The 144,179-nt window shown below is 42.5% G+C and overlaps 2 protein-coding genes across 5 annotated transcripts in view; both read left to right on the top strand.

Moving 5' to 3' along the window:
* Positions 1-44,222: 44,222 nt before the first annotated feature.
* LOC149472185 (ectonucleotide pyrophosphatase/phosphodiesterase family member 7-like) lies at positions 44,223-107,098 on the top strand. The gene is made up of 6 exons (XM_089692028.1): positions 44,223-44,536; positions 51,055-51,200; positions 70,482-71,111; positions 87,901-88,156; positions 103,821-103,926; positions 106,735-107,098. The coding sequence occupies exons 1-6, from the start codon at positions 44,284-44,286 to the stop codon at positions 106,745-106,747; spliced, it is 1,404 nt and encodes a 467-aa protein (XP_089548154.1). The 5' UTR covers positions 44,223-44,283; the 3' UTR covers positions 106,748-107,098.
* An 11,259-nt stretch (positions 107,099-118,357) lies between these two features.
* The window catches only part of EEF2KMT (eukaryotic elongation factor 2 lysine methyltransferase), a 33,332-nt gene continuing 7,510 nt past the window's right edge, over positions 118,358-144,179 (top strand). Inside the window, exons 1-5 of one of the 4 annotated variants that reach the window (XM_089692016.1) lie at positions 118,408-118,470; positions 121,740-121,833; positions 123,627-123,683; positions 125,725-125,805; positions 131,738-131,839. In XM_089692016.1, the coding sequence (XP_089548142.1) occupies positions 121,750-121,833; positions 123,627-123,683; positions 125,725-125,805; positions 131,738-131,839 (324 nt within the window). In that variant the 5' untranslated portion in view covers positions 118,408-118,470; positions 121,740-121,749. Of the gene's footprint in view, positions 118,488-121,739; positions 121,834-123,626; positions 123,684-125,724; positions 125,806-131,737; positions 131,840-144,179 lie in introns of all 4 variants that reach the window. The other 3 variants (XM_089692005.1, XM_089692009.1, XM_089692012.1) reach the window with 3 other exon arrangements.

Below are 144,179 nucleotides of genomic sequence, written 5' to 3'. Positions count from 1 at the left end.
GGAATCCCAGTCTTAGTCCGTAGGGTTCAATATTGAGTTGGTCCACCCTTTGCAGCTATAACAGCTTCAACTCTTCTGGGAAGGCTTTCCACAAGGTTTAGGAGTGTGTCTATGGCAGCAATGGGCAAACTACGGCCCGGCAGACCTTTTAATCCGGCCCGGGGAGCTAGGCTCCCGCTAGGCTCCTCTCACAGTCCGCCCTGAAGACCGGTGTAGCATGAAAATCTGTCTCCTATGAGGATCTGTCCCCCTCAACGTATCTGCGCATGTGCCGGAGATCGCCGATCGGCTGCTAATGCCTGAAACTGGCACATGCGCAGATACGTCGAGGGGGACAGATCCTCATAGGAGACAGATTTTCATGATACACCGGAACGGCGCGGGAACACGGCGAGAGGAACGCGCGGAGCAAAGGTAAGTGAATTGACACAGGGGGGACTTGGGGACTTAATATGGGGGATGAATTAATATGGGGAATGAATTACTATACGGGGGATGAATTACTATGGGGGATGAATTACTATGGGGGATGAATTACTATATGGGGGATGAATTACTATATGGGGGATGAATTAGTATATGGGGGATGAATTACTATATAGGGGATGAATTACTATGGGGGATGAATTACTATGGGGGATGAATTACTATATGGGGGATGAATTACTATGGGGGATGAATTACTATATGGGGGATGAATTACTATGGGGGATGAATTACTATAGGGGGGGTGAATTACTATATGGGGGATGAATTACTATATGGGGGATGAATTACTAAATGGGGGATGAATTACTATATGGGGGATGAATTACTATGGGGGATGAATTACTATATGGGGGATGAATTACTAAATGGGGGATGAATTACTATATGGGGGATGAATTACTATATGGGGGATGAATTACTATGGGGGATGAATTACTATATGGGGGATGAATTACTATATGGGGGATGAATTATATTGGGGGATGAATTACTATAGGGGGGATGAATTACTATATGGGGGATGAATTACTATGGGGGATGAATTACTATGGGGGATGAATTACTATATGGGAGATGAATTACTATGGGGGATGAATTACTATATGGGAGATGAATTACTATATGGGGGATGAATTACTATATGGGGGAGGAATTACTATGGGGGATGAATTACTATATGGGGAATGAATTACTAAATGGGGATGAATTACTATGGGGGATGAATTACTATATGGGGGATGAATTACTATATGGGGGATGAATTACTATGGGGGATGAATTACTATATGGGGGATTAATTACTATGGGGGATGAATTACTATATGGGGGATGAATTACTATGGGGGATGAATTAATATATGGGGGATGAATTACTAAATGGGGGATGAATTACTATATGGGGATGAATTACTATATGGGGGATGAATTACTATGGGGGATGAATTACTATATGGGGGATGAATTACTATATGGGGGATGAATTACTATGGGGGATGAATTACTATATGGGGGATGAATTACTATATGGGGGATTAATTACTACATGGGGGATGAATTACTATATGGGGGATGAATTACTATATGGGGGATGAATTACTATGGGGGATGAATTACTATATGGGGGATGAATTACTATATGGGGGATGAATTACTATGGGGGATGAATTACTATATGGGGGATTAATTACTATGCTTACTATGGGGGAATATTACTATACTTACTATGGATGACACATACACATCATTCATCTACTCTTGGTCCGGCCCCCGGGTCCAATATATGAACCCATTGCGGCCCTCAAGTCAAAAAGTTTGCCCACCCCTGGTCTATGGTAATGTTTGACTATTCTTCCATAAGCGCATTTGTGAGGTCATGCACTAATGTCGGACGGGAAGGCCTGGCTCGAATTCATCCAAAAGGGTGGGGTCAGGGCTCTGCAGACCAGTCAAGTTCCTCCACCCCAAACTTGCTCACCCATATCTTTATGGACCTTGCTTTGTGCACTGGTGCACAGTCATGTTGGAACAGGAAGGGGCCATCCCTAAACTGTTCCCACAAAGTTGGGAGCATGAAATTTTCCAAAATGTCTTGGTATGCTGACGCCTTAAAAGTTCCCTTTACTGGAACTAAGGGGCCAAGCCTAACCCCTGAAAAACAACCCCACACCATAATCCCCCCTCCACCAAATTTTACACTTGGCAGAATGCAGTCAGGCAAGTACCATTCTCCTGGTAACCACCAAACCCAGACACATCCATCAGATTGCCAGACAGAGAAGCATAATTCGGCACTCCAGAGAACACGTCTCCATTGCTCTAGAGTCCAGTGGCGGTGTGCTTTACACCACTTCATCCAACACTTTGCATTGCACTTGGTGATGTAAGACTTGGATGCAGCATCTCTGCCATGAAAACCCATTCCATGAAGCTCTCTACACACTGTTGTTGTGCTAATCTGAAGGCCACATGAAGTTTGGAGGTCTTTAGCTATTGACTCTGCAGACAGTTGGCGACTTCTGCTCACTGTGCGCTACAGCATGTTCTGAGTTGCTGTTGTTCCCAGTTGCTTCCACTTTGTTATAATACCACTAACAATTGAACATGAAATATTTAGTAGCAAGGAAATTTCATGGATGGACTTATTGCACAGGTGGCAACCTATCACAGTACCATGCTTGAAATCACTGAGTTCATGAGAGTGACCTATTCTTTCACAAATGTTTGTAGAAGCAGTCGGCATACCTAGGTGCTTGATTTTATACACCTTTGGCCATGGAGGTGATTGGAACACCTGAATCCAATGATTTGGAGGGGTGTCCCAATACTTTTGGCAATATAGTGTATATGTTTGCTTGGTTTGTATACCTGTTCTAGCTGATCATCAGCAGGTTTCACTAACAGTTGACCTGACAAGAAAGTAGAATGTCACCAGAACAAGTTAGGAAAACACATATGTAACTAAGACTGCATACAATAATTTATACAATAAGTTGGTCTTTGGTTGGATAAGTACATTAAGTTAATTTTATATTTTTACAGTTTTTACAATTGTACAATTAGATATCTGTACCTGCTGATGCAAGAGGTATATTTCTGAAAGAAACACAATATGCTATGGTGCAACACCTAGAAACTACCTAAAAGGAGGTGTGCCCCTGAAAAATAGTCAGTACAAGATAAACAGTCACCATTAGGATGGCTTGCAGCTTTACAGCTCCTCCTAGCACAAAGTTGAGATGAGTCCTCTGGGATCAAGTGAAAGAAAGAAGGATAGAGAGGGCACAACCATTTAATTGTAGATGTTTATTAAAATTAAGGGTAAAATGAATCATGCACTCACATGCAGCTCTATATAGGGAGGCACATCATCATGATGGTAAACATCAGTATAATCCTGCCAGATGGACTCAGAAACATAGGCACCAGCAAAGCAGCCAGAGTATTGTAGAGTAGTGTAGCTGCAGATGGTGCAGAGTAACCCTAGGACGCGACTTTTGCTGTCTGGTAACCGATAAATCCAGTGTGGAGTGCACAGCAAAGCAGTTCTGGGAAGCAAATGATGGTAAACATTGTGGGGTGTGGCTATGAATTTCAGTTCCGTACCCCTCACCTTTCTCAAGCTGCTCAAGAAAGGGGTGACTATGGCCCTGAAACATGTAGCCAGTGTAACTCTCTCGGTTACCACACATCCATAGCCATGCATTATTGTGCACCATCTACAGCCACTTCCTGGCTCTACTTTGAAATAGTTTGCTGTCGAGCTCTGCCTATGTTCCTGGGTCCATCTGGCAGGAATATACTGATGTTTACCATTGTGATGATGTGCCTACCTGTATAGAGTTGCATGTTGCATGATTGATTTTAACCCTCTGTATCCTTCTTTCTTTCATAATTCTGAAAGTCATTCCCATTTGAATACAGCAAACATATTGTATGCTTCATTATAACTAGAAATATTCTTATCTGGTATGCTGTTAAGGCGCTAAAACTCCTTTTGAAGATATATGAAGTTCTTTCACATGAATTAAAAAAAAAAAGCAGATGTGATTATAAAATTATTTTAGCAATGTACTTACTCTTGTGACATGTACAGAGATATATTTATGCCAAGATAAACTGATAAATAGATCATATTTAGATACTGATTAGGTACTGTAGTCAACATACCTGTTTTGAACTGTAGCTCACTTGTTTCTGTATCTTATCTTAGCCATATATAAAAGAGCCTGTGTGTGTGTTTGTCAGAACAAACTTTGTGCTGTGAACTTTGCCAGAACCTCTGTCATTGAGTTTTGCAAATACCTCTATTAAATAAATTTAATGATGTCCTTATCTCTCTTGATTCTTGATTGGTCATTCTAGAATGGAAGCCATTAAACGGAACATAGTACAAGGATATGAATATTTCTTTAGAGTTTGAATTTATTTTCAATTACCACAGAGCCTGCATAAACATAATAAAGAGAATCACTAAGCACTTTAGGAAAAAATATTCTCTGTGTTCCCATACCTACAATATAACACAATTTCTTGAAGCCTATTGTATCCTATTTTACAGTTTTTTTTTATTTTAAAGAAAATATTTAAACATTACAGATACCTAACTTTGGACAAATGACACTCTGGGTCCCATATCTACTTTCTTCTGCACCCTAATGTGGTAGGATCTCATCTTCAATGGCCTGCAATTTCTCTGCCTGGTGGCGTGGATGCTGCCCATTGGCTTTTATGGCTTTTAAATCAAACTAAATGTTGCTTCAATAGAAGACAAGACATGTCTGCTACCTCTCCTCCATTACAGGACTGCAACCTCTGTAAATCTCGGTACACACTGATCAAAATGTGGCCAGTTCAGTAGGAACCAGACAAAATTCGATCTGTGTGTAGACTTCTCTGTTCAACAGAAGTTTATCGCTAAATTTGCTTCTGTCGAAAGGTCCTGCTGGAAAACCTGCATTCGATTAGCTGCTACAGACAATGGCTCAAGTGCTGATCAGTGTATTTTGACAGGGGAAGAGTCCCTGTCATAATACAAAGGCACAGTGGGGGAGGTTCCTGCATCCACCTCACTTGTGTGGACACCGGAATCTGTGAGGTTTTATTTTTGCGCAGCCCGCTGATTGAGCAGAAAAAACTGTGTGTACCCAGCTTAAGACTTTTCAGCTTTGACACTTCCAGGAGTGTCAGATGTCTGAGTCTCCATGCACGCTCTGTGGCTCCATCCTCCAATGCCAGCAAAGCTCTGTCCTGTAGCCACATATATTTCAGAGAATGCAATCAGAGAATGTGATGACTATGTCAGTTATGACATAATGGTCACCATGCAGACCGGAGGCAGTCTGCCTGCAGATGGATGCTGCAACCTTCAGGCTTGAATGACCTCTCTGGTGCCACCAGTGTTATGCTATAATTGTCCAATACAAAAAAACTAAAAAAAATAGAATTTGTTTTTTACTTTTCTTTGCATTTGGCAAAATAAATTTCTTCCCAATCCCCCAGAAGAAAACCAGACATTCCCTGGATAAACAATCTCGATTGATATTACCTTTAAATGTCAATATCCAGTTATGTTTTTGTGCAATTAGGAATTATCACATACCTGTATGAGGAGTTTGAGATGTGGAGGATGGCCTCCTGTACAATTCCCCTCCAAGCACCCCTGGAGTCTAAGACAGGGACTTCTAGGGCGATGGGAGGGTGCAGGTGCCAGGAAGCTGGAACTACAGACTTGAACTTACACTGGTGTCAGGAAAACAGAAGCACAGCAATGAGGGCACTCTGAGTTCACCCAAACCAGTAGAGAGCAGAGCTGGGTCACAAGCCAAGTTTGGAAACAGCTTAGTGTCATATGCAAGCGCAAAAAATTGTACTTTTAATCCCAAACTCTATATAATTTATAAAGAGGTTAAAAAGTAAGGGTCCCAACACTGAACCTTCTGTCAAAACTTTCAGAATAACTGCCATTACATCCTATTGTCATTTGCAAAATCTTTGACAGTACTTCCAATGCTAGCCACAGATTCCCTGCCAGTAATTCCAATGGATGCTCACATAATACCTGCAAGGATTTCCAGCACTATTGCCAGCAATTCCAATGGCCTGCCCAGAATTTCTGCCAGTATTTCCAATGGTGCTCACAGAATTCTCGCCAGGACTTCCAGTGCTCCCTGAAGTGATGCTGGGTGTATCCTCTGATTCAGAGGGATTATTTAAGCATCAGCTCTGGAAGCAGCTAGCACTGTGTCTTCTTACCAGCTACCCCCTGCTTGTGTAAAAGAGCTATATCAATGCTGATTGTCTATTTGCTGACCTGGATTGACCTGTAAACTCTTGTTTGCCACCTTCCTTGACCCTGCCTGAACCTGTTTATTCTCTTGCAGGATCCTCTAGTGTATGGTTTCCATACTGTAGCCTTTCTTGTCCCCACTCACTCCTTGGTGGGGTGATCCTGGGGACCATGACCTGGCACTAGCATGTAGTGAAACCCATCCCCACCATCAGAAGCTTTGGTGAAAACTGTCTGGTGCTTAGACTCTGGGTCTTGGATGAGCCAGCATCACATCACAGGGGAATGTAGTCATAACAAGTACACATAATCCTTCTCATTTGGACTGCTCTCAAACCATTGCTCTTGAAATAAGAGCTGCTTTATTAAAATAGATTACACAGTGATTTTGTGATTTAAGTTACCTTACAGCCACGGTCACATTTGAATCAGCACAGCTGCATTGTTCATCCACAGAAAACTGTAAATGCATAAACTACCAGTCCCATCTTCCACCGAAGTAGATGGACTTATAGTTCTCAATGGACTACAAGTGTGGTAATCAGCACAAACGTAGCACACTGAATGCTCCTCTAGCTTTATAACTGAAAGCCCATGCAGAAGTATGGGCAGAAAATGTGAGAAATAATGTGTGCAGAAGCCTGACATTAACTGATCATGGGTGCAATGCTTTGCAGGCTCCTGTGGAAAAAATATGAATTTTATACATTTTCCTAAAGTTTGAACTTAGCTTTCAAGCTTTATATTACGCCTCAAAAAAAATGATCCCCTTGTGCATGGGCAAACCAGGTTTGCTTTATAGTTTGGTGTGTCAGACTCCAGACACAAGTCTGGAGTGTCAATTTGTCTTCTCCTGCTCATCTGTTCTGTGGTCATGACTATTTAAGAATTCCACCTATACCAACCATTGTTTCTGCATTCATTTGAGTTAAGGCTTGTGTGCATGGGCTTTGGGCTTGTGTTGATGGCATTAGCTCGACATCAGTTTGAGGCAGTTATGAGATCATTCAGAACTCATTGACAAGGTACATGTGTTGAATTTTGCATCACACATCAATGTGTCTGAGTGGCATTATTTCTAAAGCACTTTGAACTGAATGTTTGTATGGAGGAGAGGAGGGCCGGAATAAACTGATATTCCTAAAAGAAATGGTGTCAGAAGCGTGGGATAGGAGTGGCCATCGAAGGTAAATGAGCATTTTTGACTTACTTTGCCCTTATTGCCCCCTATCTCGAACAAGCCTCTGTGCTGCAGTAGCACAAGTAATTGTCCGCTGGAGCTTTGTGAGCATAGACAAAGATTCAGCAGGCTCTTTTGATTTTCCTAAAGCAAGTACAAAGGTTAATTTCCAAGGATTACAGAATTGTGATCCTCGAAATGCCAGACTGAGAGGTCAGATGGGACAGTTTAGGAGCAACACAAGGGGGAGGAGTAGAGTGGAAAGAGTTAGAGTTTTTAATCCCAGGAATGCAGCACTAAATTCAGAAAGTGACAAATGCATATAAGGTGAAGCGCAAAATATATTAGCGCTAAAGTGGCCACAACACATATAGTGTATCGTCAAAAGTTGACTAATAAAATAGTGACTGGAATTTCCAATAGTGACAGTGGTGAGTAATTCCAAACAAATAATTGCAGTGATAAACTTATAGATATTGATGAATAAATATGAATGAATATAAAGATGAATAAAATAAGTCCAAGGTGTTCCATAAAATCTCCGTGCACGTGACTTCCGTGATAAGGGTTTGTAGTATGATTGCACTCACCAGAAGCGCAATGGTAATGCGCATATAATTATTTCCAATTTATCCACGGCGAACATCTGGGCTCAGGAAAGGAAAGGAACTCCACTGGCACACTGACAGCATACAGGGAATAACTCCAGACCTCACACACTGGACCCCCACAGCACACAGGGACAGCTCCGCTAGTACCTCTCCACCAAGGATAAAAGTTGCCAAAAGAGGATATTCTCCACCTTGAAATGAAATGGCTCGCAAAAACAAGCCACAAACTGAAGTACTGATAGTGCAGTATTTTTTATTAAAGAGAAGAAACATCCATGTGGGCATATCAGTATTGGCAGCACACTTACAAAGATGGCCACCAGGCCTTCCACGTGGCCGCGGCGGTGTGACGTCAGTGTGGCAAGACTCCCCTCTGACGCATTTCGTGCGCATTCACGTTTTCAAAGGGAGTCAAATTAACGGTTATTCAGTGGAAATTTCACATCCCTTCACATCCCACAGAGTTCAGGAATGGTAGAGAAGCTACTGGATTATCTTTTGCATTAGCACAATGTATACAGTCCTCCACTCACTCAGATGGGAATACATTAGACCTTGTTTTCTCCCATCTTTGCACTCCCTACAACCTCACAAACACCCCCTTTCCTCTCTCTGATCACAATCTCATCACCTTCACAGTGTCCTCGTCTTCAAACACCTATCCCTCAAGCAGCAAACAATTACCCACAGAAACCTTCACAACTTGAACCCTGCTCCTTTCCACTCTGCAACTGACCAACTCTATGACAGAATCTCTCCCCTGTCCTGCCCCGACCTGGCCACTGGTGTCTACAACAGTTCGCTTTCATCCGCATTAGACTCACTGGTGCCTTCCCCTCCCCTCTAAAGCATGCGCACATCACTCCCATACTTAAAAAGCCCTCCCTGGACCCCACCAACCTGAACAACTTAAGACCCATCTCCCCGCTGCCATTTACCTCTAAACTCCTAGAACGCTTAGTCTACAATCGCCTGAGCTCCCACCTCACCGACAACAACCTTCTTGACCCTTTACAGTCTGGCTTTCGCTCACTACACTCCACTCAAACCTACTAAAACTCACTAATGGTCTACTAACAGCTAAAACCAATGGCTACTACTCCGTACTCTTACTACTTGACCTCTGTGCGGCTTTTGATATGGTTGACCATCCCCTCCTCCTCAAAAAACTCCACTCTCTTGGTCTCAGAGACTCTGCTCTCTCCTGGTTCTCCTCCTACCTATCGCAGCGCTCCTTCAGCGTTACCTATAACGCTGCCTCCTCCTCTTCACTCCCTCTTTCTGTAGGGGTCCCTCAAGGTTCTGTACTTGGACCCCTTCTCTTCTACATCTACACCTCCTCCCTTGGTCACTTGATAAACTCTCATGGCTTTAAGTACCATCTCTATGCTGATGACACACAAATCTATCTTTCTACCCCTCACCTCACCCCTTCAGTCTCCTCTCACATTACTAACCTACTAAGTGACATATCGGCATGGATGTCACTCCACTTCCTCAAACTCAGTCTTTCCAAAACTGAGCTCTTAGTATTCCCCCCAGCCCGTGCCCCCTCCCCTGACTTCTCCATCAAGATCAATAATACAATCATCATTCCCTCCCCTCATGCCAGGGTACTAGGTGTAATCCTAGACTCCCATCTGTCCTTTCACCCCCAAATCCAATCACTGTCCAAGTCTTGTAGACTTCACCTTAGCAACATCTCCAAGATACGCCCGTTCCTAATCTTGGAAACCAGTAAGAAACTTATTCACTCCCTTGTTATATCTCGCCTTGACTATTGTAACTCCCTCCTCATTGGCCTACCTAATCACAGGCTATCCCCTCTTCAGTCTATCATGAATGCTGCTGCCAGACTTATCCACCTTACTAACCATTCTGTATCTGCCACCCTTTCTGCCAATCCCTCCACTGGCTTCCCATTGGCCAATGGATAAAATTCAAAACATTAACAATAACGTATAAAGCCATTTATAACTCTGCCCCAAATTACATCAACAATCTTATCTCTAAATATCACCCAAACCGTACTCTCCGCTCCTCACAAACCTCCTGCTCTCTAGCTCCCTTGTCTCCTCCTCCCATTCTCTCCAGGATTTTTCCAAAGCTTCCCCCATCCTCTGGAACTCTCTACCCCAATTTATCAGACTATCGCCTACTCTGCTCACATTTAGGCGATCTCTGAAAACCTATCTCTTCAGGGAAGCCTATCCTGCCCGCAGCTAATAATGGAATCTTCTACTCTTCCAACCAGTCCATCCCCCACAGTTACTACCTTTTGTACCACTAGCCCCTCCCCCCTAGATTGTAAGCTCCAAGGAGCAGGGCCCTCCTTTCCCTCTTGTATTGAACTGTATTGTTGCTGTATTGTCTCCCGTTATATTGTAAAGCACTGAGCAAACTGTTGGCGCTATATAAATCCTGTATAATAATAATACTGGAGGTACATTTGTTAAGTGGGAGACTTATCTGCCCGCAGTGTTGGCTGAAATCAAGATGACTCCAAACAAAACAACTAAATTTTCACCTTCTGAAATTTTAATGGACAGACCATTTCCTACCCCATGGACCAAATGTCCACTAGTGATTATGCCTGGAGATTTAGAGCTGATCCAAGAAGCATATGTGATAAATCTTATAAGGCTGCGGAATGGCATCTACGGTGATGTATCTCTTTCTTTTCCCTCGCAGGAACCAACACATTTTTTTAGGCCTAGAGACCATGTGGGTGTTAAAACTCTACATAAGCACAAGGTCCTGGACCCACCTTATGGGGAGCCCACAGTGGTAACAGCCATGACATGTACAGCAGTCCTGACTGTGAATTCTCAGGCCTGGATCCATGCATCAAGGGTAAAGAAAGTTCCAGATTCTCTTCCACCTGAGGTGTTGACTACAAAAGAGGGTGAAGCAGGTGTTGAACACCCTGAAGCAGACGTGCTAGAAGAAGCAGGTGATATAGATCCACTGGACAGACGGACCGAGACTAATCAAGATGTCCATACTTTTGCATCCATAAACCTCTTGGAAAATCTTCATTTTAATAGGCTGTCTTACAGTGATAGTGTTTCTCCCGATTTGAGTGATTAGTACATGTTATTATCACCCGCAGGACTTTATGTACATTTGCCCGCAGCCCAAAGACTGACCCTTTGCCCCAACTCAGACATCCACGTAAACTGTTAATACAAAATGTCTGGGTTTATATGGCAAGGAGAATGATGAATGTTTCTAATTTCTGTCTGATATGCTTAATCCTATCGATCTTTTAACTACATATTTGATAGCCATTCCCACTCCAACTTCAGTTTGTTTTGTTGGACATTTTCAGAGTAATGATTAATGATACTGATGCAGGAATGGATGATGTACCATTTATTTCATTGTATGAAACTGTCCAGGTTCATTTAAATACTGGGAAAATATGACTAGTATAAAAGCGTTGAATGGAACATTCCCCGGTGTTGATATCTAAGATTTACATCTGGCCCACATCAAAAAACCCTATCTCCTCAGTATAGGATTTTATGTAAATCTAATAGAACATGTACTTCAGTACATAACCCAGTGACCTGTAATCATGTTTTATCACAGCCCAGCCACATTAAGCATGTCAAACTACCTTTAGGATGGTTGTTTTCTTGTGGAAACACCACATATTCATACAGGTGAAACTCGAAAAATTAGAATATCCTGCAAAAGTTCATTTATTTCAGCAATGCAACTTAAAAGGTGAAACTAATATATGAGATATACTCATTACATGCAAAGCAAGATAGTTCAAGCCGTGATTTGCCATAATTGTGATGATTATGGCTTACAGCTCATGAAAACCCCAAATCCAGAAACTCAGAAAATTAGAATATTACATGCAATCAATAAAACAAGGATTGTACATAGAACAATATCGGACCTCTGAAAAGTATAAGCATGCATATGTACTCAGTACTTGGTTTGGGCCCCTTTTGCAGCAATTACTGCCTCAATGAGGCGTAGCATGGAAGCTATCAGCCTGTGGCACTGCTGAGGTGTTATGGAAGACCAAGATGCTTCAAAGCGGCCTTCCGCTACCTGTATATTCCAGGCAATATTACAGGAGGGCCCTGTACTTTAAGCTGTTTGAGTATGATATTGACTGAGCATCCTAAAACTATGGAGAAAGATCTCAGATCAAGAAAGAACACCGAGATTGTATCAGAAGATTGTATATCAGATATTACACTGTTTTCCAAAGCTGAATACACTACCTTAGCTGTATCTATTGTACGAGTACCAGCATTGGCATTATATAATGCAAGTACTGTTAATGCTTTAGCATGTAGTATTGAAAAAGTCTTAATCATACTTCTATGGCTTTGCAAGAACTGTTGCTCGACCTCCAAGGAATCTGTAAAGCTGTGCTTCAGAGTTGAGTGACTATAGATTATTTACTGCTTAAAAATAATTATGGTTGTGAACATTTTGAAGGAATGTGCTGTTTTAATTTAAGTGATCATGCCACCTCTATACAATCATACATAAAGACTTTACTTGAGTTGGCCTCAGGAATTAAACAGGATGTTACTGGTAATTGGTGGGTCTGGTTATTTGGATGGATACCTGGCCTAGGAAGTTTGAGGCAAATAATGAGTGGTTTGATAATAGCATGTTGTGGCTTTATTGGAGTGTGCTGTTGTATACAGTGTATTTCCAATTTGGTGCCAATGGCACGTTCAATACTGAAAGGTATAAAGGGTGAATACAGCAACAAAAGGGAGGCTGTGAAAGGGTTAATAGTTCACTAACATTTGCTTTGTGCCTACTAACTGGTTTATTTTATGTACAAGATGTTCCCTTGGGATTGAAATGCTGTTATCTATGCACACATTTCTTGTTCTGAGAAATTTCAGAAGTTACTACCCGTTTGAATTTTTGTTTTGACTAGAGTAGTTTACTGAAATATTTTTTTCTGTATTCTGATTGGAAACTGCCTGAAGCCTGTGCAGTGTTATCATTTATTACTTAAAGCTTGATCAATAATAAAGAAGTTGAATTTTTCACCACACATCTAGGTGTCTGAGTTGCATTATTCCCAAAGTACTTTTAACTGAATGTTTGTATGGAGGAAAGGAGGGCTGGCCTAAATTGATATTCCTAACAGTTTTCATGTTCCTCCACCACTTTTAAACCTTTTTCACCCAGTGCATGAATGGAGAAATGTTCATTAATCGGTTCAGAATGACCCCATTAGTTGAGGGCTTTTCTCTTCCACTTGCTCCTAGAAAATTGGTTTCCCAGTACTCAATACTCCTTTGCTGTACCAAACTTATCATCTTCCTCACCATGCCATCAAAATGTCCACAAAAAGCCCACAAAAAAGATCTCTTATAGTATAGTATTTATTGATAAACCCACATAAAACACTATTAACTATATTGCACCTACAATTTAACATTCCCCAAATTAGCGCCAAAACAATCAGCAGATACTATTTTATGGAAGCACAGCTGCTCCCCTCTCACCGGAAGACATCATGTGCTCCAAATGCCAGAAACCTTGTCATCGGATGTGACATAACAGGAAGTGAAGTAACGACCAGAAGTCTCGTCTCTACGCATTTCATCTATGATGTTCTCAGGAAGCTCCAGTTATGTCACATCTGGTGACCTGGTTTGTAACATTTGGAGCACTTGCCAGCTCCAAGTGAGTGTGGAATGGCTGCGCTTTCATAACATAGTATCTGCTGATTGCTTGTTTTGGTGCTGATTTGGGGCACATCAAATTACAAGTGCAAGATTGTTAATGTTGTTTTTTGTGGGTTTATCAAACAAATACTAGACTTTGAGAGATCTTTTTGTGGGCTCAATGTGGATATTGTGATGGCATGGTGAGGAAGAGGAGAAGTTTGTACTGAGGAGTATTGAGTACTGGGAAACCAATTTTCTTGGAGCAAGTGTTCATTTCAACTGTTTACTGCAAACATTCAACATGAAGAAGGAGTAGATGTGCATTTTATTGTTGACGATGTAATTGACGGTTAAATCAAATCCATAAATCTGGACACAGTATTAATCTAAGAATCAACTGGAGAGTCATAGGGGTTGATTTACTAAAGGCAAATCAAATAGACTTTGCACTTTGCAAGTGCAGTTGTACTTTTTTCCCCAGAACTTAATGAATTTAGTGAGGCTTCACTTTGGAAAGAATACCCAATCAAGGAAAATATAAAAACAGTATTTTTGCTTGCACATAATTGAATGATGGAAATTAGCGTAGGTTCCCCGCATTTGGGGAAAATTAGTGCAAAGATCCCAGTCTATCTACCTTTAGTATATCAACCCTAGTATTGTAAATTCAAGGTAGTTAACATGAGCATGAAGCCAGTCATACATGGATCAAAATTCACCTGGTCCAGAGACCAGACGAATTTTGATTCATGCATGGGCAAGCTGGTTGTATACAAGTTGATCTATCGATCGACTTGTTTACAACCAGCTTGTCAAGTTTTTACTGAACAGTCAGTACCGCCGGCTATAGCAACACTGATCATTGTATTCTGTCAACGGGGAAGTTCCCCCACCGTTAGAATACAATAGCTCAGCAGGAAGGATTACCCCATCCACAGTGAACATGTGGATGGGGGAATCGTATCTTTTTTTTTTTGTTTATTGAAACATCTGTGGCTGACATAAGCTTATGGCTTGATAAAAATGCAGACACTGTAAAAGGTGTTGACTTAGCATGCTGTATGGAGTTCTGTTTCACCATAATTTTTATGAAAGTGGCAATAAAAAGAGTTAAACCATCAGATACACAATTTAGAGATAATGTTTTTTTCTATCAGTTATTGGCAAGTATTCCAATTCTTCCAAGTATCATCACTTTGATAAAAACTACATATGACTGATAAAAGGGGCAATGTACAATCATCATGCAAAGGTAAAAGTCAGGTATGTGATTTATTTCCACACTGGAGCAACACACAAGTAGAGGACAGCTTTTCAAGAAGACTGCCATATCATGAACATATTTCAAGCTATTTTTTACAGCATCTTATCACACGTTATGAGAGAAAACTGAAAAAACATTTATTGTCATGATGGGGGCAGGGTTCCTGGGCTTACCTGTCCTTCCTGGGAACATCACAGAAGGTGTCAGTAGGGAATATGGTGGGCCATTATCAAACAAACATATGTTCGCTGACCATCCCTCTAAAGAATAAACCTAAAAGGCAGCATCCTCTGATCATTTCAAGGTTTAGTGTTGCCATTCTCTGGGCCTCACAGGAGACCCAAGGTGACATTATTATCTGATAGCACTTTAACAAGAGAGAAAATAGCCTAGAACTATAGGCTAAGAACATTCAACCAGCAGGGAAAATAATGGAGGAGTATTCTGCACTGCATGCAGTCTATAGAGATTACTGTGCGAATAACCAAATGAATGGATGTTCAGCCAAACAAATCTCCAGGTGCAGTGTGAAGCAAAACATTTATCAGTGGTATTATTACCACTGCTAAATGTGACAGCTCCCTCCTGGATGTCAGTGACTTTCCCCACCCAACACATTCTGCTGTCAGCCAGGGATTTCTGACTGACAGCTGAATGCAAACAGTACCAGGGATAGTGGGAAAACAAATTCAAACTTTATTTAAAAATCAAGAAAAAAATGGACTCTTATCTTTAAAGGGGGCTTCCATATTCCAATAAGCCCCCCTGCCACAGACCTCCACAATCCCCCCACATGAATGAGTAAGGTGTACATAGTGCGCTACCTATTCACAAAAAAAGTAAATGATAAATAAACACTCACTTTTTGACAAGTCCTTTAAATCTACCATTAATCATGTCCTCCGCCTATGCAGATTTGGTTACAGCCGTTTCCCCAACCCCTAACCCATAACCGCCCTGGCTGGGACTGCTCAGAAGCGGACTTGGTGATGAAAGACTGTGCCACCCCCTCTTGCGGCTGCCGCCTCTGTAGGGAAATAAAGTGGCTCTCAGTGTTCCTACCTGCTCACCTCTCCGCCCATCAGCAGCAGGGAGGTGAGAGACAAATGAGGATGGCTGTGGGCTCTGCATAATCCCTGCTCACTGGAGAGGAGAGGAGAGGAGAGGAGAGGAGAAGAGAGAGGGAGAGCTTTCGTGCCCAGCACCACCAGAAAGAGAGAGAGGCTATACCACTGAAAGCCACTACATTGTGGGGAGGCCAGGGAAGCTGAGCTGTGACCTGTGTGCGGAGAGAGGCTGAGCCACTGTCAGGATAAAGGTTCCCTGTACTACAGGCTGGAGTAGCCTAAGCAAGCAACTCAGAGTGAGCAGACATCAAGCCAGAGGAATCGTTCTGGTGAGAGGGCCTTGCAACCACTATTTGCTACCATACTTAGAGATTGACTTTTTATTACAAACTTTAAAAAAAGTTTAAATGACAAAAAAGGAGGTAGAGACTGAGCCATTAGGAGTTAACTAGTCAGCTACTCCGTAGCTCTAATACTGCCTGCAGACCTTATTGACTGCCTCAAAGCAGTTAAAGAGCTCCAGTGATTTACCTAGCTGAAGAGTCAGGGCTAAAGATTGCCCCTAACCATTGTAGCCCATAGCCTTTGCCCTTTTGCTAGTTAAACCTCTTAAGAGACTATGCACTACCACTCCGGGCAATCCTGTTAGATAATGAGTTTATGTGAAATCTCCATTAATGGATGTAAATAATGTTATAATTACAAGTATATTTTAGTTAGATGGAAATATACAGTATTTAAACCATTGAGTGTTTTGCAGCATCAAACTATTTCTAGCTTCTATACTGCTGTAAATGTATATCATTTTCCACTATATAAGTTCTGATCTTTTGTGGTCCCCTTAGCACATCTCACATGAGCAGTAAACAGCAGCCTTCTTTGAACTTCCAATCAGGCTGTGCCCATTATACATTGGCTAGGTACAGTGTCCAATTAGTGAGCATTATATTAGCCACAGTACAGAAAGGAGGGGGGGGATATAAGGCCTGGTCACCCAGCTGGGGGTCTCTTTGAGTTGGGACACACACAGCAGGCAGGATGACCAAACCTGAAGTTGAGAGGAAAACTAACTTCATGCTTGTATTGTACATTGTATTTTAAACATGGTTTTGTGGGTAAATTGTAAATATCGTATAAGTCAAGAGACTTAAACTGTACATTGTGTTGTAAACACTGCTTAGCGCGTAATTTGTAAATATTATGTACCTCTATCAATAAATGTATATTGCAGATGGAACTACCTCTTTTGTGTAGGAACTCTCAGATCTAGCTGGATATATGTAAATACTCCTACAAGGATTGGGGTGTATTCACAGATACACGGAACCTAGTCAACAATCCCTTAAGAGTGCACTCATACTCTGTATAGAGTTCATATCATTCTTATTGCATTTAAATTTTTTATTTTTCACGTATGTGCTTTTTGTTTACAGCTAACAATAAATCATGTTATGGGCACTGCTATCCAGATGTTTTTTTATATGGACATTAGTAATAAGCTCTGCATGGTTTGAGATTACCAGGTCCAGCAGAGCATCATTCCTAGTTGGAGCCTCTATGAGCTGTAACATAAAATTGTCCTGTAGTAGGTTCATACATTTTTGCCCTTTAACTGTTCCTGCAGTACCATTACTCCAGTCAACAGTTAAAATCCCCCAATTATTATCATTGTCCCAGCCCTTGCAGCCCTTTTGATCTGTGCAAGGAGCTGAGTCTGCACCTCCTCATTAACACTGGATGGCCTATAACAAACTCCAATGATTACCTCTGTAGTGCACACCCCCATGTGCAGTTCTACCCATAATGTTTCACCTCATCACACTCTCCATCATACATCAATGGATGATTTTAATTAAAGGGTGTGTCTGTGTGATGTATTGGATGTTTATGAACTGTCTATATGTGTAAAACAAATACCTTTTTTTCAGGGGTGTGAACACACCATTGTTTGATGGCCATCAATTAGAAATGTGATCGCTTTTACGCGCATGCATTTATTTATTTATTTTTTCGTTTCTATTTCTGTCCCCTTTCTAATGAGCTTAGTAAAGACCATTGCTCTCTTGAGGTGGTCAAATAATTCTGTTATATATATGGGATCGGATAAGCATTTTTAATAGTAATGCGATTGGAACCCCTATAATCGATACAGGGTCCCAGCGGCATGGGCTCTACCTTACTGGAGGACTCAGGCCCATTCTGTACTCTGCTGCCAGAGTACAGAATTCAATAGCGTAGTCGACAACAGTTCTCGTACTCTGTATTGGACATGAGGCTCTTTGCAGCAGAGGTGGAGTGAGCTGAAATATAAAAAAATCTTTTAAAGGAGACCACAAACTCAGGGTAATTCTGGACAATGTGTTATTGTGTCTGCCATAGAGGGTCTGCCCAAGCCAAGGCTTTGTCAGAAAACAAAGAAATAATGAAGCCTACATTGTTTCTATCCATAGGGAATGTCTGGGGCAGCATCTCAAAATATATTCCAACCTGGTTGAGAAACCCTCTGCAGTGAGCTGGATCGCCCCTACACCTCTGAGGAAGCAAAGCAGAACCAGTCACAACTCTTACAGTGGTAGTGTCAGAAGCAGCTGCCTGAACCGAGATAGGTGCAGCAGCAGGGATGGCTTGCAACACTGGTTGTACCGGAGCAGCCGGGGTAGAAGGATCCAGATTAGCAGTTCAGATTAGGAGCATTTGTAATGCTATGGCAAACTAATCCAAGCAGTGGTCCTGCTTGTCCAATATGGAAAAAATATTACGACTAGGTGGATTGCCTGCATCTTTTGAATTCATGGCCCTTGCGTAATGTCAGGAACCATAAAAAAGTCAAAGAGAGTAAACGCAGTTAAAATCACACCTTTAATGAAATAGCAAAAATAACACAGTTCATGAATGTAGTCAAAACAGAAGCCAGGGTTTGGATGCTAGAGCGGGTAATCATATGAGCCAGAATCAGGAAACCAGAAGTCAGCGTAGTCAGGAGCCACAAATCAAGAACAGGAATCAGAAGAGAAGTCAGCCAGACCGAGTTGTACACAGGAACACATGCAGGAACATACGGGAGATCATAGACCATGCAAGGGCAAGGAGGAAATGAGCTAAGCTGCTAAAATAGCAAAAAGAGCTGGCTGTAGGCTGGACTAATGAGGCAGGTAACGATATCCAGGTGAGTCACTGTGGAGACAATGAGTGGCTGGTAATTAACTGACAGCTAAGCAGCTTCTGAGCACTGAAAGAAAAGAGCTGCTCGTTAAGTAGCAGGAGCCCAGCCCTGACAAAAAGTAAGGGCGACAATCAAAAAAGTAAGCAATGCATTTTTGGGCTCTAAGGCACCCCCTTCATCAGGGCTTGATTGACAACAATGTGAGTAGACTAGAAGTGAACTTGACCTTATATGTTATTTTTTCCAGTGTGATTGCAAGCACAGGCCTTATCAACAGCTGGTTTGGATGCCTGACTTTTATTGGAATAAAATTGTATCTGAACCTCTTAGCAGTGGTGTGGCACTTAAATTTAAATTTTTGTTACATTACAATACAAGCCAAGGAGACCATGAAGATCCTCTGGGGTATAGAGGTTGTCTACCTGGGAACCAGATTATTTATATCAACATCAATAATTTAAGATAGCATTACCAGTGAGATATTGGTACAAGTCCAGCATTATTTTTCCACTTTCCCCAACTTGCGTACTTGGTCAATGACGTCACTTGCACTCATACTCATTACTCTTAGATGAATGTTCAGACATTTGCAAAGCATTTTTTTTTATAAATAGACCCCTGACACTGAAATAGTGGAAAAGTGGGAGTAAGGTGCTCTGTGTCTACCCCATTTTAGTGACAATGACCGTGCACCTGGCTGACACTTGCCTATCTAATAGCCTATCTAATAGCCCAATATACATATTTATAAAGTAGCAAATGTGACATTCATTAAATATTCACTGCATGTCTTTTAAATTACAGTGAATAATTAACCACCTGTAAATGTTTTGCCATTGTTAAATTTACTGCTCTATAAATGTACCCCAATGTTTTTGATGCCAGAGCTATACTACACCAATAACAGATTAGCATCACTAAGTGCTTTATCCACCTTGGAGCTTCTCTTTAACAATTTCTTCTCCAGTTATCTTACTTTATCTGAAGAGATAATAAGGGTGAACTTGACTTTTATAGTGGATTAATTAAAGAGCACCAACAGATGTTTGAGAATATGCAAAAGGAGGAACTTGTGCCAGGTGTAAACTTAAAATTTTCGGATCAAAGAAGAAATAAAGAGATAATATCAAAATGTTTTCTTTATGTACAAAGTCTCAGTTTTGTGCTATTTGTCTTAAAATTTCCACAAACACTTATGCAGTATAAAAATAATTTTTCTCTACAAACAGGGCTGGCGCTACCAGTAGGCGAACTAGGCAGCTACCTACGGCGCAGCCACAGCCACTGGTTTCCCTACTCTTCCCCAGCTTCCTAACACTCCGCTGGCTTCCCCACACACTAGAAAAAGACAGGGGGAGGCGCCACTGAGTGCACTATTAAAAGACCAATTTAATAAGCAAGAGGTGTTAAACACTCACAAGAAAGAAATAAAATGTTGCTTATCATCGATAATGGACACCATTAGAGATGAGCGAATCGAACCTGGCGAAGTGGAATTCGTTTCGAATATCAGGAAAAATTCGATTCGCATCGAATCCGAATTTTAGCAAACTTCGGGTGCACGAATCGAATTTTTCCCGATCAGCCGGCAAAAGTGTCACTGCAGAGAGCTCCGCTATTTCTGACAGTTCTGACAGTTCATTTACAGCGGTTGAAACATTGTATCTATTTGTTTCCATTTAGGATACAGATGTTTTTATTCGGAAATAAATAGATACAATGTTTCAACCGCTGTAAATGTGAAGGAACTGTCAGAGAACTGTCAGAAATAGCGGAGCTCTCTGCAGATACACTTTTTGCTGTACTGGAATTCTTCTTCTTTTCATTCTTCTTCTTCTTCTTCTTCTTTTCATTCTTCTTTTCATTCTTCTTCTTTTCATTCTTCTTTTCATTCTTCTTCTTCTTCTTTTCATTCTTCTTCTTCTTCTTTTCATTCTTCTTCTTCTTCTTCTTTTCATTCTTCTTCTTCTTCTTCTTCTTTTCATTCTTCTTCTTCTTCTTTTCATTCTTCTTTTCATTCTTCTTCTTCTTTTCATTCTTCTTCTTCTTCTTTTCATTCTTCTTCTTTTCATTCTTCTTCTTCTTCTTTTCATTCTTCTTTTCATTCTTCTTCTTCTTCTTTTCATTCTTCTTCTTCTTCTTTTCATTCTTCTTTTCATTCTTCTTCTTCTTCTTCTTTTCATTCTTCTTCTTCTTCTTTTCATTCTTCTTCTTCTTCTTTTCATTCTTCTTTTCATTCTTCTCATTCTTCTTTTCATTCTTCTTTTCATTCTTCTTCTTCTTTTCATTCTTCTTCTTCTTTTCATTCTTCTTTTCATTCTTCTCATTCTTCTTTTCATTCTTCTTCTCATTCTTCTTCTCATTCTTCTTTTCATTCTTCTTCTTCTTCTTTTCATTCTTCTTCTTCTTCTTTTCATTCTTCTTCTTCTTTTCATTCTTCTTCTTCTTCTTTTCATTCTTCTTTTCATTCTTCTTCTTCTTCTTCTTCTTTTCATTCTTCTTCTTCTTCTTTTCATTCTTCTTTTCATTCTTCTTCTTCTTCTTTTCATTCTTCTTCTTCTTCTTCTTTTCATTCTTCTTTTCATTCTTCTTCTTCTTCTTTTCATTCTTCTTCTTCTTCTTCTTTTCATTCTTCTTTTCATTCTTCTTCTTCTTCTTTTCATTCTTCTTCTTCTTTTCATTCTTCTTTTCATTCTTCTCATTCTTCTTTTCATTCTTCTTTTCATTCTTCTTCTTCTTCTTTTCATTCTTCTTCTTCTTTTCATTCTTCTTCTTCTTCTTCTTTTCATTCTTCTTCTTCTTCTTTTCATTCTTCTTCTTCTTCTTCTTCTTTTCATTCTTCTTTTCATTCTTCTCATTCTTCTTTTCATTCTTCTTCTTCTTCTTTTCATTCTTCTTTTCATTCTTCTTTTCATTCTTCTTCTCATTCTTCTTTTCATTCTTCTTCTTCTTCTTTTCATTCTTCTTTTCATTCTTCTCATTCTTCTTTTCATTCTTCTTTTCATTCTTCTTCTCATTCTTCTTTTCATTCTTCTTCTTTTCATTCTTCTTTTCATTCTTCTCATTCTTCTTTTCATTCTTCTTTTCATTCTTCTTCTCATTCTTATTTTCATTGTTCTTCTTCTTCTTTTCATTCTTCTTCTTCTTTTCATTCTTCTTCTTCTTCTTTTCATTCTTCTTCTTCTTTTCATTCTTCTTCTTCTTCTTTTCATTCTTCTTTTCATTCTTCTTCTTCTTCTTTTCATTCTTCTTCTTTTCATTCTTCTTCTTCTTCTTTTCATTCTTCTTCTTCTTCTTTTCATTCTTCTTTTCATTCTTCTTCTTCTTCTTTTCATTCTTCTTCTTTTCATTCTTCTTCTTCTTCTTTTCATTCTTCTTCTTCTTTTCATTCTTCTTTTCATTCTTCTTCTCATTCTTCTTTTCATTCTTCTTCTTCTTCTTTTCATTCTTCTTTTCATTCTTCTTTTCATTCTTCTTCTCATTCTTCTTTTCATTCTTCTTCTTCTTCTTCTTCTTTTCATTCTTCTTCTTTTCATTCTTCTTTTCATTCTTCTTCTTCTTCTTTTCATTCTTCTTCTTCTTCTTTTCATTCTTCTTTTCATTCTTCTTCTTCTTCTTCTTCTTCTTCGTCGTGCCCCGTGACTGCCCAAATGAGTGAAGTGTGCGGTGATTCTAAGATCGACGGCACTCATCTGCATGTCATACTGACTGACAGTATTATTTCTCTTCCCCAGCAGACTCCAAGGGCATTTAAATTAAAGGTACAGTGTTCTGCACTAATATAAAGGCTCTCTGAAGCCTAGAAACCCTTTTAATAAGTTAAATTCGCGGCGAATAAATTCGCATCGAATCGAATTTCTCCCGCAAATTCGGCGAATCAGCCGAATCGAATTTTTGAATAATTCGCTCATCTCTAGTCACCACCAGTCCTTCCCGTCCTAAGGATCAACAGGCTAGCAAGAGCTCATGAGTGGTTTCTAGTTTTCACACACACACACCTTCTTTTTGTTTTCCTGCTTGCGGAGAATTGTATCAAGTAGAGTGTTTTTTACCTTTGGTTTATGTTCACTTTGCTTTTTCTACTTTATTTAATTGAATTTTTGCAAAATATGTCATGCTGTTATCTGTAGTCTGCCTATCCGTTGCTGTGCCCATAAGTAGTGGGATACAGCAGTGTGCTTCCAGGCCTCTAAAAGAAGCACATAGCTCAGAGCGCGTAGCCTGTGCTCCAAGGCACTGGACCTTCCCTCTGTGACCAAGCTGACCCAGGTACCTCCGATTGCTCAGTGGCATCCTGGCATCTCTCTGTCTCTCCATCCATGGCTACAAACCCACATTGGCTGATTCTGAGGATGGGAAGGATTGAAGGTGACCATTATAAATGACAAGCACCATTTTCGCCATTTTATTTATTTCTTGTGATTGTTTAACACCGCTTGCTTACTAAATCGCTCTCTTAATACTGCACTTATTGGCACCTTCCCCTGTCATTTTCTTGTCTTTCACATACAGAGTTGGCATACTCTGATGATGACTGCTGCTAATGTTACTGGTTTTTAATGTATTTATGGAAGTTGAAGTTTTGCAGATTGACCAAATAGAAATATTCTATTATAATTATTCTGGATAATTTACACTTCCACAGAGTTCCACCAATGTGAGGTGGCCCGCCTCACCTGCTGCCCGGCTTCGCCATTTATTTTAATGGGATTTGGGAGATAGATAGCACACTGTGGCTGAGCGCACTCACTGTAACTGTCCTACCCACACAGCAAACCGTAGCCCATTGCTGCAGGCAGATGACATGTCGAGAGGCAGAAACTGGAAGAGAAAGTCAGCTAACCAGCTGACGGCCGGTAGGCATAAAGGGGAGGTGCTCTCCGCTGTGCACAGAGACCCCATGTTGGAAAAGGCATTAATAGAGGCACGTGAAGGGAGCCAGACTCAGAGATACAGATACACTGAGAAAGGAGGGGGAATTTACTGATACACGGAGTGAGTGCCAGTGCCACTGGTCTCATCACCCCCACCATCGCCACCCCCCCCCCCCGCTGCCTCTGAGAAATCCCATTTCCACCATCACCACCTCTGAATGATCCCACCACCGCCTCTGACTAACTGATCCCATTCCCCCCAGGGCCTCCACCACCTCTGACTGACTGATCCCATTCCCCCCAGGGCCTCCACCACCACCGCCTCTGAATGACTGATTCCAACCCCCCAGGGCCCCCACCACTATTGCGTCTAACTGATCCCATCCCCCCCAGAACCCCCACCACCATCGCCTCTGACTGACTGATCCCAACCTCCCTGGGCCCCAATCACCACCGCCTCTGACTGACTAATCCCACCCTTGCAGGGCCACCACCACCACCCCCTCTGACTAATGTCATCCCCCCCAAAGACCACTACCTCTGACTGACTGAACCCATCTCCCCCAGGGTTCCCACAACCACTGCTTCTTACTGATCTCACCCCCTTTCCCCAGGCCCCCCCACTACCGCCTCTGACTGACTGATCCCACCCCCCCCTTCCCCAGGACCCCCCCCCCACTACCGCCTCTGACTGACTGATCCCATCCCCTTCTTCTCCAGGGCCCCCCCACTACCGCCCCTGACTTACTGATCCCATTCCCTCATTACCCAGGGCCCCCACCACCACTGACTCTGACTGAAAACTTCTCAGAAGCGATTCATGCTGATTGCAGAGGAACAAAGCAGCATACAGAAATTACACTTTTTCAGGGGCATACCTACAGGGGTCGCAGGGGTTGCAATAGCAACCCACCCCCTTGCTATAGAGGACCTGTGAGGTTCCCCTGTATGCCTGGATAGGAGGAGCGACAGGGACGGCTGCATATAAAGGAATCAATTTCTCTATTCTCCTCCTGCAGCCACTGAATGCTGGCTTTTCCTCCTATACCTCCCGCAAGCATTCAGCAGTTGTAGGAGGAGAACAGAGATTGATTCCTCTATATACAGCTGCCCCCGTTGCTCCTCCTATCCAGCTTCTTTCTGCTCCCCCCATGCTCTCCACACCCCCCCATGTTCTCTGCCCCCCATGTTCTCCGTGCCCCCTGATATCTCACCAAAGCTTTGCAACAGGGGTCCTAAAGAAATTTTAAAACATAAAAAAGGTAAAAAAAAATAACTTACATAAAAAAAACTACTGACACCAGTGGTGGAACTACTAGGATCACAAGGGTTGCACTTGCGACAGAGCTCTGGCATTCTTCCACCAGGCTTGGAGGGAAGGGCCCTGGCCGGTGGTCAGGGGGACCCCTTCATGGTTTGTTGCACCAGGGTTCTGAAGGTTCTAGTTATGCCACTGTCCCTATGAAAAACTCCTTGGGAGTCATTCACAAGGCTGAGATCTTAGTTGTCTATATCAGCAGAAAAATTCACTAAAAAGCCTGTTTACTGTGATTAGTTTCTATGTTACATTTTCAGTTTATTTAAACAACATTCATGTAAAAAGCACCAGAGGTATAAAATCAATAGCTAGTTAAGAGACAAGTGACCATGTATATGTAATCTGAACATAATTGCATCAATTACCTTTTATGTTTTACAGTATATTCAAATTAATATCAGCTGCCTGGCCTTGAAGATAAACAGTGAGCCATATGAGAGTACTCTGATCTATAGCATACTATGGAATGTACAAACACCTTTGGGATCTTCACAGTCTTGGCATATTAAAGGCACCCAGACGCTGGATGGCTGGATCAGGAAATGATCCAAAATCTACAGAACAGCACACAATTATTCCTAATGACTACATTCATTAACACAAAGACCACATTTAGGGGTTTATGTATAAAGCGTTTGTTGTGTGGATGTGGCATACTTCAACATAGTGAGAATGAAAGTTGCAGTATTTTCTTTAATGCATGTAGTGACTATATCATCAGCATCTAGTGCCCATTAATGCATTTTGTTGTTGTTTTCACATACAGTAAATATCCTTCAGGGATTCATTTCCCAAAACAGACCATTCCTGTTCCTGAGGAAACTGGTCCTAAGAGCATAATAAGGTAATTAGTTAATGCAAGCCCATTTGGCCATTCTCTTAAGTCCATGGTCAGTCTCAGATCTTGATTTTTTTTTAAAGGCAATAACTGATGCTAAGTGACCTGTCCAATAATTGTACTTGTTACCAAAACACCAGAACCTACCACAACCTGCTGAGACTTTTTGTCATGTTCACCTTATGCTAATATTAGAGATGCACGATATCCTTTTTTTTTAAAGGCAAATGTGAGTATCGATACTTTCAGTCAAGTACTTGCCAATACTGGCGGCTTCTCTCCTCTCTTTGCAGGGATGACAGTATGGGCTAGACAGCTTCTGATTAGTCAGCGCCATGATGGTGCTGACAAATCAGAAGCTGTCTAACCTGCTGCAAGGAAAGGAGAGAAAGCTTCAGGGATTTCAAATCTCCAGACCTGTGAAGCAGCTTTTATTTGTGTGACAGCATGGGATCGGTGCAGAGTGGTTTCCCGCATCATTGCTGTGTGAACTCATGCTGTGTCAAGCCTGGGTTCACATAGGAGTGGTGGGGAAACCACATGTGATTTGGACAGGAATCGCCCCACATTCCTATTCAAATCGCATGCCATTCTTTGCAGTGTGATTTGCACCCATTCATTTTGTATGGACACAAATTGCACCATAAAGTAACTGTTTCGAGTATTGGGAGCATTTTCACAAGTACTAGTATTCATGAAAATATTCAGTATTGGCACAAATACCTATACTGATATCGGTATCAGTGCATCCCTAGTTAATATGCATTATTTTAGTAATCACATTCACTACATGATAAGGAAACAATCACTAAAAAAAAAAATCACAAGCATGCCCCACATACTAGCACAAATCTAGTACTTCAGATGCTTGTTATCTTGTAATTACTATAGGTAAAACCTCAGATGTCACAAACAGCAATCAAGTCAGCCTATGCACTTTTATAAATATCAGTTTGAATATGGGTACCCTGACTAGTAAGCTTTTAAATTGCCTTAATACGTATTCCTTTTTATACCGTTTTGTTCATTTTTGGATAGAAATAGGAACTGCTGAAACCCTTACGGGTTGTCACTACTATTTGTTTCCCTTCTAGAAAGATACACCTTCTGGGAGTGCTGTTGAGCAGGCGAGAGTAATGGCCGCTCCTTAGCTTCGCTCTCCACCTCTCAGGCACACATCTCGCAGTATTTCTGCCAGGAGATGTGCCTGACCGCTTGAGCATCCTTCCCCCTACCCTTGAGACCCCACAGATCGGGCGGGAATGAGTGGTGAGTGGGGGCGCCGGTCCATCAGCAGCAGGGAGCCACTCTGGGCCTGCGCAAGAGAGAAGGCCATAATCTTCCCATGGCCAACGCACACCTCTCCAGCCTGCTCTCCTTGGCAACTGCGCCCGGCTGCCCGGCAACCTCCTCTGTGGGACTTGGGCTCCCACTGCCGCTTATCCTAGGCAAGCGGCCGACAATAGCGGGACCGTGACCTCACCTCCCGGTGAGTGCTGCTAATCCAGCCACAGGCTCCCCAAACGTCCAGCGGCCCGGCAGGCCTCAAATATTGTACAGAGGGCCGACATCCGTGAGAGGAGCCTCACTGGCTATACAGGAGAGGGAAAAAGTCAGATATCTCCTTTAGGCCTCCCGACTATGCCTGCCTCCCCTCTGGGGCATCACGGAAGCCTGGCTATTTTCTCAACTCAGTTTCACTGGGGGGTGGCACACTCTCACCCCCTACTTTGCACCCGAACTGCATGCATTGTTTATCTAGGGGCCAACAACATGCCAATTATTGTGGCCCTTTTGTCACTCTTGACATATAGGGGTCTCAAGGAGAAGACACTGCAAAACCGCTTTCGTTATACCAAGCAGAATCTTGAGGGGAGACCCTACCACAGGGACCATGGGGAAAATTCCCTAGCCACTGTGGCCAAGCCAACTAAATCAATGGCAAGCTTCACTAAAGCTTCAACTAAGCCTGTTAAAAGATCTCAATCCAAAATGACTTCCCCTCAATCTTCGCCTGAACACCCATTTTTTTACCAAGAGTCTGGATCCCAATTGGATGATTTGTCCAATGACGGTCTCGCAGCAGTACAAAATGAAGAGTCCTCTGAAGTGACAATCCGCGACTCAGTCCTACTTGAAAAATTTAAACTCCTTCCCTAAAAGAAATTGAGTACAGCCACGGAGCAACTTACCTCTAAGATAACACGTGAAATCAGAGACATTGGTTCTCATATTGACGATCTTGAACATAAAATGGATGATGCTATCCTGGTGATTGATAATCACGAGCAAGACATCGATACAATTAAACTAGACCTCTCCTCCACTTTACAAATACTTGAAGATTTGGAGAAGCGCAATAGGAGAAGAAACATGCAGATCAGAGGCCTCCCAGATTCTATAGAGGACTTAACCTCCACGGTTACTACATTACTACAGGGACTCAACCCAGGAACCCCTATCAAAAGATTAGAATTTGACAGAATCCACAGAGCCCTGGGCCCGAAAAGACTGAATGGTCCTCCCCGTGATATTATCATCAAACCTACCTTTTACAAAACCAAAGAGGCTGTCATACAAGCAGCCTGGTCAAAGAGTGACTTGACCTCTCAATCCCAAAAATACCAAATATTTGCCCCACAAACACTTCAAAGACGCAGAGAACTGAAGCCCTTCGTTCAGGGCCAGCTCATTAACTGCTGCCGGAATTTCCCATTCAAACTGACTTTTTCCTTCCAAGGTCACCCTTACACTTTTTCCACACCTGACAAAGCTCAAGAAGTCCTCACCAGGCTACAGCTTCTGCTTCTATCCTTCACAGGCTTCGCAGACTCCCCCCCCCCCCCCGTGATTATCCTCTCCTCACTCCTCTATGGGAACCTATCCCTCCCAGATGACAACCAACTTTGAGACAACATAAATTGACCTCCAGACCAGAAGTTCCAGAAGAGGACTGATGTCTAACTGCACCCCTATTTTTGAGCATCATACACTCAAGAGGGTCCTCTTACTCAAGAACCCATACCCCTTTTGACAGAATCTACTTCACCAAATTTTCAAACTCAAACACATTGACATTAATGTTTGCCTCTTAGGTTGTAAGGAGGAATTCCTCTTCCCTTTCCCTCCTACCCCTTCTTTTTTTTTACCTCCAGCACCCCTACCCCCCCCCCCCTTTTTTTCTTTTATCTTCTCTCTTTCTATAGGTTAGGCAATTCAGCATTAGCTCCTCTCACAATATTCTCTGATTACGTAACACAACGTGTGCCTGGGTGGTTCCTAGCGAACCCCCACCATGACAGTTCGCGTATCCACTGCCTTTGATTGTTTAGACAGTCCTCCTTTTGACACCCCCGTGGGTGAGCCTGCTATGTTTTATCCCATTGTACTTGTTTTCTCAACTTTTTTTTTTCCTTCTTTTTTCCCAGGACTTCATGATGCCTGAACACATTACATTTGATTCCAAATGGCTTACTCTTGACTTATATAGCTACTTCACCCATTATCCACCATGATGCTACTTACAAATTTGTTATTGTATCCCATAAAAGGACAGAGATTTAACTTCCCATGGAAACGTAAGTGCGCCTTTACTTACTATGCTTCACTTCGAGCCCACATTATAAGGCTACAAGAAACCAGATTATCCACATCTTCCTACCCTAATATACTCTCAGGTATTTCGGGCGACTTTTGAGGAGAAACGGAGAGGCGTCCTAGTGGCATTTCACAAAAACACCCCCTTTACATGTTCTCTTGAAATTGCAGACCCTACAGGTTGATACTTATTGTTGCAGGGGTCGATTCTGGATGTCATTGTGACCATAGTCAATTCCTATGCCCCCAATGTTTATCAATCTCACTTCTTCTCCCACTTATTGAGGGTAATCTCCTCACATAAGAAAGGCACCTTGATCATGATGGGCGACAGCAATGTAGTGTCGAACAGACAATTTGATCGTTCCCCCAATTGATCCTCACCGAGATTCCACTGAGGCAACCTCACAAATAAATTCATAGATCTTTTATCCAAACTCACAATGGTGGACGCTTGGAGAGAGTTCAACCTTCGAGCACGAGATTTCACCTACTATTCGGCACCTCATAACTGCGATACATAGATAAATTATTTTCTCATCCCCCAAGCCTTGCTCCTTGATGTCTTCAAAGTTAAGATACTGTCCATATCGTGGTCTGACCACTCACCGCTTTTGCTTACTTGTAGATCACTAGGTTCAGCTCCCCAACATTACTCCTGGCATCTTAATGACTCCATTCTGTCCTTCGATGTGGAGTTGGGGACCATACGTGATTCCATTTCCAACTATTTTACAGACAACACTGCATCAGCTTCAACTCCCATGATTCTATGGGAAGCCCACAAAGCCACACTTATAGGGAAGCTAATACAAATTCTCTTTCGCAGAAAGAGAGACAGAGACTCTAAAGTGACATTCTTACCCTCCCGTTTAACACAGCTAGAAAACCATTTCAAACAATCCCACTCTACCACCCTGTGTAAACAACTGGAAGCCACGAAAGTGGAACTACACCTTCTTCTCGACAATAAAGCTGAAAAACAAGTCAGATGGTCAAGACATAAATATTACACTTGCACCAACAAACCAGGCTCGATGTTAGCTAACTTTCTTAAAGTCCACACCCATAATACCAATCCGATTAGGTTACGCCTACCTAACAAAACCACCACAGCCAACCCCTCCAAAATCTTGGACACTTTCGCTACAGTCCTGTCAGCACTATATCAGTCCCCGCAACCTCTCCACAAGGAACTGGCAGACGACTTCTTCTGGGATATTTACTTCCCCGAATTATCCACCCCTATGTTAGACAAACTAAACACTGATATTACTGTCACAGAGGTCTTTGCTGCAATAAAAACACTCAAGAAGCAAAAAAAACCCTGGACCTGACTGTTTTTTGGCGTTATACTATAAGAAATGTGCTGACTCCTTGGCTCCGTTACATCTTCACCTGGCCCCCCGCATACTTAGAATACCTAGGAACTAACCTTACAAATAGAGATGAGCGAATCGAAGTAGGCGAAGTGGAATTCGTTTCGAATATTAGGAAAATTTCGATTCGCGTTGAATCCGAAAATAAGCAGACTTCGGATGCGCGAATCGAAATTTTTCCTAAAATGGCGGCGACATGTGCGGCGACGGAGCGGGGATGTCTGGGAAGGCGCGCAAACAAGGCGCGCTGACCCATAATGCATTCATTCATGACATGTGATCGCATTAGCCAATCAGCAGCCAGCCAGCCAGCACAGTGTAATGGTCGAGCTATAAATGGCGGCCATTTTAGAATTCTCCACTTGCCTCCAGTCATTCAAAAGAGGCAGACCTGGCTGTATTCAGGGAGAGAGTTACGGACAGAGAAACGTTACTTAGGGACACAGAAACGTTAGTTAGTGCCACAGAATCGTTACTTAGGGCCACAGAAACGTTACTTAGGGCCACAGAAACGTTACTTAGGGCCACAGAATCGTTAGTTAGGGCCACAGAAACGTTACTTAGGGACACAGAATTGTTACTCAGGGACAGACAGAATTGTTACTGAGGGATACAGAATTGTTACTGAGGGCCACAGAATCGTTACTTAGGGCCACAGAAACATTACTTAGGGCCACAGAATTGTTACTTAGGGACAGACACAGAATTGTTACTGAGGGACACAGATTTGTTACTGAGGGCCACAGAAACGTTACTTAGGGCCACAGAAACGTTACTTAGGGCCACAGAATCGTTAGTTAGGGCCACAGAAACGTTACTTAGGGACACAGAATTGTTACTCAGGGACAGACACAGAATTGTTACTGAGGGATACAGAATTGTTACTGAGGGCCACAGAATCATTACTTAGGGCCACAGAAATGTTACTTAGGGCCACAGAAACGTTACTTAGGGCCACAGAATTGTTACTTAGGGACAGACACAGAATTGTTATTGAGGGACACAGAATTGTTACTGAGGGCTACAGAACCGTTACTGAGGGCCACAGAAACGTTACTTAGGGCCACAGAATTGTTACTTAGGGACAGACACAGAATTGTTACTGAGGGACACAGATTTGTTACTGAGGGCAACAGAAACGTTACTTAGGGCCACAGAAACGTTACTTAGGGCCACAGAATCCTTACTTAGGGCCACAGAAACGTTACTTAGGGCCACAGAATTGTTACTTAGGGACAGACACAGAATTGTTACTGAGGGACAAAGATTTGTTACTGAGGGCCACAGAAACGTTACTTAGGGCCACAGAAACGTTACTTAGGGCCACAGAATCGTTACTTAGAGCCACAGAAATGTTACTTAGGGCCACAGAATTGTTACTTAGGGACAGACACAGAATTGTTATTGAGGGACACAGAATTGTTACTGAGGGCCACAGAACCGTTACTTAGGGCCACAGAAACGTTACTTAGGGCCACAGAATTGTTAATTAGGGACAGAAACAGAATTGTTACTGAGGGACACAGATTTGTTACTGAGGGCCACAGAACCGTTACTTAGGGCCACAGAAACGTTACTTAGGGCCACAGAATCGTTACTTAGGGCCACAGAAAGGTTACTTAGGGCCACAGAAACGTTACTTAGGGCCACAGAATCGTTACTTAGGGCCACAGAAACGTTACTTAGGGCCACAGAAACGTTACTTAGGGCCACAGAATCGTTACTTAGGGCCACAGAAACGTTACTTAGGGCCACAGAATTGTTACTTAGGGACAGACACAGAATTGTTATTGAGGGACACAGAATTGTTACTGAGGGCCACAGAACCGTTACTTAGGGCCACAGAAACGTTACTTAGGGCCACAGAATTGTTACTTAGGGACAGACACAGAATTGTTACTGAGGGACACAGATTTGTTACTGAGGGCCACAGAAACGTTACTTAGGGCCACAGAAACGTTACTTAGGGCCACAGAATCGTTACTTAGGGCCACAGAAACGTTACTTAGGGCCACAGAATTGTTACTTAGGGACAGACACAGAATTGTTACTGAGGGCCACAGAATTGTTACTTAGGGCCACAGAAACGTTACTTAGGGCCACAGAAACGTTACTTAGGGCTACAGAAACGTTACTTAGGGCCACAGAATCGTTACTTAGGGCCACAGAATCGTTACTTAGGGACACAGAAACGTTACTTAGGGCCACAGAAACTTTACTTAGGGCCACAGAATTGTTACTTAGGGACAGACACAGAATTGTTACTGAGGGATACAGAATTGTTACTGAGGGACACAGAACCGTTACTTAGGGCCACAGAAACGTTACTTAGGGCCACAGAAACGTTACTTAGGGCCACAGAAACGTTACTTAGGGACACAGAATTGTTACTCAGGGAAAGACACAGAATTGTTACTCAGGGACAGACACAGAATTGTTACTCAGGGACACAGAATTGTTACTGAGGGACACAGAATTGTTACTCAGGGACACAGAATTGTTACTCAGGGACACAGAATTGTTACTGAGGGACACAGAATTGTTACTCAGGGACAGACACAGAATTGTTACTCAGGGACAGACACAGAATTGTTACTGAGGGACACAGAATTGTTACTGAGGGCCACAGAACTGTTACTTAGGGCCACAGAAACGTTACTCAGGGACACAGAATTGTTACTCAGGGACAGACACAGAATTGTTACTCAGGGACAGACACAGAATTGTTACTGAGGGACACAGAATTGTTACTGAGGGACACAGAATTGTTACTGAGGGCCACAGAACTGTTACTTAGGGCCACAGAAACGTTACTCAGGGACACAGAATTGTTAATCAGGGACAGACACAGAATTGTTACTCAGGGACAGACACAGAATTGTTACTCAGGGACACAGAATTGTTACTGAGGGACACAGAATCGTTACTTAGGGCCACAGAAACGTTACTTAGGGCCACAGAAACGTTACTTAGGGACACAGAAACGTTACTTAGGGACACAGAATTGTTACTCAGGGACAGACACAGAATTCTTACTCAGGGACAGACACAGAATTGTTACTCAGGGACACAGAATTGTTACTGAGGGACACAGAATTGTTACTGAGGGACACAGAATTGTTACTGAGGGACACAGAATTGTTACTCAGGGACACAGAATTGTTACTCAGGGACAGAAACAGAATTGTTACTGAGGGACACAGAATTGTTACTGAGGGACACAGAATTGTTACTGAGGGACACAGAATTGTTACTGAGGGCCACAGAACTGTTACTTAGGGCCACAGAAACGTTACTCAGGGACACAGAATTGTTAATCAGGGACAGACACAGAATTCTTACTCAGGGACAGACACAGAATTGTTACTCAGGGACACAGAATTGTTACTGAGGGCCACAGAATCGTTACTTAGGGCCACAGAAACGTTACTTAGGGCCACAGAAACGTTACTTAGGGACACAGAAACGTTACTTAGGGACACAGAATTGTTACTCAGGGACAGACACAGAATTCTTACTCAGGGACAGACACAGAATTGTTACTCAGGGACACAGAATTGTTACTGAGGGACACAGAATTGTTACTGAGGGACACAGAATTGTTACTGAGGGACACAGAATTGTTACTCAGGGACACAGAATTGTTACTCAGGGACAGAAACAGAATTGTTACTGAGGGACACAGAATTGTTACTGAGGGACACAGAATTGTTACTGAGGGACACAGAATTGTTACTGAGGGCCACAGAACTGTTACTTAGGGCCACAGAAACGTTACTCAGGGACACAGAATTGTTACTCAGGGACAGACACAGAATTGTTACCCAGGGACACAGAATCGTTGAATTAAAGAGTATGTCAGACAACATGCAGAGGAGTGGCAGAGGAGGCAATGTTTTAGGAGAGAGCAGACGTGGCAGCAGAGGAAGGGGTCGAGGCAGCACTATACGCAGCCAGAGGCCAGTGCTCCCGGTGTCATCCAGTACAGTGAGGAAGAGCTAACAGAGGGCGGTCAGGAACGGGGGGAGACATCCGCCTCTTCAGCAGCCAGGCGAAGAAGTAGTGGCGAGGAGAGTGGCTCGGTAGCCGGTCTAGAGACAGGTCTGTCTCCTGACCCACACGCAGCCGAGGGGGCTAGTAGTGAGGCGGAGACCCTAATTGATGATGATGAGGCTGATCGCACTTGGCAGCCTCGTCGTCATCAGGCTATTGCTTCCGCATCATCAGGAGAAGAGGGTGGCAGCTTGGCAGCGAGCAAAACAGTCAGTGGGTTGTCTCCATCGCCACACTCTGCCATGTGCCACTTTCAGGTCTCCTCACACACTGCTGGTGTGTTCCATTTTTTGTCATAGGGTGCTGGCAGATTACGGGCCTCCCATAGCTGCTGCCAGGCCCCTAATCTGCCATGGGCCCCTGTACCGCCTCCTCATGCTGCTGCCAGGTCCACAGTGTCTCATGCCATGTGCCACTTTCAGGTCTCCTCACACTGCTGGTGTGTTCAATTTTTTGTCATAGGGTGCTGGCAGATTACGGGCCTCCCATAGCTGCTGCCAGGCCCCTAATCTGCCATGGGCCCCTATACCGCCTCCTCATGCTGCTGCGAAGTCCAGAGTCTCTCATGGGTCCCTGTACGGCCTCCCATTGCTGCTGTCTCCATCGCCACACTCTGCCATGTGCCACTTTCAGGTCTCCTCACACACTGCTGGTGTGTTCAATTTTTTGACATAGGGTGCTGGCAGATTACGGGCCTCCCATAGCTGCTGCCAGGCCCCTAATCTGCCATGGGCCCCTATACCGCCTCCTCATGCTGCTGCCAGGTCCAGAGTCTTTCATGGGTCCCTGTACGGCCTCCCATTGCTGCTGTCTCCATCGCCACACTCTGCCATGTGCCACTTTCAGGTCTCCTCACACACTGCTGGTGTGTTCCATTTTTTGTCATAGGGTGCTGGCAGATTACGAGCCTCCCATAGATGCTGCCAGGCCCCTAATCTGCCATGGGCCCCTGTACCGCCTCCTCATGCTGCTGCCAGGTCCACAGTGTCTCATGCCATGTGCCACTTTCAGGTCTCCTCACACTGCTGGTGTGTTCCATTTTTTGTCATAGGGTGCTGGCAGATTACGGGCCTCCCATAGCTGCTGCCAGGCCCCTAATCTGCCATGGGCCCCTATACCGCCTCCTCATGCTGCTGCGAAGTCCAGAGTCTCTCATGGGTCCCTGTACGGCCTCCCATTGCTGCTGTCTCCATCGCCACACTCTGCCATGTGCCACTTTCAGGTCTCCTCACACTGCTGGTGTGTTACATTTTTGGTCATAGGGTGCTGGCAGATTACGGGCCTCCCATAGCTGCTGCCAGGCCCCTAATCTGCCATGGGCCCCTGTACCGCCTCCTCATGCTGCTGCCAGGTCCAGAGTCTCTCATGGGTCCCTGTACGGCCTCCCATTGCTGCTGTCTCCATCGCCACACTCTGCCATGTGCCACTTTCAGGTCTCCTCACACTGCTGGTGTGTTACATTTTTTGTCATAGGGTGCTGGCAGATTACGGGCCTCCCATAGCTGCTGCCAGGCCCCTAATCTGCCATGGGCCCCTGTACCGCCTCCTCATGCTGCTGCCAGGTCCAGAGTCTCTCATGGGTCCCTGTACGGCCTCCCATTGCTGCTGTCTCCATCGCCACACTCTGCCATGTGCCACTTTCAGGTCTCCTCACACTGCTGGTGTGTTACATTTTTTGTCATAGGGTGCTGGCAGATTACGGGCCTCCCATAGCTGCTGCCAGGCCCCTAATCTGCCATGGGCCCCTGTACCGCCTCCTCATGCTGCTGCCAGGTCCACAGTATCTCATGCCATGTGCCACTTTCAGGTCTCCTCACACTGCTGGTGTGTTCCATTTTTTGTCATAGGGTGCTGGCAGATTACGGGCCTCCCATAGCTGCTGCCAGGCCCCTAATCTGCCATGGGCCCCTATACCACCTCCTCATGCTGCTTCCAGGTCCAGAGTCTCTCATGGGTCCCTGTACAGCCTCCCATTGCTGCTGTCTCCATCGCCACACTCTGCCATGTGCCACTTTCAGGTCTCCTCACACACTGCTGGTGTGTTCCATTTTTTGTCATAGGGTGCTGGCAGATTACGGGCCTCCCATTGCTGCTGCCAGGCCCCTAATCTGCCATGGGCCCCTGTACCGCCTCCTCATGCTGCTGCCAGGTCCAGAGTCTCTCATGGGTCCCTGTACGGCCTCCCATTGCTGCTGTCTCCATCGCCACACTCTGCCATGTGCCACTTTCAGGTCTCCTCACACACTGCTGGTGTGTTACATTTTTTGTCAAAGGGTGCTGGCAGATTACGGGCCTCCCATAGCTGCTGCCAGGCCCCTAATCTGCCATGGGCCCCTGTACCGCCACCTCATGCTGCTGCCAGGTCCACAGTGTGTCATGCCATGTGCCACTTTCAGGTCTCCTCACACTGCTGGTGTGTTCCATTTTTTGTCATAGGGTGCTGGCAGATTACGGGCCTCCCATTGCTGCTGCCAGGCCCGTAATCTGCCATGGGCCCCTGTACCGCCTCCTCATGCTGCTGCCAGGTCCAGAGTCTCTCATGGGTCCCTGTACGGCCTCCCATTGCTGCTGCCAGGTCCACAGTGTCTCATGCCATGTGCCACTTTCAGGTCTCCTCACACTGCTGGTGTGTTCCATTTTTTGTCATAGGGTGCTGGCAGATTACGGGCCTCCCATAGCTGCTGCCAGGCCCCTAATCTGCCATGGGCCCCTATACCACCTCCTCATGCTGCTTCCAGGTCCAGAGTCTCTCATGGGTCCCTGTACAGCCTCCCATTGCTGCTGTCTCCATCGCCACACTCTGCCATGTGCCACTTTCAGGTCTCCTCACACACTGCTGGTGTGTTCCATTTTTTGTCATAGGGTGCTGGCAGATTACGGGCCTCCCATTGCTGCTGCCAGGCCCCTAATCTGCCATGGGCCCCTGTACCGCCTCCTCATGCTGCTGCCAGGTCCAGAGTCTCTCATGGGTCCCTGTACGGCCTCCCATTGCTGCTGTCTCCATCGCCACACTCTGCCATGTGCCACTTTCAGGTCTCCTCACACTGCTGGTGTGTTACATTTTTTGTCATAGGGTGCTGGCAGATTACGGGCCTCCCATAGCTGCTGCCAGGCCCCTAATCTGCCATGGGCCCCTGTACCGCCACCTCATGCTGCTGCCAGGTCCACAGTGTGTCATGCCATGTGCCACTTTCAGGTCTCCTCACACTGCTGGTGTGTTCCATTTTTTGTCATAGGGTGCTGGCAGATTACGGGCCTCCCATTGCTGCTGCCAGGCCCGTAATCTGCCATGGGCCCCTGTACCGCCTCCTCATGCTGCTGCCAGGTCCAGAGTCTCTCATGGGTCCCTGTACGGCCTCCCATTGCTGCTGTCTCCATCGCCACACTCTGCCATGTGCCACTTTCAGGTCTCCTCACACACTGCTGGTGTGTTCCATTTTTTGTCATAGGGTGCTGGCAGATTACGGGCCTCCCATAGCTGCTGCCAGGCCCCTAATCTGCCATGGGCCCCTGTACCGCCTCCTCATGCTGCTGCCAGGTCCACAGTGTCTCATGCCATGTGCCACTTTCAGGTCTCCTCACACTGCTGGTGTGTTCCATTTTTTGTCATAGGGTGCTGGCAGATTACGGGCCTCCCATTGCTGCTGCCAGGCCCCTAATCTGCCATGGGCCCCTGTACCGCCTCCTCATGCTGCTGCCAGGTCCAGAGTCTCTCATGGGTCCCTGTACGGCCTCCCATTGCTGCTGTCTCCATCGCCACACTCTGCTATGTGCCACTTTCAGGTCTCCTCACACACTGCTGGTGTGTTCCATTTTTTGTCATAGGGTGCTGGCAGATTACGGGCCTCCCATAGCTGCTGCCAGGCCCCTAATCTGCCATGGGCCCCTGTACCGCCTCCTCATGCTGCTGCCAGGTCCACAGTGTCTCATGCCATGTGCCACTTTCAGGTCTCCTCACACTGCTGGTGTGTTCCATTTTTTGTCATAGGGTGCTGGCAGATTACGGGCCTCCCATTGCTGCTGCCAGGCCCCTAATCTGCCATGGGCCCCTGTACCGCCTCCTCATGCTGCTGCCAGGTCCAGAGTCTCTCATGGGTCCCTGTACGGCCTCCCATTGCTGCTGTCTCCATCGCCACACTCTGCCATGTGCCACTTTCAGGTCTCCTCACACACTGCTGGTGTGTTACATTTTTTGTCATAGGGTGCTGGCAGATTACGGGCCTCCCATAGCTGCTGCCAGGCCCCTAATCTGCCATGGGCCCCTGTACCGCCTCCTCATGCTGCTGCCAGGTCCACAGTGTCTCATGCCATGTGCCACTTTCAGGTCTCCTCACACTGCTGGTGTGTTCCATTTTTTGTCATAGGGTGCTGGCAGATTACGGGCCTCCCATTGCTGCTGCCAGGCCCCTAATCTGCCATGGGCCCCTGTACCGCCTCCTCATGCTGCTGCCAGGTCCACAGTGTCTCATGGGTCCCTGTACGGCCTCCCATTGCTGCTGTTTCCATCGCGACACTCTGCCATGTGCCACTTTCACGTCTCCTCACACACTGCTGGTGTGTTCCATTTTTTGTCATAGGGTGCTGGCAGATTACGGGCCTCCCATAGCTGCTGCCAGGCCCCTAATCTGCCATGGGCCCCTGTACCGCCTCCTCATGCTGCTGCCAGGTCCAGAGTCTCTCATGGGTCCCTATACAGCCTCCCATTGCTGCTGTCTCCATCGCGACACTCTGCCATGTGCCACTTTCACGTCTCCTCACACACTGCTGGTGTGTTCCATTTTTTGTCATAGGGTGCTGGCAGATTACGGGCCTCCCATAGCTGCTGCCAGGCCCCTAATCTGCCATGGGCCCCTGTACCGCCTCCTCATGCTGCTGCCAGGTCCAGAGTCTCTCATGGGTCCCTGTACGGCCTCCCATTGCTGCTGTCTCCATCGCCACACTCTGCCATGTGCCACTTTCATGTCTCCTCACACTGCTGGTGTGTTCCATTTTTTGTCATAGGGTGCTGGCAGATTACGGGCCTCCCATTGCTGCTGCCAGGCCCGTAATCTGCCATGGGCCCCTGTACCGCCTCTTCATGCTGCTGCCAGGTCCAGAGTGTGTCATGGGTCCCTGTACGGCCTCCCATTGCTGCTGCCAGGAGGCAGCAGGGTCGCAGCAGTGTCAGTGGAGGGAAACGGCCACGGAGTAGAGCACCAGCTCCACTGCAGCCTACCACCACGGCCAGTAGTGGTGCCGGTGTGCACGGAGGAAGTAGCAGTCAGCCAGTGAGGAGTAGCGGGGACAAAGTTTCCTACTCGGCGGTGTGGCAATTTTTCGTCAAGCCGCCCGAGGAAGTAAACGTAGCCGTATGTCGACTATGTGGCCAGAAAGTCAAGCGTGGCCAGGGGGCCCATGTTGGGACTACAGCGTTGCGTCAGCATATGCAGCGTCGCCATTCGGTGGCCTGGGAAAACCGTGATAAAGATACGGCGGTTCTGCCTGCCCCAGCCCAGGGTTCCATTTTGTCATAGGGTGCTGGCAGATTACGGGCCTCCCATTGCTGCTGCCAGGCCTTAATCTGCCATGGGCCCCTGTACCGCCTCCTCATGCTGCTGCCAGGTCCACAGTGTCTCATGGGTCCCTGAACCGCCTCCCATTGCTGCTGTCTCCATCGCCACACTCTGCCATGTGCCACTTTCAGGTCTCCTCACACACTGCTGGTGTGTTCCATTTTTTGTCATAGGGTGCTGGCAGATTACGGGCCTCCCATTGCTGCTGCCAGGCCCGTAATCTGCCATGGGCCCCAGTACCGCCTCCTCATGCTGTTGCCAGGTCCACAGTCTCTCATGGGTCCCTGTACGGCCTCCCATTGCTGCTGTCTCCATCGCCACACTCTGCCATGTGCCACTTTCAGGTCTCCTCACACACTGCTGGTGTGTTCCATTTTTTGTCATGGGGTGCTGGCAGATTACGGGCCTCCCATTGCTGCTGCCAGGCCCGTAATCTGCCATGGGCCCCAGTACCGCCTCCTCATGCTGCTGCCAGGTCCACAGTCTCTCATGGGTCCCTGTACGGCCTCCCATTGCTGCTGTCTCCATCGCCACACTCTGCCATGTGCCACTTTCAGGTCTCCTCACACTGCTGGTGTGTTCCATTTTTTGTCATAGGGTGCTGGCAGATTACGGGCCTTCCATAGCTGCTGCCAGGCCCCTTATCTGCCATGGGCCCCTGTACCGCCTCCTCATGCTGCTGCCAGGTCCAGAGTCTCTCATGGGTCCCTGGACGGCCTCCCATTGCTGCTGCCAGGCCCGTAATCTGCCATGGGCCCCCGTACCGACTCCTCATGCTGCTGCCAGGCCCGTAATCTGTCATGGGCCCCTGTTGTCGCTTGTTGGCATATTCCGCTCGTTCAGATGCTCCTTCTCCTGCTACTCCTCTTCACGGATTCCGTCAGCAGTCTTTCTTGGAATCCGTTTCCAAGAGACAACAGTTTGCGAGCACGCACCCGACGGTGCAGAAGCTGAACGTCCTCCTGTCCAAGTTGCTGCTGCCAGGCTCGTAATCTGTCATGCGCCCCTGTACCGCCTCCTCATGCTGCTGCCAGGTCCAGAGTGTGTCATGGGTCCCTGTACGGCCTCCCATTGCTGCTGCCAGGCCCGTAATCTGCCATGGGCCCCCGTACCAACTCCTCATGCTGCTGCCAGGCCCGTAATCTGTCATGGGCCCCTGTACCGCCTCCTCATGCTGCTGCCAGGTCCAGAGTGTGTCATGGGTCCCTGTACGGCCTCCCATTGCTGCTGTCTCCATCGCCACACTCTGCCATGTGCCACTTTCAGGTCTCCTCACACTGCTGGTGGTTTCCATTTTTGTCATAGGGTGCTGTATGGCCTCCCATTGCTGCTGCCTCCACCGCCACACTGTTGCTCCACACTCTGGTTTTGGCCCCGTGACTGCCCAAATGAGTGAAGTGTGCGGTGATTCTAAGATCGACGGCACTCATCTGCATGTCATACTGACTGTCAGTATTATTTCTCTTCCCCAGCAGACTCCAAGGGCATTTAAATTAAAGGTACAGTGTTCTGCACTAATATAAAGGCTCTCTGAAGCCTAGAAACACCCTTTTATAAGTTAAATTCGCAGCGAATATATTCGACTCGAATCGAAATTTTTCCACGAATTCGCCGAATCAGTCGAATCGAATTTTTGAATACTTCGCTCATCTCTACTTACAAACTCTTACTACAGTAAAACAAGAAAAGGTAGTGCTATTTTCAAATTAAATATACAACTTATATTGTGACATAAAATAAATGTGAACCAAAATGTTTTTGAAATTTTCTTTCAACTGTGAAAAACGTCCATCATCAAAAATAATTGTGCAAATCCACCACTAACAGAAATGAATAAACTCACTAGAGCATATTGCTAGTTAAATTATAAACCAGCAATTGCACTTTTTGCTCTGGGAGCAATACTCTGCAGGCAGACACGGCAGTGACCAGATTTTCCAATAAATTCGCTTTCAGCTAATGGGGCAATGCTCTGTAGGCCAAGGAAACCCAGATATCCAGATACTTAATATATATCCGTTTTGGGAGCAATACTCTGCAGGTCTAGGAACTCGGCAGCGAAATCCTCCAAAAGATATTCCAAATACTTTATGCACAGGCTCAGAGAAAAAAAAGAAAACAAAACAAATGATCGTGTGATACCGTATGACATATTTATTGTTAAAAGCTCATCAAATCCACTCACATGAAAAAGCGTCTAGCCAACACTAGCAACAAACACATTTGGTTAAAACCATCATACAAAGCCAGGCACGCCAACTGCTTACGGAACGTAGTGACATCAGTCCGAAGCTCCACCCTAAGCATTTCGTCACCTGACGTCTTCACGGAGCGGTTCATCCTTCCAAACCTTTTGGGTGGAGCTCTGCTTTAAGGCAGGGGTCTCCAAACTTCCTAAACAATGGGCCATTTTACTGCTTTTCTGACTTTAAGGGGGCCAGTGAAAGTAGAAAATGCCCCATCATCAATGGGAGTCCACAATGCCTCAGGCTTGGTCATCAGTGGTAATTAAAAAAATGTGCTCAATAGGAGGAATAATACCTCACTGCTGGTGTCAGTGAAAGGAATAGAACCTCATCATTGGTGTCAATAGAAGAAATAGTGCCTCAAGGGTCAGAAAAAAGCAAGCAAAGGGCCACATCCGGCCCACGGGCCACAGTTTGGAGACCACTGGCTTAAGAAAAATTAACTATATAAATTCTCAACTCATCGTAATATGAACATTAATCATAAGTATGCATTGTATTATATTTTCATACAACACGTGTAACAGCACAATCCAATTGTGTGCTTTGCAGCTACCGGAGGGAAGGAGAGGAGGCAAGCCAACAGCACTGCAGGGGTAGGAAAACATATGGGGCACAGGGAGGGTGATGGATGCCCCAGGGGGGCAATTACTGGAATCAATCCCTTAAATGGCTCACTCTGCGGCAGCTGAAAGCCAGCAGAAGGGAGGAGAGAAGAAAGAGAGATAGCCATACAGGGGATTGGTTCCAGGAACTCCCCCCCCCCCACACACACACACACACACACTGTGACGAACACCCTCCCTGCCCACATCTGATTCACTGAGCTGCTTGCGCCCCCCTGCTGGCCTGTACAGGAGGACTGGTGGCACCCCCTTACCCACGGCCCTGATCCCACCCACCACTACTTATCTTTAACTAAAAAGAAAGAAAGTTACATTTTGGCCTAACATACACTTTAAAACTGCATTATTTCAATTGATAATTTCCAGTGAAATATACATTTTCTTCTATTCCCAGCCGTTAGCTAGGTAAACAGCACAGAAGTACAAAATACAAGACGATACAATGCTTGAGAGGGTGTTAAGATAGAACTATCTTAAGTGAGCTTTGGCCTGATAAGCAACTGATAAGTCATGACATACATATTTCTCAGTGACAGCAGATCTTAGCTATAACCGTGCACCATCTATATACCACCATGAAACATAATTATTTTGTTGTTCTTTTTTTATTTCTTTTCACAATTATTTTTTGCAAGCCAATTTTTAGAAATGGAAAGAACACCCACAACAAGCTTCTTGTCATATCCTTTGATGGATTTCGCTGGAATTATGACCAAGATGTTGACACTCCACTATTGGATTACCTGGCTGAAATAGGTGTGAAAGCAAAACACGTGACCCCACCATTTGTAACAATGACATCTCCATCTCATTTCACTACCATCACTGGTAAGTAAAAAATTCAAGTTTTTATCATTATTAAGCAATTGCTAAACAATAAAAAGGTATTTGTGTGTAGGCAGGTGGCTAGGAACAGTGTGATGTGCCTACAAAGTACATCTGCTCCATATGTCCAGCGGTGTTGAGGAGTGATGCTGTGATTGTATGATCACTTAATGACTGCTGTTTGCTACAGGTGCTAAAAGAAGCCCTGCATTGAACGCGTGTGTCCTCTACTATGGTTTCCAAATACAATCTTAGGGAAGCCTGTGTCATATATTGACACTGAATTGTCAGAAAATGTGGACAGCCATCTTTGAACATAGGAGATCTATATAAAGAAAATTATTTGTTATAAATGTGCCATGTGTTGGGGAGTGGAAAAAGCAGGGGCAGGAACCCAACATGATAAGGACAGTTGGATCTCACCCCCAGTCAGGAGTGATTTGGAGTCCTGGATTAGAGATTGTAAGGAACCAAGTTTTCCTCCAGTTACTGGTCAGGAAATTACTAGAAGCAAAGGATCCCTGTACTTCAGTGAAAGCAAGTTTGACATAAACATCTGTCTGTATGTACTACATTTTGTTTGTTCACTTAGCTGCCAACTGTACTTTACTGGTTGAAGAAGGCCAGTTTTCATAGTTTATGCATATTTATTTGAAAAACAGCCATCATAAAGTAACACCTGGCTTCTTTGTGTTGTCTACTGCCCCATGGTTACACCCCCTTACACTTGGAACAGAGACTTTTTAGTCCACTATAATCGTTAATGTCAGGAGCCCTGTGCTGTGGTAGTTGCCGCAGGGTTTTTGGTACTGAAAATAAGGGAAGTACCAATGGTTTGTAACGTGTCAAAGAGCAACAAACTTTGCCTACCCCAAGCCCCTCAAAATTTAAAGCTAAACTGTATGCATATGGTTTTCAAAAAGCACACACTATTGCATCTCTGCATTCTCTAAAACATCAATAAATGTACTGGTTTACCCCTACACAGTGTATGTACTGTACCTGAATTTTACTCTGTATCAGTCTCTAGCAGTACCTGTAAAACAGGGCTGGAGTGTGAGAGGAAGGAGCTTTACAAGGAGAAAATCAGTTTTACATGCACTGCTCAAAACAATTAAAGGAACACTTGGAAAACACATCAGATCTCAATAGGGAAAAATATCATTCTGGATATCTATACTGATATGAACTGGGTAATGTGTTAGGAACATAAAAATGGAAAGGAAAAGGGAAAAAATGTCACCAGCACACCGAGGATCACCAATATGGGTCCAAAGGTTTTAATAAACGATCACATAGTTACAGCAAGGCAACGTTTCGGAGTCTCGCAGGACCCCTTCATCAGGCATGTGACCAACATAAGGAACATAAGGATACCTCATCGTTGATGGAAGTGAAAATAATCAACCTACAGAGGACTGAATTCAAAGACACTCCAAAAATCAAAGCGAAAAAATGAAGCAGCAGGCTAGTCCATTTTGCTGAAATTTCATTGTAGCAACTCAAAATGGTACTCAGTAGTTTGCATGGCCCCCATGTGCTTGTATGCATGCCTGACAATGTTGGGGCATGCTCCTAATGAGACGATGGATGGTGTCCTGGGGTATTTCCTCCCAGATCTGGACCAGGGCATCTCTGAACCCCTGGACAGTCTGAGGTGCAACCTGGTGGTGTCGAATTGACCAAAACATGATATCTCAGAGATGTTCTATTGGATTTAGATCAGGCGAGCATGGGGGCCATTCAATGGTATCTATTCCTTCATTCCAGGAACTGCCTGCATGCTCTCACCACATGAGGCCGGGCATTGTCGTGTACCAGGAGGAACCCAGGACCCACTGCACCAGCAAAGGGTCTGAAAATGGGTCCAAGGATTTCATCCCAACACCTAATGGCAGTCAGGGTGCCATTGTCTAGCCTGTAAAGGTCTGTGTGTCCCTCCATGGATATGCCTCCCCAGACCATCACTGACCCACCACCAAAACGGTCATGCTGAACGATGTTACAGGCAGCATAACATTCTCCATGGCTTCTCCAGACCCTTTGACATCTGTCACATGTACTCAGGGTGAAATTGCTCTCATCTGTGAAAAGCACAGGGCGCCAGTGGTGGACCTGCCAATTCTGGTGTTCAGTGGCAAATGCCAATCAAGCTTTATGATGCTGGGCAGTGAGCACAGGGCCCACTAGAGGATGTCAGGTCCTCAGGCCACCCTCTTGAGGTCTTCTTCTGATTGTTTGGCCAGAGACATTCACACCAGTGGTCTACTGGAGGTCATTTTGTAGGGCTCTGGCAGTGCTTATCCTGTTCCTCCTTGCACAAAGGAGCAGATACTGGTCTTGCTGATGGGTTAAGGACCTTCTGCAGCCCTGTTCAGCTCTCCTAGTGTTACTGCCTGTCTCCTGAAATATCCTCCATGCTTTTGAGACTGTGCTGGGAGGCACGGCAAACCTTCTGGCAATGGCACATATTGATATGCCATCCTGGAGGAGTTGGACTGCCTGTGCAACCTCTGTAGGGTCCAGGTATCACCTCATACTACCAGTAGTGACACTCTCCCTAGCCAAATGCAAAACTAGTGAAAAACAGGCAGAAACGTGGTAGGGAAAAATATGTCAATGACCTCCACTTGTAAAACCATTTCTGTTTTGGGGGTCATATAATTTTTGCCCATATAGTGCACCTGTTGTTAATTTCATTAACACCACAGCAGCTGAAACTAATTAACAGCCCCCTCTGCTACTTAACTGACCAGATCAATATCCCAGGAGTTTAATTGACTTGATGCTATACTCTGTTTAAAAAGTGTTCCTTTAATTTTTTTTGAGCAGTGTATATCTTATTGCCAATAAGAAAAGAAAGCACAGTGATAGAGAGATTAACTCAACACTGTATTGTTTCTCCTTTCATGGTTCAATCATGGGCTAGAGCAGGTCCAGAATGATGTTGATTGAATGATGCTGGCTATCAGACTGAGGACATCTAGTGGTAAAAAAAAGTACTGTTGGGAAAATCTCTAGATTGAAATTGAGTATTGCAGCAAAAACTAGATGTTTGGCTTACTTGTAAAATCCATTTTTTGTATTACATCATGGGACACAGCACAACTTCCTTAATTACACAATTATGTGCCACCTACAAGTAATTGGACACTGGCAAAAGCCAGGAAGTCCCCTCCTGTATACAGAAAGAAAGGTAGCAAGCTATCCCAGCATAGAGAGCAGGGATTTCTGTGTACCATGTTGTACTTCATGATGTAGTAAGACAAAAATACAGTTTTCTTAATCATACATCATGGGACAGAGATCAGTTCTATTATGCCTTGCTCACAGGGATGTCCTAAATCAATGCCCAAGGTGAGGGGGGTGTAGCAAACTTGCTCATAAGAGTGGGGCGCGGAGTTCCCCTTTTTTTTTATTTAGAAGTATTCTTCAGTCTTTCATTCCCTACCCCCTCCCTTCCTGAGAGGCAAACGTTATATCCTGACAGATGGTGTGGGTCAACCGCAGGGTAAGGCATCCCTAGTTGGTGCCGAGCAGTCTGCGATAGTGTAACGTTCCTCACCTCAGTCGGAAACACTGACTGAGAAACTTGTGTAGGCTCACCCATCATAAAACAGATAAAGCAGCTTCTCCCCGGACTTGAAAGAAGTTGTAACCTCACAAAAACCTAACAGTCAAAGATGACAGAGTGACATGAACATTCCTCAAGTCAGGCTTTTCCCCTATGTTTCATGTCATGGATTATGTTTGTAACAAGATGTTTGATTATGACAGATGTTGGTTCTAATTCAGAGTTCTCCCGACTGGCCCCTCCCAAACTTAATGGCCAGTATACAGAGCCGCCCCCCCCCCCTCCCTCTTGAGAGGGATTTTAAAAACACAGGCTGACAAGCCTAAGGTGAGCTGCACACATCTCCTGAGCTTAACAGCGTAACAGAGGAGATCAAAGACCCTTCCTGCTCAGCAACTTGGATCTGCTTACAAACCAAGGCATATTGGCAAGTAACTTAACCCTTTAACTTCCTTCCTATTATCTCTTTGCTGTACCTTTATATGCATATATATATATAGTTACATTTTCTTTGTAAATATTTTATTGCACCTGTTTGACTCTTTTATTAATAAATCTTTCTTTCTGAAAGTGTTAAACTGCTTCTAAGCGCTTACTTGCAATTCACAAATTCCTGCCTTTGAAGAGACGCTACTGTGTTTGTTTAATCCTCTGCCCAATCAGCCTGCGGTGACCTTATTGGACAGGCGACTTTTCAATCATTATAGTGTATATAGGGAGTTTCCCAGTCTTCGACAAAAGTGGTGGTGGTAGTAGAGGGTTAGTTGTGTAATCAACCCGACCCAGTAACAAGCGCATTAAGGCTGCAGGCACCAATTGTAGCCCATTAGCTGGACAATCGCTGTGCAGGGTGCAGCTGGGTGGGGCCTTGTTACACGCGTCACACCGCGGTTTTAGATCGTCTGGTCCTTCGGTCATGAGTTGGTGAGAAGGTCTGGGGTCTGACGCCGCGGGCGTGACGTATTACTGTTAGTCGCGGTCGTGCGATTGTCGCATGATGGTGGCGGCGACCGTGCGATCGTGACAGGGGGAACCACCCCCAACCACCTAACAGGCCAAAAAGAACTACACAGTAGCCTGCAAAACACTGCAACCAAATACAGCATCCTTAGAAGCTCTAACACCTACCTGGTAAAACTTTGTAGAAATGTGAACTGGGGACCAGATAGGAGCCTTGCAGACCTGAGCCACTGAGTTTGAAGATGAATAGCCCTAAAAGCACTATCATTTCTGATAGATTGTGCCATCACTAAAGAATATGGAGCCTTTCCTTTCAAACCTTAGACTTGAGAGACAAGCTCATGAATCCAACGTGAAATCAGTGGGAGACCCTTGTCCTCCAGTGACTAAGGCCTGGGGAAGAAAAGATAAAACAATATCCTGGTTGAGATTAAAAGCCAAAACAGAGGAGGCTGAAAGACTACCTTGGCATGTTGAAGGATCAGGAATGATTCTTCGTAAGAAAGAGTCGTCAGCTTGGATACCCTTCATGCTAAAGTAATGGCAACTAGGAACACCACTTTCCGTGTCAACAGATGTAAGGAAAGGTTCCTAATAGGCATAAATGGAGGTCTTTGTAGAACAGAGAAAACCAAACTGAGATCCCACAGTTACAGACAATCTGACTTAAAGAACAAAATGTGTAATAGATTGCACAGTCTCTTAAAGAGGATTGCCAAGGCTGAAATCTGGCCTTTGATTGTACGCAAGGCCAAATGCATACCAACTCATTTGGAGATAAGCCAAGATTCGCCCAATAACATCTATGAGGATGAAATTTCCTTGCCTCACACCACACAACATAAGATGTGATAAATCTGCCTTGAAATAGCCTTCCTGGTTCTCATAAGTGTGGGAATAACCAAATCAGATATTCCCCTTTACTCCAAGATTCTGGCTTTAATAGCCATGCTGTTAAAGGCAGAGACCATAAAGAAGCATGGATAATCATACCGTGCTAGAGGAGCTTGGGACTAATCAAAAAAGCCCTAGGTTCATCCACCAACACACTCACAATGTCAGAATACCATGTCCTCCTGGGCCAGGCTGGAGTGACCAAAATTACTGGTGTTGCTTCTACCTGAATCCTGAGGTGCAGGTGCTGCAACAGAGGGAAGGCATATATCAGAGAGAACTGATCCCATGGCATTACAAAATCATCTACTGCAATTGCCTGGGGATCCTTGGTCTTGGAAATAAACCTCTCCAGCTTTACACTGAATTCAGATGCCAGAAGATCCACATCTGGTCTGCCTGACCACAGACAGAGGTTCTTGAGTGTTTCCTGGGTTGAGAGCCTGCACCCCCAATGACAACTGCTGGTGACAGAGGAAGTCCACCTGCCAATTTTCCACTCCTGGAATGGGAACGGCAGACAGTTTGGGAACATGAAGTTCTCCCCAAGACAAAATGAGGTCCACTTGCTACTGGGCCATTTGACACCTGATGATTTATATATGCCACAGCCAGGGCATTTCCTGACTGAATCCTCAGCGGGAGAATGCAGGAGTTTTGGTGCGCTTTCAGAAAGTGCAACACACACGCAATATGTAATAGAAGTCTATGGCAACGTGCAGCTAACCTGCAGGAAAGCCGTAAGTGCAGTGCACTGCACCCATGGTGCGGGTAAAGCACAGCGTATCAGTGTGAAAGCAGCCTTATAGAGGGCGCAGGACAGTAGGGGCTCATGTATATTCGCAGTTTGGGGAGAAGTAAAGCCCCATAATTCATTGCGGCCCACGACTGTTTACCAAATCCCTTACATGGCCCTCGCTCTTCGAAAGATTGAGAACTCCTGTAGTAATGTACCTTTGAAGCCTTGAAATATATATTTAACTGTATTCTGTAAAGCTATTTACTATTCAGCTTCCCTTGACTGGTCTTTGTTATACAATTTTCAATATTTCCAATTTTTAGTAGCCATATTCTTTATGTCTGCACATTATAGGACGCTGGATGGAAGATCATGGTGTCATCCATAATCTAATGCATAATCCTGAAACTCTGGAAAAGATTACCTTTAAGAAAACGCAAAACATGTCTGAATGGTGGGATAATGGTGTATTGCCTTTGTGGATTACTGCACAAAATCAGGTAACGACAAAACTGCATCATGATACTTTGATAGCCAAGGTAGTTAACAGAATACATTCTCTGTTCTTAGTATGCTATTTTGCTAACCACACAGCAGAGTCAGTGCAGAACCGAGAGCACAGGTTTGGCAGAACAAGACAGTAATAAAATATTTACTATATAGATCATGTCGCACCAAATGTGCATGGGGAGCTAAACAATATTTTCATTTCAATGTGCTGTCCTGTTTGCGTATATAGTCAAAATCAAACCTGCATATTTGTCTGAGTAATCAGAGAAACACTTTGGGACTGAAAGTAAAGTTTCTTACCATGGCAAAAGTGTGCAAGAGGTGTTATTGTGGACCTGAACTCAAAAAGTAAAAATGTTAAATGTTATACGGTATGTCTGACAGTGCCTAAGCAGTACCTGGAAAATATACATATTTTTGTTTTGAATTCCTTAAAAAATAGCTATATATTTCCTGTGCCTAGACCTTCTGTACTATAGCCTCATAGCTGTATATTTTTAGTGAGAGTTAAAGTGTCGCTAAACACACATCATAAAAACTATCTATAAATGCTGTATTACATGCTGTTCATACTCACTCAGTCACTATGAGATCCATTTTCTGCATTCTGCAAAAAACCTGGTTGATCCTGCTGCTCTCTATCTTCACCTTCTGATCATGTCCCCAAATCAGCTAGGGATTGTACAGCTGTAGAAGGAACTCTGCACATGGTCAGTTTTCAGTGATTTTCTATACTGAGCATTTCCACCCTATCAAATTTGAGCAGCCCATGTGACTATAAAGTCACACATGTAGGCATATCCATAGTGGTAAATGACAGCCCACTCCCTCCATCCTCCTCCTCCTTGCCCACTAACCAGTTAAACACAATGGGGGCAGGATATTACATGTAGATTAATAGAGGAATCACTTCCTTCTTATTCTAAGACATAGGCTGGAGGGGTGTGACACTGCCTATAAATGGCAAAAATCTGCCCACACCATGTTGTTGCCAGAAAATAATAAAGATTTTAAATATATATATATATTTGTATGACAATTTACAGTTTTACTTTTATTAAGTATTCCAAAGGCTTTTTTTTTATTTTGAACATGTGACCAGTGGACTAGAGGACTAGAAGCTCCTCCTGCTTATGTTTGCCTGCAGATAGGCTGGGAAAGAGCTAAGTCATGTGACAGCTGTATATCAAATAGGAAAAAGGTACTTGGATTTTTTTGTTTAATTAAAATAATTACAGTGCCGTCATCCATATACAGAAATAGAAGGTACAATTTAAATTAAACAGTGTGTGTTTAGTATCACTTTAAGGCACTGTGCCCGTGACTGTTAGTTCACAAGATATGGAGTGAAATTTGGGTGATGTCACTGTTCTCTTGGCTGGAGAGGCCTCTGTACCAGAGGGCCTGCAGATAAGCATCTCCCTGCTTCTGCTTCATTTATTCTGGGGATCAGTATTTGTAATGTACCTCGTGGTGGAGCCTGAAGTGCTGGGGAAAGCCTATTTTACAGCCCTGGCTCATGAGTCCCTGGTAACGTACCTGACAAGTCTCTGGCTGGTTGGTGCAGGTATGCTTCTGGAAAGCAGAAATTCAGGACTGGACATACTGGCGGAAGGACTGGAACCAGGGAAGGATGCAGGATAGCTGATGTGGATGAGGATCAGGCACAAGACAAGGTCAGACGGTCTGAATAAGCAACTGGAAAGCAGAATGGGTACAAGTTGCAGGCAGGAGAGTAGTCAGTTGCCAGGCCAAAGTCGGTAACAGCAGGCAGTAAGAGCAGCAGGAGCAGGCAGAGATGTAATCCAGAGACAAGCCAGGGGTCGGTTCATACAGCATTTAGAGCAGAGTCAGAGGCAGGCAATGTTGGTTGAAGATCAAACAGTAACTAGAATCAGGAACACAGGAATGTAGTAGACCAAATGGCACTGATAGTAATTATATCACAGAAACTCCAGCTCACAAAGAAACCCTTTCAGTATATAATATGGATGAAAATTTGCTGCTGTGCACCAGTGTAATACACCAAAATAACAAAAAGAATACATAAACAGCGCATATCAAAAAAACCTTCTCATTCAAAATAAGGTATTATAAATCACTTATAAATATTATAAAATTATAATTGCAGTCTTTTGCAGTCTATCAGTGCCATTTGACAAAAATAATATATAAACAGTGCAAATCAAAAAAAACCTTCTCATTCAATATAAGATATTATAAATCAATTATAAATATTGTGAAATAACTAATTTAATATAGTGTCCAAAAAAATATATTTAAATAAATACTTTTGTCCACAAAAAATATTTTTACAAAAGTCCTGTCATCCCAAAAAGAATTTTGATATAAATATCTTCTCCCAAATCAAAAGTGCTTCCACCATCCACCAGTGTGAAATCAAAATCAACCGCACTCACCAGATGTTGGTGAGTTTTGCGCCTTTTAGAATTTAAGGGATCCTAAACCCCCTCTATATCCTCCAGAACTCCTTATCTGCTTTGCAAGGCTTGGTGATTCCACTCACTCCTCATAGGAACTCCACAGCGGTGCAAGAGAGAAAAAAATATAAATTCTTGAGAACGCCCTGTGGGAGGGGCGAAACGCGTCGGCGCACTTCCAGTTATGCTTCTTTAAACTCCAGATCCTCACAAAATAAAAAAAAACATACCATAGAGCAACACTGTTATATATAACCAAAAATTAAACGTGTTACAGTATCCACTTGCATTATTTATTTATTTATTTATTCCAGGTACTTATATAGCACCATCAATTTACACAGCGCTTTACATATATATTGTACATGCACATCAGCCCCTAACCCTCAAGGGGCGTACAATCTAAGGTCCCTAACTCACATTCATAGACAGACTAGGGCCAATTTAGACAGGATCCAATTAACCTACTAGCATGTCTTTGGAGTGTTGGAGGAAACCGGAGAACCCGAAGGAAACCCACGCAGTCACACGGAGAACATGCAAACTACAGGCAGGTGGTGCTGTGGTTGGGATTTGAACCAGTGACCCTAGTACTGCCAGGCGGAAGTGCTAACCATTTAGCCAGTGTGCTGCCCATATGCCCACGGCATTAGAAAAATTATATGTGACTCTGAATTATGGTGAACATATATGCATTACTCCACTGTAACTATATGCCAACTATATTGTGGTGATTCCCATCACAGGGTAGGTGCACCATGCACTCACCTTCTTCCCTTCCCTGCACCATACAAGCTTGGCTGTGTGTGTTCGTAGACACACAAAACACAGCTCAGCCACATGTAGGCAGGTTGAAATATGTTCTAGTTAGGTGCTGCCCCAGACAGGAGGGTAAGGGTTAATGCCTTTTGTGGTTCTTTAGTTTTGGCAGGATATCTCTAGGTCCAACCCACTGATCCTGTGATATAAAAGAGGGACAGTAGTCCAGAGCAAGAGAGGGGAGAGGGGAGAAGAAGAAAAAAGATAGGAGATCAGGAAACTGTACCCAGGAGCAGTATAAGAATGTTGCCTGCTGCTGCCATTAATGTAGAAGGTACTCTGTGTCTGGGGTTCGCCCCCAAAGACACTGCTGGGAAATGCCACTGATGGACCTTTTAGCACTTGCACTCTACCTCTTGCAGGTATCCTGAAGCAGCACATACCCTGAGTTGGGAGTAGGGTTGTAAGGATATTTTGTATGTTGGACTTTGAGATGTTCATTTTGCACTTTTCCAAGTAAAGCTTTGAAACTTTTTGACCGCCTGGTGTAATGCAAGTAACCAGCACCTATGATCTAAGGCTTGGGTTATGTTACACATTTGGGTGTGAAGACAGCTCTGCAAGAGTTAACACAGTGTGAAGTGCAAATCAGTGGTTACCTATAGTAACAGAGGTTTGACAAGCAGCCTGACGTTAGCGTGTACCTGTTATAGGTGGACCAGCCTCTAGCAACGAGGGAGATGTTGTTGGCACTCTTTCCGCAAGCATTCTGTCTCCCACGGTAATGGGAGTGGATCTGCATCACAGAGGTCTCCTCCCTGTACAGACGAATGCAAGATCAAGAGCGGCGTTATGTGCATGTGTCGCCTGCGCAAGGTGAATGGCGCGGCCCACTCTGCTACTGGGGAATATTAGTGGAAAGCACTGGACAGGTGGTTGTGGACAAGGCTCAGTGTATCCCTCCTAATTGCATGTTTACAGTGGTAAGATGTACATTTACACGGGGACTTGAGAGTCAACTGGAGATCAGTTATGGTGCAAGTGTACATGGTGTACGGTCATCTTTAATAGTAGAGGCATGCCTTAAGGTCAGGTATATCGTCAGCCTTGTCCCAGGGCACTGGTGAAAATGGCACATAAAGGTACCCCACGTGTATTGAAAGTGATCCTGTTACTGTTGCCTAGCATAGCCCAAAAGAACCCACCCTGGGGGTAGTCCTCTTATGTGACCCAGACTTGGCACCCAACAAGTTAATGGGGACACAGAGGAATGTTCACTATCACCTGCCTACACTATATAACCCCCCCCCCCCCCCACTCAACTCCCTTGTCACAGGATATGACTGACAGCAGGAGAAGGCTATAGTCACTATTGCTCTCAGTAGATCCTGTGAGAACAGGAAGAAAGAACAGAGATGCTGCAGACAGCTACAGTGCTGGATCAGTGGAGTGGTAAAGTAAGTGTTTGGGGGGGAGCACAACAACTAGTGGGATGGTTTTTATCTTCATGCAGGGAATGCATTAGAGCAAAAAATTAAAAAAGTTTATACTTTATAACCACTTTAATCTACACTTGTCCCTCCCTGCTATGTGACCCTGCTGTTGTTTTAATGTGCCTGGGAAGGAGAGGTGCAGCATCTAGCTCCACTGCAGAAAGCCTGCCAAAATCAATGGCAGGATGTGGCTGGAAAGGGCTGAATGCTGTATCAAGTGGCTGTGGCATTTATGGCCCTGTATGTTCAGGGAGGAAGGTCCTGAATGCAGGTTAGACGTGGCTCCTGTCTTTCCTGGACTAAAATGCTGGGATGGACACACTGCAGCTGGATGACCCATCTGCAAGAGGCCTTAAAGTGTATTTAAAGTGAAAACCTTCTTTTTGCAACTTTGGATAGAGTGGTGAGGGGTTAGAATCCTTATCTGGAACCTATTGCTGTCTAGGGTGATTCAACCTCTCTATCTATCCTGGTGACAACTGTTACAGGGTCTTAAAGGCAGCTAAAATACAAAATGTTAGTTGTCACCAGAACAGAAATAAAAATTTATATTTTAATGGGGGCACTTGTTCTGGTGATAACTGTATAAGATAGACTTGTCCTTACTATGGAGAGATTTCCTATCACTTCCTGTTGTGTTCACAGACAGGAGGTAAAGACAAATCTCCACAAAAAAAACCTTACAGGAGTTTTTATCATTCCCTACTACACCCAATAAAAACTTTGATAAACATCTTATAGATATGCAGATCAATTTAAAATTCAATGTGTGTATTAAGCAGGGAATCAATTTCCTACTGCATATCCAATCCTGAAAAAAATGAATTCTCCAACCTTTAAAAACATTAGGCAATGTGTAATGTGTGTGAAATGCATCAACAAAACATCGACATCTGCAAGAAGCTCAAATTCTGCTATACAAAGAAAAAAACCAATCAAAATGTATCATTACCACCGTAGAAGCCGCTGGTATTTTGACAAAACCTTCCCCCAAATCTTCACCCACAGCCAAGCACACAATATTTCCTATAGCCAGGTGCACATAACTTCAGCTCATTACTCCAATGATCAGTCTAGGGTTTATAGTTTTTGTTGTTTTTATTTTGTTGTAGAACTGGGATAGGGAAGGGATAGACATCCCCTTCACTCGGCTCTCAGAAGCACCCTGGGTTTCATCGTTCTGGCCCTCAGGTTGCCCACCCGAGGCCTCCTGGTAGCATGTGCCAGGAGAGACAGCCGCCTCAAACCTGACTCCCTTCTCAGGAGAAGAGGAAGAAGAACTCAAATCCCATGTGCTCACTGAATATGAACACCAGTTCCCAGCATGCTTAGGGGCACCACTCCCTGTAATTGGCTACAACTGCATCCATATTCATACTGCTCATCTTCATGGCTCTATTATTATGCTATGCTCATCTATCTACATCCTACTACCTATCTAGGAGGGTGCTACAAAAGGAAAGGCAGACGTGTCCAGCATATGTAGTTTGCACAAGGTACAATCAATTGGGTAAAACTTTACCTGAGATACAGACCCTAGATAGAAAATTACAGCTGATAAGAGGTAGCTAAACCTGTGATCTAGCATGTCACAAAGTCCAAACAGGATATTCTATAAACATTGCTGTATTGTAATGTACCATTGATAAGAGAAACTCCATTTACTGAAAATGCAGGTGGCACCATAGAGCAGGGGTGTCAAACTGGGGGCCCTCCAGCTGTTGCGAAACTACAAGTCCTATCATTCCTCTGCCTTTGGCCATGCTTGTAACTGTCAGTCTTGCAATGCCTCATGGGACTTGTAGTTTGGCAACAGCTGGAGGGCTGCCAGTATGACACCCGTGCCATAGAGCATGGTTATACTTTCTACATATCCACAAGGAGTCCCATAACTCCCAGTACTTGCAGTCTGGCTATTTAAATATCCAAAATCTACACAATGCACTTGGCTGAAGACATATTCAGCTATACCAGTTAATAATACTGTGGCTGTGCTTTCAAAGAGTTAAAATGTGAATAATAATGGAAGTCATGCTCTGGTGGGATATTAAGTCTGAAACACTTTCTTGTAAAAATATGACAGTCTAAAGAGTTAAGATATGGTAAATGTAATGTTTTTGGATACTCATGGGTTTTTAAATGCTTATCTTGGAATGCCATGTTACTTAAGTACTCACTCCATGTGATTAATGTGCTTATGAAACAAGGACGCATCATTTAAAACTGGCAATGGATGTAGTCCAGAAACAGCAAGAGATTGTGGCTGTTTTCCAGAATGAGGAGAGGCTCAGACTTGGAAACTGAAAAAAATTTCTCTAGGACAAAAGAGATTTTGAAACTAGACAGTCATTTACTTGGCCACAAAATGAATGTAAGAAAGATGATAAAAAATAGCACTAAATTATTCAAATTCACATCTTAAAATTGTTTAAACCAATAGACCTCTCTTGCAGTTTTCATCATTAAAATGTATATTAGGAAAGTCTGACGTATGATAGATCTATTATAATCTGACACACCCGCTAATTGCAGCTACTGTCAGGTTCTAGATATTTATGGCTACTTCAGTTACCCTCGATTCAAAAAAGGTATACATATATTTGCAGATTTTTTATTTGGTTGCTGTGAGAAATATCTGTTTGTGTGACCCTAATAACCACAATTATGCAAATTGGATCTAATAGCTGCACTATTTGCGTGTGATTTAATAACTGCACATTTGGAAGCTTGTCCTACACAGGAACGAGGATTTGTAATCTATTTCACTCTACAGTCCATCTGGGGTAGCTTATTATAATGAATTTAACCACTTGCCCTCCTGAGGATTTACCCCCTTCATGACCAGGCCATTTGTTGCGTTACGACTCTGCGTTACTTGTTTACTAACGTATCTTTCTCTCCATTCAGAAGTGGAAGTAAACAAATGGGCAGGCTGCACAGTGACCGATCACTGTACTAGCCAATCATAGGTTATCACAATGGTCAGTCGAACTGGGATTTCTGGGTCCCGAACGTTTAGAACTGGGGCTCCCGGTAAGAGCCTGGACTCTGTGCTGGAAGTGTGCTGTGTGGCCCCAGAGATAAAGGCCCACTTCTGTGAGGCCGCATATCTGTGTACAGTCGGCAGGAAAAGGTTACTGATAGATATGGAGATCTTCATTTAAAAAAATCTTACTACACTGTAAAAGATGAAAAGATGAACTACAAGTTAAATGCACCACTATGAATACTATATTAGCTCTCAACAATCTACAGAGATGAAGTTTGTCTATAAACCCTGTAATAAAATAAATAAATAAACCCCTTTAACCACTTGCCCTCCAGAGGATTTACCCCCCTTCCTGAATAGGCCATTTTTTGTGATACAGCGCTGCATTACTTTAACAATTGCGAGGTCATGCAACGCTGCACCCAAATGAAATGTACACCTTTTTTTCCCACAAATTGAGCTTTCGGTGGTATTTGATCGCCTGTGCATTTTACATTTTTTGCGCTATGAAAAAAAAGACCAACAATTTTGAGAAAAAAAACAATATTTTTGACTTTTTATTTTATTCTGCTATTTCTTTGCTAAAAAAAATCCCAATACGTGTAAATTAATTGGTTTACATGAAAGTTATAGCATTTACAAATGGTGGTATATATACTGGGATTTTTTAAAAATCATTTTTACTAGTAATGGCGCCGATCTTATAGCGGGACTGCGGCAGACATTCTGACACGGGGGAACTGACTAGGTGTCACTGACATCCCCAGTAACACCAGTACAGTGATCAGTGCTAAAAAAAAATGAACTGACACTGTACTAATGGCACTGGGCAGGAAGGGGTTAACATAAGGGCCAATCAAAGGGTTAACTGTGTGCAGGGAGTGTTTTACTAGGGGGTGGTGTCTATGTGCTTTATTGCAAGCACACTGCTCTGGATAGCTGTGTCGTGCACAGCCATCAAAAGCAGTGTGCCAGGGCGCATGCGTGGCCGGCTCCTGTATGGACGTGCAGTGAGAACCGCTCCGTCCATAAGCCAGATCCGACATGGCACACACCGGCCCCAAGGGATTCCAACCCCACAGTTAGCAAGGGGAGAGATGCGCAACCCTCCCCAGCAAATGCCCCACCGTCAGAAAACCCCAGGACAGCCCGGAAAACTCACCCACTTCTTCCCTGCTGTTCAAGCAGTGATCCAAGATGGCGCCAGCTGTCAGAACAGAGCAGGCAGAGACGAGGAGGATGACAGGATCCACCACACAGATCCCAGGCTGCAGTACCCGCTCTACCCAGGGGACCCTGGTGAGTCATTTCCTCCCCTGTCCCCCACAACAAGTAGCCCAGCTAAGTCCAGACCACGCCTGGACACAGACACTGCAGCCACCTGCCAAACCCTCATCCATCCATCCCCTTAGCATGCCAACGATTTCCTGGTGATAGAATCATTCCCTGTGTCTGACCAACCTATCTTGGAAATCTGAATGAAAAACATGCTCCTCTCACTCAGGCAGACGCTACACAGCAACTTGACATCATCACTCGCCCAAATCACTACCGTGATTCAAAAACAGGATCACAGACTACGCCATATTGAGACAAAGATGGGGGAAATAATTACAGCCCACAACGACTTGATTTACGCACATGCTGACCACACTTCTGACATCGAACAAATAATTTGAAATTAGCGGACCTGGAGGATCGCTCCAGACGCAACAACATCAAGTTTAGGGGTATTCCTGAAAATATCACCAATGAGGCACTACTACCCTACATCCAACAATATATGAAACATCTTATTCCATCTCTCTCAGATGTAGAGCTCGCCATTGACCGCGCTCATAGAATACCCAAACTGTCTTTCCTGTCAGCATCAATCCCCAGGGATGTTCTGGCGCGGATTCATTTCTACCACATAAAGGAGAAGATAATGACAGCAGCCAGAAACCACCCTCCACTCCCGCCATCACATTCAAACATCAAATTATACGCAGACCTATCAAAAGCTACGCTCCTTAACCGTAAAAAATTGGTTACCATCACCAAAGCCTTACGGAATCATGGCATTGCTTACCAATGGGGCTTTCCCACAAAAATAACTGTCAGACACCAGGGAAGAATCTACACAATCAGAAACCTAGAAGCGGGCATAGACCTATTGAAGGCATGGAACATAATACCCAACAATCCACCTCCACCAAAACCCATCAGATGGAAGCAGAATAACTCTGACATATTATATTCTCAATCCACCTCAAACTCCACACCTCTGACGCTCTACTCCACGATATCCCATCCTACTAAGACCTGGCGATCGGCCCGATCAGAAAATTCTCTTGTTACAGAACATTGTTTGGCATGACCTTACCTATGGTCAATGCTTGTTCACACCCCCAGTTTTGAAGTAGCGTACCAAGCTACCCATGTTTCTTGCATTTTTTGCAAGCCTTTTTTACCCCTATCCGCATCCCTCCCTTCCTGCATCACCAGTCAACCGGACAACTCACCAGCTCCACAAACTCTTCCAAATGAACTTGGAACAAGGCTTCTGAATCCCCGAATGAGAAATTTCCACACTGCCCAGACCATAAAATTCTCCTCCTCACAAGTGTATCCGTCCAACCTGGATCAACGCTTTAAACGCCAACTCGACTACCCCATACACCGTACCAAAGATCTACATTATGATTAACATAGCATCTCTAAATGTGCGTGGCCTAAACTCCCCTTTCAAAAGATCGATGCTCCAAAAAGAAATTCAGACATCCCATGCGGATATTCTTTTCATACAGGAAACACATTTTGCAACATCCAAGACCCCCAAACTACAACTACATTGATTCTCCCACTTCTATATGGCCACCAATCCTAAGAAACGTAATGGCGTTCTTACAGCTATAAAGGACACTATACAATTCAGTCACGTTTCAGAAATAGCTGACCCTCAAGGTTGCTATCATATCCTGATCTGCAAACTTAACGACACCCTCTACACCCTAGTGAATGTTTATGGTCCAAACAACAATCAGACCCAATTCCATCGTAAACTCTACACCATTATATCTTCCCAAAAACAAGGCAGACTCATCATCGGCGGAGACTTCAATGTCATCGGCAACCCACTCCTAAACTCGTCCTCCAAGAAAAGATCCCCCAATGTCAGGGCAGGGCTGTAGCACGGACAGGTAGGCCTAGTGGCAGGGTAACGCACTGACTGACGACAACCACCACCAACAGACCGAAGTCCCTCAGGGCGCGGAGTCTAAGTCCCAGGCTGCCCTTCACCAGGGCCCCTGATGGTGGGGATGGACTTGACACAGCCAGGAACCAGGTCGTGGCCCCCGAGACACCCCCGGCTGCGGTAATGGCCGCCGCCAATGGCGCGTAACTGGTAAGAATGACAATAGCGTAGTCAGGCAGGCCGGGTCGACAACAACGGGACAAAACGGTATAGAACAGTAGACAGAGAATCACAGGTCACGGGCCGGGTTCAGCAACGGAAGGTCAGATCGAAGGAAAACACAGAGAATGGTCTAGTCACAAGCCAAGTCAGATACCAGAAGAGTCACGAGAGTATACACAGAGCTGTAGCAAGACAACGACACAAGACACAAGTGCAAAGAGCATGTGCGGATCACAGGCTTATATGTACTCAGCCACACCCCTCTGTGGGATGGACCTCAGAGACCTGAAGGCATAAAAGATTCCCACCATGCTCAGCAGAAATCCAAGATGAATGCCAGCACATGGAGCAACATAACCTCTGGGAAAAGGTAGGACCTTGACACCCAAACAGAATTTCAATCGTTTCCTGAACGATCACGACCTCTATATCTGGAGATGTCAACACAGCACCAAAAAAGACTACACCTACTACTCCCCTTCCCACCTGTCCTACTCCAGAATCGATTTTTTCGTTACAGATAAATGGACTCTACAACACGTAACGTCATCCAACATTGGCACTATCACATGGTCAGACACTATCACATGGACACTCTCTAATCAACATACTCCTAGACGACTCTCAACACTCAGCACTCCCCCCCATATGGAGACTAAATTCTACCATATAGAAGAATCCAGAGAAACAAAAACATTTATTAGAAGCTTATAACTTATTTTTTGACCTGAATGCTACAGCTGATGTCTCTATAACCACACTCTGGCCCGCTTACAAAGCTTATATGCGAGGTATTCTCATACAACTCAATTCACGAATCAATAAACAGAGATCTAAACAAATCGACCAACTTCTAGCTTCCATAAAAATAAAAACGAAGATATAACAAACAAAACCCCAATCTGTATCCCTCACCTCAGACAGAAACCAGCTCCGAACCCTTTTACTACACAAATATGACCTCAACCTTCAAAAAACGAAATCACAATTTTACTCCCTAGGTAATAAAGCAAACTCACTTCTAACGAAAATAATTAAACAAAGACGCCTCAAATCAAAAATCTCCTCAATATTACACCCAAATACCCGTACTTCGCTTACAAACAAGACATAGCTGACGCTTTTGTAACTTACTATCAAACCCTGTACAATATCAGAGATGATCCAGATACACACCAACCAACATCGTCCATACATAACTTCTTAACTACCACCAATCTACCCCAGCTTACTCCATCACAACTCACCTCTATATCTATCCCATTCTCTCCCATAGAAATAGAGGACACTATAAAAACCTTACCCCTGAACAAATCTCCAGGGAAGGATGACTTTACCAACAAATTTTATAAAACATTTGCCCCTAACCTTACGCCACACCTAACCACTCTCTTTAACCATGCCTCATCTACAGGTACTTTCCCTAATGAAATGCTGCAATCCATAATCACTACTATTCCTAAGCCCGGCAAAGACCCCCAACTGGTTCAGAATTACAGACCGATTTCACTGCTAAATACAGATATAAAACTTTACGTCAATTTGGTTGCCCGATGATTTCTTCCCCACCTACCTACACTAATCCACCCAGACCAAGTAGAATTTGTAAAGAAAGTGAATAATAGCGCCTATGGTCAAAATGAAAATTATATAACTCACTTATAATGTACCAGCTGCAAAAAAAAACACCATAAATAAAGTGTAACAATTAATGCAATAAATAATTTTGTGCTAGTATATATGAATATATAAACGTTCAAATCATAAGAATAAAAATACCAATACCACAAAAAAATGTGCAAAAAACTTTTGTGCAAAGAAAGTGTCTAAATATAAAAAAAACACCACCAAAAAACCTTGATAATATGATGGCAGGTCACCCATAGATATATTTTCAGAAACGAAATTCTGCAGCCCACCGATCCTCATAGAGCAAATAGCAAAATGAAAGAAGCTTTTCAAATTATCGGAAATCCACTTCTCCAAAAGACAGAAACCACCTTCAATTGTATCCAAGGAGGAAGATGCCAGGCACTCGAGAAAAACAGAGAGACTTCATGGTGCAATATTATATCAAGCTCCGCCCTACGCGTTTCGTCATCGACGTCCCTGCTCCGTGAGGAAACGAAACGTGTAGGGCGGAGCTTGATTGATGTGACGTCATTACGTTTGGCTGCCAGCTACTGCGCATGTGCTGAGTAGCTAGGCTCGTTTTTATGTGATTACTGCTATGCTGTTGATGCTGGTGTCGGCTGGGACACCTCTTGAGTAAGTGCAATGAGTACCTAATAAAGGAATTGGCTTTTATAATATTGCACCATGAAGTCTCTCTGTTTTTCTCGAGTGCCTGGCATCTTCCTCCTTGGATACAATTGAAGGTGGTTCCTGTCTTTTGGAGAAGTGGATTTCCGATAATTTGAAAAGCTTCTTTCATTTTGCTATTTGCTCTATGAGGATCGGTGGGCTGCAGAATTTCGTTTCTGAAAATATATCTATGGATGACCTGCCATCATATTATCAAGGTTTTTTGGTGGTTTTTTTTATATTTAGACACTTTCTTTGCACAAAAGTTTTTTGCACATTTTTTTGTGGTATTGGTATTTTTATTCTGGACTTATGATTTGAACGTTTATATATTCATATATACTAGCGCAAAATTATTTATTGCATCAAGTAGAATTTGTCCCTGGTCACCAAGCGCCAGATGCAACGAGAAGACTCATCTCTCTCTTACACACATTAGAAACCACCAAACGACCCTCCCTACTTTTATCCCTCGATGCTGAGAAAGCATTTGACCGAATACACTGGCACTTTATGAAACTCACACTTCAAAAGTTTGGAATCACAGAATGGATGCTATTGGCAATCCTTGCCCTCTATTCCAACCCTTCAGCGAGAGTGCTAACCAATGGTATGCTATCACAGATTTTCCACATCTCTAACGGCACCAGACAAGGTTGTCCCCTATCCCCCATAATCTTCACCCTACTCATTGAACCACTAGCCTCAAAACTCAGAGTGGACTCAGCATTCACAGGAATCACCCATCTTAAAAGAGAACACAAAATTAGCCCATTTGCAGATGACATCATACTAACGGTTACCAATCCACACAAATCACTCCAAACGATCCAGACACATCTTCAAAAATACTCAGAAGTATCATATTACAAACTCAACGTGCCCAAATCCTCTATCTTAAACCTTAATATACCCACTAAGCTTCAGAAAACACTCCTACAGCACTTTCCCTTCTCCTGGGAACACCACAGCATCCCTTACCTGGGAATTAAACTCACCACCTCAATAGACCAACTTTATACCTCAAATCACAAATGACTACTCAAATCCATCCCTCAAGAACTTAAAAACCTACGCACGTCCACATTATCGAAGCTGGGAAGAGTAGCCGCTCTAAAAATGTGCATACTACCTAAAATCCTTTACATCTTTCGCAATGCTTTCTTCTCAATGCAATGCTTTCTTCTCCAAGCTACAATCATTACTTGCCAAATTCCTCTGAAACTCGAAGAAACCCAGATGTACAACAAACCTTCTTATACGCCTAACTTCTGGAGGAGGGGCAGGTCTCCCGCACTTAAAATCATACTATAATGCAGTACTTATAGACCAACTCTACTTCTGGTGGCACCCAACTATCGAAAAAACGTGGACCACTATGAAAACACTCCCTCACCTCCCGCCAACACTACATGACATTCTATTCCTACCACAATCTTCTCAATCCAGAAACCTACCCAAACACCCTTGCATCCGGGCTTCCACGCAAGCTTGGTATGACCTTTTATCATCTAACTCTTCAGAGTCAAAAGCAATTCCCACGCCAATCACCATACTACATTTTCTTACCCCTTCTTTCAACCTTCTACGCTGGGAAAAACAAAATATATCCCGTATACAAGATCTCTATACAAACCACGAACTAGACTCCTTCCCGACCATCCAACAGAAATGTAACCTTCCTGACAATGAAATCTTCACATATTTGAGGATAGCTCACTCCTTACAAGAGATGATCGTTCCACATTTTTTGAAGGTTCCTACAACCGCATACCTCTTTCCTAATAAACCGCAATACCCTAAGAACGGGATATCGACTTTTTACACGCTTATAACCAGTTCACTGTTTACCCTACAATCCACTTCCCTATCCAACTGGGAGAAACTTCTCTCTCAACCAATACAACCCAACCAATACATGGGAAATACCAATACAACCAATACATGGGAAAGAACTTTTAACATCACACACAAAGCATCCAGATGTAGCTCCCATTGGGAATCGTACATGAAAATTTTACACCAGTGGTACTTCACACCTGTCAAACTCGCTTTATTTTACCCCCACCATTCATCCACTTGCTGGAGACAATGCGGAGAAACAGGATCAACCCTACATATTCTATGGACCTGCAAATCTCTAAGATCATTCTGGAATAGTATCTTCCAACTGATCTCTACAGTTGTCGGAGCCCAAGTGGCTCCAAATCCTGCTCTCGCTCTCCTCCATATAGGAATCGACAAATTCAGCAACACATCCTGTACCATCATTATCCACATATTAGCAGCCGCAAAACTTAATATCACTAAACTATGGCACTCTTCCAAAACCCCTTCTCTCCCTGCCCTTATAGCCTGACCTGAACTTCCAATGTGACATGGAAAGAAGATCAGCCTTTAATAATAATTCTTCCCACCACAAATTCAATAACCAATGGTCTCTATGGCTACAAAACCCCAACTGCTCCATAAGATGATAATATATTCATAAATATACAACACTGCGACGTTATGTCCTAGACTGGTGTCCCCCTTCCACCCCCAACCCCCTCTCCTATCCCATTCCACCTTATACAACGTTTTTACACCTAACAGCTCACACTAAATAAATAACACTTTCTGAAACACTAAATATTTGTTCATATACCCCCAGCCAATTGGTGGGGATTTTATTTTTCTCTTTCATATAAGTATGTATGCACATGATTGTGATCCGTACTGATATATATTATCTTGTATTGTATCAAAATCTTTCAAAAAAAAAATATTTGAAAAAAAAAGCAGTGTGCCCGAGCTGACAGGGAGGAGAACTGTTAGTAAACAAAACAGTTCTCCTCCCCATTGGAGATCTTCAGTAATCACCAGGTGGGACCTGGTGATTGACAGCCGCGGCTGGAAACGGCAGTGTGGGTAGGGGGCGCGCATGCCCCCTACCCGGAAATGCAAAATCACACACACACATATATATATATATATATATATATATATATACACACATATACATTTGTAAGAAAAAGTATGTGAACCCCTTGGGATTATGTGGAGTTTTGCATGATTTGGGCATAAAATGTGCTCTGAACATCATCTAAGTCACAACAATAGAAGAACACAGTCTGCTGAACATAATACTACACAAACATTAGATGTTGCCATGGTTTAATTGCACATAACATGTAAACATTCACAGTGCAGCGAGGAAAAAGTATGTGAACCTTTGGACTTAATAACTAGTTGACCCTCCTTTGGCAGCAATAACCTCAACCAAACGTTTCCTGTAGTTGCAGATCAGACCTGCACAACGATCTGGAGTCATTTTGGACCACTCCTCTTCACAAAACTGTTTCAGTGTAGCAATATTCTTGGGATGTCTGGTGTGAATCGTTCTCTTAAGGTCATGCCACAGCATTTCAATCGGGTTGAGGTCATTACTCTGACTGGGCCACTCCAGAAGGCATATTCTGTGCTGTTGCAGCCATTGTTTTGTTGAATTACTTGTATGCTTTGGGCCATTGTCCTGTTGCATCACCCATCCTCTGCGGAGCTTCAATTGGCGGACAGATGGTCGTACGTTTTCCTGCAAAATGTCTTGATAAACTCTGAAATTCATTTTCCCATCAATGACAACAATCCGTCCAGGCCCTGAGGCAGCAAAGCAGCCCCAAACCATGATGCTCCCTCCGCCATGTTTTACAGTGGGGATGAGGTTTTGATGTTGGTGTGCTGTGCCTTTTTTTCTCCACACATAGTGTTGTGTGTTCTTCCCAAACAACTCAATCTTGGTTTCATCTGTCCACAGTATATTTTGCCAGTAGTGCTGTGGAACATCCAGGTGCTCTTTTGCAAACTTCAAACGTGCTGCAATATTCTTTTTGGACAGCAATGGCTTCCTCCGTGGTGTCCTCCCATGTACTCCATTCTTGTTTAATGTTTTCCTTATTATAGATGTGTCAAAAAAAATGTTAGCATGTGCCAGAGATTTCTGTAGGTCTTTAGCTGACACTCTGGGATTCTTCTTTACCTCATGCAGCATTCTGCGCTGTGCTCTTGCAGTCATTTTTACAGGACGACAACGTCTAGGGAGAGTAGCAACAGTGCTAAACTTTCTCCATTTGTAGACAGTCTGTCTTACCGTGGACACATGAACATCAAGGCTTTTGCAGATACTTTTGTAACCCTTTCCAGCTTCATGTAAGTCAACAATTCTTGATCGTAGGTCTTCTGAGAGCTCTTTTCTGCGAGGCATGGTTCACATCAGACAGTGCTTCTTGAAACCAGTAAACCCAAAACAGGTGTGTGTTTTTTAAGGGCAGGACAGCTGTCAGCAACACATCCAATATCATCACACTGATTGGAGTCAAGGTTGGCTCACTCCTGGCTCCAATTAGCTCTGGGAGAAGTTATTAAGCTAGGGCCTCACATACTTTTTCCTCCCTGCACTGTGAATGTTTACATGTTATGTGCAATTAAACCATGGCAACATCTAATGTTTGTGTAGTATTATGTGCAGCAGACTGTGTTCTTCTATTGTTGTGACTTAGATGACGTTCAGAGCACATTTTATGCCCAATTCATGCAAAACTCCACGTAATCCCAAGGGGTTCACATACTTTTTCTTGCAACTGTATATAAGGACTATACATTCTCTTTAATTGATCAGAATATTTTAATGACAATTACAGATACTTATATAGCACCATCAATTCACACAGCTCTTTACATACAGTAAATATTGTATTGTGCATTCACATCGGTCCCTGCCCTCAAGAAGCTTACAAGCTATAGTCCATAACTCACATTCATACACACACATACTAGGGCAGATTTAGACAGGAGACAATTAACCTACCAGCATGCCTTTGGAGTGTGGTAAGAAATGCATGCAGGCCCAGGGAGAACATGCAACTCAAGGCAGGTTGTGCCCAAGGAGAAAATGCAAACTCCAGGAAGATTTTGAAATTGTTCACTGGGATGAAGAGTCAAAAACAATGTGCAAATTGAAGGTGATTTTTGGGGTTACAGAGAAGGAATAAAAGAAAACAGTTAAAGTAGAATAAATAAAACTGAATCCTTTGAACTAAACCTTCAAAACTGCAAACCACAAAAAGTAGAAATTAAAGTGTTACTAAACCCACAACAGTATAATCAGTCTGTATATGCAGTAAAGCATGCTTGTTATACTCATTGTGGAGCCTAAGGGGTTATTCCTCTGCATTGTGTAAAATGAATGTTTGATCCTGACTTCTCTGATCCTCCCCTTCTTCCAGTGTCCCCCTCGTATCTTCTATTAAGACATATGTGTAGGGACCATCTGCACATGCTCAGTTTGGTGTGTATTGCTGGAGAGGTTTTTTTGTCTTGGGAGAGTGCATGTGATCAGCACAGGGCCAATCAGCACTGTCCACACAGAGTACAGGGGTTCTGCATGCTCCTAGAGCAGAAAGAAAACTCCTCCTACAAGCTTTAACCAGTGCTCTGCTGGACACTGATAGAAGTCACAAGACGTCTCTAACTGCTGAAGGAAAAATGTATTTAGCAGTTTATATTTACTAAAATAATTGCATTTCCATGTTCCGTGTACTGTTTGAGACCAGATAGAGTGAGTGCAGGGTCCTGGGTTTAGTAACACTTTAATGATTTAACAACCATTATAGGATGAAACTAGAGGATTTTAATAAAATTCAGAAAAGCACAGGGAAAACATGTAAATGAATACATAGATCCTGCCTTTTATGATAAGAGTGCTATGTACTGTATATATTCATCACTTGGCATACAATTGAGGTTGTCATGGCTTAGACATGTAGATTCATTAGAGCTGATTTGACATGATTGCAAGCAAATTATTCCTTCAATCTTTACATTAAAGTCTTGTTTTCTCTTTACAGGGGTTAAGAGCTGGTTCTCTTCATTTTCCAGGAGGAAATGCTAATTACAGTGGGAAAACGGTGTTTAAAGCTTTGGCAGAGTTGTCAGACCACCCTGACAGTGATGAGCAGGAATGGAGAGATAACATAGATATAGTTATGAAATGGTTCACTGATGATGGTCTTGACTTTGTAACCCTTTACTATGGAGAGCCTGACAAAACCGGCCACTTATGGGGTCCAGAAACTGAGCAGAGGAAAACAATAATAAAGCAAATAGATCGAACCATTGGTTATCTCTTAAATGCCATTGAGAACAACAACTTAAAAAGCAAATTAAATGTAATTATTACATCTGACCATGGCATGACAACTGTTAAAAAAGAACCTAATGTAACAGAAGAGATTAGACTGTCCAAGTACATTGATTTTAAAGACATTGTGAAGTTTGACATATTGGACTATGGTGGCTTTGGTATGATTTTACCAAGAGAAGGTCGAGAAGAAGAACTGTATCAAAAACTTAAAGATGCACATCCTCATTTAAAAGTATATAGGAAACAGGAGTTCCCAGAACGCTTCCATTTTTCCAAACACAGCCGAATATTACCAATTCTGCTTTATGGAGATCTCGGCTACAGTGTGAATGGTGTAAGTGCAATCATTATATGTTTTGGTGTTGTGTTTGTTTTCTAAATTGTGCATACAAGGCAAAACCGTATGTAGCTTTATAAAGGAAGGCTAGATTCACATCTATGCAGGTTGCAGTTCATCTGTTTTTTCTGGCACGTTTTACTGTGCGTTTTGTGTTTTTGAACATGCGTTTTTGCTATGTTTTGCTTTTTGGGGGTTTTTTGCTAATATAAAAGTATGACAGTTCTGTTCATGTAGTGCATCTTTGGTGCAACTTTACACTCTCTGGCATTTAAGTAGCATCAAAATTGCAACAAAGTAATGTAGGAACCTTTATGTGACCAAAGTTGCATGTTAGGGCTAAGGGCTAGGGTTAGGGTTAAGTGCTAGGGTTAGTATCAATGGCAAGGGTTAGGGTTAAGGGCTAAGTTTAGGGTTAAATATTAGGGTTAGAGTTAAAGGCAAGGGTTTGGAGCTAGGGTTAGGGTTAGCGATAATTGTTAGGGTTAGCATTTCAACTCTAACGCTATCCCTAACTCTATCTCTAACCCTAATTTTAGACCTTAACCCTAACCCAACATTGAACCCTAATCCTATCCCTTAACCCTAACATTTAACCCTAGCCCTTAACCCTAATATGCAACTTTGGTCACATAAAGGTTCCTACACTACTTTGTTTCAACTTTGATGCTACTTTGATATTACTTGAGTGCCAGAGAGTGTACAGTCGCATCAAAGTCACACTACATAAACAGAGCTATCATACTTTTCTATTATCCAAAATAAAAACACAAAATGCATCAAGCTAGGGTAGTGAACCTAGGGTAAAAGTATAGATTGTCAATACAAAAGGGAAAACAGGCGCATGGTGTGGCAGTCCATGTATGTTTGGTGAACTCCAAATGGGCAGGAGTGAAGGTAGTCCAGTAGGCACTAAGGGCAAGCTGCGTAGGAGCAAAGCATAACTCTGCAGAAGGGAAACAAAGAAACACAGCGCCTCTAAGTGTGTACTGTGAAGGTATTTAATAGAAAGATAAGTAGTAACTCACATCTTAGAATTTAAAAACAGGCTCATGGGTAAGAGGGTGAGACATCTGTAGCCAGATGTAGTTGTGTGACTGATCCAGAGAGGAGATCGATTGAGTCCGTCAGCAGGTGGTGCTGTACATGTGCAACATGGATGGTAAGCCTGGGGGAATCTCCAAGGTGTCTGCCAGCAGATGATGCTGTGCATATGCAACTTGGATGGTGGAGCCTGGCAGAGTCTCCAAGATGTCCGGGATCAGCACATGTGGCGTCTGATGTCATCAAAATGCGATGCGTTTCTGAGCATGTGCAGGACGAGATGATTCCAGGCGCGCTCTTTCATCAGGCAGGGAGGAGCTGGGGGTGAAGGAGCCTTTTATAGAGCAAGGGGCGGATGATGGACAGGGCCAGGGGCAGGGAAAGGAGGAGGAAGCTGTCACAGAGCACCAGACAAGCTGTCTGTGAACAGGATGTGCCATTAATCTTCAAACAGGGGTCAAGAGTATAATGTACAACATAGTGTATACAATGCATGTAGAGGTCAAGACTAAAAAGTGTGGGAGTATTATGTATAACACTGCACAAACAGTGTGGGGGTCAGAAGTATAATGTACAACACATTGAATGCAGGGTCAGGACTATGTAAGGTACAACACTGTGTACAGAGTGTAATGGTCAGTAACACTGTGTCCCTTTACTGCTGGTCAGTGGAAAAAATATGCTCAACAGACTAAGCACCCTTTGGCACTCCTGTTGTAAGACTCTTAGGTGATATTGTTTGGCCAGCCATTGCATTGCTCAGCTGTATCATTCCCTTCCTAGAAAGCATTCATCTACAGTGAAGGTAGGTGTTGGTGTCGGTGGGATTTGCATATGAATGAATAACAGGAGTTCTACACAAATGAGCCATGTGATTTGCATGTCCATGGGTTGCAAAATTTGAATATATTGTAAATGAGTTGTGCCCAAAATAGGGGGAGGATGATTGGATTATGCAGCACCAGCTGAACTGTTTGTGCCCTGTCTGTCGCAGACACAGCATAGAACAGGGAGCAGAGTGCTACTAATTAACTAAAGGGCTGCACTTTTTGTTAGAAGCAGGATTTGCTCCATTTTTTCATTGAAGAAAAGTGTTATATTGTTAATTTGCCCCATTGTTTGCATAAGCAGAAGTGGTAATCTTTAAAGTGATATTAAAGGACTAAAAAGAAAAAATGCCATACTTACCTGCTCTGTGTAATGGTGTCAGGGATCGCAGCTACGAGTGGCTCCGCGCATGCGCAGAGCACCGATCCACTCTGATGGGGTGGCTAAAATCCAGTAAATTTTAGGACTTTCGATACATCTTTTCAGGATTTTTAATCTTTAAATGCTCCTGTTTAAATGAACTATAGCTAAGCAAAGCTTGTTTTCAAATTGTGATAGAGTGGGGAGAGGCAATGGCATACTTAGCAGATCTGGTCATTTCCAGGCATCACAATTAGTTTTAGTAATAACCATGAAATTATACGTCATGCACACTAGGAGCTGGAGTAAAATTAGCTGGTGAAGGGTTGATAGCAGTAGCTGGTTGCATCTATGTATGGCAGAACAATGCACACAGCTGCTGTATGTACGAGGGGTCTTCAAAAAGTTTCTTCACTTTTATATATATAATAGAGTTTAAAAAAGTGCAGAAACTTTTTGAAGAACCCTTGTATGTATTCATGTATGGTTGCAGCTTTATGAAGAGATACTGAACTTAGCATATCAATCCAACCAAAATACAGGAGCTCAGAGACACTTTACTATATTATAACTGTTGCTAGATGATTATGGCTTTTTTTTGTACAAGGTGGAGGAAGGCAGAATGTGTTCTAGAACCCAGCACACCCGGTACAGACCATCCATTCCCATTCCTGGCTAAGCCACTAGTGAGAGGTTAGAACCACTTTTGAGTTTTTATTGCTGTCTGTGTACCCATTAGGGAGAGTCACTCTCTCCAATTGTCCTTATGATGACAGAAAGTGAAGGGAAATCTTCATGGGATACAAAAGGCAAAAAAAATGTAAGCAGTTTTATCCCTCTCCTACTATATACAAAACTTAAAAATTTAAACTTTCTGTTTCTTATTACTGTTGTGGCACTACCCCCTTAGAAGTCGCTGAGTTTTGGGTCCTCCTAAAGCTCTACACAGGCAGGCAAGACACATATTCTTCCACACTCACACACTGGAGTCAGTAAATAGTCCTTGAGCTTGGTTTTGTTGTTTTATTAAGTGGTTAACAACTTGGATGGGGTCTTTGGGATGCCCAAGGAAACTGCAAACTTGAGGACAACTTAGAGCAACTATGTACAAAAACTGTGCACAAAAATAGTATCTCCTCTAACAGCAAAGCTCTTTGGTGTACCTTCTCCAGATGAATCCTCCTTTTCACCCAGCTGCCTGAGGTTATTCCCTGGGCAAGGGGGCCCAAGAACTGTAGATTTAGATCAGTCCCCAATGTAGTTGGGTATTGCACCTGTCCGCCCTCTCCCCTTATCTGGCCCAGGGGGTGTAGGAGTACTCACTCTGTTTTTCCCTGTTTCCTTGGTGTGTTGGTGGCTGCCTTCAGGCCTTATGTTGGGCTGGCTCCTTCCCTGCATCACAGGCCATCCTCCCAAGGAGACGACAGGACAGAGGAGATCCTCCCTTCCAGAAGCCTGCCTGCAGGTGAGCTCCCCTCCCTGCAGCTTCCTCCCAGGCTCCTCACTCCAGCCTTCCTCTCAGTCCATCTCTCACTTGGCACTGACCTGACTCCTCCCAGGCTCGGCGATACTTAAGGGTTGCCTTGGTCACCAAGCCCAGCCTCTTGCCAGGGGAATGGCCACAGTCCCTCAAGCATGCAGATCTGAGCTTGCTCCCCTCCTCCATCCCTCCTCCAGAAAGCTCTCAGATTTCTGGAGAGGTGGGAGGGCTCCAGAAGCTCTGATCTTCAGAACCTCCCTAGCCTGTCCTGATGTGAACTCCTACCTCACTCACAGGCGGACTCATTCCAGGCTAGCCTATCTGGCTAACCTGGAGGGCATTACACTGTTATTAATTTGCCATGAAAAAAACAGGATACATGAAGAGATGCAACAGCCAGGAAACTCAGAGATACCCTTGGCTTCCAGCTAAAGTCCCATGCTAATGCCAGCCAGAACACTAGCCCCCCAAATCACAAAATATGATGGCTATAACATAGGTCTGAGCGGCAATGCTAAAAGAGTACAGGGTGCAATTTATGCATATTGCATAATGCAGGAGCTTCAACCAGATGTGGCTTTAAATATGCTAGAAGAAGAAGCATGCACAAAAAGTTATAACTAGCCATATTGAAGAAATTTCTAGCATTGATAAAATCATACACGTGACAGGAATCATACACAATTACAGGGACACTGCTTTACTGCCCGCAATTTGCAAGTCTTTTATTGACAGAGTTCAAACGGACTCTGATATTATTCTCTAGTGTGCTAACACTTTATAAGAGCTGCTACAAATAAAAAAGTAAAGTAACAAAGTAAAAAGGGACAGGCCTGGAAGAATTTATTTTTCTGGACCCACAAGCATGGCTGATCATTTCTTCTTAGTCACACAGTCACTCCACCTGGAAGGTTGTAAAAGAAAGATTAGAACGATACCAAGAAATGTGATGTTAGGCCTCATGCACACAGGACGTTTTGACAACTCTCCTAGAAGCCTTTCCTCCTGGCAGCAGCGTTTTGGCAGAGAAAATGCTTAACACTTGTAAAAGCGTGTAATGTGTTTAGGCGTGTTAAGCTTTTGGGCCTTAATACATTTAATTGGCCAGAATAATAATTTATTCTGGCCATTGATATACATTTCTGTCTCTAAACCTTCCTGCCTCTAAACGCTTATATGTGCATGAACACATAGACCAACATGCAGGGGCGTTTAGAGGCAGGAAAAAAAAAAGCCAGATTCCCCTAGGAGCAAATCCAAGTGTCTCCCTTACTTCTAATGAATGTTAGCAAGTATTAAAAATATGTGAAGATTTTTAAGATACTTGTGATAACTGGCTACAATCTGGAAAGAAGATATTAGGAAAATGGGCAAAATATAGAAAACTATGTGCAGTAATCAATTTCATTACCAAATAGGAATCTTACTTTGACAAGTGAAATATTGAAACTCTAGTATGAAATTTCCTTGTGAGCCACTAGGGGGTTTCAAAATATCTACTTGTATATAAGCTATTTGTGTATATATAAACAATGTGTCCCAGGCGTCTTTGCTCACCCTCACGTGGTGTGCGTTAGTTAGATAAAATTAAAGAGTTAGGTGCCGCGCTCTATGCATTGTTCTTCTTAAAAAATAAATGAAAAATTACCATTTTTACACCTCGTGCCAATATTTGAACAAAACGAAAAATAATAAATGATATATAAGAATATATGCACATGAACAAAAGTAATGAAAATAAAACATAAAAAAGTGAAATAAAGAAAATTTTGTTTAAAAATGGAAAATCATATAAAATCATATAAAAATAATAAAGAGTCCAATCATAAGTGGTGAATAAATAATCCCAAATGCCCTGGAATAATATCCGGTTCCTTATAAATTGAATGCCGTATATTCTCCTTTATAATATCTCGTGCTGTATAGCTGCAATGGTTAGTAATAGTGTGAGTCACTGTAATGGGTGAGATTACTCCTTCCCCAGCACTCTCCTCAATTAGATTCTCCTCCCATGGACCATAGGGAAAAGAAAAAAGAGGTACATAGTGTGTTATCTGGGTTGATTTTCCATTTTTAAACAAAATTTTCTTTATTTCACTTTTTTATGTTTTATTTTCATTACTTTTGTTCATGTGCCTATATTCTTATATATCATTTATTATTTTTCGTTTTGTTCAAATATTGGCACGAGGTGTAAACATGGTAATTTTTCATTTATTTTTTAAGAAGAACAATGCATAGAGCGCGGCACCTAACTCTTTAAGTGAAATATTGACTTACTACCAAATTCTGGACTACAAGCAAAATTGTAGCATCCAGAGGCCTTTGCTGATCAATAAATAGTCACAGAATTTGGGTTTTTTTTTTTTAAATTCTGAATTTGTTCCCAGTGATTGAGCATTGTGGATCTAGATATAGATATTGTCGTGTCTTCATGTGAAGATAGAAAAGTGGTTTGTGCAGCAATGGTTGTAAAACATTCACTACAAGGTGTTTAAAAAAGAAATGCGTACTTACTTATTTTAAATCCACTCTGATCTGGTCACGTGATCCCACAGCTCAGGCTCCCCCGGTGTTAGTGAGCTGCTGCTGCTGCCAGAGGGAGCACCGACAATGGCTGGTCAATGGGAGCCTATGTGTGATATCATAGCTCTTGGAATTGCCATTGTTGAGCGATCCCTTACACAAGCTGCAGTATCATGTGACCGGAATGAAATGGACTGAAAATAGGTAAGTACACAGATCTTTTTTATACAAGTTAGGCAGGATGGGTAGAAGGAGGGACTTTTCTTCCATTTTAATTTCAAGGCAACCTTTTGAGGGTCTACCACTGGAGGGACAGTTGGCACCCGGGTAAACGTCAAATGGCAATTTATTGAAATGCCATGAAACAGCTGTAAAACAGCCACACAAACGTTTAGCAGAATGTTAAGAAAAATCTGCAAATACAACCATCTCTGAAACACACACACACACAGGTTAATAAAAGTGAGAAAGCTAGCCAGCTACAAGTTAGAGAATTGAACAATGGAATGGGAAAGGGGGAGGAGGTGAGAATGTCAATAAAACTGATGGTGATTTGGAAACCTTCAGGACAAGTTCACACAACAATGCACACTGGAACACAGAAAAAGTACTGCAAGCACTATTTTTTAGAATATACTGCACCAAACCACAAGGTACTGCAGTACCACATTATTTGGTGATTGCAAACGTGCTGCATTTGTGAGATGAATTTGGGGTGCCATTAGCAATTCATTGGAACCTGTGCACTCTCACAAGGGCAACTTGTGCGCCTTCGGTGCAGGAAAGGTGCGTGGAATGCCAACAGATTGAAGCTGATTTGAAACAGGAATGGTGGCTGTGGTGTTATTTATTACAGGTACTTATATAGCGCCATCAATTTAGGCAGCACTTTACATACAGTTGCAAGAAAAAGTATGTGAACCCCTTGGGATTACGTGGAGTTTTGCATGAATTGGGCATAAAATGTGCTCTGAACGTCATCTAAGTCACAACAATAGAAGAACACAGTCTGCTGAACATAATACTACACAAACATTAGATGTTGCCATGGTTTAATTGCACACAACATGTAAACATTCACAGTGCGGGGAGGAAAAAGTATGTGAACCTTTGGACTTAATAACTGGTTGACCCTCCTTTGGCAGCAATAACCTCAACCAAACGTTTCCTGTAGTTGCAGATCAGACCTGCACAACGATCTGGAGTAATTTTGGACCACTCCTCTTCACAAAACTGTTTCAGTGTAGCAATATTCTTGGGATGTCTGGTGTGAATCGCTCTCTTAAGGTCATGCCACAGCATTTCAATCGGGTTGAGGTCAGGACTCTGACTGGGCCACTCCAGAAGGCGTATTCTGTGCTGTTGCAGCCATTGTTTTGTTAAATTACTTGTATGCTTTGTTTCATTGTCCTGTTGCATCACCCATCCTCTGCGGAGCTTCAGTTGGCGGACAGATGGTCGTATGTTTTCCTGCAAAATGTCTTGATAAACTCTGGAATTCATTTTCCCATCAATGACAACAATCCGTCCAGGCCCTGAGGCAGCAAAGCAGCCCCAAACCATGATGCTTCCTCCGCCATGTACAGTAGGGATGAGGTTTTGATGTTGGTGTGCTGTGCCTTTTTTTCTCCACACATAGTGTTGTGTGTTCTTCTCAAACAACTCAATCTTGGTTTCATCTGTCCACAGTATATTTTGCCAGTAGTGCTGTGGAACATCCAGGTGCTCTTTTGCAAACTTCAAAAGTGCAGTAATATTCTTTTTGGACAGCAATGGCTTCCTCCGTGGTCTCCTCCCATGTACTCCATTCTTGTTTAATGTTTTCCTTATTGTAGATGTGTCAACAAAAATGTTAGCATGTGCCAGAGATTTCTGTAGGTCTTTAGCTGACACTCTGGGATTCTTCTTTACCTCATGCAGCATTCTGCGCTGTGCTCTTGCAGTCATTTTTACAGGACGACCACGCCTAGGGAGAGTAGCAACAGTGCTAAACTTTCTCCATTTGTAGACAGTCTGTCTTACTGTGGACACATGAACATCAAGGCTTTTGGAGATACTTTTGTAACCCTTTCCAGCTTCATGCAAGTCAACAATTCTTGATCGTAGGTCTTCTGAGAGCTCTTTTCTGCAAGGCATGGTTCACATCAGACAGTGCTTCTTGAAACCAGTAAGCCCAAAACAGGTGTGTGTTTTTTAAGGGCAGGACAGCTGTCAGCAACACATCCAATATCATCACACTGATTGGAGTCAAGGTTGGCTCACTCCTGGCTCCAATTAGCTCTGGGAGAAGTCATTAAGCTAGGGCCTCACATACTTTTTCCTCCCTGCACTGTGAATGTTTACATGTAATGTGTAATTAAACCATGGCAACATCTAATGTTTGTGTAGTATTATGTTCAGCAGACTGTGTTATTATATTGTTGTGACTTAGATGACGTTCAGAGCACATTTTATGCCCAATTCATGCAAAACTCCACGTAATCCCAAGGGGTTCACATACTTTTTCTTGCAACTGTATACTGAATATTATATATTCACATCAGTCCCTAACCCTCAAGGGGTGTACAATCTAAGGTCCCTAACTCACATTCATACATACACATACTAGGGCCAATTTAGACAGGATCCAATTAACCTACCAGCAAGTCTTTGGAGTGGGGAAGGAAACCCACACAGGCACAGGGAGAGCATGCAAACTCCAAACAGGTGGTGCCGGGGTTGGGACTCGAACGGACAACCCTAGTACTGCCAGGAGGAAGTGCTAACCATTTAGCCACTGTGCTGCCCGTGCTGTTTCGGAGTTCCATTTTACAATGGCACTATGTTTACATTGTGAAATAATTGATTAGACAGCGCGGATCAAAAGCAAAAAGCACAGAGCCAATCATAGTTTCCCTGTGCCTTGTGATCTCTGTGGCAACCTTTCCCTTGTTTATATTTGGGCGCCCTTCCCTACTTGTGTTGCCAAAAAAACTTTATCAGCATAAACCACTTGAAATATATAACTGCACAATGGGTTGCTTTCACATTCAGCATTCAGTAACTAAAGAGAATGTATTTATTAAAATTTAGATTTTGAAAATAACTATTCTCAGTTTTATTTAGCGAGGTAATAACAAATTTGTATATGAACGTTTTAAATCATTATATGCAACCAAACGATGGAACCCTCTGCTCTCTTACTCATGTTTTGCAGGTGCCTATGTTGAAAAAATTCTGCTTTTTACAAAACTCAGTAACAAGCTGAAATTTACCAACACAAATAAAGGAGAAAAAGCAGCAATTCATTACTTTCTCTTCCTCTCTCACCAAGGGGAATGTTTTATTTAGAATACAAGAGCTACAATTTCAATTTATAATTGTATATGGGTGGGAATGTAACTTTGTATGATGTACTGTATATGGGCAATATATTTATTAGTTTTATGTGCATAACGGCTTCTTCTTTTCATTGTTTTCACACTTTACATGTCCCTTTATTTGTACTGAGATTAGTAGATGCTTGATTAGGCAACTGCAACACTTTCTTTTAGTGTCTCAAACTATTTTTTAGACACCTTTACCTAGAACTCTTCATAAAGCAGACAGTTTTTTAATTTTTTTTATTATTATTATTGTATTCTATAATATAAATTAATAAATATGTATTTAATATCTCATAGCACCTCTGGGGTTTGTGCATATAACCTTTTTTAGTTTTGTTAACATTACCACTGTTTGGCACCTGCCATAAAATATTTTGCAATAGGCGGTGGGTATATAAATAGTAGATTACTGAGTATTACGATATTCTTTCAGGATTTTTGATTTGCGCTTTCTGTCTGTTTTAGGATTACATTCTGATGGACCAAGAAATTAGATGCATCATGGTATCACTGCCCATGGCAGAGTGATTACTTGTAGATGATCTCTATAGCATATCCGTAGCTGTTTTCAAAGTATTTTGATGATTACAGCTTGAAGGCACATGGGGACTGGCATGAACTTGCTGTATTTTATGTGTCATTTGGTTTTCTGCTAATTGAGGGACTTCCTGCTGATGAAATATTACTTTCTGGCACCTGCTAATATACAATTTGCATCATACAATTATACAGTCTTTGTATGCTATGTGTAAGCACATACACAAACCTTTCAATAAGGCCTTATTGCTCAACCCAGAAAAATATGCAAACATTTAATAAATTAAGAGAAAAAAAGATGTAATCTGGTGCATTTGTTATTCTCTTATATTGTATGCCTTAAAGCAGTATTAAACCCAAAAGCAAACATTTATTATATTGCAGCTTTCCAATTCCAGTGGGAATTAAAATAAAATAGAAGTCAGCAGCTACAAAAACTGTAGCTGCTGACGTTTAGCCACTTCAAGTCCGGACACTTTTACCCCCTTCCTGTCCAGGCCAATTTTCAGCTTTCAGTGCTATCACACTTTGAATGACAATTGCGTGGTGATGCAACACTGTACCCATATGAATTTTGTAGCATTTTTTTGAGACAGATAAAGCTTTATTTTGGTGGTATTTATTCACCACTGGGATTTTTATTTTTTTTTGCTATGTAAATGAAAAGTCCAACAATTTTGAAAAAAAGTGTTTTTCTTATAAAATTTTGCAAATAAATAATATTTTATCATAAATATTGGCCAAAATTTATTCCGTTATCTTTTTAGTAAAAAAAATAGCCCAAATTAGTTTATAACCGCAAGTTATAATTTTTAAACTTTTTTTTTACATTTTTATTTTTTTTTTATATTATTATTATTACACAGTATTTATATAGCGCCAACAGTTCGCTCAGCCCTGTACATTACAATGGGAGACAATACACAAGACAGTACAATAACAATAATATGCGATACACGAGGGGTTCAAGGGCCCTGCTCCTTGGAGCTTACAATCTAGGAGGGAGGGGATAGTGGTACGGGAGAGATAGCTGTGGGGGATGGAGTGGTAGGAAGAGTGGAGGAGATCGGCAATTAGCTGAGGGCGGGGTAGGCTTCCCTGAAGAGGTGGGTTTTCAGGGTGCGCCTAAAGGAGAGAAGAGTAGGTGAAAGTCTGATGGATTGGTGTAGGGAGCTCCAGAGGATGGGGGGAGCCCTGGAGAAGTCCTGGAGACGGGCATGGGAGGAGGAGACCAGGGAATTAGAGAGAAGGAAGTCTTGTGAGGAGCGGAGAGTACGTTTTGGGTGGTATTTGGATATCAGGTCGGTGACGTAGTTTGGGGCAGTGTTATGGACAGCTTTGTATGTCAGGGTTAGCATTTTGAATTTGATCCGTTGGGCAATCAGAAGCCAGTGGAGGGGTTGGCAGAGGAGGGTGGCGGATAAGGAGCGGTTGGTAAGGTGGACGAGTCTGGCCGCAGTATTCAGGATTGACTGAAGCGGGGATAGCCTGTGGTGAGGTAGGCCGGTGAGGAGGGAGTTACAGTAGTCAAATCGTGATATGATAAGGGAGTGAATGAGTTGCTTAGTAGTTTCCGGGGTTAGGAATGGACATATTTTGGAGATGTTGCGGAGGTGGAGTCTACAGGAGTTTGTCAGCGTTTGGACCTGGGGCTGGAAGAAGAGATTGGAGTCTAGGATGACACCAAGTACTGTGGCTTGCGGGGTGGGACTGATGGTGGCATTGTTGGTCGTGATGGAGAAGTCAGCGGGGGGGGGGGAAACTAGGAGCTCAGTTTTGGAAAGGTTCAGTTTAAGGAAGTGGAGTGACATCCAATCCGATATGTCGTTCAGTAGGCTAGTGATTCGGGCGGAGACTGAAGGGGTGAGGCGAAGGGTAGAGAGATAGATTTGCGTGTTGTCAGCATAGAGATGGTAGTTGAAGCCGTGAGAGTATATCAGTTGGCCAAGGGAGGAGGTGTAGATGGAGAAGAGAAGGGGCCCGAGGACAGAGCCTTGAGGGACTCCAACTGAGAGGGGGAGTGAGGGGGAGGTGGCAGCGTTATAGGTAACACTGAAGGAGTGCTGTGATAGATAGGAAGAGAGCCAGGAGAGAGCGGAGTCTCTGAGGCCAAGAGAGTGTAGTTTTTTGAGGAGGAGGGGGTGGTCGACTGTATCTAAAGCCGCCGAGAGGTCAAGGAGTAGGAGCACTGAATAGTGGCCATTAGCTTTGGTGGTTAGCAGGTCGTTGGTGAGTATGAGTAGGGCAGTTTCGGTGGAGTGTAGGGGACGGAAGCCAGACTGTAGGGGATCAAGGAGGTTGTTGTCGTTGAGGTGGGAGCTTAGGCGATTATAGACTAAGCGCTCGAGGAGTTTGGATGTAAATGGCAGCAGGGAGATGGGTCTAAGGTTGTTCAGGTCGGTGGGATCCAGGGAGGGTTTTTTAAGTATGGGAGTGATATGTGCGTGCTTCAGAGGGGAGGGGAATGCGCCAGTAGAGAGGGAGAGATTAAAGATGTGGGTGAGGGAGCGTAAGATGGAGGAAGAGGGAGATCGTAGGAGTTGTGAGGGGACAGGCTCGAGGGGGCAGGTGGTGAGGTGGGCTTCTGAGAAGACCTTAGTGACCTCTTCAGTGGTAGCAAGGTCGAAGGAGTGGAGTGTTGAGGGGGTTTCAGTGTGAGGGATGTTAGGTGGGGTTGAGGTCTGGACAGTGGTGAGGTCGAGGGAGAGGGGTGTTGAGGGGGTTTCCGTGTGAGGGGTGCTAGGTGGGGTGGAAGTCTGAACAGTGGTGATGTCCCTACGAATTGCGTTGATCTTGTTTTTGAAGTGATTGGCAATCTCATGGGCGGTGAGTGAGGTGCTGGGTGGAGGTGGGGGCGGAGAGAGTAGAGAGTTAAAAGTAGAGAAGAGCCGGCGTGGACTGGAAGAGAGGGTATTGATGAGTGTTACAAAGTAGGCTTGCTTGGCAGCATGGAGGGAGGAAGTTTAGGTGAGGAAGGCGGATTTATGTCGGGTGAACGCTTGTTGGGATCTGGTTTTGCGCCATAGTCGCTCCCGCGCACGACTGCGTCGCTTGAGATTTTTGGTATGGTCATTCTGCCAGGGATGAAGTGGTCGGGGTCTAATGTTTTGTGTGGTTAGGGGTGCTAAGGAGTCAAGAGCGGCTGACAGCGAGTTGTTATAAACAGTAGTGGCCAGGTCAGGGCAAGACAGGGATACTGTCGTAAAGTTGGTCAGCTGCAGAGTGGAAGGGGGCAGGGTTCAGGTTGCGGAGTTTTGGCTGGTGATAGTTTGATGTTTGGAGGGGTAGGTTTTAGAGGACAAGGAGACGGAGAAGGTGATGAGGTTGTGGTCAGAGAGGGGAAAAGGGGTGTTTGTGAGGTTGTGGGGGGTGCAGAGATGAGAGAAAACAAGGTCCAGGGTGTTCCTGTCGGAGTGGGTGGTGGACTGTATGCACTGTGCGAGTGCAAAAAGAAGAGGTTAAGTGGAGGAGTTGGGATGTAGCCGGGTTATTGATGTTGATAGGGATGCTGAAGTCTTCAAGGATGATGGTGGGCAGCTCGGAGGAGAGAAAGAAGGGTAACCAGGCAGAGAAGTCATCGAGGAAGTGGGACAAGGGTCCAGGAGGCCGATAGATTACTGCAATCCTCAGAGGGATTGGAGAGAATAGTCGGATACAGTAGGCCTTAAAGGAGGAGAAGGATAGAGAGGGGGGATTGGGAGGACTTGGAAGGTGCTCAGCGGTGACAGGAGCATACCGACCCCACTACCTTTTTGACCGCTGGGTCTGGGTGAGTGGGTCCAGGTGAGACCTCCATAGAAGAGTGCGGCAGGGGAGGTAGAGTCGGTGGTTTGGATCCAGGTTTTATATTATTATTTATGGGTTTTTTTACATACTGTCACCCTAGCAGTACAGTGTCACCATGGTGACACTGTACTACTTGTGGGGAGTGATGAAGATTTTTTTTTTTTTTTACACTGATTGCTTTTACACCCATAAAGGCTGTAAAAGCAATCATTTCTCCTTCTCTCTAGCTGCATTCTTGCAGCCATTGAGAAATACTGTGAGAGCTGTGATTGGTCACAGCTTGTCACATGGTACAAGGCTTTTGTAAATAGCCTTGTACCATGTGACCTCTGTGATCATTCACCGATTTCACACGTAGTAAGCAATGATATCAGAAGTGACATCTTGCTTACTACTCTGCATGTGATCAGTGATTGGCCAATCAGTGATCACATGATCAGCACCTCGCACAGAGGTCCCATACGACAATTGGTGTTTCACTGTGTCCGGAGAACACAGCGGGCACCGGATCATGGGAGCGCGCACAAGCAGGGGGCGGGGAGGCCATTTATAAACGACCCTGCACTGCCACCGTTTATATACAACGGCTGGATGGGAGGTGGTTAAAAAATGGACACTCGCCTGTCCCCGCAATCCCGTGTCCTCACACCAGCTGGGTTGACCAACCATCCTGTCTCCTTGGCAGCAGCATCTTCAGTGCGGGCATCCGGCTGTGACAGCTTGCAGCTTCACAGCTGGGCACCCAGTGTGCATGCGCGAGTAGCGCTGCACTTTGTGAATGGTCCCATTTTCTTCTGCGATCTGTTACGTGAGGGGGAGGCAACTTCCATTTCCGATCACCTAGGTGATCGCAGTGGAAGTGGGAGTGGGTACCTGACAAATTCAGGTACCCCCCCCATTCCCCAAAGGTGGCATTCCTTATCGGGGAGCAGGGGACAAAGCCTTAAAGCAGAACTTCCCCTTTTGGGTGGTGCTTCTCTTTAATGCATTCTCTGCATTAAGATAGAAAAAACCTTTGTTGTTCTGTTCTCCTGCAGCCCTCCAAATACGTACTTGAGATTGATTTTGATCCAATGCTGTGCCAGACAGCAATAGATCTCTCCACTCTCTCACTCTAGCCTTACTGGCAGTGGAGGCAGAAGCCAATGGCACAATCAAAACCTATGAACAGTGAGGGGGGGGGCAAGCCATGCTGTGTGTGTTAGTGAACACCCACAGCGCAGCTAAAGATCGAGCTTGCACGACTGCTCCCATAACAAGTGTCTTGCATGGGGGTTGGGCCACTGGCAGGGGACATTGCACAGAGCAAGTATAACATGTTTATGATTTTAAAAAAGGCTGTTTTAATTTCCTTTTTTTCTCTATTTTCATCTGGTGATCCAGCCAGTAAGTCTGTTGTTTTTCAACAGGAAAGTTCTCTTGCAGTTACAGGGATGAGGCAGACCATTTAAAACTGGTAGAGGTGCTTCAATGAACAGCTGTTTTTGTTTATGTAAAATCTTTATCCCAAATGAAAAAAAACTGTTTGCTGTTACTGATGATAAAGTATTAGCTGGAGTTCAGCTTTGATTTGTTACTGTATTTAAATCTACTAGTACTTCTAACACTCCCCTCCCTCCAGACTGACAATGCAGCTATCCAAATCTGTCCCCTATACTCCATCATTTAGAGTGGTGTCTGTGTAATACAGGAGACATGTTACTGGCCAGATCACCAGGGGAAAACATAAGGAAAAAACTAAAAACTAATACAGCCACTGCATCTGATGATTGGAAAGCTGCAATATATTACATTTTTGTTTTTGGGTTTAAAGTGGTTCTAAAGGCTTAAGATTTTTTTACTTTCATGCATTCTATCCCTGAAGGTAAAAAACCTTATTTTGTGCAGCAGTGCCCCCAGCCCTCCCCCCAATACTCACCTAAGCCCCCTCTGATCCAGCGATGTGCACTGGAGTTTTGGCTGTCCTGGGACTCCACCTTCTCAATGGCTGAGACAGAAGCGGGAGCCATTGGCTCCCACTGCTATCAATCACAGCCAGTGAGCCAATGAGAAGAGAGAGGGGGCGGGGCCGTGTCGTGGTTCCATGTGTGAGTGGACATACGAAGCAGCAGGTGCCCCATTGCAAGATGCTTGCTTTGGGGGCACCCGACAGGAGGAAGGGGCCAGGAGCGCCGGTGGAGGACAGGAGAAGAGGAGGATCTGGGCTGCTCTGTGCAAAACCGCTACACACAGCAGGTAAGTATAAGACATTTGTTATTTTTTCCTTAAAAAAATAAGCTTTTAGAATCACTTTAATACCACTTTAAAATGTAATTCATCCATTTTGTTAAAAGTACATGAAATGGGGCAGTTTTTATACTAACTATACTTCTATAAATTTAGGTTAGATATATTTTCTTTGGTGATCGTTTCTGCTTGTTGTTTATTAGAATTATGTGTTGGCTCCTATGACTCCTACTCAGACAACTAATGAGGTTAAAATGGTAGTATAAGTGAAAGGTAAATGTTAATTCGAGAACTTCATGGCACTGAATATAAATGGAGGGTCTGTAAATTGGTTTGAATGGGTAAGTTTACTTTTCATCTCAATAGACTACATCAACCTGAACACTGCAGAGGCTAATACTTTTGCATTTATGTCTGTAAAAATATAGTTCTGAACAGTATAAAAAGAAATACCATTATGCCTAAATGTATGCATTAAAAGGATTTTATAAATATAATAATATGCGTACAAATCAAACAACTCTATGTACATTGTAGTTCACTCCACAAATTGTAACGATTTAGTTAATATACAGTATATTATATTATACTAGATAATATTACATGATATTTTATTTTCTATTCCATTCTGCAGAGAGTGATTTTTTATGTTAACAAGGGAGATCATGGATTTGACAACTTAGAAATGGACATGCAAATGATATTCCGAGCATTTGGTCCAGATTTCAAGAAGAATTACACTTCTGGACCCTTTGAAAGCATACATATATACCCTCTAATGTGTGAACTTTTGGGTATTATTCCTGAGCCCCACAATGGTTCCCTCGCAATTACCGAAGATTTACTTGCAGTTTCAAATGACCTTGAGGACCAACCCAAAAACCAGAAAAGTAAGTAACAACCCAACTTTTATTGCCACCTAACCTGCATGCACTGAGTTTCATACAAACCACCATCGGCTTTTAGTCAGGGCCTTACTAGGTGTTTGCATATAATTTATTATGTATGCTTGAGCACCCTTAATTTTGAATGGTCTAACTTGCTTGCTGAGCAGTATAAATTAAAAAAGTAAAAAGGAGAAAGTAATAATATGAAAATGGGTCAAAAACTCTGTTTTGTATAAATGAAAACTCCCCTTAAGGGAGTATTTCTCAACCTTTTCAAGAGCGAGGGCCACCTATGTGATTTGGTAAGTGGTCGCGGGCCACAATGAAATGAAATGGTTCAGAATTAAGAGTCTTTAATTTTGAATAGCATAATGAACATTTTCGTTCGCTGAATGCCAGTGGGAGGGAGAGGAGAAGCCGTCTTTCAGTAGTTGCAGGAGGAAAATGGAGAGGATCAGTTCCTTAATATGCTTCTCCTCCTGTCCAAGGAGGTGTGGGCCCCCTGGAGCATGGAGCAGGGTCACCATCATGAACCCCTGACACTACACCAGTGGTTGGGGGGGTATGGTAAACGTTTGTCTCAACCATGGGGTTTTACCACCTCCCAAACCACAAATGTAAACAAGCCCTTTTGTCCTGAGTCCCCATAAGGCTACTTTCACACTGATGTGCTGTGGTTTACCATCACCATGGGTGCAGCACACTGCACCTGCTGCTTTCCTGCTGGTTAGCTGTACTTTGCCATAGACTTCTACAGTATTATATCTTGGGGGAGTAGTGCACTTTCTGAAAGTGCACCAAAACTCCTTCATTCAGGAGTTTTGGCGTGCTTTCAGAAAGTGCATCCAACCCATAGGATATATTAGAAGTACCCTTCCCTGGTTTGTGGACGAGGACCACATCAGAGGGCCCCAGCCTTAAGGCATGACTAATAACTTCAAGCAGTTCAGTTATGTACAGTGGGGAGGTGTTGAATATTGCAAAACAATAGATCCACAGTTCGTACCAAGCAATCATAGCCCTCTTTTTTTTTGGGGGGGGGGTTGAATATTGAGATAAACCTGTAGGGACAGGGTTAACTAAAATAGCAAGAGCTGGATGTAAACATTATTCCAATGAACAGGTTCACCTACCAACATACAGCAAAGAAAGAAATAGTCCCTATGGCTGGGACTTTTTAAATGCAGCACTGATCAACGAGCCAAAAAACGTGAAGCACAAATTAAAAAATATGATATTTTATTCAAAATCCATTAAAAGAACAAATGTACTGACAATTCTGACCAGTATGTTATCTTGTAGCAAATCAACATCATGCAAAAAAAATATTCAGCATAAAGCTGTTTATATGGATTGTGGTTTTATATTATAGAATGTACCATAGTCATTTATTGCATCCCTGAAGAAGAGAAGTTTACTGATCTCGAAACACATTGGATGCTTGACTACAGATTATTATTAATATTATACAGGATTTATATAGTGCCAAGAGTTTGCTCAGCGCTTTACAAAATAAAGGGAGATAATGCAGAAACAATACAGTTCAATACTAGAGGGTTAGGAGGGCCCTGCTCCTTGGAGCTTACAGTCTAAGAGATTACTAGATGTATGATCTAGTATGCAACCTAATGCAATTGTGACCGCAAAATTGTCAGTACATATGTTCTTTTAATGGATTTTGAATAAAATATCCTTTTTTAACATTTGCGCTTTACATTTTTTACATTTCGTCGATCAGTGCTTTAAAAAGTCCCACCCATAGTGTTTCTATCTTTGTTAGCTTCAAGGGATGATGACAGCTACAGACCCCCCTCACCATATCATTGTAATTACCAACATACAGCAAGGTGACCTCTACACACGCACTCCATATTAGACTTACAGTAGTCATCTGGTATAGTGCATGTTAGATAACAATAAGGGGACAGATATACTTCTGTCACCAGTCTGTAGATATGAGTTGTGACAACTTAATTCTTGGAATGTATCGGTAATAACCGTACCAAACACCTGTTACATTCTTCAAAGGATCGGATGAAATTTGAAGATGGTGTTCTTTCTGATCTTCTGTCAAGATTTGAGATCCACTGCTCTCAGGCACAGAGCTGGATTCAGGCAGATCCTCCATTCCTCCATGATATTATTATATGAGCATACGAGGGTTTGCACGCTGTCCACATTTTTATCCGTCCTTTGTGTTTTTTGACTCCCCACTTCTTGTGTCATCTTAAACATGTTCCCGCTTCTCCTTAAATGACCTAAGCCATTCAAAACCACTTGATTTCTTCATGGAATGTTCACTATAAGTTTGTTGTAACAGAGCTACAGTTTCACTCACACTTTTGCCAATTTTCACACAAAATGTGATGTTAATCCGCCATTTCAGATTCCCGCCACTCATTTTCCACCAACACAAAAGTGCAAACACATGTTACTTCTACTGTTACTACATGTTACTACTGCTACTTCATAATGGCCGAGTCAAGTGATCTGGGCTATTTGAGTGCAAGTTAGAACATGTCAGAACACACTGGAGTGCGAATGGCTGTGTGACTTACCACCAGTGCTACGCTGCGGGCATTCCGGGAATTAAAATGCCACACTTCATATACAGTATATACAGGGCTTTTATTCATGGCAGAACAGAGTTCCACCACCTTTGGTGCTGGCACTATGCTTGGGGCTCACTACTGTAACTTGTAAACACAAAAGCCTGTCTTCTGTATCTATAAGTGTACAGCATTCCTATCCCGGTTCTGCCAGTGGCTCAACAGTACCCTTGCGGCCTTTTTACCTCCATCTCCCTCTGCACTCTCTGGTGTTCTCTCTCAGTACCTCTAGTGCAGGCTGCAGAAAGAGCTCAGAGACATAGCATCTCTACTGCCGGCTGCTGTTGGAATACGTGTGGGAAGGGAGATTACTGCCCAGCTTTGGAAATACCATCAGGTAGTGAGTAACCTCCACTAGTTCATTCCAGGATTTAAGGCCTCTTGTACACTGTTGTTCTTAAACGTGAGTTTAGGAGATTTTTTACATTTTTTTGCCAAACCCCCTGAACTCAACTCAATAAAAACCTATGTGTCCATGCACACATAAGCTTTTATCAGAGTGTAGGAGCAGCAGAGTTTAGGGGCAGTTAAGCATCCCTCTCCTGAACTCAGAAGAATCGTGTTCAGGAGAGGAACGTTTTGGCCCAAAACGCCAAACGCGGCAAATGAGCGTGTAAACGCTCCTAAGCACTTTGCGTTTAGTGTTTGGACATTTATTCATTTCAATGGCAAGTACTCTGGCCAATGAAATTAATAAACGTCCAAGCGATAAACGTGGGTAAATGCGACTAAACACAGTATTGCATTTACACGCATTTTTTGTCAAGTTTAGTGTTTTTCTGCTGCCAGTACAGTTAATGTCTAAGGCAGTTCCAGTGTACATAGCCTAGGAAGAGGTAAGCTGGCAGGATGCTGTGGGAAGTCAAGAGCATTGAATTAAGGATTGCTCAGTACAAAAAATGTCCACTGCCCCAGTCTATAACTGGCCTTCACAGCAAGGAGCAGATGGAAGGGCGGCGCATGTCAAACAACAAAAAAGAAAAATTCCCAGCTCTAACTTGCCAGCCAGCTTGCAAACAAACAAATTAACCTGACTAACAGTATGCGTTAAAAACAGGGTTTTAGTTAGCATACATTTGCAAATACATTCGTAAGCTACAGAGCCTCGGCACAGCATCCCAGTATTCTGTAGTTCCTAACTCTTCAGTTTTAAGAGCCCCCATAGTAGAGGCACATGTATTTAATGGATAGACCAAGGGCAGATGGACCTGGGGGAGCCCACCCCTCCTTAAAGGTACAGGGGCGCACTCGACTCACACCATGCACCTTCATACTATCTAAACTCCTCTCCTCCACTACCTGCCATCATACACTCCTCCGCACCCCTCTCCTGAGCATACTACCTACCGTCATACACTTTGCACTTCCCTGGGGAACATACTACCCACTGTTCTACACGCCACACTCTAAACATACAACCTATTGTCATACACTCCAAACTCCTTTCCTGTGCATACTACCTGCAGTCATACACTCTACACTCCTCTCCTGAGCATACTAACTGCTGTCATACATTCTGCACTCCTTTTGTGAACATACTACCCATTGTTCTTCATTCTGCACTCCTTTCATGAACATACTACCCACCGTCATACACTCCTTCGCAATCCTCCCCTAAACATACTACCTACCTTCATACATGCTGCAGTCCTCTCCTGAAATATTATCTACCATCATACACTCTGCACTCCTCTCCTGCATATAATACCCACCATTCTACCCTCCATACAACACACACGCTTTCCTGCACACACCACCATACACACTGCACTCCTTTCCTGCACACATATCATCATACATTCCATACTTAAATATATGCCACTCATATAAAGTATATTCTACAACAGCTTGCTGAAAGCACTACTTAAAAAGATGCCCCTGGAGCTCTGTTGTCAGCTTTGAACTCTGTACATAATGCACTCCTGGTATATAACAATGCCCCTTTGACTGTTATTGTTAGGGGTGAGTTTCTGCGCCTATGAGAAAAAAAGCCCTGGGTACATATATACACCCAAAAGCTATGGGCAATAATAGTAAACTATTGAGTATAGAAGCACTTGCCTAATAATCCCTGCTTCTAGTCTGGACTCAGCAACAGCTTTTCCATGGACAGGAGATGAGTCTCATACTCTCTCTCTCTCTCTCTCTTCACTTCCCCCTTTTGCGGTTTCCAAAACAACTCAGAGACAGTTAGTGCTATGGATAATTAATTCTGTGATGAGCAACACAACTATTTATAAATACAGAAAGTAGAGGGCAGCAGATTCCTGCACAAGACAATGGGGCACCTATTTAAAATATCAATGTTTACTAATCACTGTTAAAAATCTTTAGTAAGGGTACAAACAATAATAGGTTTGGGACTTATTTAATAAGGATAGCTGTCGATTAACACAAGTAGCCAAAAAAAAAATGTGAATGAGTCAAAATCATGTAGGCATAATCAATTGCCTTAATTGATGTGCAAAAAAATATTAGAATGAGTAAGATGCATGATCTAAGTGGCTTTTATTATGTAATGGGTGTCAGTGGCAGATATAGCAGTTGCAGAATCTTAGAAACCACAGACCTCCTGGGATTTTCACACAACAGATATTACTGCTAAGGTAATCATTTTTTCTTACATTGGTGCTTTGCCTCACAAATATGGATTCCCACTGAGACTTGCAGATGACAGGATAAGAATTTGATGCGTTCCGCATATTCACCTTCACAGTTTACAACAGAGGCATGAAATCTCAGCTATTGTTTATTGCCAGCAGAATCCTGTCAGCCCTCTAATGCAAACACATAACAGATGCTTCTAAAATGATAGAAACCAACTTGGAGTGTATCTACGCACAATAACAAAAATGAAACATACAGGTGCAATTAGAAAAATTAGAATATCGTGCAAAAGTTTATTTATTTCAGTAATGCAACTTAAAAGGTGAAACTAATATATAAGATAGACTCATTACATGCAAAGCAAGATAGTTCAAGCCATGATTGTCATAATTGTGATGATTATGGCTTACAGCTCATGAAAACCCCAAATCCACAATCTCAGAAAATTAGAATATTACATGCAATCAATAAAACAAGGATTGTACATAGAACAATATCGGACCTCTGAAAAGTATAAGCATATATATGTAGTCAGTACTTGGTTTGGGCCCCTTTTGCAGCAATTACTGCCTCAATGCGGCGTGGCATGGAAGCTATCAGCCTGTGGCACTGCTGAGGTGTTATGGAAGACCAGGATGCTTCAATAGCTGCCTTCAGATCTTCTGCAATGTTCGGTCTCATGTCTCTCATCTTTCTCTTGGCAATGCCCCATAGATTCTCTATGGGGTTCAGGTCAGGCGAGTTCGCTGGCCAATCAAGCACAGTAATCCCACGGTCATTGAACCAGGTTTTGGTGCTTTTGGCAGTGTGGGCAGGTGCCAAGTCCTGCTGGAAAATGAAGTCAGCATCCCCATAAAGCTCGTGTGCGGAAGGAAGCATGAAGTGCTCCAAAATCTCCTGGTAGATGGCTGCGTTGACCCTGGACTTAATGAAGCACAGTGGACCAACACCAGCAGATGACATGGCTCCCCAAATCAACACAGACTGTGGAAGCTTCACACTGGACTTCAAGCATCTTGCAGTGTGTGCCTCTCCATTCTTCCTCCATACTCTGGGTCCTTGGTTCCCAAATGAGATGCAAAAGTTGCTCTCATCAGGAAAGAGGAGTTTGGACCACTGAGCAACAGACCAGGTCTGTTTTTCTTTAGCCCAGGTAAGACGCTTCTGACATTGTTTGTTGTTCAGGAGCGGCTTGACAAGAGGAATACATTTGAAGCCCATGTCCAGGATCCGTCTGTTTGTGGTGGCTCTTGATGCACTGACTTCAGCCTCAGTCCACTCCTTGTGAAAGTCCCCAACACTTTTGAATGGCCTTTTCCTGACAATCCTCTCCAGGCTGCGGTCATCCCTGCTGCTTGTGCACCTTTTTCTTCCACACTTTTCCCTTCCACATAACTTTCTATTAATGTGCTTTGATACAGCACTTTGGGAACATCCAACTTCTTTTGCAATTACCTTTTGAGGCTTTCCCTCCTTATGGAGGGTGTCAATGATGGTTTTCTGCACAACTGTCTGGTCAGCAGTCTTTCCTATGATTGTGATTCCTACTGAACCAGACTCAGAGACCATTTAAAGGCTCAGGAACCCTTTGCAGGTGTTATGGCTTAATTAGCTGATTAGAGTGGGACACTTTGAGCCTAGAATATTGCACCTTTTCACAATATGCTAATTTTCTGAGATTGTGGATTTGGGGTTTTCAAGAGCTGTAAGCCATAATCATCACAATTATGACAAATCGCGGCTTGAACTATCTTGCTTTGCATGTAATGAGTCTATCTCATATATTAGTTTCACTTTTTAAGTTGCATTACTGAAATAAATGAACTTTTGCACGATATTCTAATTTTTCAAGTTTTACCTGTATTGCAGCTTACCTTTCCTTATGTAGTGACTAATTTTCTTTTCTTTTTTTTTTTTACACTTTTTCTTATTTATTTTCAAATGGTGATCTTGCCAGGAACATACTTGCTATCTTAGGGTGACAGCTGTGCAGTATCTGGTAGAAGCAGCATTGTCACCCTAGGAAGGGAGTGTGTTAGGACTTTGTACCACCACCCCCTTTTCATATAATAAAATAGGAGGTGATTGTAGTCAATGGAGACAGCTGGGAACAATGCTAACTGAAACTGTCCACAGAGGAAGAGAGTACAGGAAGTTAACAGCTCACAAAATCACTGGCTAAATGAACAGCTATGTAATTCATAATTTTTTTCAGACAGATATAATAAAATGCTTTTAATGGGATATTTAACACATCTTAAGGAAGCAATTAAAAGAGTTTTTTTTTTTTTTTTAATCTTTGAGGTTTTTTGGCAATTACTTCACAGTACCAGCAGCTAGAGAGGCCAGGGGTGGCTTGAGTTAAAGCACTTTTACTGCTTGTTAACCACTTTACAATCGTGCTATAGTCGAATGACAGCTACAGCATGGTTGTACAGTTCTGGGAGGGCGTCATATGATGTCCTCCCAGAACACGCCCCCCGTGCACCCCCCAGCGGAGTGCACCCGGCACTGTCAGTGATTGATGTTTCCTACAGACACAGCTGATCACATGACTAGGTAAAAGGCCAATCACAGTAGCCTTTTACCACATGATAAGCTGTGTCCAATGATAAATATCCAATGTAAATACAGTTGCTGGTTATCAGCAACACTTTCCCCATGCTGTGTACTGCTGATAACCAGCAAATGTCACAGAGCAGATCTGCACTGATGATCAGGGCACTGATGATCAGTACTCTGATCATCAGTGTCCAGCAGTGCTACCCATCAGTGCCTGGCAGTGCCACCCACCAATGCACATCAGTGCCACCCAGCTGTTGCACCCATCCGTCAGTGCCCAACAGTGCCGTCCATCAGTGCCGCCAGTCAGTTTAGTGTTACGGAAGAGGTCTTGTGCTAGAATTACTGCTCTCACTCCGGTGTGTGTGGCAATATGTAACATATGTATTGCAATCAATGTTTTCACGCATAGGTGCCATGACATGTGCGTTACGTTTGTATGTGGGGGTGGGGGCCTCAAAAATTTTTTGGGTGGGGGATGTTATGTTCTTGGGTGTAACTTTATTTTTTTGCAATAAAATTAAAATTTTTAGGTGACAGGTTCTCTTTATTGAAACATACAGAGTCTAAAAGACACTGCATGTCTCCTCTGGGCTCCACTTGATCTACTGCAATGCAGACCGAATTGCAATACACTGCTTCTCAGTTGTGCTGAGAAAGTGACAAGGGTGATCCGGAAGTGATGTTATACACATTGCCTTCTGGGTCACGTTCGGCCACTGGCCTTTCTCCCTTCCACTCCCCAGCACCATGGTGCTTCTCGGGCCTGCAGATGGTCACGTGATACATGGCAGGAGAGCGCACACAGGGGTTACTGGTACCAGGGGCTGTGAAACCAATCAAGCAGCAGTGCAGATGCCCGACTGCTTTCACCTGTCAGTTTTATACACAATCCCGGGGCTGCAGCTGAGTAAAAGGTCCCTCCAGGCTCCTATCACTATACAGAAGCCCAGCAGTCCACTTTCTCATGGTGCTAGCCTCCACATGGCTTCCTGTGCTCTGTACACTGTGTGGCTCTGCACCCCTTTCAATTGGGTCTGGTGGGCAGGGCTACAGTCCTAGTCACTCAGCAGCCAATCAGGATCCTCCTCTGCCATTGCTAGGGGCAATATTACCCTAGGCTGCAATCACAAGCCTTCCTTCCACTCTTAGTCTACACCAAAATGGCTGCAACACCTTTTGTGTTTAAGACACTTTCTCATTCCTGCACTTTTCACCATTAGCATGAAAGGAAAAAGAGATGCATTGGAAAGAATGTTCTGCTGGTTGACTTAAAGGGGTCACCAGCCAGACTATACACTCCCTCCACCAAAAGTCTTTGGTCCACAAAAGAAACTTAAGTGACGTTTAAAGCAGCTTATCTAGAAACAAAACTGGTGGCTTTAACTGGACTCTGCATGCTGGGCTGTATTTGACATACTCCTGACTCCTGCACTCTTTATGTTATATTGTACAACAGTTGCTGGTTGCTAAGTAGTCATTGACTATGTTATTGAACTTGTTCTTCCAGGTAGGCTGTGTACAGAAAAGGACATATAGTGGAAGAGTTTCATTTTTTATAAGTGATATTTTTTGGGTATAAGGATTGTGGCATATGTTACCATGTACATAGTGAGAAGGCTGAAGTTATAAACCCCTTCCACTGTTAGAACAATTTTGCCACACCTATAGATTGCTGCGGTGCAGTTGTCCATGCTACCTAACTAACCCCCACACAGGAAACACAATTATTTACAGCCCTGCACAGAGTTGCTGACTGTGAAGGAAAATTATTGATTCAACATTAGTCAGCATCTCTGCATGTTGACTTCACAATTTATGTGTCCTTGCTACTGTCTTCTCTAACAACCTAATTGTTAATTGGATATCAGATCAACACTGTCACTATTTTACATTCACCTCTGTGCCAGGTAAGACAGGTCTGCTGCATAAAAGTATCATGAAAGCACAATATTATTCTCATGGGTATCTTAGAGCAAGATGTGATGAAGTGATAAATAGATTTTTGCAATCGCTTATAAACAATAAAAAAACGTTTGTTGTGTAACCAAAACTAAATGCATCAAAATACTCATGGGAGATCTCACTTTGGTGCACAACGACAATTCCATTCGTAAGCCCACACACACCAAACTTTGAAAGCACTGGGAAAGGTTCTTACAGCCCTATTTATTTATGTGTGCATTAATCCCATTTACTATTGCATTCCTTTCTCAGTACCTCCACTCCTAATTCTCAAAAAGCACATAATTGTAATTATCTAGTTTCCCCACTCTTAAGATATTACATCAAAAAGTGAAATATACACATCAGTATAAATTATATTATGTTTTCTTTTTTTGATGTTTTTTTATAAAGTGCATTTTAACCACTAGCCTACAGGGCACTTATACCCCCTTCTGCCCAGGCCAATTTCCAGCTTTCAGCGCTATCACACTTTGAATGACAATTGTGCGGTCATGCAACATTGTACCCATATGAAATTTTTTATTATTTTTTTGAGACAGATAGAGCTTTCTTTTGGTGGTATTTAATCACCTCTGGGATTTTTATTTTTTCTTAAAACAAAGCAAAAACCACTGAAAATTTTGAAGAAAAAAAAGTTTTTTCTTAGTTGTTGTTATACAATTTTGTAAATAAGTGATATTTCTCCTTCACTGATGTGCGCTAATGAGGCTGCAGTGATGGACACTGATAGGCTGCACTGATGGACACTGATAGGTGGCACTGATGGGCACTGATGAGGAGGCACTGGTAGGTTGCACTGATGGGCATTGACAGGCATCACTGATGGGCACTGAAAGGCAGCACTGATACATGACACTGATAGGCAGCACTGACTGGCACTATAAGGCAGCACTGACTGGCACTGTTAGGCAGCACTGACTGGCACTGATAGGTGCAACTGATTGGCAGCACTGATAGGTGTTACTGATTGGCATTGATAGGTGGCACTGATGGGTGACATTGAAAGGCAGCTCAGATGGGCACTGCTATGTGGCATTGATGTGCACTGGTATGCACTGATATGTGGCATTGATGTGGCACTGATGGACACTGGCACTGATGAGCACTGACAGGTGGCACTTCTGGGGCCACACTGATCATCAGTGCCCTGATGATCAGTGCACATGTCCCCTCCGCGGAAAGCCGATTACCGGCTCTCCTCTCGAGCTGTCAGCGTGACAGCTCGAGAGGAGAGAAATGCCGATAACCGGTATTTCCGTGTTTACATGTGATCAGCTGTGATTGGACACAGCTGATCACATGACCGAGCCGACATCTTCGGCTCTTTCCGTGATCCGCTGTGTCCGAGGGACACAGCAGATCGGCGATCACCGCGCTGCACGCTCCCTGAGCCGTGCATGCGCAGTGAGAATGGTAGGACGTCATATGACGTCCTATCAGAACGAGAAAACCACCTTGCGCCCATCATTGTACTATAGGGCGGGCGGAAGGTGCTTAAATACAGTACATTATGACTTTTTTCCTCGTGGCTCAATATTTATTTTGTTTTTCTATGAGATTGAGAAAGGATTGGAATCTGTTTGAGAGGTTGTTGGAATCACGTGGAGATGGGAAACAGGGCACAGCAAAAGTTTATAAGATTCTCACTGAGTTAGACACACACACAAAGGCAATGCATATAGTAAAATGGGAAAGGGATTTGGGAATAGAGATTGATGAAGAAAAACAGAGGAAAATATATAGATTAACACACGAGAATATAAGTATGAGAGAGGTGGAGGTAAACTATAAGTGTTTAGCAAGATGGCACATTGCACCGTATGTCGAATACAAGATGAGTGGGGAGAATGCACCAGAGTGTTGGAGGGGGTGTGGAAAGATAGGTACGTTATATCATATATGGTGGGAGTGCCCAAAGATTCAAGGTTTTTGAGGGACAATGGTTCATTTAATTGGGATAATCTCTGGGATAAAGATAGGCTTGGACCCAGAGTTGTGTCTACTACATAGTACAGAGCGATCAGTGAATAAATACATAGATCGGGCATATGGCATTATCTGAATGCGGCAAAGGGTCTGATACCTAGGTTTTGGCATAGCTCAGAGGTGCCGAGAGAAGAGGATTGGGTGGAAAGAGTAAACTAGATATGTAGGATGGAGAAACTGTATTATATGCAAGAAGACAAGATGAGGTTATATTACAGGAGGTGGGAAAATGGGAAGATTTTGCGTCCAAGGTGAAATATATGAAGTAGTAGAGTGGAAGAGGTGAAAGTATATATTACTTAAGAAAAGATGTAATGAGAAATGCAGAGTGGGTGGTTTTACTTGTGGGGGGGGGGTTGGTTTGTCGGGGCGGGTGGGGGCATTAGTTGGGGGGGGTGGTAAAGGGAATAAAGATAGAAGGGAAATAAAGATAGATAGGGATATAATTAATGGTTTGGATACACTTGAAAGTTTTGTATGTTATATGAGAGAGATGATGAAATTTGTATTTTATACGGAAAACGAATAAATATTTAAATTTTAAAAAAAAGGGAGAACCACCTTGCGCCCGTCATTGTACTATAGGGCGGGCGGAAGGTGGTTAAAGGCAAAGGCATAAATATTGTACAGGGACATGATTAAAAATTAATTTGTAAATGCATTGAAAACCAATTAATCAGTTTCGGAGGTCAGAAAAAAGTAAAAAAAAGTCTTATCTGTCCAAAACTCTTTATAAAGTGCACTTTAAAAGCACAGGGCCGGCTCTATAAACCTGCCAGGTGCAATGCATCCTGGGGAAACTTGCTTCGTATTGCGAAAAAAATTTGTAAACAGAGGCATTATTTTCAATGGATTTTCATTCGTAAACTGAAAATTACATTAACAGAGGTGTTCGTAAACCGAGGAACACCTGTATTTTGAAAATCAGGGAACTGGTGATGTCAGCAGTGACTCAGCCCCTGGCAGTGGCATTCATCCACCTCTGCGTAAATGTGGATGCAAAGTCTCCTTCTTCTTCCTTGTGTTCCTTCTTTCATCTGCTCCAGATTCTTCTTTTCCTGGGACTTGTAGTTCCATACCATACTTGGATTATTAGAAAGATGTCTCCTGTGGACTACATTTTCCATGGTCCCAGATAGTTCCCTGCAGTTCTCTTTCCTCCCAGGCTGCACAACAGCCAATTAGTGTCTTCTGATGTCCTGAGAAGGTAGGCAGGCTCTTCTCCAGGGTGCTGTGACTGTCTCCCTCTCTTCTCACCGGCATTCGAGAAGTGGGAGATGAGCTGCAGCGCTGGCTCTGTGTGTGGCTGCAGAGTCACTGACAGTCCAGACCATGCGACCGCCCCTGGCACTGCATACTGGAGCTAGGCATTTGGAGCTGCTTACCCTGCACTTGCATGCCTAGCAAATTAGGACAAGCAGCCAATGTGTCCCCATAGACTAACATATGCTGCCTGCACACAGCACCTGCATAGTTGCCAAGTGTCATGAATTTGCCGGGACAGTCATGGTTTTTCAAAGGCTGTCCCGACATGTCTTTGTCCCAGATTGCATCCCAGAAATCAAACCTGCACACGGACAGCCAGCTGTCCTAGGCCTATAGCTAGAACATTATCTGTGAAAATGCTTGAAATGATACAAACTCTTTTTTAAAAAAATCTGTTCATATATTTATTCTTAACTCAGAAAAAGTGTTTTATTTCAATCAGCTTTTTTCTTTTTTGCTCCTGACTACCAGTTAGAGGATGGTTACCAGGTGCTTAAATGCTGTTAGAAACCAGCATAAAGTAGAATTCTGGTGTATACCTAACTAATCTTAAAATTGCGCCCACCCCCTCCTAACACCTATACTAACTACCCTGTGGAAGAAAGCTATTAATGCAACGTTTGTACCAATTTTCAGGCCACTCTGGTCCAGTCCTGTAATATGGTTCCTTGTGTTAGTCAAAGATGCTTTAGTGGAGAGGATGGAGCACTGACAACAGATAGGACATGGGAGCCTATGGGTGACATCACTGCTCCCTGACATTCGCAGTCACTATGTCAGAAATACCTCTTACAAAAATCTCAGTATTCTCACTGACAATGCCTTATTCTTCCTCTCTCCCCTAAAGCTGGAACAACCTTTTCTCAAAGTGATATGAAAGCAGAGCTCCAGTCTCCTGTAAAAAAAAAAAAGTCAGCAGCTACAAAAGTTGTAGAGTCTAAATTTTAAAAAAATGGCCACTCACTTGCCCCTCCATCCAGCAGTGTTCTCACCCCAGCCAGGTTCACCAGTGGTCCTCTCTCCCAGTGCCGGCATCTTAAGTGCAGACACCTGGCTGTGACAGCTTGCAGCTTCACAGCCGGGCGCTCACTGCGCATGTGCGAGCAGCGCTGGGCATTGTGAATGGTACCACAGTCTTCTGGGACCTGTTACGTATCCCAGAAGACTGCAGAGGGGGTGGAGGTAGGTAGTAGAACCTCCATTTCTGATTGCCTAGGCGGTCATATTGGAAGTGGGAGCTGGTACCTGTCAAAATAGGAAACGGGGAACGGGAGATGAGCAGAACTTCCCCTTTTGGGTGGCGCTCCGCTTTAAAGGCAATGTTTTTTGGGGGTTTTTTTTTAAACATAACAAATATGTCATATTTACTTGTTCTGTGCAATGGTTTTGCACAGAGCAGCCTCAATCATCCTCTTCTTGGGTCCCCGCCTACATTCCTGGCCTCTCCCTCCTACCGAGTGCCGCCAGAGCAAGCCACATGCCCTGCTCTGTGTGTCCATAGGACCTCGGCCCTGCCCCCTCAGCTCCACCCATCTCTCTCAATAGCTCCTGCTGCTGTCTCCGCCAATGAGGAGGGAGAGTCCCCAGAGAGCCAAGGCTCTAGTGCACATTGCTGGATCGCGATGGGGCTCAGGTAAGTATTAGGGGGGCTGCAGCACAAATAAGGTTGTGTTGACTCAAGTTGTCCCATAGATGTGGTGGCAACATTCATTTTTATTCCTTTTTCAATTTTGTGAAAGTACAAAAATACTTGTGTAAAAGTTTTAGCCTTCCAATTGATCCGTTGTGGACTACAAAATACCAAATGCCTGTGTTATGGAGATGAGAGGTGTCTGTAGCCCAGATCAGGAGAGAAGTATAGGGTTTCAATGCTGATCCTTCACAGATACAGTATGGTTAGTGGGTGATGTCACACTAGGGCAGGAATTAAGGTAATGGCAGGAACACCAGGTGAAAATAAAGGAAAGAAGTCTGAAAAAGAAGAAAACTAATACAGTCACTATACCCAAGGATTGGTAAGCTGCAATATAAAGATAAAGATATAATAGATGCACTTCTAGTTTGAAATAAATTACAGTAAAGTAAACATGTGTTCCAGTTGCTAGTCATTTGAAGCTTTCTTTCTATGTTAACTTCCACATTGTTGGGACATTTTATACAGATTTACTTTGCTTCCCTTAACTTCTCTTCGATTCATGTGGCTCTTTAGTAAATCTGTTTTATGGTTACATAGTTAATCTGGTTGAAAAAAAGGAACAAGTCCATCCAGTTTAACCAACAGAAGAAACAAAATTGTGTTTTCCAATTGCGGTAAAACCTGGCTGCACAGGCTTCATAGAAATCAATGTAATCATGAATACAGGGCAATAAACAGGGAAAACTTCATTTTGTTTAAACTGCACCTGATTGGCTGTAACTGTACTGTATGCAACTATGCACCATGAACCTAAAGTTCAGTATATCAATAGCAGGATATGAGTAGCTGTTATCCACATGTGGAGCATCAGAGGGTTGTTTGAGGGTGGTGAAGGGTAAGAGAAAGAATGCTCTACACTCCGACCTTACCATACACCACTTCTGTGTGACCGAGTGGCTGAATTGACCTTAATATAGCTTTTTACAATTATAAGGGATATTGTGTTTTTTAAATAATTTGTTTCATTTCGTAGATAACTCAGTGAACGTGGCTGCAATTGTGTTGTCTGCAATAACTGGAGTGATAGTGCTAGTTTTCCTTTTCTATGTCCCATACATCGCTATAAAAAGAAAGAAACAGTAAGTACTAAGATAATCTTTCTCACTATGAAGCTACAATTGTGAATATAAACATCCTAGTGCTGCACATTGATAATACTAGAGTGTTGTATTACTGTTATAGCAAACCACAAAGCTGTTATCTATACAGGAGACAAGCAAATAAGGTTTTTATAAGTAACATTTTGCTTGAGGTGATTGTAGCCGTATTAGTGCATTTGCGACAGAAACAATTGAGTACTGTCCGTGATACTTATTTTATTTGCACTAACATACAATTTTGAGGACAAGCTTTCGGGGAATGTCCCCTTCTTGGGGTACTGCTTGGACCTGAAGAAGGGGACATTCCCCGAAAGCTTGTCCTCAAAATTGTATGTTAGTGCAAATAAAAAAAGTATCACGGACAGTACTCAATTGTTTCTATAAGTAACATAAAATCTTTTCTTGAAGTCCATAGAGGGACCCAGGAATGTAGCAATACATTTGAGTTATAATGCCACCCACAGGAGGTTTGGACATCAGCAAACAACAAAACCTATTAAGCCATATATCAAATAACCCTACCTCCAACCATCATGCCACTTATTTTCTTTATCATCCATTAAGGTACACAGGAACTAAAAAATTCTTAGAAGTATTTAACATCCAAAAACAGTCCAACTGAGCAGTGGGCAACAGCCACTGAAAAACCCATCAGATATGAAAACCTTACTACGAGGTGTATCTGAAAGAGTCAATACTTATTCATAGGCTAGGCAAAAAAAGGCAAAAGTGAAGATGGAAATTGCTACACTGATAAAAGGACACCCAGGATCAACCTAGTGTTCCAAACCAGGATAGGTAATCACCACTTTGGGGAAACTGCTACCTGAGAAAATGGTGAACCTCAACCAACAATGTAGGCGAGAAACAATAATGCATCATAACAAAGGCAGTCGATTTTATCAGCGTTTCAAACGCAAAACGCTTGTAAATGCAACTAAACGCGGCTAAATGCGGCAAATCGCGTTTATAAGCGTTTGCGTTTGAAAATTGTTTTTAACTCTTCCAGTTCCCGATGTTGTCCAGAGCCTTTTTTCATCATGAAAAATGCATGTAAAGTGTTTTCAAGGTACTCAAATGGACAAAACACTCTCCCACCCTTGGAAACAAAAGATATGTTAATGACCATTCACACCTCAAATTCCGCATGAAGACCCCCTGCCAGGTGGCCTTAATGACTCACTCCACCAAACACCTTTTTCAACACATACTGCTCTCTCTGCTTCTACTCTCTGTATTTTTCTGAAACAGTCCGAAATAGTTAATAATTTACCACTTAGCAGTACATTCTGGGCATTTGGGAGGTTTTTCCTGTGGTTATCTTTAAAAAATGCTTCTAAATGCAAACGCACAAAAACGCGTTATGCAAACGAGGCTAAACAGACATTTTTTAACCTACATTTTTCAGCAGTCAGTTTCCATCATCCAGAAGTATCCCATGTACATGGGGCCTTACACTTTAACTTGATTCCTGGTTAGAGCGTTATAACACTCTTTTGGAATGCTATTGGTGGATGCATATTGCATGAAATGTTTTTAGTGTGGTGAACTTTAGGATATATAGGGGTCTTCTATAAGTCCGTGCATTGCTGTTGTGTTTTTATTGTGTATGTTTTTAGCTGTACAGATTTTTTGAGATTATTATTTATAAGTATTTATAGAAGTAATTATTATAGTTTACTGATTGTTTTATTGTTTATACTTTTTAATGTAACTTTAACTTTACACAAAAGAACTGAGAACCTTTTATGGCACAATTTGCAAGAAAGAAGAGGTTCGTTATATAGAAACAGTAATCTTTAGATCCCTGATGGGAGTAAAAAAGAGCATGCATAGTTACATAGTTAGTCTGGCTCAAAAAAGACAAAAGTCCATCCAGTTCAACCATAAAAAAAATTATAATCATATACCCTCAGTTGATCTAGAGGAAGGCAAAAAAAACTAGCAAAGAAGGATCAATTTGCTCCTGCTGGGAAAAAAATTCCTTCCTGATCCCCTGGGAGGCAATCGGATATTCCCTGGATCAACTTTACCTATAAATGTTAGTATCCAGTTATATTCTGTGTATCTAGGAAAGAATCCAGGCCTTTTTTGGAAGCAATCCACTGAGCTGGCCAGAACCAACTCTTGAGGGAGTCTATTCCACATTTTCACAGCTCTCACTGTGAAGAACGCTTTCCGTGTTTGGAGATTAAATTTATTTTCCTTCAGACGTAAAGAGTGCCCCCTTGTCCTCTGTGATGACCTCAGGGTAAATAGCTAGGAGACTGGGAGGTCTGATTTAGGAGATCCTGTTGTTGGTCATCCACATCTATGATAATAAACCTGACCATCTTATCTGGGGTCTATTTTTTCTGGTGAGTGAGCCATTCGCTTATTGTCTGCACAAGGTGAAAGAGTAAATTTTCGGTCTACGGGACTACATCTTCATGGGACTGTCACTATAATGTTCACTATATATTGTTTTTTGTATAGGAACATCATCTGAAAGACGATGTAGGTGAAAGAGCACATTTTCGGGCTACGGGACTACATCTTCATGGGATTGTCACTATAATGTTCACTATATATTGTTTTTTGTATAGGAACATCATCTGAAAGACGATGTAGAGAGTTCACTGCCTCATTCATATGTTTTTTAATAATTTATTATATGCAATTGTTATAGCATCTACCTATTCACGTATTTTATGGATATGTCAGTGTTTGCATTAGTGTAGCCCTATGTTTCAATTGTGTGTTATGGTGGATGAATAGCTAAAGATGTTTTTCTTTCTTTTTTCGCAGAGGCAAAAAATAACAAAATGTTGAACAACACTAAAGGATTTTGAGAAAGTCAAACAAAAAGATAAAACCTTTGAAAATTTACTGAAATGGAAATCATTTTCATGTAGCTAAATTACACATCTCAAAATCCATGTTAGTTGATGTAGTAATCTGCATACAGTTTTCTCAACTGTTTCTTTCCTGAGAATCATAAAAATGATAAAATACTAAGTAAGATTTTATCTTTTATTTTAAATTAAGACCACGTATATAAGTGTGTGCTAAGATCTGTCATACGTCAGTTATCCAAAGAATAAAACAAAAATGTCAATGTGCCTTTTTTCTCTGGTTCTTGCTTTACCTAATAAAGGTAGTATTATTCAGATCTGGTCCTCCTGTCATGCTACAAGAACACTGCAGCTGTTTGAAGTCATATTGACTGAAATTTTAACAAAATACTTCCCTGTAAAGAAGATAGTGGATACTCACCAACCGTTGCATGTGCTCTCGAATGTTCCATTGAAGAGAAATCATCTCAAATAGTGATCATGGGGGGGGGTCAACAGCAGGAGGGCAGGGGTGGACCAAGACATCAACAATCCTGGTGATGTTTTCTGAAGAAGACTTTGAGGGAAGATTATTCTTAAAAGGAGTGACATTCAGCAGCAGAAGAGGTAAGTATCCACTACCTTTTTCACATATATATTTATTAGTCGCCTATATGGAAGATAGTGGTGGTGCAACAAAGTACTATTGGTATGCTGTAGTGAGTTTTTACTTTTTCATGATTCCATAATATTGTTGTCAGAATTGAGTGATTCCATATTTTTTTCCTCTGATTGATCTGCAAAAACAGCTGCAATTGACTACAGTTTTCTTTATTTTTAATGTTTTAAGTGTTTCTTAAAGCCAGGAGGTTGGAATGTTAAATGAAAATATTTTTGAGGCTCATCTGTAATTGGTTTATATTCTACACAATTAAACAAATAAAAATTTCAAAGAGTGGTGATTCCATAATTTTTGCATGGGGCTGTACATTCATTCTGTACCAGTCAGACAAAAATAAAAATATTCTTTGCTGTTTTATGAACAAATGTTCTTTTATTATGGATAGTAGTAAATTACCGCATTATGGCCACTAGAATGCAGGGAGAACATAAGAAAAACATACTTATTTGTAACAACTCCAAAGAACACTAGAGAGCATTAGTAAATGTAACCAATTGTTACATTTATTTTTCTAAATCCTTCTAGAAGTCCTGGATTATGGCCACTAGATGGCGCTGAAGACCTTAGGAAATACAGGTGAAACTCAAAAAATTAGAATATCGTGCAAATGTTCATTTATTTCAGTAATGCAACTTAAAAGGTGAAACTAATATATGAGATAGACTCATTACATGCAAAGCAAGATAGTTCAAGCCGTGATTTGTCATAATTGTGATGATTATGGCTTACAGCGCATGGAAACCCCAAATCCACAATCTCAGAGAATTAGAGAATTGTGAAAAGGTGCAATATTCTAGGCTCAAAGTGTCCCACTCTAATCAGCTAATTAAGCCATAACACCTGCAAAGGGTTCCTGAGCCTTTAAATGGTCTCTGTCTGGTTCAGTAGGAATCACAATCATGGGAAAGACTGCTAACCTGACAGTTGCGCAGAAAACCATCATTGACACCCTCCATAAGGAGGGAAAGCCTCAAAAGGTAATTGCAAAAGAAGTTGGATGTTCCCAAAGTGCTGTATCAAAGCACATTAATAGAAAGTTATGTGGAACGGAAAAGTGTGGAAGAAAAAGGCGCACAAGCAGCAGGGATGACTGCAGCCTGGAGAGGATTGTCAGGAAAAGGCCATTCAAAAGTCTTGGGGACTTTCCCAAGGAGTGGACTGAGGCTGGAGTCTGTGCATCAAGAGCCACCACAAACAGACGGATCCTGGACATGGGCTTCAAATGTCGTATTCCTCTTGTCAAGCCGCTATTGAAAAATAAACAATGTCAGAAGCGTCTTACCTGGGCTAAAGAAAAACAGACCTGGTCTGTTGCTCAGTGGTCCAAAGTCCTCTTTTCTGATGAGAGCAACTTTTGCATCTCATTTGGAAACCAAGGACCCACCGTATTGAGGAAGAATGGAGAGGCACACACTCCAAGATGCTTGAAGTCCAGTGTGAAGTTTCCACAGTCTGTGTTGATTTGGGGAGCCATGTCATCTGCTGGTGTTGGTCCACTGTGCTTCATTAAGTCCAGGGTCAACGCAGCCGTCTACCAGGAGATTTTGGAGCACTTCATGCTTCCTTCCGCAGATGAGCTTTATGGGGATGCTGACTTAATTTTCCAGCAGGACTTGGCACCTGCCCACACTGCCAAAAGCACCAAAACCTGGTTCAATGATCGTGGGATTACTGTGCTTGATTGGACAGCAAACTCGACTGACCTGAACCCCATAGAGAATCTATGGGGCATTGCCAAGAGAAAGATGAGAGACACGAGACCGAACAATGCAGAAGAGCTGAAGGCAGCTATTGAAATATCCTGGTCTTCCATAACACCTGAGCAGTGCCACAGGCTGATAGCTTCCATGCCACGGCAGTAATTGCTGCAAAAGGGGCCCAAACCAAGTACTGAGTACATATGCACACATACTTTTCAGAGGTCCGATATTGTTCTATGTACAATCCTTGTTTTATTGATTGCATGTAATATTCTAATTTTCTGAGATTGTGGATTTGGGGTTTTCATGAGCTGTAAGCCATAATCATTACAATTATGACAAATCACGAGTTGAACTATCTTGCTTTACATGTAATGAGTCTATCCCATATATTAGTTTCACCTTTTAAGTTGCATTACTGGAATAAATGAACTTTTGCACGATATTCTAATTTTTCGAGTTTCACCTGTATATATTAGTAGCAAGAGATACACTGTAACAATGCTAGAGGGAACACAGTAACTAAGCAAATAAATGTAACTATTGGTTACATTTATTTTCTAATTCCCTCTAGTATTCTCTAGAGTTGTTACACTGTATCTCGTTAAAAATACATATGTATTTCCTATCTTCTCCTCCCCATCATCTAGTACCCATAATGTGGTAATATACTACTGTTTACAATGAATGAACATTCAGAAAAGCATTTGTTTTGGCCCAGTTCCAGTGCCCAGACTCCCTTGATGGATGACTATGCATTTTTTTTTTTTTATAAATAGACCCCAAATTTTTCACTAGTATCCAGCTGTATCTAACAGCTAAGGTTTTCCTGTATCTGGGGCAGAGAACAGTACCAACAGCAGGCACATGAAATGCATGAACTCCATAGAAGAAGACTGGAAGACTGGACAACACACTTAGATGCCAGGCCATAGAAAAAAAACACACAATTTGATTAAAGACAACAGATAGTTTACAGAAGCTGCAGGGCTGGCAGGTATAAGATTAAGAATACTTGGAACAAAGTCACAAGTGAGACAAGCACAGAAATAACATATACAGCAAGCTGAATAATGGCCTTTGGTCAGGAGGAAGCTGGGAAACAAGACATGGAAATAATAAATATATAGCGGTAACTGCTATAGTTGTGTTCAGTAAGCATAATGTTAATCCTCCTTACATCTAATGGCCATGAATGATGAAACCTTACATAAAGTATACAATGACAATCTGTTATTAGATCATACTAGGCAAAGTAACAGGTTAACGGCACAGTCCCTGATAAATACCCAATAATTATAGATTTGGGGTCCTACTTATAGTTTAGCAGGTCCAAGAACTGAACCTAGAAACATTTTCTTACAGTAAAAATATATTTAGCTCAGAGCTTTAAATGTGGGAATTACAGTAAGATGAAGAGTTTGGCTATTAGGGCCTATTCATACTGTTCTGTGACTGTTATGTGTGCTATGGGGGGCACGCAGATTACTTTGCAAAGGGATCACAACATGGGTACATGTGAGAAAACAAACATCTGACCCTCAACGTACTACAACACATGCAATATAAATCACTCACACTGCCTGGTGGTGTATTGATGGCCCCTGGAAAGTGAATGGGCCTATGCAATATATGCTGACATGCCAAAAAAAAAGGCACGTGAATGGGTACAGAACAGGGTGGATGACCGTTAATGTGTTCAGTAACATGCAGTGGATATTTTATATTATTATTTTTATATTTTATAGCAGAGTACGCCTTATATAAATATATACTGTATATATACACGGCTATACTGCCAAATGTATTGGGACACCTGCCTTTACATGCATATGAACTTCAATGGCACCCCAGTCTTAGTCTGTAGGGTTCAATATTGAATTGGCCCACCCTTTGCAGCTATACCAGCTTCAACTCTTCTGGGAAGGCTATCAACAAGGTTTAGGAGTGTGTCTATGGGAATGTTTGACCATTCTTCCAGAAGCGCATTTGTGAGGTCAGGCATTGATGTCAGACGAGAAGGCATGGCTCGCAGTCTCCACTCTAATTCATTCATGTTCTTTCAGGTTGAGATCAGGACTCTCTGCAGGCTAGTCAAGTTCCTCCACTCCAAACTCACTCATCCATGTCTTTATGGACCTTGCTTTGTGCACTGGTGCGCAGTCATGTTGGAACAGGAAGAGGCAATCCCTAAACTGTTCCCACAAAGTTGGGAGCATGACATTGTCCAAAATGTCTTGGTATCCTGATGCCTCAAGAGTTCCCTTCATTGGAACTAAGAGGCCAAGCTCAACCCCTGAAAAACAACCCCACACCATAATCCCCCTCCACCAAACTTTACACTAGGCACAATTCAGTCAGGCAAGTACCGTTCTCCTGGCAACAGCCAAACCCAGACACGCCCATTGGATTGCAAGACAGAGAAGCGTGATTGGTCACTCCAGAGAACATGTCTCCACTGCTCTAGTGTCCAGTGGCAGCGTGCTTTTTACCACTACATCTGACGCTTTGCATTGCACGCAGTGATGTAAGGCTTGTATGCAGCTGTTCGGTCATGGAAATCCATTCCATGAAGCTCTCTATGCACTGTTTATTTGTTAATCTGAAGGCCATACTTTAGCAATTGACTCTGCAGACAGTTGGTGACTTCTGCACACGGTGTACTTTAGCATGTGCTGACCCCACTCTGTCATTTTACGTGGCCTACCATTTCATGGCTGAGTTGCTATTGTTCCCAGTTGCTTCCACTTTGTTATTTATTACCACTAACAGTTGACAGTGGAATATTTACGGATGGACGTAATGCACAGGTAGCAACCTATCACGGTACCACGCTTGAATTCACTGAGCTCCTGAGAGCAACCCATTCTTTGACAAATGTTTGTAAAAGCAGTCTGCATGCCTAGGTGCTTCATTTTATATACCTGTGGCCCTGTAGGTGACTGGAACACCTGAATAACAATGATTTGGAGGGATGTACCATTACTTTTGGCAATATAGTGTGTATATTATTTAACAAAGTTATCTGCATTATGTATAATAGCAACTGATGCTGCGCTACTCAAAATTTCCAACAGAAATAATATACCCCACAAAACATTAAATGCAATCAAAAAGGTAATCAAAAAAGTGTAAAGCACACATAAAAATGTGACCAGAATATAATAAGCAAATAAATGTTCATAAATGATTAGATGCAGTGACATAGAAATAAGTAGTGACCAATATTCATATGTGAAAACATAAATATTGTGATTACATACAGTCAGGTCCATAAATATTGGGACATCAACACAATTCTAACATTTATGGCTCTATACACCACCACAATAGATTTGAAATAAAACAAACAAGATGTGCTTTAACTGCAGACTGTCAGCTTTAATTTCAGGGTATTTACCTCCAAATCAGGTGAACAGTGTAGGAATTACAACAGTTTGCATATGTGCCTCCCACTTGTTAAGGAACCAAAAGTAATGGGACAGAATAATAATCATAAATCAAACTTTCACTTTTTAATACTTGGTTGCAAATCCATTGCAGTCAATTATAGCCTGAAGTCTGGAACGCATAGACATCACCAGACGCTGGGTTTCATCCCTGGTGATGTTCTGCCAGGCCTCTACTGCAACTGTCTTCAGTTCCTGCTTGTTCTTGGGGCATTTTCCCTTCAGTTTTGTCTTCAGCAAGTGAAATGCATGCTCAATCGGATCCAGGTCAGGTGATTGACTGGGCCATTGCATAACATTCCACTTCTTTCCCTTAAAAAACTCTTTGGTTGCTTTTGCAGTATGCTTTGGGTCATTGTCCATCTGCACTGTGAAGCGGCGTCCAATGAGTTCTGAAGCATTTGGGTGAATATGAGCAGATAATATTGCCTGAAACACTTCAGAATTCATCCTGCTGCTTTTGTCAGCAGTCACATCATCAATAAATACAAGAGAACCAGTTCCATTGGCAGCCATACATGCCCACGCCATGACACTACCACCACCATGCTTCACTGATGAGGTGGTATGCTTAGGATCATGAGCAGTTCCTTTCCTTCTCCATACTCTTCTCTTCCCATCACTCTGGTACAAGTTGATCTTGATCTCATCTGTCCATAGGATGTTGTTCCAGAACTGTGAAGGCTTTTTAGATGTCGTTTGGCAAACTCTAATCTGGCCTTCCTGTTTTTGAGGCTCACCAATGGTTTATATCTTGTGGTGAACCCTCTGTATTCACTCTGGTGAAGTCTTCTCTTGATTGTTGACTTTGACACACATACACCTACCTCCTGGAGAGTGTTCTTGATCTGGCCAACTGTTGTGAAGGGTGTTTTCTTCACCAGGGAAAGAATTCTTCAGTCATCCACCACAGTTGTTTTCCATGGTCTCCGATTCTTTTGGTGTTTCTGAACTCACCGGTGCGTTCCTTCTTTTTAAGAATGTTCCAAACAGTTGTTTTGGCCACGCCTAATGTTTTTGCTATCTCTTTGATGGGTTTGTTTTGTTTTTTCAGCCTAATGATGGCTTGCTTCACTGATAGTGACAGCTCTTTGGATCTCATCTTGAGAGTTGACAGCAACAGATTCCAAATGCAAATAGCACACTTGAAATGAACTCTGGACCTTTTATCTGCTTATTGTAATTGGGATAATGAGGGAATAACACACACCTGGCCATGGAACAGCTGAGAAGCCAATTGCCCCATTACTTTTGGCCCCCTAACAAGTGGGAGGCACATATGCAAACTGTTGTAATTCCTACACCGTTCACCTGATTTGGATGTAAATACCCTGAAATTAAAGCCGACAGTCTGCAGTTAAAGCACATCTTGTTCGTTTCATTTCAAATTCATTGTGGTGGTGTATAGAGCCAAAAATGTTAGAATTGTGTCGATGTCCCAATATTTATGGACCTGACTGTAAATATAATGTAAATAAACATCAAATATATATAAATTGTGAAAAATAAAGTGCCAAGTCCCAATTAGTGTATATATCTTCAATAAAATGTGAATCAATCAGTGACTACTGCAATCATCCTCCACCAGCTAGCGTGCACGCTCACCTCCAGCCATGACCCAGAAAGGGTCATACACACTTTAAATAGATATGCTCAGCGATGGTATCCTTGCATATCCCCTCGATAAAGTGTCAGGGAAATCCTCTTTAACTGGATGAAACACCAACTCAGGTACAGGCTACGCACGCTCCAAATAAACGCACTCAGCAGTAATACCTGAGATGTCCCCTCCGTGATGCACCAAAAGACTCCTCTCACATGGGCCACACATGGAAGAATAAATCACAAGGGACTTCCCATAGTGCAATATGTTTCACAAATGTATTAAATTAAAATGCAGAGTGCTTACACACATAAAAAAAAATGGGTCCACAGACCCATATAGGCATGTAGGGGAAAATAGCAGATATGGGTATACTAAACTGGGTATAGCAAGATGGCGGCTGCCATCCATACTGGAAATTACGTCACCACGCTTCCATCCTACGCGTTACATCATGAATCACGTGACTTCATCAGGGCTAGGAAGCTGGTGATTGGTAACTCCATTTATGTAGAGCCCACACCTGAACTCAATTGGGGAACGGAGCACAGTGACCATTTTATTGAAGTTCAACCAGAAAGACTTAAATCATAACATAATATCGCAGCTCCACAAAGAAAAGAACATATATGAAATATATAAATATAAAATAGGACAATAATAAATGTAACATTAAACCATAATAAAATGAGGGAAATAGCAATAAATACACATAAGCCCTATACTTATATAAACAAAAGTGGCCATTACCAAGAGAACCACCTGATCCGGTGGGCCATACAGCAGAACACCAGCCAATGCTGGACAGAAATTATTATTATTATTATTTTTATTATACAGTATTTATAAATCGCCAATGGTTCGCTCAGCGCTGTACATTACAAAGGGGGACAGAACATGTGACAGAACAATACCAATACAATGCAAAACATGAGGGGATCGAGGGCCCTGCTCTTTCAAGCTTACAATCTAGGAGATATATATATAAAAGTAACAACTAGGCTGATGAAAATCCCTCTAAATAAAAAGGGGAACCACCCCATAAAGAAACCATTAAAACTAATTAGCAAGCAGTAGCAACCATCAAGGATAAATTATGATAAAAAAGATAATTGCAGATGGCTAAATGAAAAAATAACATATAAAGGAAAGGACAACCTATAATATAGTGTAATATACACTGATCGGGATTTGGCACTTTATTTTTTCACAATTTATATATATATTTGATGTTTATTTACATTATATTTATGTATTCACAATATTTATGTTTTCACATGAATATTGGTCACTACTTATTTCTAAGTCACTGCATCTAATCATTTATGAACATTTATTCGCTTATTATATTCTGGTCATATTTTTATGTGTGCTTTACACTTTTTTGATAACCTTTTTGATTGCATTTAATGCTTTGTGGGGTATATTATTTCTGCTGGAGATTTTGAGTAGCACAGCTTCAATTGCTATTATACAGTATGTGCTTACACTGTTTGGATCACGCTTGGGTGCTTGCTGCAACTCTTGCACTTTAGGGGTACTGGCAGCGCAGAAGGATTTATATCCATTGTATCTGCATTATGTGCTATTTTAACATGTCAGTATATGTCTATATGAACTTTAAAGTTTTGTCGATGACATAATTTAGGAGACTTCTGATATCCTTCAGAATTCATTGATAAGTCCATTTGACCTGCAGTTGAGCCTATTCTGAACTGCTTTTAGCAGGTTTTGCATTTCTGTAGTCATGTATGAGGATGCAAAAAACATCTGATGCAAACTAAAGTCATTGGCACAAGCTCTTAAAGCTAAACTAAACTCAATCCAGCCAAGGAAGCTTCCCTCATCCTCTGAGGGAGCTCTTGCCATGGTGCTGCACATGATCAGATATGACATCAGACATTTGACAGTTTAGTTGTGAGATAATGTAAGCACACTAGTAACTGCAACAGTTGAAACGCATGACGTGCCTTGATTGTAACTGTTTTGGGAAACTGTTAAAGTGGAATTAAACCCTCCTGTCTTTTACAGTCAAGGAATCGTGGTCTCTTTTTGATCTGCAGTTGCCATGGTGCTGCACGTGATCATTTATGAGTTATGACACCAGCCATTTGATGGCTTGACAATTGGGTTGAGAGCACAAACAAATGTAACTTATCATTCAGAACATGCCATGAATTAAACTATTTTGGGAAATAGTTAAAGTGGAACTAAACCCTCCTATCATTTTTAGCCAAGGAAGCTGCCATCTTAGACTCTATCTGATCTTTAACTGCCATGATACATCACGTGATCAGTTATGACACCAGCCATTTGAAGGTTTGACTGTTTGATTGAGAGCACAACCAATGTGACAGTTACATTCCTTGCATGTGTCAGGAATGTAACTTTTTTGAAACTGTTAAATCAACAGGTTTATTTCCACTTTAAATTGGTGGGTTTAGTTCTGCTTTACAACAGAGCTAAACCCATCAATTTAACGGTTTCAAAACACAGTTGCATTCCCAGAATGCCAACTGTCACATTTGCTTGTGTCCTCAACCAAACTGTCAAACCATCAAATGGCTACAATCATAACTGATCACATGTGCAGCACCATGGCAGTTGCAGATCAAACTGAGGCTAAGATGGCAGCTTCCTTGGCTTTAAGGAATAGGAGGGTTTTAGTTTCGCTTTAACCATTACCCCAAACAGATACACTCATGGCATGTCTCGAATGATAACTGTCACATTTTCTTGCGCTCTCAACTGAACTGTCTGCCATCAAATGGTTGGTGTCATAACTGATCATATGTGCAAAACCATGACAATGGCAAATTAAAGCGGAGTTCCACTCGACCTATCAAAAAATAAAAGTCAGCAGCTACAAAAACTGTAGCTGCTGACTTTTAAATAACAGTAACTTACCTGTCCCTTGGTCCCGTGGTGTGTCCCCCGCAGCTCATTTCACCGGCTTTCCTGTATTCCAGGTGGCCGGCATCTTCAGTGTGGGCACCCGGCTGTGATATAGCTTGTGGCTTCACAGCCGGGTACCCACTGCACATGCGTGAGTAGCGCTGCGCATCATGAATGGTCCTGTAGTCTTCTGGGAGCTGTCACGTGTCCCAAAAGACTACAGGGAGGGAGGACACCTTCCGTTTTCGATCGCCGTGGTGATCAGACCGGAAGTGGGAGTGGCTACCTATCAAATTCAGGTACCCCAAAGGTGCCAATCCTTAATGGGGAGCGGGGGAGCAGTTCTTAAAGCGGAACTTCCCCTTTTGGGTGGAGCTCCGCTTTAAACAGAGGCAAAGATGGCAGCTTCCTTGGCTGTAGAGAATAGGAGGGTTTAGTTCCATTTTAATCTCTTGCTAACTATGCAACACATTTGTGCAGCAGCAGGGTGGAAGAGCCCACAGTGGATAAGTAGTTAGCACTTCCGCCTGGCGACACTATGGTCATTAGTTCAGATCCCAACCACAGCACTACCTACATGGAGTTTGCATGTTCTCTGTGTGGGTTTCCTCTGGGTACTCTGGTTTCCTCCCACACTCCAAAGACATGCTAGGCTGGCTGGTCTAAATTGGCCCTAGTATGTGACAGCGCTATGTAAGTACATGAAATAAATACGAGCCTTAACGCCCAGTCACTGCACATTAGAATCCTTAATGATGATGACACTGACAGCTCCCGGACACTGTTTGCAATCAGACGCTGTGGCAGCCATTCACAGAATCTGGATTCCTCCACCTCCTCACATTACCAGCCCTTGGAGGGCCATATGATGAGGACAGCAAGGGGGTAAAAAAACTTAGCAGTGCTATAAAATCTCCTGCTGGTGATTTGTCACAGTCCATGTGGAGTCCTTATCTACATGTGCTTCCAGTCCCTGTTCCTCCAGAGAAGGCAGACACGCTGCAATAACGTGTATCTATATAGGTGTAGTCTCTCAGTGCTGATCTGTACATTTATTCTGCACGCAGTCAGACAGAACTATGGTTAGAAAACAAGCAGATCGCGTCCATCTGCTTACACCTTTTACTACATCAGGCCGCAGTCCGCGGATACAACACGGCCTCCTCTCCCTTCTCTTAGGGCACGCCCACCGCCGATCACCTGACCACGCTACAGAGAGGGACGGCCTTGGAAACGTCACATCCAATCACAAGTCTGCTTTTATGTGCTGCCGGTGTGTAGCGCCTACTGCAGAGCGAGGGGGCGGGGCGAAGTGTGGTGCTGTCTGTTCCACATGGAAGCTTGTTGGTGTCACTGAGCAGAAGAGCGAACATCCCGAGAGGTGAGGAACAAACGCCGGTAATGAGCCTTGTTCGCTTCCACAGTACATACAGCGTGCTACATCACATGTTACACCTCACAGTGGACTTCCACTCGATGTTTAACGTTTGGCCCCATGTATTGTTTCCTGCTGTCCCATCAATGTTTGCCACATGTTTTTTTCTCTTAAAGTTTTCATACCTTTAGGCTACTTGAAGCACTGCACTTCCGCTGTGAGGTACTTCACATCCTCCTGCCTGTTGGTTCCTGGGATGTATGTTTCAGAAGTCAATGGGCATCCCCCACTCTGCAATGAGTGCGCCGCGCTTTCTTCACGCTGCACAGGCGCAAGATCAGGAGGTGCATGCTGGGTAGCCAGCTGCACCATATTCTGGAAGAAAGTGCGGCGGGGCTTCAGATGCCCACATTGAAGATGGAAGAACACAGGGTCATGAGAAGCCAGTTAATATCTTTAACCGCTTAAAGACCACCCTATAGTAGATTTACTGCTACAGGGCGGCCCCTGTGCGCAGGATTCACATATACATGTGATTTTGCATTTCTGGGTAGGGGGCACGCACCCTACCTGCGCTGCCGATCGTGGCCTCAGGTGTCAATCATTGGGTACCAGCCAGTGATTACTCACCAGCGATCACCGACAGGGAGGAGTGCTGCATTGTTTACCAACAGCCCTCCTCCCTGTCAGTTTGGGCACACTGCTTGGGATGGCTGACACAGCCATCCCGAATAGTGTGCTTACAGTAAAGCACACACCCCCCTGCCCCCTAGTAAAACACTCCCTGCACACAGTTAACCCTTTGATTGCCCATCATGTTAACCCATTCCTGCCCAGTGCCATTAGTACAGTGTCAGTGTTTTGGGTTTTTTTTTTTAGCACTGATCACTGTATTTGTGTCACTGGGGATGTCAGTGACACCAAGTCAGTTTCACCCAGTGTCAGAATGCCCGGCGCAGTCCAGCTATAAGTTGCCGATCGCCGCCATTTTTAGTATAGAAAAAAAAAGAATCCAGTATCTATACCGCCATTTGTAAACACTATAGCTTTTGTGTAAACCAATTAATTTACACGTATTGGGATTTTTTTTTTAGCAAAGACATGTCACAGAATACATTGTGGCCTAAAATTATGACAAAATTAGATTTTTAAATTTTTTTACTGGACACGTTAAGGAGCAAAAAGTCCAAAATATAGTTTTTTTTTCTCAAATTTGTTGGTCTTTTAATTTTTTTTTTACAACACAAAAATTAATAAACGCACAGGCGATCAAATGCCACAGAAAGAAATCTCAATTCATTGGAAAAAAGGATGTACATTTAATTTGGGTGCAGCATTGCATGACCGCACAATTATCAGTTAAAGTAACGCAGCGCCATAACACAAAAAACTCTAAATTTCGCCATAACTTTAGGCCACAATGTATTCTGCTCCATGTTTTTGGTTAAAAAAAATCCCAATAAGTGTATATTGATTGCTTTGTGTGAAAGTTATAGCATCTACAAACTATGGTATAGATAATGGAATTTACACAGCTTTTACTTTCTGACTGCCCATCACATTTCTTGAGGTGCTAAAATACCAGGACAATGCAAACACCCCCAAATGACCCCTTTTCAGAAAGGAGACACCCTATGACATTTGCTGAGAGGCATATTGAGTCCATGGAAGATTTTGTTTTTGGAAAATGACAAACTTTTTTTTTTTACACACAAAGTTGTCATTTAAATTATATATTTCTCAAACAAGCCATGGGTATATGTGGAATTACACCCCAAAATACATTCTGCTACTTCTACTGAGTATGGGGATACCACATGTGAGAGACGTGTTTACACACAGGTCTCTCCCCTGTCACTGTTCCTTGGCAATCACCGGGTGTCAGTGGGGAATCTCCGGCTGGGACTTGGTGATCGACATCTGTAGCCACCAATGGCAGGGCGGGTAGGGCGGCGCGCATGCTCCTATCCGGAAATGCAAAATCACGTATATGTGTGTGTGTGTGTATGTGTATATATATATATATATATATATGTATGTGTGTGTGTGTGTGTGTGTGTGTGTATGTATGTGATTCTGTGTAGCCCTGCCACCCTGTAGCAGTAGTTCTGCTATAGGGCGGTCAGGAGGCAGTTAACCCCTTCCTGCCCAGTGTCATTAGTACAGTGTCAGTGTGTTTTGTTAGCACTGATCGCTGTATTAGTGTCATTGAGATGTCAGTGGCAGTTAGTCAGTCCCCCCCCCCGTGTCAGAATGCCCACCGCAGTCTTGCTATAAGTCACTGATCGCCGCCATTGCTAGTACTGTATATAAAAAAAAAAAAAGAAAAAAATCCAGTATCTATACTGCCATTTGTAGACGCTATAACTTTCACGGAAACCAATTAATTTTACACTTATTGGGATTTTTTTTTAGCAAAGAGATGTGGCTGAATACATTTTGGCCTAAATTTATGCTGAAATTTGATTTTTAGTTTTTTTTTTTTTTTACTAGATATGTTTTATAGCAAAAAGTAAAAAATATTGTTTGTTTTTTCAAAATTGTCGGTCTTTTTTTTTTTATATAGTAAAAAAATAAACGCACAAGCTATCAAATACTACTGAAAGAAAGCTCTATTTGTGGGGGAAAAGGACATAAATTTAATTTAGGTGCAGCGTTGCATGACCGCGCAATTGTCATTTAAAGTAACACAGCGGGGTATTGCAAAAATGTACTGGTCAGGAAAGGGGGTAAATCCTCTGAAGGGCAAGTGGGTAAAGTAATATTAAAGGTATTAAAACAAACAAACCCAAAAAAACAAAACAAACATATCATACTTACCTGCACTGTGTAATGATTTTGTACAGAGTAGCCCCAATCCTCCTCGGCCCTCTCTGCTGAGTGCCCCTATAGCAAGCCGCTTGCTATGGGGGCACCCCAGCAGGCCCACTCCCAGACTGTTGCCCTGTGTGTCCATTGCCCTGCCTCTTCTCTCTTCTCATTGACTCACTGGCTGTGATTGACAGCAGCAGGAGTCAATGACTCTTGCTTTCTCAGCTAATAAGAAGGGAGAGTTCCAGTAGGGCCAAGGCTCTCGTTCACATCGTTGGATTGCAACAGGGCTCAGGTAAGTAATGGGGGGAGGGGGGCTGGCTGCTGCACAAAGTGTTTTTTTTACCTTCATGCAAAGAATGCATGAAGGTAAAAAACCTTGCACCTTTACAACCACTTTAATGATTTCCATAAATATGGTGTGTCCCACTGATATCTAACGTTTTCCATTTATGTTTACCTAGGTATATCTGTATGGACATTACAGAGAATACCTTGTCTGATGCATTCCAACGCTCCTTTTTCTGCTGCAGGCAGATTGGTTCTTTGCCATGGCAAGTAAGTGATTATGTTGCCCCTGCAAAATTAACTGGTGCATTGTGTAGTTGTGGCACTAAAAAAATAAATTGTGTCTAAAGTCAAAATGTTTTCTCCTTTTGTCAAGATTGTTACTTAGAAAGTGATGTGTAATGCAGACTTTTCCAGTTGTCACCAGGACAGTAATAGAGGAGAAATCTTCCAATCGAGACATCGTTACGTTACTTTATCATGTGGTAAAACACATTTTACCATAATGCAGGGGTGGGCAACTGTGGCCCTCCAGCTGTTATAGGTCTACAAGTCCCATGAGGCATTGCAAAACTGGCAGTTACAAGCATGACTCCCAAAGGCAGAGGCATGCTGGGACTTGTAGTTCACCAACAGCTGGAGGGCCGCAGTTGCCCACCCCTGCCATAATGCATGCAATGCTGTGTGTGCATTGCAGTACCATTAATTATGAATGCCCCCAAGTGCATCTTTCCAGTGTTGGACAATGCACCTTCCTTGCAGCACTCCACAATGTACAAGAAGTGTGTTGCTGTAAATCCTGTGCAGTTTTTAGAGTTGTGCTGCCAACCTGTTTTAAAATGAATCATCCTCATAAGTGCAACCCATGCTAACGTGCATGTGGTAATGTGCTACAAAGATGTGAAGGGGCCCTTATGCATAATTGTAGAGAAATTCACTTTCACTGTCATCTTATTTTCTTTTAACTTTCAAGCTATTTCCAGAAGGGCAGCTGCAGGCCTGACAGACTCTGCAGGTGCCTACACAGGCAGGTCATCTCCTGACCGTCCATGTAACCAGGGCTGTATACGAGGCCAACTTCCCCCACAGTTGGGAGCGCAGAGCCTGGATTGGCAGCCTTCTTATTACATTTGAACTCTGCCCCTGGAATATGGCCAGAACTCAGCTGCCAGTGTGACGGTAAGGACTGGCCTACACAGTGACTAGACACAGTGGAAGCTGCCAGCCGCATCCCAGCACCAATACAATTAAAATGTAAGAAAAGGTTATCAGGCCACGTGTTAGACACAACAGGTTTGTACAAACTTATAGGATGAGTTCAGGTGGCTTTGCACTTGTAGGCTATTGAATACTTCACGTAGTATTTAACCAGCTTTTTCCTTGGTTCTGTGATGTATTTTTGAAGTGGATAACCCACTACATGTGGCAGTACCAGGGTGATCCCAGTTTAATTATATTGTGGACTAATTCCAACCCTTAAAAATAGTACTGCTCAAATACCCCCTTATCCGGGCTGCTCTGTGCAAAACCATTGCACAGAGCAGGTAATTTTTTTTTTTTTTTTTTTTTTTTTTGTAAAGCCATATTTGTAATTTTTTTTTTTGTTTTTTTTTTTGTTTTTTTAAATCACTTTAACAAAAAAATAATTTTCCAACCAGCAGGAGTCACTGCAAAGTCTTGTTACAATGTTACTGAATGAAACTAAATAATAAATTTGTTTGTCAAGAAGTTGTTACAGTGGACTGAAGGCTTAGTACTGTTACACAGTAGGTGGCTAGCTCCTGTGCACCCAATCCTGGCTTTTAGTGTGCCTGGGAGGCCTGTCAGTCTATGGCACACTGTACTGAATGGTAATCAAAGGTATTTAAAGAGTCCTTACAGAATTCTGTTTAGTGATATCAAAAAGTTTATTTGCATTTTAAAAATCCAGAAGGAATACAAAGAACATAACACTACAGTGAAATAATCTTGTTTGTGCCAAAAAAAAGGTTTAAAACTGTATAAACAAAATCTGTCCATAATTTAAAGTAAATGGATTGGTTTAGAAATATTTTTTTTCCCAGGATCTGGAGCAACAGTCGATGCAGCAACCATCTTTGATTTTGAATATCTTAGAAAAGGTAAACAGTTGAGATTAACTTTGCACTCAGATTTCGTTTTTTTTGCTTGCTGAGGAACATGAGAATTCAAACATTGTTGGGTCATACTGTCACCCTTATGAGGATCTGGGCACTGAAAAACAAGAAAAAAAAGAGTGGCCAGCTCTGTAAACCCCCCCCCCCCCCTACTTCCAGCATGCTTCAGTCGAGGAGGATGGCTGTCTTTGCTCTGTTCTGCTCAGAATAATTTAACCTTTTTTGCTCTGCTCTCTCTGTTGTTGCCCAGGTGTTGAAGGATAGAAGCATATCTGAATCGGTGTTTTCTGTGATGCTACAGGCTCATCAGACATGGAAGGCATACTTCCCTTGATGAGAAACGTGGAAAATCTCTGCAAATGGGCCTGAATCAGCATTTAGCCTTGAACACAATCAAGGGCTAGATCTCAGCACTTACAATCTTTCTCAAAAGATAGCTAGCTTCCAATTCTTTGATGTAGACTATTGTACAGGGTGTTTCTCATATGGCTACCCAAGTATGTTCCATATAGCTCTGGGATCTTAATTTTGGTTCTCAGAGCACTTAAAAAATTGCCTATTCCCCATTCTACTCACTCACGTTTTTATTTTCCTTGTTTCCAACACCTCTGAAGGTGAATATCTAAGTTGGCAGCTTTATTCTGTAAAGAACTCCCATATGGTCTTACACATGGACAAGGTGGTGTTGAGGTCTAGAGCTTTCTTCCTTCCTAAGGTAGTTTCGGCCTTCTGCATCAACCAGGACACTGTCCCTGCATTCCTTTGTCTGCTTCCAGTTAATCAGAAGGAGATTTCCCTCTATTTCCTCAATGAAGAATTAGAACAAAAGGTCTTCGTTCTGTGACCTGATTTCATCCCGCTGACGTCACAGAGCCAGTCCAGGATGTGGAAAGATCGGAATCTACCCAGATGCTGGACCAGCAGCTGGCTCAGCAAACTGCTGACAGCTTGAGTCAGCCACTCCTGCCCCCCCCACAGCCCAGTGCTCCAGTGAGTGCTGGAAGGGTAAAGCATCGGACTGATGCTGCAGCCATCTAGGTGATTATAAATGTTTTGTGTGTGGTGTTTTTTTTTTTTTTTTCTTTTTTGTTTTGTTTTTTGTTTTAGAATCCTGACCTACTTTTTAAATCATGAAAAATCATGAATCTGAAAAAAAATTGATCCTCTCTTTGTCACTCCTGATGGGCCCTGTAAAAGGAAATCTGGTTCTCCACTCCATTTTCTCTGTGGTAAGGACTTAAAGGACAAGTTCACCTTTTAGACAAAAATAATAAATGCAAATTTTTTTGTAGGTACAAATATGTGCATTTATTATTTTTTGTCTACGGGTCCCTGGAAAGCATTGCACCAGCAATCAGTAGATCTCTGATGCCATGCAGGTCTCGTGCAAGCAGATATTCTGACAAGAAGCTTCAATGAACTACCACAGCAGCTGGCAGCTTGTAGTTCATTAATTCCGTGAATAAATGATGCGGCCGTCTGGCCGGAGCCCCGCACGGCCGCGCTGTTCTCAAATTTGACAGTATGGAGAGACTTCTCCCCGTACTGTCTGTCAAAGGGAGGGGGGTCAGCGGGCATCTGCTGCCGCTATGGGAACATGTTACATGTTCCACCCTACAAACCGGTGGAACATGTAACATGTTCCCAAAGGTGAACTTATCTCTACTGGTCTGTTAGTGCTTCTTGACCTTTTAACATCAAGCTATTGTTTCCCGGTTTTTCAAGGCTGCCACCTGGTCTTCAGTTCATACATTCTCCAAGTTTAATCAGGTGGATGTTCTAGCCTCATCTGTTGCCAGTTTGGGGAATAAGGTTGTTCAAGCAGTCCTCTGTTATATTTTTGTGGGCCTTTTAGTGTTTCGTGTGTCAGTTTTCATATAAGAACTACAGTTTCCTAAAAGTTACCACTAATCTAATTTGTGGGTGAGGAAAGTTAATTTTATTTTAATTTCATTGCTACATCATGCCCTATGTGCTTTACAATGAATATGCTGTAAATTGTTCTAAATTTATTTTTTTTTTCTAGACTGTTAATCATCCTTTGTGCCAAAGATACCCTCCTTCTTTACAATACAGAAGATTGTTCTTGTTGGAGTTGATAAAAAAGGTGATTCCTGCTGAAAATATAAGTTACTGCACCTGAATCTTGCATTAACTGTTTTATGTATATAGAATTTTTGCTCTTTTGCCATGCAAAGCTTCTCAAAGGGTCTTCACATCTGACATACTTCTGGTTTGCAGGATGCCTGTGTTGCCTGCCATGTTCTGTGGTTGCTCCCACCAGCAACTATTCTTTTATTAAGATAAAAGCCAAGCTTTATAGAATACTCCTCTTACTGCCTCTTAGAGCTGGAAGAAATAGTAATCCAGACCGACAGCTTCCCGAACACAGTAAACATTTAACTTTACACAAACAGTCACTCCCAACGATGTAGTCACTGCAAAAAAAGAGGGTCAGAACTGAATGGCCACGGTTCCAACAGAAATGCCTAGCTGGTGCGGCCCTCCTCTGATAGGAAAACCCCGTAGCAACTACAAAATACAGAACAGGAAGACGCAAACACCTAGTGCATTACCAGCTATTTACTGAAATAAAATCCAATAAGTGCCTTCGCTCTGAAGAAAGGGGTGCGCCCCCATAACGCATCAGTAGGCTAGCTCGGCAGGGTTGCATGGTTATACGTGGTTTCCACACTGTGGTGATTTGTGTTTAAAATGTCCTGTTCTCTTCTACTTTTGTGAGTATGCACTTGGCACTTATTGGATTTTACACTGGTAATACACTAGGTGTTTGCTCCTTCCTGTTCTTTCTTTTTGTAAACTTTTAACGTTGTATTGGTCCCTGTCACTAAATCAGTATTTACACATGCTTAAACATACAGCAGATGGGCTCCTTTCTGTAGGTGGGAAGTTGGCAAAATTATTTAGATTCATAGCTCTAAATCTTAAATTAAGAATGTGTGTGTATAATTGTGTGGAAAAAGATGTAGTTTTGTTCCTCAGTAAGGAAAACTATTCAGCTTTAACCATTAGGGGAGATCAGGCTTCTAGGTTATATTGGTTATCATGTACAGCTGCATCAGATTCTGTGGGCACCAGTTTTATAAACCTCCTCCTGTGTGTTTCTAGTATAAAGGAAAAGTTTAATGCTGTGGTTTTTTTTTCTGATTTATTTTTATATTTTTCCTTTTCATATGTACAATCTTTTTTTGCATATAAACACCTAATAAATTGTTAAAGAGCAATATGTCATTTGAAGAGTCAGTACAGCAGATACTGACTAACTGGAAGCTTTGTTTGTATCAAAGGATCTAGTAGCTCAACCTTCAGGATATAATCTTGAGAAATACAAAATATGCAGTTTTTATTATATAGGTCTGTCATACAAAAGAACATGTGTACAAAACCATAATATGATCCCTTTTAAACCAACATTTTATAGGTAGATACTTTATTATTCTGTTCATTTGTTTTTCAATGCCAATAGACTGTGTCTGGTAAGGAACATATTTGTTGATATATTCTGAAAAAGCCTTCCCTTGCTTCGCTTTACATGTAGGTTGAAAACCTTTCTTTGCTTGCCAAATCTTTAGGAATTCCCCAAGGTCGAAAACTTGATTAGCATTCTGGCAGTAGTAGCTGCATCATCTTTACAAACCAGTAATGTGGGTTTTGCAAGATTGAATTACCAATTTTATTGCACAAGATGTACACACTTTTCTTTTTCATTGTTTGAATATATGGATACCTTCCATTCCACTATAATGGCTGTAATTTCCGAACTGAACTGGAATAACATAAATGTTCAGCCGGGCCATTGAAAACAAATTAAAGTGGAACTTTAGTCAGAAAATGTAAGTCCTGCTAGATCACTCCATGCTGGCCCCTTTTACAGGTATAATGTAACACACAAATACAGCGAGTGCCTATACAGTTTAAAATCCAGTATTACACTGTCACACTGCACATTCTCAGTTGCTCTCTATTTTTAGGCGCTGTGCCAAATTTGTAGAGGTCGATCTGCTCACAGCCTTAAGATTTAATGCTGCTCGGGTCTCTGGGCTTCAACAAAATGGCATTCTCCAGCAAGAAGAAACCGGAACAATGCTGGAGGCAATTTACACATCACACTAATTTTGGTAGCATATTTATTCATGTGGAATGTGGGTTTCATGCTAATGAACAGTATTTTTATATCAAGCTGATATGGGTAAAGTTCTTCTTTTTAAATAGAAAAGATGAGACTGTATCAGTTTTTGATAAATGACAACTATTTCTATGTTAAAAAATTTTGTGTGTTTATGAATCTGTGAAAAATTAAGATACCCAAAATTTCAAATAGGTGTATACAGTAAACCTTTTTACATCCCATCAATTTAGAGTTGAACTAAAACAAAAGCCATAAAATGATATCTATTTATCTATTAGACCCCTGATATCACTAGCCGACGCAGATCAGGACAGAAAGCCCCAATCTGTTTCTAAACCCATCATCTGTGCTGGGAGTTTGACGGCTTTGACCTGGAGCTTAGCACTTTTGGGTTCAGTTTTTCAGCAGGAGGAAGTCAAGAATGGTCATTTCCGACAGCCTGCATTCCTCCATGCGTGTTAAGGCAGCCTAATAAACTTGCATGCAGCATTTTTGGCAGTGCATGGCAACACCTGTGGGTCCTAAATCTCTACCGGAAAAATTGTTTCCTACTGTATTTACTATGAGCCTAATTTATGACTTAAGCTGGGCATACATGGATCAAAAGTTGGCCAGGTCAGCAGGGACTGATTCTGCTAAACCTGACAAATTTCAATCCATGGATGGCCACTGTGGTTGAACAGAAGTCACTCTACCTATCGACTTCTGTTCAACCACCCTGTTGGAAAATTTCCACTCGATCAGCACTATAGGCTGTAGTGCAGACCTGTGTATTCTGGTGGCAGGGAAGTCTCTGCACTGTCAGAATTCAAAGACACAGTGGGGAAGATTCCCCCATCCACCTCGAATGTGTGGATGGGGAAAAAAACTTGCTTCTCTATGGCCAGCCTTAGTACTATGAATTTCCTCTCCTTCATCTTTAATGATATATGTTTTTCAAGGTGTTTTTTTTTTTTTTTTTTATTTCTATATATTGACCAAAAAAATCAGTTGGTATTGGATTTAAAACCTCTGCATTGACAATATGGGGTCTTTGACATTTTTCACTAACTGATTATAAATGTGATTGGTAAAGTGGACCTATCCCTAAAATGCATACTAGAATCTATAAGGCACATGTCAGCATTACCAAATGTTAAATAAAAAGTATCTCAACTCTCCATTGGCCTAGCTGGGCCAAAATCAAATTGCTCTGGCTTCCAGGAGCATTTGGAGTGTTTTAAAGCTGAAGTCCAGGCAGATATTAAAGCACCATTAATTAAAGAAGTTGTGTATTCTTTAAAATCTTTTTTTTTTTTTTTTTTTATGAAACATAAGCCCCCAATTCTGTCAAGATATCAACCTCCTCCTTTTCTGTACACAGCAGTAACTCAAGTGGGAGAGTGGGAGCACTAGGAGCGAATTGGGCTCTGCTGCATGTGCTGATTGGTGGTGAGAGCAGAGTGAGCTTAGTTTGCGACTTTTCAGTGTGTTGCTGCTCCTTTTATTGTCCATTCACCAGGCTACAGGTGATGCCAGTGTATTTATCCAACAGAAATTGGTGTCACCCTTTTAGCTGCACTGTCTGGCTTTCTCCTGCTAGTGATCCCTCTAGCGATGCATCCTAGAATTCTGTTCACAATCCTCTGAAACAGACACCCGCAAATCTTATTCTGTTGTAGTTCTATCCAACACTACTCTCAAAATTGTACTCTGTCAAGGGATTCTTTTTCCCTAGGTACATTATTTTACTGTTAGAAACATTGAGCTGCATTTTCCGCTGCTTTGACCAATCTTCCAGCAATGTCAAATCATGTGCCATGCTACAGAAGCTTCCAGTTAGATCAGCCCTATTGCACACCTTTGTGTCATCAGCAAAAAAACATACCTTGCCCACTAAACCTTTATATAATTTACAAACTGATTAAATAGAAGAGGACCTAGTACAGAGCCTTGTAGTACAACACTGACTTATCTCTGAACCCCATTTACAACCACTCTGATCTCTGTTCTTCAAATAACTGCAAATCCACTGATCCACTCAATGATTAAGTCCTAGCTTGTTCACCATACATACGCTCATAGAAGAGATAGTACAGCTTCTGTGAAAGAAGAAGCTGGGCAGAAAGGGTAGACATAGCTAGGCACTCTTGATGTGTGCTTGTCACAGCTGTGTCGGCTCTATTAACACCCACCACAGTGGAAAATTATAGCGGCAGGGTTATTGGGGATCGATGGGGGGTGTCATGCAACGCTATACATAAATAAAATTTAAGTCCTTTTTTTTTCCCCACAAATAGTTTTCTTTTGGTGGTATTTGATCACCTATTTTTGGCTTTTTGCTATAAACCTATCCAATAAAAAAATTCTTCATAAATTTAGGCCAAAATGTATTCATCTACATGTCTTTGCTTAACAAAAATCCCAATAAGTGTATATTAATTGGTTTACATGAAAGTTATAGCATCTACAAATGGTGGTGTGTATGTACTGGAATTTTTTTTTTTTTACCTATACGGCGGTAATGACGGCAATCAGCGGGACTGCGGCGGACATTCTGACACTGGGTAGAAACTGAATAACTGCCACTGTCAACTGGCCTGGACCTAGTGATTGACATCCTCAGGAGCCAATGGCAAAATCACATATATTTACGTGATTTTGCACAGCAAAGCCGCCCTGTAGCAGTACATCTGCTATGGGTCGGTGGGCAAACGGTTAAAGGGGTTGTAATGGCAGAGTGTTTTTTTTTTTTTTTTTTACCTTAATGCCTTCTATACTTTAGGGTAAAAAAACATACATGCAGCTCCCTCCGGTCGCCCTCCTTATACTTGCCTGAGCCCGATCTCGACCCAGCGATTTGCACAGGTGCAGCGGCTCTCTCCTTCCTCATTGGCTCAGAGTCAGCCGCAGGAACCATTGGCTCCCGTGGCTGTCAATCACAGGCAGTAAGGAGGGGGCTCAGGAGTGAGCAGGCATGAGTGCCCCAAGTGGCTTGCTATGGACTTGCTATGGAGCACTCAGGGAGGACAAAGAAGTTAGGAGCTCCGGTGAGGGACCAGAGAAGAGGATGATCAGGCAGGTAAGTATGGCATGTTTGTTTTGAAAATAAAAGTGAAAAAAATGTTACTGTCGCTTGTATTATTTAGAGATCCATCCATGTCCTCCACCTCACCTACTCTCTACTCTGTGACCACAGTCCTTTCTCTTATTTTCTACAGATCTTGCCACAAGTCACTGTTTCCACTCCCAGTTTGAATTTAGAGTTGATTCACAGCAGTGGTGCATTTAGTAATGGTGGAGATCACATCTTTCAGGGTCAGTTCTGTTTCAGGCATGTCATAATCAACAGCAGCTAGCTTGGAGCCCTGTGCTCGGTTACATTGATGGTGTGTCTTGGCATGGTCTCAACTTACTATGGCCCACCGTTGTCAGTCATGATGATTTCCTCTTTCCTCATGGCCCTCCTGGAGATTCACCTCAGTGATAGAGGCGTGGTAGTCTCGCAGGTAATTTCTTTTGCTGAGGTACGAGAGATCTCTCCAGTTTACCTGGTCATCATTACCCTTCTCCACTTGCAGTTTTGCTCCAATCGAGTAGCCACCATTTTGTTGCTCAGCTGCAGTCACCCTATCTTCTCTGCCTTTACAGATTATTTCCATAGGAAGTGTGATAATTTTATGTGTCAGTGTAAATCTGTTTTACTCAACTCCAAGCCTCCATCCAAAAAAAAAAGAGATTCAGAGAAGAGGTAAGGATAAATTGCATGTGATCTCCCTAGGGCTCATTTGTTCACATGCCTGTCTTGGCCACTTAGAATTTTCTCTGTAGGGCAGAATTAGAATTAAATGAAATTATAAGCTATAAAATTATTTCTCTCTTCTTCCTTTTTTTTTTCTTTCCTTTGCAGCATGAAAGCACTGACGTAGAACCTCAAGATGAATTATACAATGCACTTGCTGAAATCTTAAACACAGAAGAAACTACAAAGCGCTACAAAAGTTACTTTCTGGTAAGTAGTAGTGTGTGTGTGTGTGTGTGTGTGTGTGTGTGTGTGTGTGTGTGTGTGTAAATAAGTATTGAACCATTTTTCTCAGTAAATATATTTCTAAAGAAGCTATTGACATGAACTTTAAACCACAAATAGGTTCAAAAATTAAGTTATGTGTCATAAAATGGAATGACACAGGGAAAAAGTATTGAACACATGAAGAAAGGGAGGTGCAAAAAGGCATGGAAAGCCAAGACACCAGCTGAAATCAGTAATTAGCAATCCTGCCCCTTGTCAGTGAAAATTAATATCAGCTGGTTCAGTCTCAACTGAGACTTGATATACTCACTGTGGAACCTAAGGGGTTAATCCTCTGCGTTATGTAAAAATGTTGTTTGATCCTGACTCTGATCCTCCCCTTCTTCTAATGTCCCCCTCCTTATCTCCTGATAAGACATATCGTGTGGAGACACTCTGCACTTGCTCAGTTTGGTGTCTGTGGCTAGAAAGGTGTGTTTTTTGTTTTCTTGGGAGAGTGCATGGGGTCAGCACAGCCAATTAGCACTGTCCAGACATAGGTCAGGGGTTCTGCATCATCCTAAAGCAGAAAGAGAAAACTCCTCCTACAAGCTTTAACCAGTGCTCGGCTGGACACTGATAGAATTCACAAGACTGCTGTAACTGCTGATGAGAAAAGGTATTTAGCAGTTCATTTTTGATAAAGTAATTGCATTTCCATGTTCTGTGTACTGTGGGAAACAAGATTAAGAGAATGCAGGGTCCTGGGTTTAATAACACTGTAAAGTTTAGATTTGTTGATCATTTTCCTGTGTTTTTTTTTTGTATTTTCCACCCAACCTTTTTTTTTTTCCTCCAGGCTGATTGTTTGAGGGAGATCAATAGATAGTGGCAGGGTATATAGCAGGGGCATTTTCTGCAATCATGTGGCAATTTTCTGATAAAATGCGGCATGTGCAGTACACAAAGGAGGTATATTGGAGGGGTCAGGGCCCAGTATTAGACATTGGGGCACCTGTTCAGGATTAGTAGTAGGTGATTTATTACTGAACCTTGATATCTGCAATACCACTGACATCTGATCACTGCATTATTTTTCACTGACCTCTGAGTAGTTAGTGAACTCTGTGTCACTTACTACTAACTCATGAACTTTGTATCATTTACTACTAACCCCTTAGTCATTATCAACCTCTGAATTCGGTGTCACTTACTTATATTAAACAAATCGCACACAATCTATAAATGAGCTGTAAACATAAAGTGAGTAAACGCGTAAACTGATAAAGTATGTTGCACTAATATGACCAACTCTGTGCTGAAATGTGCCACAAATCACAAGTGCTATTTATCATACATATTTGCCATCTTCTTTTGATAATCAATACCAAATGTATCATGAACTGGTGAAAGCATGACAATATGTGTGTTGACCCCTTTCACATGACAGTCTGATCAGGTTCACCTGTCAGTTTTCAGGCAGACCTGATTGGACCTTTTATTCACTGCTACGGACCAGTGGGTGTAAACGGAACTTGTCTGTTTACACCCACGTACCTCCAATCCAGTCTGCTACAAAAAAAAACAAAAAAAAACGGAAGGAGATCTGTCCCCTTCCATCTAGGCCGATCGAATTGGTGGACAGAAGGCACAGTGGAGTCCCAACTGCCCATAGAGCAGAGCAGGCTCTGTCTGTGTCCACTCTGCATAAACTAAGTGGACACGGATCTGTCATCTTTCTGGTCAATGAACAGATTCTCTGCTGATCTAGAGTCTACCCCATGTGAAAGGCGTCCATGAATAAGCTGTTTATGAACAGCAATGTAAGTAACTGAGATTTTAAATATAAATCTCTCAAATAGTGAAAAAGAAAAGATACAAAAAGAATTCCCCTTTATATGGAAGGATAGAGAGAGAAAGTATTTAGGGGTAAAACTTACTGCTTCATATATGAACTTGTACAAATCAAATTACATTTCACTCTTAAATGAGATTAAGGAGGAACTAAAGAAATTGGGAGGAGGAAACCCGTCTTGGATAGGACGCATAAATCTGATAAAAATGATAATTGTGCCCAAAATCCTATATAAATTTCAAATGATCCCAATTAAACTCCCAGAGGTTTTCTTTAAGGCAATTAAAAAAATAAGATATATAAGGAAGAATAAAAAACCTAGAACATCCTATGAATTGTTAAGTAGAAATAAAGAGAAGGGTGGATTGAGAGTGCTAGACTTTAAAGAGATATTATAGAGCAGTAGTTTTAGCGAGAATTCATGATTGGACACATAATCCAGAGGGGAAAAGTTGGGTTAAAGTTGAAAACGAACTAAGTGGAGCGAACTTGAGTAAAATTATATGGGTACCAGCACAATACAGAGGATTAAAAGATAGCACAAGTTTATATACATTAAATGTTTTAAGGGTTTGGGATATATTGCACAAACACATGAAGTGGGATTTTAATTCACAATTAATGCAACTAAGGAACACAGTTTTTCCTCCAGGTAGGGAGGAGATTATAGGAAAATGGTTTAAAAAGGAGGATGTCCAGTTGAGAGATATAATGGAGGGGCGGGAATTGAGATCATTTAAGTATTTGGAAAAGAAAAAAGGAGAAATCTTCACTAAGATAGATGAGTGGAGGTATCACCAACACTTTGTTGGGAATCTTCCGAAACCCTTGAGATCTAGAAAGGATTGGAATCTGTTTGAGAGGTTGTTGGAGTCACGGGGAGATGGGAAACACGGCACTGCTAAAATTGATAAGATTCTCACTTAATTAGACACAAACACAAAGCCACTGTGTATAGCGAAATGGGAAAGAGATCTGGGAGTTGTGATAGAGGATAAACAGAAGAAAATGTATAGATTAACTCACGAGAATATAAGTATGGGAGAGGTGGAAATAAATGACAAGTGTTTAATAAGATGGCACATTTCACCGAATGTTGAACATAAGATGAGTGGGGAGAATTCACCGGAGTGTTGGCGGGGGTGTGGAAAGATAGGCATGTTATATCACATATGGTGGGAGTGTCCAAAAATTCAGGTATTTTGGAAGACAATAGTTCATTCAATTGGGATGATTTCTGAGATGAAGATGGGATTGGATCTAGGCAAAGGGTTTGATACCCAAGTTTTGGCATAGGTCAGAGGTGCCAAGGGAAGAGGACTGGGTGGAGTGAATCAGATTTGTAGGATGGAGAAATTGTATTATATGCAGGAAGACAAGATGGGGTTATACTATGTGAAATGGAGAAAATGGGAAGAATTTGTACTTAAGGCGAAATATATGAAGCTGTAGGGAGAGATATGTGAAAGTGCCTCTCACTTGTGTAGGGAAGACGTAGAGAAATGAAGGGTGGGTGGTATTGGGGGGGGGGCGGGGGAGGGTTTAGGAGGGAGGGAGGGGATGTTAGCTGGGTGGGGGGGGGGGGGATAGATATAGAAAGGGATATAATTGATGGTTTTGTATGTTGTATGAGAAAATGATGGAATATGTATTTTATCTGGAAACTTAATAAATATTTAAATAAAATTAAAAAACAAAACAAAAAAAAGCAATGTAAGTATTGAAGAACTTCCATAAGAGAAAAATTCTTCAGTTTTGTGTTCAGGCATAACACCACCACCTCTTATGGGTACCTTATCTTGACCTCTCAAATGAAAGGTCTTATGTGCATATCCCTTTAAGAGCATGGACATGGCTGTCACTTCACAGATGTTTGCTGATCTTACCAAGCATCAAGGATCAGTCAATAAAACAGGCTCAGGGAGATGCAAAAGGAAACACTATAGTGCTTTTCGCAAATCAAAATGTTTATTAACCACTTCCCGACCGACCGTTGTATATAAATGGCCGGACGGTGGCACTGCAGGGTCAGGTGACCGTTTATAAACGGACTCCCTGCACCCTGCTTGTGCTCACTCCCCGGGAGGGCGCAGCACCGCGATCCGGTGCCTGCTGTGTCCTCCGGACACAGTGAAACACCGATCGTCGGACGGGACCTCTGTACGAGGTCCCGATCATGTGATCACTGATTGGCCAATCAGTGATCACATGCAAAGTAGTAAGCAAGATGTCACTTCTGACATCATTGCTTACTACGTGTGAAATCTGTGAATGATCACAGAGGTCACATGGTACAAGGCTATTCACAACAGCCTTGTACCATGTGACAAGCTGTGACCAATCACAGCTCACTCAGTAGTTCTCAATGGCTGCAAGAATGCAGACAGAGAGAGAAATTATTGCTTTTACATCCTATATGGGTGTATAAGAAATCGGTGTAAAAAAAAAAATCTTCATCACCCCCCAAAAGTAGTATAGTGTCACCATGGTGACACTGTACTACTAGGGTGACAGTATGTAAAAAAATAAATAATAAAATAAAAAATGATATAAAAAAAAAATTTTATATTTGGTTATAAACTAATTTGGCTTATTGTTTTTATTTTTTTTACTAGAAAGATAACGGAATAAATTTTAGCCAAGATTTATGATGAAATATTATTTTTAAAAATTTTATAAGAAAAACACTTTTTTTCAAAATTTTTGGAGATTTTCATTTAAATAGCAAAAAAAATAAAAATCCCAGCGGTGAATAAATACCACAAAAATAAAGTTTTATCTGTCTCAAAAAAATGGTAAAAAATTCATATGGGTACAGTGTTGCATGACCGCACAATTGTCATTCAAAGTGTGATGGCGCTGAAAATTGCCCTGGTCAGGAAGGGGGTAAAAGTGTCCGGACTGGAAGTGGTTAATGACTCAAAATGTACTTGCATTAAGACAGATTTCTGTCACTTTAAATCACCCATGCTGAGCCTTGCACGTTGTTCATCTCTCCTGCCCTGAGCTTCACCTTGGGCTTAGCAATTATAGCCCCCCACCTACCCATCCTCTGCACGGGCCTTTAACCGCCACCCCCTCATTGGCATAAACAAACCGTGTTTTTGCCGCAGCTGCCTGTGACAAGCACAGCGACGGGGGGGGGGACAGAATAACATGCGTGAAAATATTTGCAAACAGAAACATACTATTAAGGTTTTCATACTTTCTAGGTTGCAGTAATACAGTGAGCTGTGCACACGCAGCTCTGTGCAGTTATAGCATCTGCCAGGATAAATTATCCTGGCACATCGCTGAAGTGGGGGGTGAGTATAGTTCCACTTTACGTGTGTTTAAAATGTACGTTTTTGGGATTCAGTAGTTATTTGCATTCAGTGGAGCATTTAAATATAATCCAGGCCAACAACATTTTGAATATATTGGGGGAAATTTACCAAAACTGATGCAAACAGAATTTGGTGCAACTGTACTTAGTAGCCAGTCAACTTCTAACTTCAGCTTGACAATAAAACCTGAAAGCTGATTGATTACTATGCACAGCTGCACCAGTTTTGGTGTCATTCTTTCTTTATTTATGTTCCTTCATATTTGCTAACCTTTAGATACGGTGGACATCTAAATGATCCTCTTATCTTATGAAGCTGGATAATAGATTTTGCTGTATTGATAAAAGGAATGGATTGAAAAAAAAAATATTACATCTGGGTATAGATCAATACCCAACAGTTCTCCGAATTGTAGTCACACACATACTAATAGCATCGCTAGACACTGGAGAGATGAACGTACTCCTAACCTCTCAGAAGTTCTAGTACAAGTCAGCCTTAATTATCACTACGAAAGACTACTAGCCATTAGATCAGCCCTTAGGTCATCCTTTGATAAAAATTGGAAATGCTGGACTGAATGGTATAAACAACAACACTATGAAAGTAATATGCTATTTCTCTCTACCCCTGTTTTTTTTGTATTTAAGGGTGAACTCTACAATTCAGACCCCAAGTGGTGCATTTAATTTGGAGTCCGCATTGATTTTATTTTTTTTTTTTGGATTGCACAAGTATTTTTTTTCTGCAACTGTTTCTATTCCCATGTTGTATGTACAACCTATACGGCATTTATAGTTCTATTTCCTAATTACACTTACTGCTAACTGTATGTTGGAAATCTGATAACATTCCATAAAAATGTGTGTGTATGTATGTATGTATATATAATTTTTTTTTCTTTTTTTACAGTCAGGTCCATAATTATTGGGACATCGACACAATTCTAACATTTTTGGCTCTATACACCACCACAATGGATTTGAAATGAAACGAACAAGATGTGCTTTAACTGCAGACTGTCAGCTTTAATTTGAGGGTATTTACATCCAAATCAGGTGAACGGTGTAGGAATTACAACAGTTTGCATATGTGCCTCTCACTTGTTAAGGGACCAAAACTAATGGGACACAATAATACTTGTAAATCAAACTTTGACTGCAAAGGATTTGCAACCAAGTATTAAAAAGTGAATTACAGCCTGAAGTCTCGAATGCATAGACTTTACCAGACGCTGGGTTTCATCCCTGGTGATGCTCTGCCAGGCCTCTACTGCAACTGTCTTCAGTTCCTGCTTGTTCTTGGGGCATTTTCCCTTCAGTTTTGTCTTCAGCAAGTGAAATGCATGCTCAATCGGATTCAGGTCAGGTGATTGACTTGGCCGTTGCATAACATTCCACTTCTTTCCCTTCAAAAACTCTTTGGTTGCTTTTGCAGTATGCTTTGGGTCATTGTCCATCTGCACTGTGAAGCGGCGTCCAATGAGTTCTGAAGCATTTGGCTGAATATGAGCAGATAATATTGCCCGAAACACTTCAGAATTCATCCTGCTGCTTTTGTCAGCACTCACATCATCAATAAATACAAGAGAACCAGTTCCATTGGCAGCCATACATGCCCACGACACTACCACCACCATGCTTCACTGATGAGGTGGTATGCTTAGGATCATGAGCAGTTCCTTTCTTTCTCCATACTCTTCTCTTCCCATCACTCTGGTACAAGTTGATCTTGGTCTCATCTGTCCATAGGATGTTGTTCCAGAACTGTGAAGGCTTTTTTAGATGTCGTTTGGCAAACTCTAATCTGGCCTTCCTGTTTTTGAGGCTCACCAATGGTTTACATCTTGTGGTGAACCCTCTGTATTCACTCTGGTGAAGTCTTCTCTTGATTGTTGACTTTGACACACATACACCTACCTCCTGGAGAGTGTTTTTGATCTGGCCAACTGTTGTGAAGGGTGTTTTCTTCACCAGGGAAAGAATTTTTTGGTCATCCACCACAGTTGTTTTCCGTGGTCTTCCGGGTCTTTTGGTGTTGCTGAGCTCACCGGTGCGTTCCTTCTTTTTAAGAATGTTCCAAACAGTTGTTTTGGCCACACCTAATGTTTTTGCTATCTCTCTGATGGGTTTGTTTTGTTTTTTCAGCCTAATGATGGCTTGCTTCACTGATAGTGACAGCTCTTTGGATCTCATCTTGAGAGTTGACAGCAACAGATTCCAAATGCAAATAGCACACTTGAAATGAACTCTGGACCTTTTATCTGCTCATTGTAATTGGGATAATGAGGGAATAACACACACCTGGCCATGGAACAGCTGAGAAGCCAATTGTACTTTTGGTCCCTTAACAAGTGTGAGGCACATATGCAAACTGTTGTAATTCCTACACCGTTCACCTGATTTGGATATAAATAAAAGCTGACAGTCTGCAGTGAAAGCACATCTTGTTCGTTTCATTTCAAATCCATTGTGGTGGTGTATAGAGCTAAAAATGTTAGAATTGTGTCGATGTCCCAATATTTATGGACCTGAGTGAGTGTGTGTGTGTGTCGCGATGCAAAGGCGAAGAGAATGTGTGCAGGGTCAAGATTCAGGAGGTTATTTGTTTTTGTTGTGACTTGCTTATTGTACTATGGTCCGGAAGGGGATGAGCACCAGATATATAGAAAAAGGTCCTCTTCTGGCCATATGTCCAGCAGGTACAGTGCATCCAGAAAGTATTCACAGCGCTTAACTTTTGCCACATTTTGTTATGTTACAGCCTTATTTCAAAATAGATTTTCATTTTTTTTTTCCTCAACATTCTACAAACAATACCCCATAATGACAACATGAAAGAAGTTCGTTTTGAAATCTTTGAACGTTATTAAAAATACAAAACAGAAAAAAACTCACGTACATAAGTATTCATAGCCTTTGCCATGACACTCAAAATTGAGCTCTGGTGCATCCTCTTCCCACTGATCATCCTTGAGATGTTCCACAATTTGATTGGATATAATTCCAAAACTTAAAATGAAACTAAAGCTGCAGATTCTTACCTCCTTTTTAAAGACGTCCATGAGGCATGAGGTCCCTCACCAGCATCTTCTTCGTGGTTTCTTCAGGGTACTGGTCTTTGGCCAACTTGATTGGCCGGCATGGGATGATGTAACTCCTGCACACATGTAGGAGTTAGTCATCCTGACACATTGGTACTGTGCAGGCAATGTAATTGAACTGCAAATGCACTGTTCAGTGTACAATATAGAGAGGACTACAAGCAGGCTTTGACTCAAATGATGTTCTGCAGGGCATCAGTGCAAAAAAATCCTCTTGCATATGCCCTTTGGTGTGGAATGCCTGTTTGGCCAGTAAGTGGACAATTTCAAAAAGGAAGTAACTGGAGGGATTAGCATACTTTTAGCCCAGAAAAAGTAGATAAAGTCTCCACCAGAGAAACCATTTACTCCTGAGGCTAAGAGGAGATCTTGTTACCCCAAGGCAAAGCCTGGAACTCGTAATTTTTTACCATAAGTTCTGGCCCCAAGTCCTCCAAGTCTGTGATCAAATCTATCTTACAGTGAAGGGTTGCTCCTACTTATTGGAGTGTGGGAACATCTGTTGTGTTTTTTGCAGTTGTCTGGTCCCAGGACTTTTCACACCTTTGGAACCAGAACATTAAGGCTAGAGGTACAACCTCGAATTGCAGTCTGTATCTTCACTCTACTTCATGTGTTGTCAGACTTGCGAACATCACTGCAGAGATTGGTGAACCTTCACACTGCTCTGGTGCAGCTCCTCCCTCAAACCATTGTCCTGGCAAGGGGGGTTTCAGAGTTTCTAGTTCAATCTGTTCACCATCTCCACAACAAAATGGATTAGATCTGAAGGTCCTCAACACCTTCCATGAGGTACAAAATTTCCTCATAGAGTCTGCCAGGTTGATCATTGCTTCCCTACATTCGGAGAAAGATCTGACTTCTGTGGATATCAAGAATGCTTACTTTTTATAGGTATAATTTGTCAGGTTGGAAAAAAAGGCACAAGTCCATCTAGTTCAACCAATAGAAAAAAAAAAAAAATAGAACAAATAACTATGTTGTAAATTGGAACCCTCCATAAATAGAATCCTATACCCATTGTTAAGGATAAGTCCACTTATGTGTGAAAAAATATAGTAAATAAAAATACAGCATATGCAATGGCTACACAAGCTATATTTTAGTTCAGTGTTATTAAAAATGTACCTTTCTTTTTCAAATTACAGCATTGACATTTTCTGTCAAATTTAATGCAATAAGGCAACCTAGAGGTGTTTTGTATATATTCCTTATTCATTTCTTGCTTGGGTGCAGAACTCTGCACTAAGATACAAATCAGGTTTTACATGTTTTAGGCATCCACTTGGGAGATACTCCCTAAGGGTTAATCACTTCTAAAGAGATGCAGATAATGCAGCCTTTCTCACCAGAACAGAAAAAGTGCACCATCTAATTAATCATTCACATTCAGAATCGGCATCTAAAGACACAAAGTAGAACAGCTTTTTCTTCAGAGAAGATACAGGTAGGAATCTGGAACAGCATTTGTTAAGATCCTTGCAATTACATAGACGTGTGTGTGTGTGTTCGTCAACAAAAGTGGAGTTACTTTTCAAAATCTAGTAGGAAATAATTTTTTTCCTCCAGTTTTTTTGTTTTGGATCAATGTTTGCCCTTGAGCACTATTAAGGTTAGATCTCAGCCTTAGTGGTTCTTTTTCAGAGACAGCTGTTTGTTTATACAGGGTCTTGCACACATTGTTCTTCCTGTATGTTCCCCAGTGACTCCATGGGATCTTAACTTGGTTCTGTTGGTTCTTCAGACATAGCCCTTTTGAACCACCCTTTATTTCTCTGTCTTCATTTGCTTGCAAGGTTGCTTTTCTTGTTGCCATCACATCTGCCAGAAGAGTCTCATGAATTGGCAGCATCAATCTGTAAAGAATCTATTTTTGTACTACACAAAGACCAGGTTGTGTTGAGGGCCCAAGGCTACTTTCTTCTATCCATGATGGGTTGCTTCAACTTTAACTAGGACATTGTTCTACCATCTCTTGGTTCTGTGCTAAAGTATACGAAGAAAGCAGAGCTATAGCTTCCCTTGGACAATCTGACTCCTTGTTTTATCAATCCTGAAGTCCCTTCCTGACAACTTGCTTCTCGTTGCCCTATTGCCTGGTGGGTTATACAGCTCATCGTTCAAGTATGGGACTTCAAGGCCAAAGTTCCCCACCTTCGTTGTCAAAGCACTATCTACCAGATCAGTTAGTGCTTTTCAGCACCAGACATCTATTTTTTAGATTTGAAGGGCTGCTACTTAGTCTTCTGTTCACACTCTTGTTATCATTTTACTAGCTGGACATTCAGTTCTCAGCGGAATGTAGCTTTGGTCATAAGGTTCTTCAGGTTGGCTCTTTTCAGCCACCTCTGTTAAGCTATTGGTTTTGTGGACCTGTTAACCTTTCATTTGCTTTATTGTCCACTTCTCAGTTGAACTGCTTTTGGACATTTCAATGTACCTGAATATTTAGTCCCCTGTCTTTTAATGTATGATTAAGAAAATAGGATTTTTGACTTGCCCTTAAATTCTTTTCTTGGAGTACATTGAAGGACACAGCTTTCTCCCCTCTGGTCCTATGTTTCTATTGCATGCTGTGAGGGTTTTTTGGGCTGTGTTTTTTTTTTTTTTTTTTTCCAGCTTTTATTGCCAGCTTCCTGAAGACAGCAGCAGAACCCAATTATTTACTTCATCCTGGGTCCCTTAACCACTTCTCTACCAGCACGGGTTATAAAAAAAAACAAAAAAAAAACAGCTGATAGAATGGTATTTTAATAACAGTCCAAGCTGCTGTAGCAGCTGGAACTGCTTTATTCAAGTGGAAGTGATTTACAGTCACCCGATCACTTCAACACACCACAGAAGGTAACGTACAATAATAACATGTAACATAAAAACAAATCACCAATTCATTCTCCAGGGTCTCTGCTTTCAGAAAAATATGTTTGTAGGTTTTAACTAACTTTCAGACCTAAAATGTGCATTTATCATGCAAAATCTGAAAAAAAGGCTCTTAAAAAAAGTGGTTCAAGTACCCCAAGGAAAAAAAAAATATTTTTTTAGATGGTCTTCTTGTGGGGAATTTTTTTTTATATCCCCTTACGGAATTATAATTCTGCACTCTTTTTATATTCGTTTTTCCCTTTTGCTTCATCAAGTGTAGCGAAACAAATTTGGAGGTTGCACATGTAAAAAGGTAATAAAGTAAGGAATAATGCACTCCTCTCAGGATCCACTGTGCTCCCTGGCATTATACAACACCAAAAATGTAACTCTCAAAGATCTTTGTAGGCGAAGCACCAATGTGCATCACCTTTTCAAGCTCCTCCCAGTCCTGCATCTCGTCCTTGGTACCTGTATAGCCTTTAACCTCCATTTACTTTAATAGAAATTACACAGCTGGCCAGGTTCCCATTCAAATGGAGTCTGGACCATGTATGTACAGAAGAGGAGGTCTAGGATTGGGAAAATCGGAGTTGCCACTCATCAAATATCAGTGAGCTGCATTTCAAGCATATTAAAGAATGAATTGGGGGGTGTAAGAAGGATTACTGGAGAATGTATTATGCATAGACAAAATTCAGTAGGAAAAATACATTTTACTTTAATTGTAAAAATGAAAAATGTCAAGTCAAATAATTTTTTTTTGTTTCGCAGTTTAGTTTTGGACATCACTTTACAAAAAGGATATGAGTGAAATGGAGAAAGGGCAACCAAACTGGGAAGAGGCATGGAGGAGCTCAGCTCTGAAGAATAGATTAGCAAGAGAGAATAACTCTTGAGAAGAGAAGATTAAGGGGGATAGGGTCACCATGTGTAAATACATAAATGGTCCATATAGTGAACTTTGTGTAGATCGATTCATTTTCATGTCATTATAGAGGACAAGGGAGCTCTCTTTGCGCCTGGAGGAAAAGAGATTTAACATTCACATATGAAAAGGCATCTTCATATACAAGAGCTGTGAAAATGTGGAATAGACTCCTCAAGAAGTAGTTCTGGCCAACTCAGTAGATTGTTTAAAAAAAAAAAAAAAAAAAGTCTGCATGCATTTCTAAATGCACAAAATGTAAATGGATA

The sequence above is a fragment of the Staurois parvus genome, unplaced genomic scaffold (assembly GCF_062004578.1).
Source record: "Staurois parvus isolate SC_StPar_1 unplaced genomic scaffold, SC_StPar_1.0 ptg000022l, whole genome shotgun sequence".
Taxonomy (NCBI): domain Eukaryota; kingdom Metazoa; phylum Chordata; class Amphibia; order Anura; family Ranidae; genus Staurois; species Staurois parvus.
The sequence above is the reverse complement of the archived record's forward strand: the minus strand, read 5'-3'. Positions and strand labels throughout refer to the sequence as shown.

What these genes read in the sequence shown, in the direction of transcription:
- LOC149472185 (XM_089692028.1), top strand. Translation starts at nt 44,284, where the DNA reads ATGAAACATAATTATTTTGTTGTTCTTTTTTTATTTCTTTTCACAATT. An exon ending in GGATTACTGCACAAAATCAG is followed by an intron (nt 51,201 to 70,481) that starts GTAACGACAAAA and finishes TTCTCTTTACAG; the next exon opens with GGGTTAAGAGCTGGTTCTCT. An exon ending in TCGGCTACAGTGTGAATGGT is followed by an intron (nt 71,112 to 87,900) that starts GTAAGTGCAATC and finishes TCCATTCTGCAG; the next exon opens with AGAGTGATTTTTTATGTTAA.